The following is a 143,214-nucleotide window of genomic DNA, read 5'->3' on the forward strand; positions in this document are numbered from 1 at the left end:
CTGGGGGTACAGAATGTAAGATTAACCTGAGTAATTTAACGAGACCCTGACTCAAAATAAAAAGTCGAAAGAGAGCCGGAGATATAGCTCAGTGGTGCAGAATTTGATCAGCGTGTGTGAAGCCCTGGGTGTTTGGGGAAGAGCCCAGTCAAGGAAGTGGTTGGGGGAGTATGTTCTGGATTGGTTAGGTTTTGTCCAAGCTGTTTGCTTTCTTAGAAAATCAGTTGTTCAAGGTGTCAAAGCCACAGAAAAACAAAAATCATGATTAGTGCATCCAGGATGGCTGCTCCTCCTCTTGGAGACAAGTCTGAGCTTGCTCACAGGGTAGTGGTGAAGCTTCCCAACAACAAGAGAGGACAAGCCTCTGGGTACGGACACCGCTGGCTTCTGTTGTGTATTGTTGGCTATTGTCCTGTGGGCAAAGCATGTCATTTGCCTAAGCACACAGTCAGGGCGAGAGGAGACTACACCGTGGGACTGGAGTATAACTAGGAAAGGTCCTTTGCCTGAGACACATCACCACAGAAACCCATCTGCTAGGCCGCTGGAGAGGTGCAGTCCCAGTGCTGCCTGCTACCTGAGGACACCCTCTCCCCACTTAGGGACTTCCACTCTGTGACCCTATACTGTAGAAAAGAACTTCAGGATGGATCAGTATGAAACACAGGTGTGTTTATTCAATAAAGATGAGAGTAAAAGAGCAAGAAAGTTAGACTTAAGTGGAGTCAGAGAGAGGGTGAGTGAATGCAGATAGTACTCAGACATTAGGACACACATCTATGATCCCAGCATTTGTGAAATTGAGGCAGGAAAACTATAAATTCAGGGCCAGCCTAGGTTATATAGCAAGACCCCACCCCTAAATAAGTAAACAAAATTTAAAAAGAAAAGGATGATACTATATACCCAAAGCAAGGTATAGGCTCAGCCTTCTCAAGAGTGAGTCTGAATGGCTAACCAACATCTCTATATATGATTGTATGGATTTTGAAGATAGAATATGTATGGGTTGTGAAGACACAATAGAGGGAAAGATTTTTCAACTGCATTTAAAGGCAAAGAAAAGTTAAAACAAATTAAGTTTGAAAAAATTTTAAAAACTGGGGCTGGAGAGATGGCTCAGAGGTTAAGAGCACTGGCTATTCTTCCAGAGGTCCTGAGTTCAATTCCCAGCAACCACATGGTGGCTCGCAACCATCTGTAATGAGATCTGGTGCCCTCTTCTGGCCTGCAGGCACACAGACAGACACTGCATAAGGAAATCTAAAAAAGAAAAAACACAAGAGGGGCTGGAGATGCAGGTCAGTTAGTAGTTATTTATTGTGCACAAAGCCCAGGGTTCTACCCCCAAACACTGCACAAACCAGGTGTGACAGCACACACCTGTGACCCCGGCCCTCTAAAGCCAGAGGCAGGAGGATTAGAAGTTGGAGATCATTCTTAGACAAGAATGTAGCAACTTTGAGGCCAGCCCGAGGCATGTGAAACTCTGTCTCAAATGTGGATGAATTGCTTCTCTCATCTGTAAACCTTTCCGGTGGTTATGAAGCGCTTAGTTCAGGTCTGAAGGTGGGCAGATTGCTGATAAAGTAAAGTCGGTGCTTGCACACATTCTGGCCTTGAGCAAGTGTGGCTCTTTATAAAATTCTCATTTGACATCTTTCTCAGAGAAAGGCTTTGTCCCTGCAGGCGATCTTCTGTGATTCGTCAGTTGTTTTGATAGGCGTGGCTGTCAGCCAGGAGGAAGTGTAGCGGAGTCTGGGGCAAGGGCTCTTTTCTCCTCCCAAGCCCCCTTCATTTTCTCTGTTTTTCCGCCCTGCCTCCTACCCACAGCTTTCCATCGCAGGCCTGCCCCAAGTGTGAGGTGAAGCTAAGTTTGCCTCCTGCTAAGTTCTCCCGTTGACAGGGTTGCCCCGACCTTGTCCACAGGACAAGGCTTTGGAAACCACATCTGCCTTGGGATGGTCTAAGTGGACACACTGTCCAAACTTCTGCCTCCTCCCATGCCTTTCTCGCTGCTTCTGAACTTGATCGCCTGAATTACAAAGGGGGGCATAGGAGTCCAGTTCTTGAAGCAGCCGGACACTCATTCCAATCACAAATATTCATTTTTGCACCCACTGTGTTCTGAGACCCGTCTGAGATGCTGGGGTTATGGAGGGAAATAAAACAGGCCGAAAAGACAACCTGACTTCTAGGAGCCTGCTTGCTTACGAGAGACCATCAATTCACAAAACATGAATGTGGGGGAGAATGGACAGGGAAGGAGGGGATCAGTGACCGGGTTTAAAGAGCTCTTCAGGGCTGGCAAGATGGTTCAGCAGGCTCACACTGCCGTACGAGCCTGACAACCCAAGTGGAGGGAGAGAGCCGACTGACTGCAGAGTTGTCCTCTGACCGCCACATGCGTGCTGTGTCGTGTGCATACTCACTCAAGCAAGCGATAACATAGGATGGTGATAAGTGAAAATAATTTAAAGAAGAATTATTCAAGAGTTTTTCACCCAAGAGCTGCAGCCTTGGCCAGGTGAAAACTAGAGGTAGTCTGAGGCCATGCATAGACTTAGGCGTGAATCTGGAGACCACGGTACAGGCATTGACCTACTGTGCGCATGTGTCCTGGACCTTAGGATGATGTGCCCAGTGCGTGCTTTTCCTGACAGCTTATGTTCTGATGGGGGAGCGGAGGATGGGCTGGCCAATGGAAAATAATGGGAATGTGGATGTGTGTTTGGGGCTGGAATGGGGTTGGGTTCAGGTCAAACAAGCATGGATCCATCTTGGCCTGGACATAGAAGAGAGGGCTCAGGTTCAAATTCTCAGAACTGAATTCCGGGGCAAGCCTTGCAAGGCCTCTAGGCCTCTGTTTATTATCCAGTGACTGAGATGAACACTAAGACGCCCTGCCATGTTCTGCCAAGGGTGGCAAGGATCACAAACCCTGCCTTCCTGAAGTATGGAGGGGAGGACCTAGGCTGTTCCCATGATCCCCACATCAATCACCAGTGTGCAGAGCCTTTCCAAATATTTTATGTCAGGGTCTAATCCTGTGAGGGGGAGGGAGCCGGGGCTTGACAATCACAGGCCTGTGCAGCAGTCTCTGCTCCCTATGCCTATGGCTTGTTCTCCTCAGAGAAATGCACACATTTTACACACAGAAAGGCTCTGAGGGCAGCTGTCTCCTCAGGAATCCCTGAGTATTTGTGTCTGAATGTGGTATGGTGTGTGCTTCTGTGTGTGTGTGTGTGTGTGTGTGTGTATGTTTGGAGTATGTATGTGTGGGGGTGGTGTGTATGTGTAGTATATATATGTTTGGAGTATGTCTATGTGTGTGTGTCATGGTGTGTGTGTGTGATGTATATCTGAATATATATACATATATGTTTGGCATGTGCATATGTGTCATGGTGTATGTGTGTGTGGTATATGTGTATATATACATTTGGAATATATATGTGTGTGTGTATGTGCGTGTGCTGTGGTGTGTGTGGTATATGTATGTGTGTGTGTGTGTGTGGTATATGTATGTGTGTGTGTGGTATATGTATGTGTGTGTGTGGTATATGTATGTGTGTGTGTGTGTGTGTGTGGTATATGTATGTGTGTGTGTGGTGTATGTGTGTGTGTGTGGTATATGTATGTGTGTGTGTGTGATATATGTATGTGTGTGTGTGTGTGGTATATGTATGTGTGTGTGGTATATGTATGTGTGTGTGTGTGTGTGTGTGTGTGTGTGGTGAGGTGCTGAGGAGAGGCAGGTTTTCTGATCTGCAATATTTCCTGGAGTTGTGTAACTGATGAGGTACCCTGGCCTTTGCAAGGGAGGTTCTATCTGTGGTTTAGCAGCTGTCAGTACCAAGGGGAAACCCAAACCTCACGCACCTTCTCATCAGGCCTTCGGCCTGCTCTGTCCCACAGTCTGCACGACTCCCGAGTTCCGGAGAATTCCCTCTAGGGTGGTGAGCAGTGGCCTGCTCTGGCCCTGGGAAAGGCTGAAGCACACGAGAGGGCGGTGGGGAGGGGCTTGTCCCAGGGTTCAGCCACGTCACTGTGGGTTAGGATTGAAAAGACAGCAAAATGTCTTGTTCCATAGAGGGTCTAAGCGGGACAGGAGACAGGACTTCCTGCCCCCTGAAATGATCTGAGGTCTTCTCCTGTATATGACGAGGTGACTGCCAAGTGGTCATCATGACTCCCCTTGGGCAGGGGAGCTGCTGTCCCTTGGCACCCAGGGCAGGGTGGGCTCGAGGCCCCGTGGGCTGCTCCTTGGACTCTTCCTCGAGTTTCAGGCCTCCCTTCTGCAGAATCTCACAGCTGGCTCTTACCGCACTCTCCGTGTTTGGTTTGCTAAATCTCTGTTTTGGTTCACTGTTTCACACCCACTCTTGACAGCCTGCTGTCCCCCCTCAAGGCCCTGGGACATCTGCCAGGCAGTGAAATCTAATGTGAAGTTAAATACAACTCAGATCCTCATCATATCCCCATTGTCTCTGCCCTCCCCCGTCTGCTCCATCCTTCTCAGAAACACGGGATGCTCGGGCAGCCAGGAGCCTCTCTAGAAAATGTTTATCTGGGAATTCTACCCCAAAGTACAGTCTTGTGTCTGTAACTGAGTTTTAACAGTGGCCAGTATTGTGCTGATCATGTGTATCCACGCCTGAGTGTGTGTTTTTCTCAAGTAGGTTTCAAAGGTAAGCTCCTGTTGCCGTGGCAAAGCACAATGACCAATTCAACTTATGAAATAAGGCATTTAATTGTGGGGCTGGCTTACGGTTTCACAAGTTGAGTTCATGGCCGTCATGGTGGGGAGCGTGGCGGCAGCAGGCAGACATGGAGCTGGAGACGGAGCTGAGAGCTTACGTCTGACCCACGAGGTAGAGGTGGGGCTGGGGGGGGAACGGGACGACTGACCCTCGAGTGGGGTTTTGAAACTCCAAAGCCCACCCCCAGTGACACACCTCCAACAAGGCCACACCCCCTAACTCTTCCTAAACAATCCGCCATCTGGGAACCAAATGTTAAAATATATTAACCTGTGGGGGCTGTTCTCATTCAGACCACTACAGCCCTAGACTTCATGCCAGCTCAACCTAAACTACTTGGGTTTGGATCACTAAGGCACAAGGCAGCACTTGAAGATCACTGGCCACCGTGCTACCGTCACACCCAATTGCCATCTAAAATGGAGTCCATATTCAAACTTTCCTCCTCTCAAGACTGCCCCCTGCAGCTGGCTTGCACTAATGTCTGGGAACTCAGAGGTTGCTAAGAAGAGAAGTGAGTCGAGTTTGAATATGAGCCGAACCTTTGGGCTTCCCGTGGGACGTGCTCTTAGGCTTCTTGGTAAGTCTCAATTCTTCAGGCCACCGTGTGAGGATAGAGGGCTTGGGCTGTGATGGACTTGGTGCCCAATCAGTTGTCAAGACTCTCTACCGGTGTCCCTACCCTTTTTCTTCTTCCTCTTCCCTTATAAACGTTATTCTCAGCCCTACCCCGCCCTTCCCCGCAGCTGCTCTGTCTTCTCTTTGAGCTTCGCTGTGTTGTGGGCGCTTTATGCCATGGTGGACTCTCTCCTTCCCCAGGGCCCTCCTTCGGGAGGTGAAGGCCTTTCCCTTAGCGCTGTGGTGTGGTTCTTGTGCCACGCTGGACACTACTTCCCGGTCTGTCTAGACCCGCTTTCCTTGAGGTTCTCTGACTTTGGGTTACTCCGGTAACAGAGCTGGAGGTAGTGTGTGAGGTGTGTGTGAGGTGTGTGTGTGTGTGTGTGTGTGTGTGAGAGAGAGAGAGAGAGAGAGAGAGAGAGAGAGAGAGAGAGAGAGAGAGAGAGAGAGAGAGAGAGAGAGAGTCTGGTACAGGAAGTGGATTAGGCAAATGTCCCTAGGAGGCGGAGCGAGAATCAGGGAGAGGGGAGAGTGAGGCCAGGAAGAAAGTACTTTACTAATCTGGTTACTGCTGTGGGTAGCTCAGTTCTATACAGACAGTACCCCATGATTGTTCCAGGGAGAGAAGAGAGCTGAGTGTCCACAGACCCCCATTTCCCACTCACGGAGACACACTCTGGATTTCAGACTGTGTGTGGGCTGAGAGGACTCCTCAGGGCAGAGCAGAGTTGCTGTGCTGTGGAGAGCAGTGCACAGAGGAGCTGCGGGGCCCCAGATGCAGAAACATGGGTGCAGCAGGGCTCTGAGAGCATCTACGGCAGGAATTTCACTGTGTGCATGCGTGTGTGTGTGTGTGTGTGTGTGTGTTTTGTTTTGGGGTTGTTTTTGTTTGTTTGTTTGTTTGAGACAGGTTTCTCCGTGTAGCCCTAGCTGCCCTGGAACTAGCTCTGTAGACCAGGCTGGCCTTGAACTAAGAGATCCGCCTGCCTCTGCCTCTTGAGTGCTGAGATTAAAGGCGTGCACTACTACCACCTGGCAGCAATTTCACTGTTTTTGCAGCTCTGACTTGTTAACAACAATGACAACATAATATGTTGGCTGCTTCCTGTACTTAGCCACTGACCTCGTGGCTCCCCGGGTGTCTCATCACCTTTTCTTGCTGGACATGGCAAGGACAAAGACCTATCCTTTGTGGGGAATGTTGTTTGTAGTCTCGGCCACATGTTTGGCAGATGTGAGCTATTGTCTTGGGGGAAATACACAGAGACATAAGCAATAGATGCCTGTATTACTTTTCTGTTGCTATGACAAAAACACCACAACCAAAGGCAATTGAAGGAAGAGAGTTTATTTTGGCTTTACAATTCCAGAGGGATAAGACTCCAGGATGGAGGTGTGGAAGGGTGGTAGCAGGGTCATAGCAACGGGAGCAGAGGTGGAGGGCTTACATCTGGAGCTGGCCCGGCTGGAAGTGGTAAGGCTTTCCGCTTTTAACTCCTACCTCCATTGACATATCTTCTCCAACAAGGCTGCAGCCCGGGAATCTGCCCAGAGAGTACCATCAGCTGGGATGAAATGTCTGAATGCCCAAGATTGTGTGGGGCACTTCGTATTCAGACCACAAGGCCCAAGGGTGGGGAGGGATCAGAAAGGAGAATTCAAAGGGTAATCCCTTCTCCCGGGGACTGGGTAGTCCCATCACACAGGATGGAACAATACCTCCAGGCCTTAGCTCTGGGGACCCTTTTAGTGTAGACAGCTTTCCCAAACCCACTCTGTTGGGCCTTTTAGGCTCATGGCCGCTCAGAAACAAGATGGCCTTAACCTGTCCCAGCCACCAAGGACCTGATGCATCATCTCCAGGTCCCTGTACCTATCCCAGACTGGCAGGGAAGGCCTGAACCTTTCTAGGCCTCTGGAGACAAAAACAGGAAGTACCACCTAAACATTGTCAGTCTGCTGTGCAGACTCCTTTCCCTCCTGAGACGCCACCTCAAGGGATCTACAGGATGGAGAACTAGACTCTCCAATGACCTTTTCTTCTAAGAGAGCTTGTGTGGGGTGGTGGCGGGGCAGTGGCTATAGGCCTGGTTGCTGAATCCAGTCTTCCAGGCGTGGCTCCCGGGGTAGAAAATGACAGGTGGCTGTAGCAGGGACTCCCAGGAGTGAGAGGCTCAGATTCAGGACTTCCCTTGTCAAGTCTTACACATAGCAGAACTCAAGAGAGTTTGGAAAGCTATGGCAGGTATGTTTTATGTTTTGTCTTTTTTTTTTCCTTAAACCAAGTTGTTTCACCTATCCACTCTTCTGTTTTTCTGTGAATTACGTAGTGGGACCTGGGCTTGCTCATTCTCAGACAATGCTGTTCACATGGAACTTCCCTGTCCTTAGTAACAAGGTGATCGATCGTGTGACTCAGGCCTGGCTAAAGAGACCCCCTTGCAGTGTTCACTGGCACCTTTCAATGAGAAGGATGTCCATCTCCGGCCACGATGGGCACCAAGGACTCCATGAGCCCGGAGATGTTGAAGGCCATCTTCGCCACTCCCTGGGGGAGAGTGAGGCTGCTGAGGAAGACAGATGTGTAGGGAAAAGTGTTGGAGACAGACATGGGCCTGAATTTCTTATCTTTGTGACCTGATGGGGGATGTCCTTCTATATGCTGTGAACATATGTTTCTTATTTGTTGATGAATAAATGCTGATTGGCTAGTAGCTAGGCAGGAAGTATAGGAGGGGCTAACAGACGAGGAGAATTCTGGGAAGAGGAACACAGAGAAAGAGAGTTGCCAGAGCAAGACACCATGTAGCCGCTGAATGAGTAACATGCCATAGCATTACAGGTAAACTACAGCCTCATGGCAATACGTAGACGTAGGTTAATAATTAAGAGAGAGCTGGCCAATAAGAAGCCTGAGCCATTGGCCAAACAGTTTATAATTAAATATAAGCCTCTGTGTGTTTATTTGGGGCTAAACAGCTGGGGGACCAGGCGGGACAGAAATTCTGTCTTTGGTGCGGTGTCTCTTTTCTTAAGGTGGTTTGCCTTGGGTTTTAGACATAGTAGTAGATAAAAGATTCCCAATTAGCAGCCACATCCCTGAACTCTCATACAACCCAAGGAGGCTGAAGCCACATCTGTGACATCCTCTGTGGTCTATCTTCAGGAGTCTGGGATCCCATCACCTCCCTTAGGTTGTATACAAGCACATGAACTGGATGGTGTGTCTCCCCAAATTCATATATTGAAATCCCAATCCTCAAACTGATTCTGTTAGAAGGTGAGGTCTGACAGAGTGATTAGTCCATGAGAGGTCTGAGTGGGACCAGTACTGTTATAAAATGGAGTTCCTTAGCAGCCCCTTCCTCTGTTTCTGCTGTGTGAGGGTTTCACATTAAGATGGCAGCTACAGCCAGGCAGTGGTGGCACACACCTTTAATCCCAGCTCACAAGAGTTCAAGGAAGGCCAGAGTTACTCATAGAGAAACCCTTTCTCAATAAAACAACAAAACAACAAAGATGAGTCTCTGTCAGAGGCCTCCAGCCATTAGCCAGCTTCGGCTGCATCACATACCCATAGAGAAGACATGACTCCATCCTCATGGGGAGTACGTGACTGTGGACCACCCTGCTACCTCTGCTAAATTCCAGAAACAGGTCTGCAGCTTAATTGTCAGTTAAAGATTAGCTCAACAGAAAGCCCCCACATCCACCAGGAGATAGGCTTGGACAATAGGGAAAGATTGAGATAGATAAAGTAAGGATCTACGGTCAGGTTACCAAGCAACACAGGAGGTTCTACCCCTGACCTTTTGCCCTGCAGATTAGGTTTCCAGGCAGCACAGAGGGCTACCTCTCCCACTGACCTTTCGCCCTGACAGCTTCCTTGAAGCTCCCCTTCTTGCTTCATCCTCCAAGCCCCTAAAATATACCTTGGAAAGAATAAAGGTTGTCGACTTGATCAGAATCCTGTCTTGTCATCCTTCTTCGTATCTCCTGTCCCCCATCTTTCTCCTAGGTGTTCTGCAGACCCACGTTGAATGTCCCACGGGACGGGGCAAGTCCCAGTTTGTACGATGGCCCTCACTCGACTTGACTATGTTGGATCTTGTCTTTGACATTCAGTCCCCAGAATTATGGAAAGAAAAATGTCTGTTCACACCTCCCAGCCCATGGTCCTCTGTTGTAGCAGCTGGTAGGTAAGCTGACTCTCCTGTGCTCCCCAGAAGACACCTGTCAACCTAGCCTGTTGCTAATTGTGATAGCAAGGGAGGAAAGTTTGCTGAACTTGGGGCTTTATGGGGTCCTTCTTAGCATTTCACCCCCAGAGACGCCAGTGACCTTTTAGGTAGGGAAATGGTCTTTTGAGTTGTCATGGAAGTGATAGTCATTAATAACCAGCCCCACAGTCTCTCTGGATAGGAGCTGAGCAGGTCAGGTCCTAAGTGGGCTAACGGGACCACTCTTCCATGGCTACCAAGAGCTAGGTTCATCTTTTCTGCTGCACGTGCTTGGCTGATCTGTCGTTTGTTCGGGTGGTTTTCATTTGATCGTTTGCGTAGACTTTTGTTGGTGATATTTCTGACTCTGACTTTTAAAAATAACCTGGTGCTTCTCAAGGCTGGTTTGCAAGAGTGCACAGCCTCTGGTGTAGAATGTGATCCTTGACCAGCCCTGGGCTTTAGGGTAATCCTTTCGCCTGAATAACTGGTGGCTGGCTGTGGCCAAGGCCGGGTGGAGCTGACCCGGGTGATGGCTGGACGCCAGCCAGGCCTTGCCCTGTCACACACAAACAGCTCCCTTGAAGCCCCTCACCACAGGAGACAGAAAACAAAGCAGGGAGGCATCGTTAATTTATTTAGGTTTACACAAAGTAAAACAAAAGTTTGTTGTTATCATATGAAAAACAAAAAACAATAAAAAAACCAAGCATTTTTGCATATGGGAAGTTTTGTAATCAGGGAATAAGCCACAGTGTCAGATTTTCTGAGCCAAAGGCTCAGGACATTTCAGCTTGATGAGTTGACCAAGGTGACATATTGTGGACCCCAGGACAGTCTGACACCAGCCACCACAAGCCTCTGCCCTGGACTGTGGCACTTGGGACTCTTTCAATATCCACTTCTGTGGCCACGAAGTCCTTCTAGAATTTTCCTTTCCATTCCATTCTTCCTTGTCCGTCTTCCCCTTCACTTCGTATTCACACTTCTACCTCTCCACATCCTACTTCCAAAATCAGCATCCGTCTAGTAGGCAATTCACATGCCTCACCTCCTCCAAAATCCACTCCAAGCTCCCCTCTTCTACCCGGCACCCCAAACCTGATCCAGTTCACCTCCTTGTGCGCGTCACCTGGCTGGAGGAATACCCTTTGGGGCTGAGGAACCAGTCCCTAGCCTGGTCCCACCACCTGTTTGCCATTATAGTTTTAAGTATAGTCTAAATAACTCTTAACAAAAAAACCCAAGATCCAAAAATGCTTCAAAACCCGGTGTTTTTTGAGTGATGACATGACGCCACGAGCAGAAAACTCCACACTGTGAAATCTTGTTTCGTGCACACAACATCACTTAACAACACTGTATAAAATTACCTTCAAGCTGTGTGTTACGGTATTATGACATAGAAATGAATTTCATGTCTATCCTTGGGCCCCACCTCCAAGATATCTCATTATATCTACTCCACGATACCTAGGCCTGAAAAGACTCAAAAAATCCATAACTTGACTAGTCCCAGGCATTTTGGATAAGGGATCCTCAGCCTGAATTTTCTTATTTTAGCGAGCCCCGCTGCCCTGTGTCAACAGGATGTGCTGCAATAGCAATGGATGCTAATGTGTCCTGAAAAGTATGCAAATGCTACAGAGTGCAAGTAGGATTTCCCTGGGCACTGTTACACTCAGCTCAGGCTGCTTCCCACCGGTTCAAGACAGCACTGTGCTCTCGGCTGTGCGGCGCTGCCGGGGTGAAGCGTCCACCTTGGCACACCCGTGAGTAGGGTCTTAGTGCAGGGACCCGAGCCCCTGCGTTTTGAGTTTATTTGGTGAGCTTCTGCAGCCCACAGCACCAGTCAGGGCTGAGCACGCTCAGGGCGCTCAGTCTTAAAGTGTATTGCTTTCGATCAAGTTTTCTTGCTATGATCTGCCACCCACAGTGCGATGGTGACATTAGGGTATAGGGTAGTGGAAAAACCCAAGCCCCTTCGTTCATCCTCATGGCCTCCAGCCCGATGGGCAATTCTGGCAGCCTGGCCCGGGGCCCTGGCACTTCCTCAGCAGTGCTGGCCCAGGGCACAGGACCATCAGTCGAACGATCTCATTCCCACTGGAACAAAGCTCCCCACAGAGTGGGTGGTCAACATGGCTTTACTTTGGATGAACCAATCAGATGAGAACCACATACTGACATGCAAACACCTACCAGGGTTACTGCCAGGTTAAGAAACCCATTGTGGGATCAACGTGGACAACTTGGAGGGCCATACCAGGCACCCTATTCTTGGGGATCACTGTCTCAACTGTGGGACCCTCACTCCTGAGCTCAGCAATGCACCAATAAGATAGTCTGTGGCTTTAACCCCCTCCAAGGGGACCAAATGGTTCTTTTCATAAAAGCCACACTAGGTGGTGGCAGAAGGTGAGGAGACCATCTCACCCTTTTAGAAAAGCCTCCCACATATATGTTATTTACACATTCTGAGTTCTTCTCCCTCCCTTGAACACATCCCCTACCCCCAGGTGCACACAGATATATATTACACTTGACAAAATTCATCTTCTTTCAATAATAACCTAGCCTATGCTCCAGGCAGTGCCACTGCAAACGTGTTTGCATGAAACCAGTCACCAGAGGACAGACTCGAGAGCCACCTTGGCTGGCTCTTGCTCAGATGAGCCCAACCCCAGTCACTCAAAATAGGTTTACCTCAGGCAGACCCATCAACTGGGGTTGAAAACAGCACCCCCGGAACCTCCCTAGCCCTGACTGACCTCAAAGCCTGACAAAGCCAATGCTTTGCTTCAGATCCATCCAAAGTAAAATGCAGAATAAATAAATAAGCGCTTCCAACATGCGCTGCTTGGGAGTTTCCAGCTGTGTGTGGATGCAGCCTTCATGGTGCTCCCCAGGAGACACTAAGACAATCCAAAGGCTCTACCCACCCCTTCCCCATATCCCCTGGAACAGGGAGGGGGCAGGATACTTCTTATCTCTACTTGCTGAAGAACTGGGTGAGAATCACCTCCGCAGACTGGCCCTCCTAGTGCTCATGGAATGGCGTGTCTATCCTTAGTCAAGCGTTGTGGAGTCATGCCTTTGGAAGGGTGACCTAGAGGAGTGAGAGACGTGGACAGAGTCCTGGATGAAAGATGTGCACTCATGGCTCTCCTCTCCCGGAGACACCTGGAAGCTAAGGCTTCTTCCCTCAACATGATTCTTGGGAGGCTGGTGGTCCTGAAACCTCAGCATTCAGGGCTAAGGTCCAGCTGTCGGAGAATGTCCTGCAGAGAGCCCTGCAGCCTGCTGAGAGCCACCACCTCTGTGGAGTAGAGTGAAGCTTCCAGGACACCATCCAGGCTCTCTCGCGTCTGCAACTCACTGGTCTGAGGCAGAGAGCAGCTCTTGGAGGAGGCCAGCAGATGGAGAAGGTCTCGGAGGTTCTCCAGGTCGTTAGATATTTGCACCACGTTTCGGGAAGGCAGGCTGGTGAGGATCTGTTGGTAGACTGCCAGAGTCTGGTCCATCTTGGACAAAGTCAGGATGGGGTGGAGCCCAGGAATGAAGTCCAAACCAGTGACCCTCTGCTTGGCAGATACCGACTGCTGTGCAGGAGAAAGGGGAACAGCAGATACTCAGTAGATGGCAGGGGAATTGGTTGGCTTAGAACTCCGTCACGTCTGTGAGCCTAGGCTGCCTCCTTCCTTCCTATCCTTACTGGTCCAGGCCCTTGTCTCCCGTGCTCAGCTGAGTGATGAGCCACTGAGCTAGTCTCCCAGATTTCTGCTTATTCTGAGCCTCCTCTCCCTTCACTTCTGACTAATCTTATTGGGTAATTCCTTTCTCCAAATGACATCCACGAGGGACTAGCAGGGTTCCCTATTCCTTATGTTCACTCTAGACTCACCCTTATCGGATCTCTCCCTCCCAGTCATGTTCTTATGTAGCTCTCCCTCCTCTCCCGACTCTAGTGAGGCTGTTTCCCAGGAAGGGCTCCGCCCACCTCAGTGACAGTCTCCCATTGCTACCCACATTTGGATAGTGAGGTCTCCCATGGATGGCCCTGATGACTACTTCTGAAAGGTGATGAAGATTGCTCTTCTGTGTGACTTTGAAATGAGGGTGTGCAAAAGCAGGGAAAGTTGTAGCTAAAACTGTTAGAACCTGACAACCCTCCTGTGTAGACACTACCCAGTAGAGATACTGCTGGGAGTCTGGTCACTGGTCAATGGGACACCATGACCTTCAGGGTTTCCTGTGGTCCTGGATACTAGGATTCAAGGAAGTAGTTTTGAGAAGGAAGGAGAATAAGAGACAGAAACAAAGGGCTGAGTGAGGAGAAGGGGAGATAGTGGTCTGTAGAGCAGGGATATGGACCACGGTTCTCCTTGATGTATGCCTTACATGCTCTGCTAACCCCTGAGGGCAGGGTTTCCTGTGGCAGAGAGAAAATGAACATAGGTGGCCTTATAATGTCATAGAATCTATGGCTTCTTAAAGGGAGTGTATGATGAAGTCAGATCCCTTAAAGTGGCTTAGAATTAGAACCATAGTTGAAGCAGTCTGGGTGCTGGATTTGAAATTGGAACCACTCAGCTCTGGATTCCAGGAGGCAGAGGGTCAAGAGCCATGACCAGAAAGAATGGACACCCTAGGTTTGTAAATTGTCAACTTCTCGGATGTGGCTGGCATTCAGAAAGTGCTCAACATGTTTCTCTCTCCTTTGTCCCACAGAGTCTCCCTACCGTGTGTGAAATGTCATTGATCCTGGTGACAATGGTCTTGATGAGGGTTTTGGTGTCATCCTGGACTTTCTGGATTGGCACAGCTTGAACATAGGACAGATAGGACCAAAGCCACAGGAACCAGCACAGGGGTCTCCAGCACATTTTCCTTCCTGGGATCTTCTTGGGCCTGTAAACAGAAGGAATGACACATTTCAAGAGCCCAGTATAAATCCACCCATCGGCCCTGCTGCCAACCTGCTGTCGGATGGGGATGGATAAGATTTGCTTTCTTCCCTAGCTAGCTACCATCTTCTCAAAGTCAGTTCATTATGGAACCTGGATTAATGAAATGCATCCCCCTGGGAGCATTATTGACAGGTCAATACCGCCACCGTGATGCGTCCTGGAGATTACAGGGCAGCACTTGTCACATGGATGATGACAATGGAGGCTTTATTGTATACTTCAAGGGGAAGAGACCAACTCTTAAGGTCTGGATTGGATGCAGTTGTTTAGTCACTGCCTAGCTTTAGGTGTATCACATAACCACTCAAAACCCCTCATTTTCCCCTGTAATCTACCTATCTCATGAGGATCAGAGTAGCTAACACATATGAAAGAGCCAGAGGAGCTGGGAAGTGTCCCTCTCACTGCTCCATTATTAGGGACCCAGTGCTGCCTGGCCCTTCCTGCTGCCCTCACGGCAGCAGCCTGCTGCTGTCTGTTATGACCATCTTTACTGATTTATAAGCCCCTTCCTCTCCCAGTGGGGACCTCAATCCAAGCAGCATTTCTCCACCAGACACAGTGCACCAAGGACGGAAGATACTTCCCACTCTCTAGTGTCACCGTGTAACAGGAGGGACAGACAAGCAAAATAGGCTGTTTCAATGCAGGAAGACGGAGCTTCACAAGGAGACAAGTGTGAGACGTCGCAGGAGCCCAGAGGAGGTTGCCTTGGAAGTGTTGCAGACTGAGAAGGGGCTGAGAGAGTGGAGCACAGTTGCCCTTCACGGCCAAGAGACCAGAATTGCAGAGGCATGGAGGCAGGAGAGAGCACAGCGCGTTTACTTAGAATGCTGGAAATTTCAGTCATGGAGCCATGAGTTTTTAAATTAACACCCTGCAGACCCTTGATTATGAAACACAGGTTTGATGAGATGCATAAGGAAAAAGCAATAGACTGAAATGTGTGCAAGTCTGTAGCCAGTGATCCATGCTAAGGGTGTGTGTGTGAGCTTCAAGAATAGAGATATTCATAAGTATTAGGATGATGAGTGTGGAGACGGTGGAAAAACTGACTTTTCCTTTCTTGTGTTCTTCCTCATCTGGGTCTTGGTGGGAACGGGTAATGCGTGGCCATCCATTGGCGGTGATATTAGTATAACTCACCTTCTGGCAGTACAGCAAAAATGAGCATACTGCTTATATATTATTTATAGTGCTTGCTTAAAGGTACGCTCTTTTTAATCTGGGTTTTACAGAAGAGAAAACAAATGAAGCTCAGAAAGATGAGTCGACTTTTCCAAAGTCAAAAAGATGAATGGCGGGCTGGGATGTGTGAAGGGCAGATTGAAACATAGCAATTCCCCGCCCCCATCCATAACTTCACTTTCTGAGGTTTTAGTTATCCTTGGTCATCTGTGATCCTAAAATATTAAATAGAAAATTCCAGAAATGAATAATTCATCAGCTCTCAATTGTGCCGGGCTGAGTAGTATTATGAAGTCTGGTACCGCCTCATCCTGCCCCTCCTAGGACGTGAAACCCCTCCCCCAGGGTGTCCACACTGTATACATTACTTGCCTGGGAGCCACTTAGTAGCTTCTTGGTTATCACATCAACTGTCATGGAATCACAATGTATTCCTGTTAACCTCTATTTAATTTAATAATGGCCCTAAAGCAGGAACGGTGATTCAAGGAGGCATAAACATTCAAGGAGAGAGGGATTTGAGTTCTACGGCTCTGTGCTCCAAGGCATGTGAAGAATAAATGCATATGGGGGCTTAGTCCTCTCACGAGCTTCAGGTGTCCACCGGAAGTCATGGAACATAGTCTCCACAGATCAGCAGGGCTGCTAGCTGATATCCTCCACTTAGTTCCCTGAAACCCCAGTGAAGGAACCAAGTATAATAGTTAGACCCCAGGCTTTAACTGCAGCCTGTTTTGTTGTTGTTGTTTGGTGTTTGGTTCTATGTGCCCCCCCCAAGGATAGTTAGTCCCAAAGTATCTGGTCCTACCAGTAACATGGAGCTAGCACTGGCTCCAAAGAGTAAATGAGATGAATTTTCGATATCCCTGCCTATCTTGGCCTGTCTGGCTCAGGGTTGAGGGAGTAAATGGCAGCTACTTACAAATTATTGTAATTACCGGGCAGAGCTTGCAACGCTCTGGGCACCAGCACCTGCAGCTGACTCTGAGGCACGCACTGGGTCCACTGCCTCCCATGGGCATCCCAGCGGGGAACCTGGTACTTGTGGGTTTTCCCCTGTACCACAAGAGTGTGTGGCATTCATTTCTAAGATTCACGTGTTGACGATGCCCTCCTTCCTTACAGGATTTACTATCAGATTAGCTATGGTCGTACCATAGCTATTTTCACATAATGGCCACCTGAACTATTGAAATGGACAAACAGCTTTACAAGCCCTCTCTCGGCATGGATAATAGGCCCCAGTGGATTCTGGCAATAAACTGCAGTGCTTTGAAAACATGGAACTGAGGTGCCGTTGCTGAGTCTGTAAAGCCTAAGAAGCCAGGCTTCTGGGACACGCATGGGGGCTTGCAGAAAGAAGTGGTTACAGGCCCTTCCGAGGTCTCAGCCAAGGTGAGAACCGACTGCCCCAACAGCACATAACATGCTTATGCAAAGCACACACATACAGAAACACACCAACATACACAGCCATGTTGTGGAGACTGTTAGTTGCTCCCAGCGTCTTATTTTTCTGTCTTTCCCAGTTGAAGACACTCCCGGGTCCTAAGGGATATGTGCAGCCATGATAAACAACTGCTACATTTTTCAGCTTCTACCATTAGGTACAGTTACACACCCAAATGTGGCCAACCAATAGAAGCAGAAGTGCCATGCAGCAGCTTTCGGCATTGTTTACGGTGGCCCACGCTGACCTGTGAGTTTAGCGTTTGTAAGGCCGAGGCAGGAGACTTTCCTGTAAATCCCAGGCCAGCCTGGGCTACAGAGCAAGACCTCGTCTCAGAAAAACAAAAGCCCAAAATAAATAAATAGTGTTAATAAAATTGAGCCGGGCGTTGGTGGCGCACGCCTTTAATCCCAGCACTCAGGAGGCAGAGGCAGGAGGATCTCTGTGAGTTCGAGACCAGCCTGGTCTACAAGAGCTAGTTCCAGGACAGCCTCCAAAGCCACAGAGAAACCCTGTCTCGAAAAAAACCAAAAAAAAAATAATTAAAAGAGCAAAGCAGTGTCCTATTGTAAGAATGTAGGTCATTAAAATCGCAACGGAAGGGGGGGAACATTTAAGTAGATGAAATGCCTTGGTTAACCCTAAGGACTACCAGGGCATGCTATCTGGTGACCAGTTAGAATTGGGGGTAGGTTGGAACTCAGGGGAAAGAAGAACTCATAGATGTAGTTTCAGGGAGCTGAGGCCACAAAGCCTTTTCTTTCCAGAAGTTTCTGAAGTGGGTTTAAATACTTAAGAGTGTTCTAGTCTAAGATCTGGCTGAGGAATTGCTGAAATGCTGATGTAGTACATTGTGTCCCTCCCTTCTGGGGATGGTTGCAGCGGAGCCTGGGAAGAAGAGGAACTTCACAGGACAGGGTGGGCACTGCTAGGCTGCCTCCTACTCTCTACTCCTGTTTTGCACTCAGGACATCTCTCTTTATAGCTCTTCTGCAGGCTGCATGCCCCTATCACCCAGGCCATGCCACACCTCATCTCCATTGTGACTCCCTGGTGGGGCACACAGAGAACAGAGGGGAGGCCCGGAGACAGCTCCAGGCAGTGACATAGGTCTCCAGAAAACAGGCTCTCGACTGCTCTAAGAGGCTTGTGGACTGCACCATTGGCCCACCTGTTTCCCCTTCTGATCTCACCTGGGTCCGGGACAGGGCCCCAGTTAGGTGATCCTTCAATAACCTCCTTGTGCTGCTCCCAGCTTCTACCATGCCCTTCCCTGCAGACAAGAGCACCCTCGTCCCCCAAGACACTGGTGGCCTCAGATGTGAACACCCTCTCCTTCCTTCCATCCAGCAGCCAGGGCAGACCCTTCAGGACAAGATGGGTAGGGATGGACACAACCACTGGCTACTTCTTCAGATCCAGACTGGAAGGTAGCAGAGTCTAGATCAGGCCTGCCTACTACGCAGCAACGCGGCAAATGGCAATTTGGGGGAGCACTGGGTCACAGAGGCATCCATTGGCTAAGCTGCCATCTGTGGGCTCAGCCTCGCTCCCCCATACACACCCAGAACACACTCTCTCCCTTCTTCTCTTTCTGCAGTCGTCAGAGTTTTATAGAATTTTTTTCTGACAATCTTTGGCATGCTACTATGAATTAAATTCAGATAATGTCTGGCTAAGGAGCATAGGAAAATATCTTGGAAATGCAAATCGAAACCACAGTGAGATATCATCTCACCTCAGAGTGGCTTTTGTCAAAAAAGACAAAGGACAGCAGATGCTGGGGGTGGGGGCGGGGAAACAGAGTCTCAGACATTGCTAGCGAAACTGTAAATGAATGCGGCCCCTATGGAAAACAGTGTGGAGATGCCTCTGAAAACTAAAAATAGAACTGCCTTATGACCCAGCCATCTTGTTCCTAGGCATATACCCAGAGAAAAGAAACCAGTACGTCAAAGAGATATTTTGCTTCCATGTTTATAGCCAAGATATGCAATCAATCTAAGTGCCCATTGAGGTATGAATAAATAAATAAAATGGGGTACACATCCACAATGAAATAGCATTTGCCATACAATAAATGAAATGCTGTCATCACGGCAATGTGAACGGAATTGGAGGACGTTATGCTGATCTCAAAGCAGAGAGAAAAGAATAACAATTCTTAGACCCTCAGAGGAGTTTGGGGAGGGAGGGGAGGATGGCTAGCTGAGGACAGGAGATGCTAGCTAGGAAGCATGACTTCTTTAAAAGTGTTTACTGGGGCTGGAGAGACGGCTTGCTACTCCAGAGGACCAGAGTTCAGTTCCCAGCACCCACGTCAGGTTGCTCACAGATCTGGTAATTGTAGATACAGGAAGACCACATGTCTCTAGTCTAAGAGCGCACCTAACTCATTCTCTCTCTCTCTCTCTCTCTCTCTCTCTCTCTCTCTCTCTCTCTCTCTCTCTCTCTCTCTCTCTCTCTCTCTCTCCTCTCCCTCTCTCTCTCCTCTCTCTTTATTTCTTTAAACTAACTCTTTAGCATTTTTACATGTATTTAGTGTGTGTGTGTGTTTACTAGCATATAGTGCACACTTTACCCACTGAGACATCTCTTTGCCTCCTCAGTATTGATTTTATATTAGCTTTTTTGAACTGTCCAGTTAATTACTGTCCATAGCTATCTTACTGAACTACAGAGTACTAGTAAGTTTTTCTCCTGGGCTGGCAAGATGGCTCAGTGGATAAAGGCAGTTATTACCTGAATTCTATCCCTGGGACCTAAATGCTGGATCCACAAGTTGTTGTCTGACCTTCATATTCGCTCTGTGGCCCATGTATGTCCACACATGCACCCTCACACATACACACTAAATAGACAAACAAGAGCTGGTGAGGTGCTCAGTGGGTAAAGCCACTTTCTATCCAAGCCAAATGATCCGAGATCAATTCCCACACAGTAAAAGGAATCAGTTGATCCCTGCAAGTTGTCTTCTGACTTCCACACATGTGCTATGCATGGCACTCTTGTACACACACACACACACACACACACACACACACACACACTTTAAAAAATGTTTTAAAGAGATTTGCCCTTGCTGCAGGTGACACACTCTTGGGGATTTCAGTTCATTCTTCAAATGTTGGCCATAGTGTGCAATTTGAAAATCACTAAGCTAGCAGGAGCAATTTTCTCTTCTCTGCAACCAAAGGCCTTGCTTGAGAAATCGTGCTGACATTCTTAGCTGGTAGGCTCAGTGTGGGTGAGGGGCTTATATGCTGTTCATTCCCATCAGGGAAAGCAAATAGATTTCAACTCCTGTGTCAACTCTGATCAATTTTCAGTGGCTCCCAGGAGCACTGTCGGAAGGGGAACTGGAGCTCCTTCCACGCTGAAAGAGGGTGCCACAATCCATTAGTGACACCTGCACTTGGCTCTGCATCTACCAAGGGCCTGACACAGGGCAGGTGTTTATTCAGTTTTTGTTGAATGAATAAATATTCTCCATCCTTGACTTCTTCTTCTTCTTCTTCTTCTTCTTCTTCTTCTTCTTCTTCTTCTTCTTCTTCTTCTTCTTCTTCTTCTTCTTCCTTCTCCTTCTCCTTCTCCTTCTCCTCCTCCTCCTCCTCCTCCTCCTCCTCCTCCTCCTCCTCCTCCTCCTCCTCCTTCTCCTTCTCCTTCTTCTTTGAGACAGTCTCACAAAGCCCAGACTGGCCTTGAACTCACCATGCTGTCCACACTGGCCATGAACTCTTGGTCCCCCTGTCCCTGCCTTCCTAGTGCAGAGGTAACAGGCTCGTACTGCCGTCTTGGACTTTATTTTGCCCCCACAGCTCCCTGCGAAGCCGTCTTAGGATGCTTCGGTGTCCAGCGTTCTCTTCCTTCCCCGCTTTGAGTTGCCTCTGCATCTCCCCTGTGTCCCAGCCCCCACATAGTTCTCATTCAGCTTCCTGAACTCTGCCGCAATGGGGACGTCCTGTGTGGACTGTCATTCCAAGTGACTTCGACCCGTCCAGGAGCCTGTGGGTCTTTGTCAGGGGACCCATGCTGAGCTCCCCCTGTCAGCTTTGTGTCTCCCCCTCACCCCCCTCCAGCTCTGGTACTCCTGAGTGCAAACACAATGTGCACACACAGATGGGGGGTGAGTCTGTGGTTTAGGTGAAATGTCAGCTCGGACGTTGTTGTAGATTCTGAGAGCTCACAGACAGCAGGGGAGATGGGGGCGTGCAGCCTGCTGGAGAGCAGGGCATGTCTATTGTCACATGGGGACAACTGCAAAGGAGCTTTGTGTATCTGAGCGACAGACATGCTGTCTTTCCACGGAACCCAACCCCTGCGCTTCTGGGAAGCAGCTGTATGGACAGGGAAGAATTTCAAGGCTGTCCATGGGCTCGTTCATACCCCACAAGAATTCCACATCCCTGGAGACCCTGCTCTATCTCCCTGTCTCCAGTGTGCCTCTAGGGGAACAACTGAGGCTTTGAAAGATAGTCTCCTGAGCAGACATTTCTGCATCCCTCCTGGGTCACATGAGAGGCATCTGCCTGGGGCTGATGGACAAGAATTCATTGCAACTTCCCTGGCTCTCTCCTTGGCTTTTTGCGTTTTTTTTTTTTCCTGGAACAGAGCAGGAGGAAAATATTTCCCCAGATACTGTGAAGAGTTTGTTATTTGGGGTATAAGATATACCAAATATGAGAAGGGTGCTCCTTCAGCCAACATGGCCATGTTCCCCTCAGCCCAGCATCCGCAGGTGCTTGAGAAAGGAAAGACCTGGAAAGAATCCGTGTGTGTGTGTGTGTGTGTGTGTGTGTGTGTGTGTGTGTGTGTGTGTGGTTGCTTCTCTTCATGCCTCAATAAGATACATGATCACGGCTTTGAAATGTGGTTCCGCACACCACCCAGATCAGTGAAAGGTTGGAAATGCTCCCCCCGGTCACAGCTGACCACTGCCCAGCAAGAACTCTACACACACACACACACACACACACACACACACACACACACACACACCTTGCATAGGTCACCCAGGGGGGAGAGGCTAATCTTCCCGGACGATGCCACCAAGTCTCTGCCCTCTGTCTACCTCTCCTTAATCCCATACTTCCAACAGACATGACTCAGTTGCTTTGTCCCCTCTCAAGCAGCTGTTCCCACAAAGCAGCATGGCATCTGACCATATTTAAGGCACCACTTCCCCAGGAAGACAGAGGAGTGTTTGGGTGCCACATCCACCATCCAGTCTAAAGGACCCCAGAGGGATATACCCCTGAAGGAGGGGCCTACTGGATCCTCAGGCTGGCAATGTGCGTTCGACCATGTTGGTAGAAAAGCCTAGCAGTAAAACTCATGCTGATCACAGGCCTTTCCCATGGTCTGCTGTTCTGTTCCCGGCAGGGAGTCCCTGAGGAAGATAATTTGCCTGGCTTTGAGGGCAGATGAAGTGAGTTCTGGTGCAACTCTTTTTTTTGCGTGGAGTGGGCTCTTTCTCAGTGTATTTCTGCCCAACTCTGCTCCACAGTAGTTTTAGTACTGGGTAGGCCCCCTTCCCGGTAAAGACCCTCACTGGAAAATAAGTTCTTAAGCAAAGCGAGGCTGTATCTAGCCCCCGGGAACCTGGAAACGCTGCATCCTTGCCTGTCCAGCTCTGTCCATCTGACAGGTGTGAGATCTGATCGTATCGGTTCCCTAACCATCTCAAGTCTGCAGACCAAACACGCTCCTGGAGTCCCTGGCTGGCTCTGCAAGAACGGGTTAGCGCTCAGTGGGCCCAGCCCGGCTCAGCCTGCAATTCAACACTCTTTTGCTCTCAGCCGCCTTCCCTCTGTCTAGAACCTCACTGCAAAGCTACTTAGTTCAGCACCAAGCCATCCACACTACCTCCCTCCTGCCTCAGTTTCTCTAGGTTCCAGAGTTAGGTGGGGTACTATGGTGCGCCAAGGACTTTCGGAGAGGGAGAAAGCATACCCAGGGCCTTACCTTGCAGCTGCTGGCGCGGGGATTCCTCCGGAGCTCCATGCCTGCCTGCCCGCTCTTATAGCTGCCCCAGTGCCACTTGCGCAACTGCCGGACCAGCCCGGGTCCCTGCGAGCGCCAACTCCTGCCCCGCCCCGCGGGGTAGCGACGACGGTGGCGGCGGAGGCCTAGTGCTCCATGCACGAGCCCGGGCTGTGGGCGCCTCGAGGGAGGACTTCAGCCGCGCCCTCGAGTGCAAGTTTGAGGGCGCTTGGTAGGAGCCAGCAATCCTCGAGGTCGCGCCAGCGGCTCCTGCACAGCGGTGGCTTAAGGATCTGTCCCTTGGGATGGTGCTTCCAGAACCGTGAGGAGCAGCCTGGAGGGTGGCTACAGGGGGCCGGCTTGAGGACAGGGCAGTTAGGGAGCAAGGATTTCACCGGCTGCCTCTTCCGACGACTCTACATACTCGACCTGGCTGCTCGGAGGAGGGGACCCTAGGTTCCACACTTGAGACCTAGTTTTGTCTTCCTTTGGCACCCAAAAGACACCTGATCCCTAGATAGGCGCTGTCTGCTTTTCACAACAACACAGAATGCACCTGCTTGGAAGGTTCCAAGCACTTCAGCATTTAGGGATGCTCTAGACCAGTTACTGGGGTCGGGTGACAGGTGCCTGCCCCAGATCAAACAATGTTTTCTTCATTGGGGCAGGAGTACCCTTGGGTTCCCAGAGGGAGGAAACAGGTACGGGGTGTTCAGCCTGTAGTCTTGTAACATCAGGTGATAATAATTGGAGGTGGCCAGGGGCCCAGGTGTGGACAATTGGATCAGGACCATTGAGGTCACCCCTGTTTGAGAACAGCTTTGAAAACAAACCATCACCCTCAGAAATAACCAGACAGTCTTGTTAGGTAGGAGGACACACTACCCTAAATCCTGCCTGCCTTGGTGTGGTATCACCCACGAAATAGGAATTATTTTTGCATAACTAAATGGCCGGGAAACAAACAAAAACAATAGTTCTGTTATGGAGACTGGTAAGAAATTTTACCGTCTACAAATAAAGTTCTGAATTTGGTCAACAAGAAAACTTCTGCCTTGTTTTCTCTTGTGTACAGGGTAGTATTCATTTTCCTCTTGGCCTGCAAAACAGTGATTGTTTATTAATCTGCAAACTACAAAACACACACACACACACACACACACACACTCACGCCTGCACGTACACACCTGTGATGGCTACCCAGTCCTTGGTCCTTCCATTCTCTCTATGAGACTCATCCCTTCTGCCTGTAGAACCTCCCTGATCTGCATAGACCCTGCTCTCTCCTTCATTGGGGAGGCTTCCTTGACTGTGGACAGAGAACAGGAGCCTCTGCCATTTACTCTTGAAGCCCTGGTACCTTCATAATGCCAACAATACATAGGGCTCACGGATGACTTGCGGAAGTGAATCCCAGGTCACCATGGACCACACAGCTGTCAGGTTAGTGCACTTCTCTATGAGCATTCTTCTAGATTTGAGGCACCAGGAGGAGATATATACATAAAGCTGGGGAAAATATTATTTGTGGCAATGATGTAAAATGAACCAGGAAAACCAGATTCAAGATGGGATGGTCCTGGGGGCAACCATCACAGTGCATTTGAGACTTCCTAGTGGAAGCACTCTCTCCAAAGACAACCCATTCTGTAAGGTGATAGGTTACTCTGCTCCTCGTATCAAAGTTAAGAGATCAGTGCCTACCCAGCACAAAGCTAGAATATCTTTTATTTACTCTTTGACAATTCCGTATGTGTAAACAATGTATATTGATCCTGTGTACCCCAGCACCCCTTGTCTCCTAGACACTCCCAATGTATCTTCCCATCTCCTGTCATGCCCAAGGGCTGCATGTTGGAGTGGTGACTGATCTTGTCGGCTTGATCTTGTACATGTTTGTACAGGGAACCAGGGCTGCAGTCAGTTTATGAGTGCAATGGCCACATCACCTCCAGAAAGAAGATGGTATTTTATGCTGCTGTCTCTCATACACCAACCCTTACACTCCTCCTAACCCTCTTCTATACTGTTACTGAGTCTGGGGAAGTCGACATAGCTAGCCCACAGGGGGTCAGCATTCATTCTCAGCACTTTAACAGTTAGGAGTCTCTGAATTAACGGTTGAGCACTTCAGAGAGAGGCTTCCCTGGCTAAGGATATAAACATGAGTATTTAGAAGGCAGTTGACAACATGCCAGTTTAGCAAGACAACAGTAGTAGGTTGCCCCTTGAGGCCTATAACCTCTCTAGCTGAGGGCTTTTGATCAGATTGACAGTTTCAAGCATCAGTTCCGTTCTGTGACGCAGGCCTCAAGTCAACCCAAAAGGGATGGGTTACCCCCATAATCTTTGTGACACTTCTACACCAGCGGTCACATCTTGCCTGGCGAGGTAGTATTGTAGCATGCAGGGCACACCAGAGGGAAATACCGTTGGTGGCTTTTCTCTCCTAGCAACCTGTGTAACATCTCCTAGCACAGCGTTTCCCAACCTGTGGGTTGTGACCCTTTCGGTGGTTGAACGGCACTTTCACAGGGTTTCTCTGTATTGTTTTGGAGGCTGTCCTGGAACTCCCTCTGCAGATCAGGCTGGCCTCGAACTCACAGAGATCTGCCTGCCTCTGCCTCCCGAGTGCTGGGATTAAAGGCGTGTGCCACCAACGCCCGGCTTTAGCAATTCTTTACCATCATGAAAGTATATATCATATGTCCCGGCTGGTCATCAGAGAGGAAAGGCCTCTGTGAGATCCAGCTGTAAGGCATTTTCTCATTTAGTGATCAATGGGAGAAGGCTCAGCCCATGGTGGGTGGTGCCATCAGTGGATCCTGGGTTCTGTAAGGGAGCAGGCTGAGCAAATCATGGAAAGTAAGCAAATAAGCAGCTTTCTTCCATGACATCAGCTCCAGCGGGATTCTGCCCTGTCTGAGTCTTGGTCCTGACTTCCTTTGGTGATGTGGACATGTAAACCAAACCTTTCTTCCCTCACTTTCTTTCTGGTCATGGTGTTTCATTGCAGCAATAGAAACCCTAACGAAGACATTATATTTTCCCCCAAATAGCCTAGAATTGTCTTTTATAATTGCTTTGTATGAACTTGGTTGTTTTATTCCTAATAAGTATTGATTTCTCGGTGCTAAGTACGTGTTCTACCACTGAACCACACTCCCATTCCCTACGGGTATTTATTGAAGGAAATAAAGCAATAAGGGCAGGAAAGAGAAAATTAAGGTGTGCATGCGTGAAAGAGAAAATTAAGGTATGCGTGCGTGCGTGCGAGCGTGTGTGTGTGTGTGTGTGTGTGTGTGTGTGTGTGTGTGTGTGTGAAGTCAGAAAGTGCTGCATTAGCAGTGCTTTAGAAATGCATTGACACCAGAGAGGGGAAAACACGCTGAACGCTCCGTTTAGGGAGTTGGTAAGGTTGTCGACAGGCAGACTAGTGCAATATACAGACGTTTAAAGTTACATTGTATTTTTAAATGACAGTGGATAAGATAACAAAATTGACAAAGCATGGTGCCACAAGCTGTAAGCCCAGCCCTTAGAGGTGGGGAAGTAGAGGCAGGTGTATCTCTGTGTGTTCGAGGCCAGCATGGTCTCTATAGTAAGTTCCAGGTCAGCTGGGCAGCACACTATGATCTTGTCTCAAAAAAAATTTACAAGATGGCATGTGTATCCTGGTCACACACGAGCAGATCCATACATCCACATCAAGATGTAATGTAGTGCTAGGAATGGGGTTAGGAAGGATTTTGACCCATTGCCTCTTTTCCATGCTCTTCTGAATTTATAAAATATCCATGACGACTGAGAGAGAGAGAGGAGAGGACAGTGGGGTGTGTGTGACTATGATCAAAACATATGCATGTATGAACGCGCCACAGGGAACACATCACTCTGTACAATTGCTGTATGCTAAGGGAAAAGAAAATGTCACAGTGGACATCCCATCTCCTTCGGGAGTAAACTAGAGATCCTACCCAGGGCCTTGAGCATGCTAAGTGAGTGCACCACCCCTGGGCCCCAGCTTCAGTGCTGGAGTTACTTTTTAGAGACATCTTTTTATGCTGTGGGGATGAGTTAACTTTATTTGTTGTCTATAGGCTATAGCACTCACATATAATCACGGTTTTCCTTGTCCCCAGCATCTTTGTGACTCTGCTCTAGAAGGCCCAGCTCATTGGTGGGCTCCGCCTCAGGCGGAGCTGTGTCAGCATCATCTTCTTGGGGGGTCACTGGGAGAGCTGCTACCCAGGGATCCTGCCTGAACTCAGCAACACTTGAGACTGCACTGGGAGGGCGTGAACTACCTTTTCAATGACTGTGTTTTTCATTTCGTTGATTTTTAAATATCATTTTATTTCAAAAGTGAGTTAGCTGAGCATGGTGGTACACACGGGCAATCCCAGACTTGAGAGGTGAGAGCAAGGAGACCAGGGGGGTCATCCTCCAGGAGGTCAGCCAGGCTACAGAAGATCCGATCTTCAAAATAAATAAGAGGAAAGAAAGAAAAAAAATGACATCTGAAAATCTAGATGGAAGAGTTAATTTTCTGTTTCCTTCCTTCTTTCTTTCTTTGGCTCTTTTCAGTTAATTTTTTATTTTTATTTATTTATTTATTTTTACGAGACAGGGTTTCTCTGTTTCGGAGGCTATCGGTCCAGCCCGGCCTCGAACTCACAGAGATCCGCCTGCCTCTGCCTTCCGAGTGCTGGGATTAAAGGCGTGCGCCACCACCGCCCAGCTCTTTTCAGTTTATTGCATGAAGGAGTTGCACTAGTCCAAGTTAAGAGGGGACCCCAAATGGTTACATTATACAAGTTGTGAGGTTTTAGAAATTCTATTCATTGCAAGGAAATCCTCACTTAGGCTTCAGAGGGTCACAAGCATGTAAAACCCATGGACCTTCAGCTGGTCGTCCTCAGGCAGTCCAGTCTCTCTCAGGAGCTGGCTTGTGTTTTTGTGCTGGTCACCCTGGAGCTGAATCACTTCTCCATATTCTGGATGCTCAGTTACAACACCATTGCAGGCAAATTCCTTCTTAAACGCCTTCACTAGTTTCTTTTTATCATAATCATCAGCGATCCCTTGGACAGTGGTAAGGGTCTTCCTGCCGTTTCTCGGTTGAATTCTTATATGGATGTAATCCTCAGTGCCAGCAGGAAGCAGGTCATCACCCTTACTTGCATCAGCAAAGGGGTCGAAAGAGTGGAGGTTCTGGATAGCGGACATACGATAGGATTCCTTTTCCTCGGTGGAAACGGCCCGCGGAAGGCGGGTCGGGAGAATGTGGGCGGGGGGGGGGGGAACCAAGGAGCGTCGGGAAGCGAGGGGGCTCGAGGGGGGGCAGCTGAGTCCTCAGCGGCAGCTCAGTGACTGGGGCCAAGAGTTAGTTTTTCAATATTCTTTCTTTTTTATGTGATGCTGGGATTTGAACCCAGGGTCTTGTGCATGGTACAAGAACACTATGCCATGGAGCTACATTCTTAGCCTCTTTTGGTTTTTTCAGCCAGAGTCTCACTAAGTTTTCCAGTCTTATCATTAACTCTCAGCCTTCCTGACTCGGCTTCCTGAGTAGTTTGAATTACAATTGCCACTATACCCAGCTTTACATAAAAATTCAAAAGGGACGAAGAGACATGAAGATTTAATTTCCTCTAAGTCCACCCCTCCTTAGTTACTGTAACCTGTTCTGCCTATATATTTTATTTATGAATATATATGTTCCCCACATAATTTATTTTAAAAATACCCATACTAATTCATGCTCTTACTCTTGCCTTTAAATTTTTATATTTTGGAAATTTTAAAACTCCATAATCCAAAAAAAAGGCACCAAAACACCTCCACATCCCAAGCACTCACTTTCTACTGATCTTCCTTCCTTCCTTTAATAAATCTGGAATATAATTTCTCTCTCCTGTACATGGACCTGAGTCTTTCTTTTTAAAGCCAGTGTGCATTCCATTTTACGGATGCACCATAATCTACCTAACCACATTGTTGCATACCTACCATTGTAATTAATATATTTAAATATACGTCTTTGATCCCTGTGTAAGTATATCTGTGGGAGAAATTCCGCTAAGTAGAATTATCAGGCAAAGAGTATGTGCATTCAAAATAGAAATATATTGCCAAGTTACACTCCTCAGAGATTGTACCAATTTGCATATACAATTGACTGCGAGTAACAGCGGTTTGAGCATTAAGGATATTGAGTTATCGCTCCTAACCAGAAGCCCCAAGGAAGGCAGGTGCGGTTTCATGCAGTAGCCTCATTGTGAACCCTCCTTTTGATGTGGCTTCCTTGTGTCCTTGTGCTCACGGCTCCAAAGTTGCAAGAAGAATGATACTCTGCAAGTTTCCAGTCCTCACCCTAGTAGGCGCGGTGGGACTGATGGGAGTCTGTTTTCTCCCCTTGTGATTTTTAAAGTCTGGGCAGGATGTCAGACTGCTAACCTCCTGGGACTATATGCTCAGGTGACCCATCACTCCAGGCCTCGCCTCTTTCTCGGCTTTCTCTAGTTATGTTTGATGCCTTTGTTCATTAACGATGATGAATTAATTGCATTTCTTTAGTTCCCTCCAAGAGCAACTTTCTGCTTTACCACAAACTGGCCCCAAAGCTTGAAGCAACAGCCATGTTTCAGTGAGTCGGTGGTGTGGCCTTATTCCTGTGAGTATCATCAGACTGGCACCTTGAGATCTAGGCTAGCCTGGGTTTATCTCTACAGTGACAGCTGCTGGGTTCCCAAGAACATCAAAAAAGCATGATGCCTCAGGGGCAAGCACTTCCCAGGCCTCACCTAACACCATGGTGGATGTTTCTTACTGAAGACCAGGGTTTCGGGGAGGGCGTCATGAAGAGACTGAGATTCTTACTGTAACCACGCCACCCGCCACCACAGGAAAAAAGGCCCACTGTGCGTAGGAAAATGTGAGTTAAGCGGAAGAACCAGCACTGAGGCCAATCAGAGAGCAAGGTGACAAAGGCCCTGAAAGGCTGGGGGCGGGGCTTGGGGAATGAAAGCAAAGGCTGCTTCCGGGAAGATGCTAGGGCTGAACTTTGAAGGCCCTGGCAGTCAGTGGGAGCATCTGAAAGTCCAACCTTGGTTCCTATGCTCAGGCACCATGCTGGAGGAGTCATCGGGTAGAGAGATGCGGGAAAGACTGGGGAGGATGAGGCCCTAGCATCAAGGTGACAGATTATGAAGAATTATTTGTTCACCCATTTTGTTGTGTGTGTGTTTGTTTTTTCACTCTTGGATCCAGGGACTTTCACTGAGGACATGCTGTGCTTTGGGTTCTAGGTTAGGCCCTGAAGCTTCAAAGGCAATTGAGATACCAGGGTCCATGCCACAGCGGTGCTCAGGGGCGTGAGGAAGATCCAGGAGCCGGAGGAGATCCACTGTGCTTGACTGGCCCCGCCAGAGCTTATGCTAAGACTGACTTGTGAGACACCAAGAGGGATATCAGGCAGGACATGTAAGAGGCGAACTATGAGTCGACTAATGTGTGAATGTGGGGTCCGAAGAACTTCCAGGACAGTGGGCTGATGATCTTTTATTCTTTATAAATTACTCAGATTCTGATATTGAGGTATTAAAAATATATCTGAGAGTGTTACAATGTTACATAAGAAAAGAGTGGAAGCCATTCAGACATAGCCAAAAGACATTATGAAGGTAGGAAGCCCAGGCCTGTTAGCTGGACGACCAACCTAGGAAGAAGTCATGTCACCACGAGCTTTCCCACCCAGATCTCAGCGATGCTGCTGTAAGAGACAGGGAAGGGGGGAGACGAGTGTGAAGGAGAGAGGGAGGGATGGAGCTAAGGTGCTTGGGGGTGGCTGTCAGTGGCTCAGGACATCAGGCTGTAGATGTCAAACCATCAGTGGGTTCCAAGAAGGGAGCTGCAGACACAGGCATCGTTAAGAAGGTGTGGACAATTTCTCCTGAAGCCAGAATTGTGAGGACCAGCAGGATTAATCCCATGGAATGTTCTGGGATCCACGAGGTTTTGCACAAACTAGTCGACAGTGGAGGGAATGGAATAGGGGAATGGGATGGGAATTTGCTGGTGTGAAAATCAGACAGGAGTCTGAGGAAGCCACAGGAGGCTGTCATCCCACACAAGGGCAGAAGAAAAGTGCCCCAGGGGCCAAGGAAGAACAGTTAACCTTTCCTCACTTTATTTAATTTACCCCCCAAAACGCATGTTCATTGCATAAGGTTAGAAAAATCTGGGAAGTCAGCCGCCAGCAAAATCATCCAAAGTCCCACCACGCAGAGACTGTGTGTGTGACGTGTGTGTCTCTTCCAATAAGCCCTGACTTGGAGCAGCAGTGTGTTCTCAGCTTAGTACTCAGACATGAAGCTTCAAGGAAGGAATAAAAACCAAGAAGTGAGCCACAGCAGCCTTCCTGTCTGAGCTCTATGCCATCACCTGGCCAGCCTTGGCTGTTGGAGGGCAGGGATGAGGGCCGTGAACACATGCAGAGCTGGTTCTAAGAACCCAGGGCTGAGCAAGCCTTTGGGAAGATGTTCCAGAGAAGCCCCACGGAACCTTGAGTGCTCCTGGAAGTGAAGACAGCACATCTGGAGCATTCTCAGTCTTAGAGTCCCCCACAGACAAGTTGCCAGAAACTAGAGCTGCCTATTGAAGCAGTAGGGAAGGCAGGCAGGCTACAAGTCCCCAGGGTGCAAGTCCCCAGGGTGCAAGTCCCTGGGAATGTGCAGTGTGCCCAGCACCACATTGGGTCCTATTTGGTCCCATAAACATGAAGGATGTAGTTCATATCCTGAAGGAATTCGGTACTTCTGGGGAGGAGGGGGATCACCATGGAAACAGGACCAGAAAGAGATTTTCAGCCATGATGTTAAGGGCAGACCCTGGAGTCACACTGCCTGGGTTAATTCTTGGCTCCTCCATCAATTGGTGCATGGCTTGGGGTGAGCTGCTTCTCTCTCTGTCTCCTTCCCTGTCTGTAATGGGAGCATTGCCGGAGCACCTCACGGTGCTATGAGGACCATTTGGGTTATTACAAGCAAAGCACTCTACGCGTGTTAATTATTCATCAGAGCAAGAGAGTTGGGAGCAAGGTGTAGCCAGCCAGCTTACACATGTGCTGAGTGACCAACAAGGGATGTGCCGGCTCAGCAGTGGGACGCAGTGGCCAAAAAAAAAAAAAAAAAAAAAAAGTCCATCGTTCCCACTTTTACACAACCATCAGTTCTGGTTTGTCCCATTACGGTCTGTTATAGAGCTGCGGAGTCAGAAGATCTGTCTGCCCAGGGCTGAGGCTGCCAAGTGCATTTCTTCTGCAGCTTGGTTACATAAGCAGTGGGGTTGCTGCATGACCCCTGGGAGGGGGGTATGTCTGAACAGCTGGCCCAGCAGTGAGGAGCTGCTCTCTCATGCAAAAAGCCTGCTCCTGGGCATTGCTTCCCAGCACGTAAGACAGCGCCTTGTGCATAGCATTGTTCTGCGTGTGCCTGGGGGAGATATTGATTTAAAAAGTAAGGTGCCTGCTCTTCTGATATACAAGTAATGAACATCAAGAGAATTCAAAATTCTGATGATTCCACCTACCCTGAAATCACAAATATTTTATATTCCTGATGCGTAACTTCTGTCTCATCTTGTGCGTGTGTCTCTCTCTCCATGTGTATATTTTCCATCAGAGTAGGATTATGTAATATATATTATTTTCAGTTGTCTCACATTTTTTATCATGTCATTAAATGTCTTTCCATGGTGTAATTTATGACACCTGCATTGTGCCAATGTGCTGTAAATTATTTAACCAATCCCTTTGGTTGAAGCTTGAGAACGTTTTCAATGATACTCTTTCTTCTTATAAACAAGGCTCTCATGCATGATCTTGCAGATAAATCTCTACAGGTATTTGTGCTCATTTCTTTAGGATCATTTCTTAAAGCCACCCATCCAACAGTTTGGGGCTCTGTGTGCTTACTGATAGAATTCCCTGGATGAGTAATAGCTTTCCTACCCAAGGACCTGCAGAGGCCCCACTAAGTCACTTGTGGAGATCTGGGAGCTAGACATGTCTCCAAGCATCTTGGAAATCCCTACTTTGCTGTGCTGGCTAATTTTATGTCAGCTTGACACAAGCTACAGTTATCTGAGAGGAGGGAGCCTCAACTGAGAAAATGCCTCCCATGAGACAGAGCTGTGGGCAAGTCTACAGGGCATTGTCTTAACTAGCCACTGATGTGGAAGGGCCCAGTCCACTGTGGGTGGAGCCATCCCTAGGCTGGTGGTCCTGGGTTCTATAAGAACGCAGGCTGGGCCAGCCAGTAAGCAGCGCTTCTCCGTGGCCTCTGCAGCTGCTGCCTCCAGGTTTCTGCCACTGGCTTCCCTCAGTGAACTATGATTCAGGATGTGGAAGCCAAATAAACCCTTTCCTCAAGGTGCTTTTGGTCATGGTGTTTCGTCACAGCAATAGTAACTCTAACAAAGACAGTTGCTAGGATGAGTGGCTGGAACAGGGAAAATGACGGAATGTGCTCGGTCCATGAGTGGCTGGACATTTAGCTGCCCCTTGAAAAAGACAGGGGAGCCCCTGCCACCAAAGAGCAAGTAGAGCTGTGTGAATAATTCCGCAGAGGTGAATGGGTTGCCTCTAAGAGGGGAAGTAGAGAGGTCAGGTTCCTTGCAGCTCAAGCACTTGCTATTTGGGAGCCTTGGGTTGCCCTACACACTAAACTGTGGGTGGCCTCTTCCAGCTGGCTGAACTCCAGAAGGCTGTTTTGTGTGTTCTCATTTCTACTTACCCACCCAGCCTAAGGGGAGAAGTGAGGCAGAGTCAATGTTTGTTGAACTGATAGGACAAATGCCACTCTAATCCCTGCTCCTGTTTTCAGATCAAGACTGCGGCATCGCACTGCTTGGCCGAGTGAACATTGAGCATCGTTTCTGTGAAGAGCAACCTGCCTGTGGTGAGCTTCCTTTCTGTGAACAATGTGTACCAAATGCTTAAAAGATGCACACCTCTTGACTGAAGATGGCACCTCTAGGAATAGCTTGGAAAGTAACCCAAGGTCTCCAGGAACCAACCCCTGCCTGCCTCGAGTCCTGGGGCCGCTTGGCGCTGGAGAATGTTTCCTGTCCCATTACCCACATTCTGATCTTCCCTAGTGCATAGTTATCACACTAACATCTCTATCCAGCCTTGCCGGAGGCCCAGTGGGCTTCTTCTGCAGTGTGTGCTGTAGTCCGTTATACACAGGAGTTATCTGAGCATCTCATGCAGTGCTTCTGAGGGCAGCCAGGCAGGATCTGCATCTGGGTTGCAAGTTACCCTGCTCCACACCTGGCAGATCCAGGGTACCACATCACCAGCAGGTGCAGAAAGAGTGATAGACACTTGGGAAGGGAGGTTCTTTTCATGATTCAGGCACACCCTGCAGCACCGTGAACCCTCATCCCTCTGCTGCTTAGACTGCGGCAGGAGTGAGCTGTGAAATTGCACACTGCTCAGAGAGGCAATGGTAGCATTTCCATCCCCACCTTTCAACATAACAATCTCAAATAAGATTGAGCACGTAGAAGCTGGAAAGGGGAAGGGGCGTGGCTGAAGGTACGTCACCGGCCTAGAATCCATGGTATCTGGTATCAAGTCCTAGGTTTAGTTCTATTTAAGTGGCTTCCTGTTTACATTATAATATAAATGTGATTGTGTGTAACAGAAGAGGCCCGTTTGTTTGTAACAGGCTCTAGCGCCCAGGACTTTTGCTTTGTTTCAGGGTCTCCTGTTGTCAGACTGACCTCAAATCCACGTGGCAGCTGATGATGACCTTGAACTCCTGATCCTCCTGACGCCACCTCCCAAGTGCTGGGATTATAGGTGTGTGCCACCACGCCTGACAGGACTTTGAATATATGCTATGAGTTCCCCTAGTGAGTTTTAGAGAGGATTTAATTAACTCTAATTTGATTCAAAGGAGCTGGCCTCCCGAGACAGGGCTTTATGAGATAAGGAGAGACTCCATTGGAGTGACATCTGTCAAAGAGCCAAGGCAGACAGGCAAGCCTGGCATCTTCTGCCACGGTTGCAGAAGCAGCACTTCTGTATTAATAAGAAATGAATTTTTATTGATAGTAGAGTTAATTACTGATGGTAAATTTGCCCTTTTTGACAAGGAAGAGTGATTAAGATGTCAACCCACGCTGTACTAGGGGAGGAAGCCAACAGTGGGCAACTCTTCAAGGTGGTTCATGCTATCCCCATTTGAAGTGAGAAAGTAGGGCCTCACAGGTGTCAATTAGTTCACCCAAAGTTGTCGGGCAGAGCCCCAGTTTGAGTCCCAGTGTAAGCAGTCAGGGTTTTTCTCCTGTCTGAGTCAGTCTCACCCTGGTGATGCTGTAGAAGTTCCTGGAGCCCAGGTCTCAGCCAACCTCAGAAGATCAGAACGCCTGGGCTTGGTGCTAGGCATCACAGGGTGGTACAGGGGATCGATCTTGACCGCACAGCTTCACCTCAAGGACTCTGAATGCACAGGTGACCTCTGAACCGGAGACAGAGGGGCCTTTTCAGAATTCCCCCAAGATGCCCAGGCACTTTAAGGACAGGCCTGATATGTAGGGTCATCATTTAAGGCAGGAACCCTGGGAGGGGGCTTGTTCGTTAGCCTGTATCCTTTTAAAGTATCCTGGGGGTCCAAATGCAGTGTTGAGAATTAACGTCTAGAGGCTCACACCAAATTGCTAGCCCACCCCAAGTGATCAGGCCAGAGTTCAGGGTGCTGTGGCCCATCCTCTCTGGGATCCCACCCACTGAGTTGCAGGGAGCGAGGATGAAGGAGCAAACCATCAATACTTTGTAGCCCAGTTTGCCCAGATGCCAAATACTCAAAAGAACGCATCCCACTCTTAAGTCAATGTAAAATCGTTGAAACATTTACCTGACATATTCCTTTGTAGGAAAAAAACCAAGTACACTTTAGTCTTTGCCCACAAAAAAATGATTTTTTAAAGAAACTGTCACAAATGGCCCCACATGAATGAATTTTACCCTGGGGACAAAGACAAGTTAGAATACAGAAAACGGAATGTATAAACCTTCGCAGTGGTTGATGACACTCTGGCTCTGTATGCAGAGGGACAAGAAGTACGGAAGGGAATTTTAGCCGGGTCGAGGCATAATAGAGACCTGAGCTGCTGCGAGGAAGGCCCGGGGGCTGGGGCTGGGCCAGGGATGGCTTAAGCCATCAGTTCCTTGTCCCAGCTGACCTTCACCTGGCTTGGGTGTGCCTCCCCTCAGCTCGCTCCATCCTCCCCAGCCTCTCTCTTTCCGAAGGGTCTGGGAGGGCCCTGTCCATCCCTTCAGTAGGGCAGCATGAGATTACTGGGGAACTGGGATTAAAAACAAAATATTTCCAACTCACAAGACCTCCCACATAGGAAGAGGAAAAAGAAAACAGTTTATTATTAACTAAGGAGGATTCAACAGGATGAGGCCAAGTGACGCCAATCCACCAAGACACAGACAGCTGGGATTCCCATCTTCAGCATCACCCAGCAGATCCAACCCACTCTGTGCATGTTCTTAGGACCATCACTAAGGAGTCCTGGGGCAGCACCTGTCACACAGTGTGTCTCGGACCTCTATGGTCATGGGGGAGTGCGTAGCTACCCATGATTCCTAATTGCATTTTTGTCTGCTAAGGGGTTCAAACTCAGACTGTCACATATGATAAAGACCTTCTCCACCACTGATCCACACCTCCAACCCCTGATAATAGGCTACATATCTCTCTTTTCCACAACTGTGTTCCTTTTCTCTAAAACTAGAAACTGGTGTGCCATCTTGTGATTACATTCACAGGGAGTAATCTCCAGGTCTCTGCGGAAAAACATCTCGGTGGAAGCCAGTAAGGGGCTTACGGGGTGTTGTTCTCTCTCTGTCTCTGTCTCTGTCTCTGTCTCTCTCTGTCTCTGTCTCTCTGTCTCTGTCTCTCTCTGTCTCTCTGTCTGTCTCTCTGTCTCTGTCTCTGTTTCTGTCTCTGTCTCTCTGTCTCTCTGTCTCTCTCTGTCTCTGTTTCTGTCTCTGTCTCTCTGTCTCTCTGTCTCTCTCTGTCTCTCTCTGTCTCTCTGTCTGTCTCTCTGTCTCTGTCTCTGTTTCTGTCTCTGTCTCTCTGTCTCTCTCTGTCTCTCTGTCTCTGTCTCCCTGTCTCTCTCTCTCTCTCTCTCTCTCTCTCTCTCTGAGTGTGCGTGTTATGCACTCACGTGTGCATGTGTGTAGAGACAGAGGTTGACTTTGGGTGCCTTCCACTGTCATTCCCCCTTTCTTGTTGGGTTGGATCACTTCCCATTTCCAGCGAGCCTGGCTGACTAGTGAGCCTTGGGGCTCTGCTTATCTCTATTTCCCATCCTGCACTGGGGTGGCAGATGTGCACTGCTAAGCTGGTCTTTCATGTGGGTACTGGGGATCCGAACCCTGGTCCTCACATTTGTGCAGCGAGCGCTTGATCCGCTGAACCGTCTCCCCAGCCCCTTACTGAGCTTTTAAACAAACGTGTACGCGTTTCAAAGAGACGGCAGGAACAAAAGAAAAGTGCTTTTGGTTTGGGTTATTTGTCTCACATTGTAACCCTAGTTAGCTCTCCAGGTCGCCATCCTCCTGCCTCAGCCTCCTACACGCTGGGATTATGCATGCACCACCACATTTGCTTCTTCCATTATTTAAGGCTCTTGTTTTTCATGTGCATTTGTTCTTAGGGAACGAATTCAGCTTTGGCCTTCCTGCGGTTCCTGCCAGGGAAGGATAGGAATGCTTGACCCCAGGGGCAGTAGTTGGCTGGCCCAGCTGTAACATAAAATCCGAGGAGAAGAGTTTAACTGAATCTGATCTAGAGACCTTGGGAGGTGGTGAGGGAGGCTTTGAGGTGCCCTGGGGAGCATGGATAGTTTCGGGGTTTGCCTGGGATGTTAAGATTGACAGAAGGACCACCCAACTACAGACAGTCCCTCAGACCACAGTGCTAAGGTTTCCTGCTCTCTTGCCTCTGCCCTGACTCCCTACCCGTCACGCACACTCCAGGTGTCACCTCTTTGCTCCCTGTCTGACAGAGGATGCTGGCCCAGCTGGTGGCCTTCTGCTGTGGCCTCTTCTTCCTGCCTGCCCCCCCCCCCAGCACGGCTCACTTCTGCTCTACTCCAATTAGACTCTAACCCACAAGAAGCTGCAGCCAATTCTGCGAAAAGTTCAAATCTTTAGGGACTTCAAAGATTAACCTTTGCCGTAAAGTGTTCTCAAAAGAGAAAAGAAAGAAAGAAAGATAGAAAGAAAGAAATTGGAAAGTGGGGGCGGGGCGGGGTATCAGAGTGGGGGCGGGGTATCAAAGCGCAGGTCACTAGTTGTTGATCCTCCCGTGTTTTTTTTTTTTTCTTTTTTCGAGACAGGGTTTCTCTGTATTGTTTTGGAGGCTGTCGGTCCAGCCCAGCCTCGAACTCACAGAGATCCGCCTGCCTCTGCCTCGCGAGTGCTCGGATTAAAGGTGTGCGCCACCACCGCCCGGCTGATCCTCCCGTGTTCTGAGTGTTTACATCTCAAACAATCACAGCAAAGCCAACCAGCAAGAGGCAAAAGGGGGTACTGAGATCTGTGCAGGTGAGCTGACTGGCCTAGGAGACACCGGTGACTCTGGGAGGGCTGGGGCTATGGGTGATGAGAATCTGTACTGAAATGCAGGGCCTACAGCAGTGTCACGTTGTGCTAGCAAATTCCAAGAAGTGCTTTGAACTTCCAGTGCGTTTGTGAGCGTGTGGCATGTGCCTCCGCCCCTTCTTCCTCTCTGCCTCTTGCATGTGGATCGGATGTGAACACTCGGCTGCTACTCCAGCACCATGTCTGCCTGCCTGCCTGCCTGCCGCCATGCTTTCCACCGTGATGGTCATGGAGTCACCCTCTGAAACTGTGAGCAAGCTCCCAACGAAATGCTTTCATTTGTAAATTGCTTTGGTCATGGTCTCTCTTCACAGCACTAGAAAAGTAACCGAGACACTTAGATCTCCAGGAATCGACCTGGGTCTGAGGGTCCCACAAACACACGTTCTCACGTGCTCTACAGAAGGGAGAAAGTTCCGTCAGATTGTGCCTGGGGTGCAGAGGCCAAGGCCAGGTTAGGTAGCGCCGGAAGAAGGGAGGGACACTAAAGCTGGGGTGATGGGTTGACAGGGCGTGCTCCACCCACATCCTTCCCACACTCCGTGGCCTGAGGAATGTGCCCTCGCTGTCACTCAGTGGGAAGTAACTTCCCTTGCTCACTCTTTATTCAGCCTCTTCGCCCGGAAACTCTGCTCTTTCTTACCTAGCTAAGTTGTACATCCTTCAAGGTTCACCTCTTGGGGGAACCCTCTCCATTTCCTTGGAAGGGGTCCCTGTCCCTGTAGGGGCTCCATGTACCTTTGACATACCTCTATTATAGAATTTGCCACATCCTATTCTAATCCCTCCTGTGTCTCACTCCCTAGACCCACAAGTCCCTGGGAACAGACTGCATACTTCCTCCCTAGCTTCCCACCCCCTGGTGCAGCTCTTGGCAGAAAGTGGGGCTTGTAAAATGAGTGGATGTTGGGTAACAGCACCAGACATTTCCACGGCATTTTTCTAGTCACCAAGCACATGTCTGCATTCCTCGTCTTCTTAGCATCTCCGCTCAGCCAGAGAGACAGGTGTTGCTATCTCCATTTCCTCGGTGGACCCTGAGATTGGGCTGGGGGTGATGTTTCCAAGCCCCTAGGTCATCATCTGGCATCTGGATGCATTTCGATGTCCTTGGCTTGGTTCCCCTATCTCCTCTTTATACTTAGATCCAGGGTTCATCTCTACATTTCCACAGTAGTGAGACCCTATCAGAAATCTGCAGAAGTGGATTGAGTGAGAGAGGAGGTAGGTGGAGGGGTTGGGGGAGGGGTGAGGGAGGGGTAACTGGGCTTGGGATGAAATGCATGAGGAAAGAATAAATTTTAAAAAGAAATCAAGGGACTGGAGAGATGGCTCAGCGGTTAAACACACTGACTGCTCTTCCAAGGGTCCTGAGTTCAATTCCCAGCAACCACATGGTGGCTCACAACCATCTACTTTTCAATCTGGAGCCCTCTTCAGGCCTGTAGGCAAAACACTGTAACACTGTATATGTAATAAGTAAATAAATCTTAAAAAATAAATGAATGAATAAATGAAAAGAAATCAAAGTAAAATCATTACCGGAAACTTTCCATTTAGTATTTATTTGAATGAATCTTTTTTTGTGAAAGACAGAACTGGAAAACACCAGATCAGAAAGGACAACTTCTCCAACCCCCTACATTGTCGACTGAAGAAAATGGCCCAGAGAAAGGTGACTTCCTCCAGACCCATCTTGACAGAGGTTCTTTCCCCTCGGCTTTGGTTGTTGCCACCAACGCTGCCGTCAAGGATGTTTAGAACAACTGAGGCACAGGACCATCTGACTGCAAACACAGGCTCTACCCGTCCCTGGCAGCTGTATGTTCCTCAGAGTTCAGAGTGGAGGCTCCTCTAGACCCTGCCCAATATTCGGTATGTGGCTCCTGGTAGTTGCTAGCTCTGAATGTGTTTCATATGAGAAGTAACTGTCATGTTTCCGTCATGTCACATAACTCCCAACTAGTAGGAAGCGGCTGGGAATGAGGGATGAACAGGAATTTCTGATACAGTAATTTGTCATCTTTGCTGGGATTCCAACACTGCTGTGTGTGTGTGTGTGTGTGTTTGTGTGTGTGTGTGTGTGTGTGAACCAAATGAGTTATCTCAGGGTATCTCAGAACACCAAGGGCATCCGTTGGCCTCTTGGAAACTTCAGAGGGTCTGAGCTTACACTGAATGTTTCTGTCACTCACTGTTTCCGAGTGTCAGGAGGACCTGGGGAGGTGTCGCTTTCATTCCTTCCATCTCAGCAACTAGAGGTTAAAGTACCTGTCACCGGCACCACCATTGTTTCTACCTAAAGGTAGCGGTACCTCTGTGGAATGTTGTCCCATCTCCTCTCTCTGTTACTCATTCATCTTCAGGACACTGGCGGTCTGGCCTCTGTCTTTTAAGGCTTTCCTCCACCTAGAATGTGTCTTGTTCGTAAGTACTGACCAGACACTGTGACAGTTGTGAGAACTGTAGATTCCCCTCACCAGAGCCTACAGACTCCGTTTCCTTTGCTGCTCCTTGCCTGGACCTGGGATAGATAGGCACCAAGGAACATACCAGGTTTGAATTGCTTCTCTCCTCAAAGGCAGTAATAACTAAAGCACTGGTGTTAAGTAAATGTAAACAGAGATTTTTATTAAAGCAACTAAGAACAAAGAATCTCAAACTCAATATCAGTTCAGTACAGGGTAGACTGAAGGAGATACAAACATGGGCATATGTGGTATCTTCAACTCCGGTTGCTATGGCGCATTTTCTTTAGCCAGGTAGAGCTCATTGACTCTCAGTCTTTCTGAGGGTGTGTCAAATCTGGTTATATTTTCCAGAAGTCCCTATCTACCGTTTCTCTCCAACCTTGATCTCTGATGTCTAAGGACCCTCTTCCAAAATCTCTGGAGTAGGCTTTGCTTTCTTCTGGGTTCTTGGCCTGACTTTCTTGTAGCCTGTAGAGAGAAACAAAGCAAATTATAGGGAGGTATGAGGTTTCCAGAATGTTTGTAGCTCACTCCTAACTGCTTTTCCTGGGCCAGTGGGAAGATATTCTTTTCTTGAATCCCTTTCTCACTCTCAATCTTTGTGGGTGTGGTGATTTGAATAAGAATGGCCCCCATAGGCTCCTGTATTTAAATGTTTACCTGTCGGGGAGTGGCACTAATGAGGATTAGGAGCTGTGGCCTTGTTGGAGGAAGTATGCCACTGGGGTCGGTTTATGTCTATCTTTCTGTCTTTCTGTCTGTCTCTCTGAGAATGTAGAACCCTCGGCTACTTCTCCAACACAGTGTCTGCCATGATGAAAATGGACTAACCTCTGAAACTGTAGGTGAGCCCCAGTTAAACGCTTTCCTTTATATGAGCTGCCTTGGCCATGGTGCCTCTTCCCAGCAATAGAACAGTGACTGAAACAGTGGGATTTATGATCACTAATCTCTGCAGAAAGGTTCCTTAGCAACCAGGGCCTTGATAAGGTTAAATTGTGACCTGACCCTTTGTGTCATCTGACTTTGAAAAGTCTGCTATATGGTAGGTACAAACCAGGTCATTTGAGAACATGGCTTGCGTAGTACTTTTAAGTGGAAGGTGACAGAGAGACACAGAGTGACTTCTACCTGAGTCTCCTTGTGTGCTTAGCAAGATCTTGAGGTATGTGAAAATAGAGACCCTGAAGCCACTGTCATTAAAGTTTTATTCCCTGGGGAATAAAACAGAGCAAATGTCCCAATTATCACAGAGCTTAGCTGAAGAAGCAAACTCCCGGCATCGTGTGTCCGTCATTCCCGGGCTCAGGACACTGTGAGCAGAGCCCTGTCTACCCCATCAGCAGTCACGCCCAGTGCTGGTTCCCACTCCTTTGCCGCACACCAATGTTCTTGCTCATTGGCAGGAAAAGAGTTGAAAAAAACGGAGTCCCCTACTGGTCCAGAGTCAGGAAGGTCTACTTGCTCGGGTGTGCCAAGTTCTGGTGGAGAGTCATTCTTGGGTGAGGTTTATGTTTATTCCTGGGTATATGGGGAGGGCTCAGAGGAGCCATTGACATGAGTGGAGCTCTTCTGTACCAAATCAAACCAAATTCGTTAATGCTCTTATCAATGTTCTTATCAATGGTGTGCACGTTGTACCCCAGCGCTGGGCCCTCAGCAGCAATGAGGGCCGCATAAAGAATGCTTTACACAGAAAGCTTCTTACCATTTATTGAGGGCTGGCTGCAAGCCCGGCACTCTGGAAAACCTGATTTCGATATGTGATTTATTAAGATGCACAGTTTTCTCTCTGAAAAGCCCTGCCCCTGCCGCCATGTTTAGGAGAGGGGGTGACAGGGATTCAACTAGGGGAAGAACTTGGGACTTTCCCGCTCTACAGTGTGGGCCGCCTAGAAGGGGATGACCCTGTCCTCTCCGGCACCCCACTCCTGTCTCTGCCACCCTTGTGCCAAAGCAAGCAGCCTGTCGCTGAGCTAGGCTGTTCCTAGGCTACCTTGGTCCCAGGTACCGTTCATTTCCTTGCCTGTTGTTATGTCATTCGCCTGTAATTTTGTGAGGAAGGGCAATGTTCTTGCCCCATTTTACGGATGAGGACAGTGAGGCACGGAGGGGATAGAGATTTCCCTGCCCGTTTGCTGGAGACAGGTAGAAGCTGGCAGAGCCCAGTTCCACTCATGTTTGCTATGACCATCACCCCCTAGGGAATGTGCCAAATTGTGACTCATTCTGCCTGGCCCAAATTTCTGGCTTCCTAACAGGATGACTGGGCATGTGGAAAAATCTCAGGCAGGCTTAGGAGGGTCTTCAGAGTTGGGGTAGGTGCCAAATATTTGTGAAACCAACTAATAAGCAGAAAAGAACAGAAAATGGGCAGTCTGGATCGTAGCCTGCACTGTCAGCTTGCTTCCTTAACAGCGCCAGGGGCTGATGGCTCCACAGTGGAAACCTGAGCATTGCTCGCTCACAGGGAGGCTGGAGTCCAGGACGGAGGTGCCCATAGACTGGGAGGCTGGAGTCCAGGATGGAGGTGCCCATAGACTGGGTTTCTGCTGAGGCCTCTCTTCTGGGCCCACAGTACAACCTTCTGCCTGTTTCCTCTGTGTGCAGGCACACCTGTATCTTTATGCCCACGTTGCTTCTTTCTATAAAGGCAATCATGGATCAAGGTCCTCATCCTCGTGGCTTTACATAGCTTTAAGGTGCTAATAAAGACACAGCAGGAATTTGGACATCAACATACACGTTTTGGAGAGACTTAAATCACAGATTCGTTAAACCTTCCCACCTTTGCCTCAATTCCAGCAGCCATCCAGCAATAGGCGTAGTACGGTGTAATCCAGGCATCAGTTCCTCTCTGCAAGGCTTGGGCTATTCGCTCCGTCCCTGGAAGCCACATCAACAGGAGACAGGTCCACTGAGAATTCAACAAAGGCCTTTTCCTGACTAGTGCTACAGACCCCTGCAGCTGCACACAACCCAACATTTACAGGCAATTTTCACTTCAACTATAAAGCTTTTAAATTTAAGAGTCTTAGTGAGTGGCGCCACACTCTCCTGTCCGATCAGAGTTTCTTTCCATGATAAAAGTGATTTTTTTTAAAAAGAGTCCTTGACGGATTGGAGAGATGTCTCAGTCATTAAAGGCTAGACTCAAAACCAAAAAAAAAAAAAAAAAAAGAGTCCTTGAGGGGCACGGTGGCGCACACCTTTGATCCCCGCACTCAGGAGGCAGAGGGAGGTGAATCTCTGAGTTTGAGACCAGGCTGGTTTACAGAGCAGGGCCAGGGTACAATCTTGGATAGGGATCAAAATGAGGTTGACTACACCCACCACATCTCCATTTCTTTGACTCAATTTCACAACTTTATTTGCATTTTCACATATAACCCCTGAGCACTTGCCACAAACCCAGGTACATCTAATGAATACTTTGGTAATATAAACTTAGACCTCCATTTTCTGGAGGTCAGAGTTACTTGATGGCAATGGGAATTCTCTTAGGAACTTAGTCTTTATGACAGAAGTTCATCTATAGCAATTCAGGGTCAGAATGATGACTGATGAAAATGCTGCCCGAGATTGCAGTGCTCTGTGTAGCCTGGTCATGTCGTGTTTCTCTCTAATCTCTCTCTCTCTCTCTCTCTCTCTCTCTCTCTCTCTCTCTCTCTCTCTCTCTCTCTCTCTCTCTCTCTCTCTCTCTCTCTCGTCTATTTTTCTATCTCTATCATCTATATATCTCTATCATCTATCATTCTATCTCTATCTATCTTTATCATCTATAACCTATCTGTCTTCTATCATCTATCTATATCTAATCTATCATCTACCTATCTATCCATCTCTATCTATCTAGATCATCTATCTATCATCTTTCTATCTCTATCATCTATCATTCTATCTCTATCTATCTATCTTTATCATCTATCATCTTTCTATCTCTATCATCTATCTATCCATCTATCTTTTATCATCTATATCTAATCTATCATCTACCTATCTATCCATCTCTTCACCTATCTATCTATCTTTATTCTATAAATGCTATGAAGCCTGTCTGACATGTCTAGGGAGCTTCTCTCCCAGAGACAGAATTAAAGAGTCTAAAGGGGCAGGGCATGGCATGTTTATAATTCCAAGTTCATGGCACTCGATGTGGCATTTAGGAGGAAAATGGTGAGCAGGAAGCAGCTTTATGGAATACTGCATTTCATAGTAACCTTTAAGTCCAAAAGATAAAAAGAACACTGGGCTGGAGACTAACCCAGTTCACTAAGTCAGGCCTAGGAGGGGGCGACGCCCTGGAACTTGATGGTTTTCAGAGAAGCAAGCACAGGGAGGAAAGGACAATACTGAATTGGAATGGTCCCCACCTTCCCTGCTGGCCCCACGGCTTGGTTGGAAGGATGGAAGGACGTGCTGCAGATGGGAGGAAGGAATCTCTTCTGTCTTGTTATCTCTTCCTTTATTCCTGGAGGTAGACCCAACTTTTCCTCTGGTTATAGAAGAGCGAAACTGTAAACCACAACCTCAGAGCCTGTCCTATCTTTTAGAGTTTCTGTGAGCTTGAGGTAGGGGACATAGATGACTTCACATGCTCTCTTACCCCTGGGGTCCCTGGTCAGTGTTCTCCACACTATCTGGTGCCTTTTGAAACACCAATAACGAATTACCCTTTATCACACTCCTAGTCTCTCTCTCCTCTCCTCTCCCCATCTCCCACCCTCTATTCCTAGGGCACACGACTTGAAATCATCAAAATCAGGCATTCATATACCAATCCTGTGTCAGATGTTTCATAAATACTAACATTGTGAGCAAGGAGTCAGAGCTGCCATCTTACGGGCCAAGAAACTGGGTTTGCCTGCATTCTGAGGAGTTAATAAATTTGTTCACAGTCAGCAAGTGTTAAGATTCTACCTCAGTCTTTCTAAATTCGAAACCTCACTATGTTATATAAAACACTGCACTAGTCAGCACAAAATTAGTCTGTGCTGCAGTTACAAGTGACCCCTAAATCTCAATGGCCTATAACCATGAAGTGTGACTTCATATTCCAGGTGCTGTGTGATTGACATGCAGCAAGACCAGGTTTGGGCTCTGCTCCACAGTCCCCCAGAACTCAGGCTTACATGCCAGGCTGCCACCAGTACTGCAGTCCCTGCCCTGGAGGGAGAGGGTGCTCTGAGCAGTCCAAAGTTACCAATGCAAGGCTCTGCATCGGATTGAAATAGATCACATCCATCATAACTCAGTGGCCTGTATATCACAGTGCTCTTCGCCATTGGAGGGAGGAAGCACAGTCTCACAGACTGAGAACCCAAAGTCTCTGGTGAACAGTATTAAACTAGCCACGGCTGACTGGTACGGGGATGGATACTCAATACACACCGTGTCACACCCCATTCCCTTCCTCATTAATGGACAGATAACAGCGGAATCTTTCTTTTTAGACCAAGGAACAGACATAACAAACAGGCCTTCTCTCTGTGTTCTTTTCCAGTTCCCTTGCTAAATCATAGGATGCTGGTAGCCGGCTATGCTGAGAGCAGGTTATTCTGGTGCCTGGGTCTTTGACGGTTTACTGTCTGACCACGTACCAGGGGCTTCTGATAGCCATCCTGTGACTGTTGCAGATGATGGAATGTGTACGGCTTGTGACACCCTTCCCATGGCATCCAGTAGGTCTGGGGCTCCAAGCAGCCCTTGTCTGCCAGTTACAAAATTTCTTCCACACAAAGAGGCATGTCAGAGTGCAAGCAACGGGCCAGGGCATTATTACAGGATTACGTGGAATCTGTTCTAATTGACTAAAACAAGAAAGATCATCAATCATTTGAAAGACTCGGCAGTTATTATTAGGTAGCCGCTTGCCTATGACACACCTCAAAACTGCTCCAGGCATGCAGCATGTCAGGGCACCGCTGTGGGAGAACCGCTGGTCAAGATGATGCCAGAGCTGCCAGTTGTGAAATGAAAGCCAATGCCAATTAACTCATTGTTTCATCTGCCGTGGGCCAGAGAATCGACTGGGGAGAACATTTTGTCCACACTCAGTGAACTGGCTGGTGGTCTTGGCCCTGTAAAGACGCAGCCTGATCATCAGGTCTCAGAAACTGAGGCCAGAAGGGACCTCCAGAGATGTTCGCACACATTCCCTTCGTGTCACCAGCAAGGATCCGAAGGGCCAGCCAGGTTGCAAGATTGGCTAAAGGACTGGCAACACAATTGTGGACTATTGTTTTAGGAAAGAGGTCAACGCGGGCACATCTTCAGCCACAGCATTTTTAACATTTTCGTAGCTATTTCAGAACCAAGATGCCCACTGAATGGCATTGCGCACTTTCTAAAAGTAGACAAGAATTTGAGAAACACCCCGTGGTGCAATTGTTCATTGCTTAAACTTGCTGCTGACTCATTTGCCCTCTGCCACTTTACCAACATCAGTGGTGATATCTGGTATTCACCAGCCACCCCCCCCCTCAAGTTCCATTCTCCCTTGTTGGGCTGGGAATGAGGATATAGTGACCTCACCTCCATGAGGTCTCATTGGCTGGTGGGCGGGACTCTGAGGTGAGGTCCTTGAAGGGGTGCCCTGGGGAACACGGATAGGACTCCTGCCCTCTAGGCTGGAGTAAGTCACCTGTCTGTCACCCAGCCGGTAGACTGTTCAGGAATGAAAGGGGTCTGTGCCACAAAGAAGCCAAGGTTCTCAGATGTCACCTTTTTGATAAAGGCCAAATGACCCTTTCAGAGAAAAGCCTTCCAGTGTTAAGGGGGGGTCCTCATTCTCAGTATTCACAAAACTCATTCATGAGACCCTCCTGGAGGAGTGTGTTCCATGTTAACTGTGAGTTTCACTTTTTCGTTCACTTGAGCTCTATGCCTCTTGAGATGTCTTCCCTCCGAGACAGGCAATTTGGTCGTGGTCTCTTTAACCACACCTCCCTCTTCTCAAGTCATATTAAGAAGTGTATTGGTATCTCATTGTTTCAAGGAGGTGGGGAAAAGGCGTTCCAGAATGGTTCTGTCTGGCCCTGCGGTGGAAGCATGGAGTCAGCAGCCAGTGCCCTTGGGCAGTTGTCCATCCTCACAGGCCCAGGGCAGGAGCAGTCTTTGGCATGGACAGAGGACGCTTGGGCTTAGAGCCAAAAGCCAGCCCTTTACCCTAGATGAGCACATGGAGTGGCCACCCCCAGAGAGTGCACCCCTTTCCTTCTTGTCTGGGTTGATGTAGCTTAGAGGAATACTTGGGGGCATTTGTGGGAATATGGAATTGCAGGGTGACATTGTAGGACCACCTTCCTCTCACTCGCTACAAATAGGAGGGAAGAAAGGACCCACAATGTGAGGGTGGTGCTCTTTCCCAGAGTCTGTGGATTGTTGAAAGATATTGTGGAAGCCTACCCCTTAGTAGGCCTTTTCTCTACTTGTCTTCTCTACAAAGACACACACACACACACACACACACACACACACACACACACACACACACTTGTTCCTTTGAAGCCACTAAGTTCAGGTTCTCGAAAACTCTAGAAAAGGTCAAAGAATTCACAGCTGAAGAACTTAAGACTTTAAGGGAAAGTAGAGTCAAGAGAACATAAGTCAGGAATTACATTATCCTTATAGTTGATTTTGGCTCAGGGAAGAGGACACCAATTAAAGAACGTTTTAGGATGTGTCCAAATTAGTCACTTTCCTTGTGCCATGACCTGGGAAGCAGCAGCTTCAGGTTCAGTCATTCCAGTGCAAAGTGAAAAGCCTGGTTTGAGTTGTATTAATTTCGTTAGCAATTACATGTGCTTCCTCCACACCCTTCTTATCCGTTGGCAAAAGTTTCTGTCCCGTCCAGTCCTGCAGCTCTTTAGTCCCAAATAAACACACAGAGGCTTACATTAATTATAAATTGTTTGGCTTATTGCTCAGGCTTATTACTAACAAGCTCTTACACCTTAATTTAACTCATAAATTTTATCTATGTTTAGCCACGTGGCTTAGTACCTTTTTTCAGTAAGGGATTCTCATCTTCCTTCCGCTGCTCTGGCTGGTAACTGCATCTCTGCCTTTCCTCTTTCCAGAATTCTCCTAGTCTGGTAGCCTCACCTATACTTCCCGCCTGGCTACTGGCCAATCAACATTTTTAATTAAACCAATATGAGATGAGTGACAACTCTTGACAGTGCACAAGAGCATTTTCCCACATCACTTATCTACAACTTTAACGGTCTTTCCTTTCCAAACTTTACATTTTCATATGGCTTTTACCCATTTTTCTGCTCTCTCACTGTAAATCTGTTCAAAAGAAGTGGGCAGTAACCATGCCACATCCTGAATATTATGTTGTCTTGAAATTTCCTCTGCCAAACAAATTAGTTCATTGCCTTTGAGGTCAGCCTTGCTCAAGTTCTCAAGGCAAGAAGAACATAGTCACATTGTTTTGCCAGAATGTAACATTAAATGGCCTCTAGTTACATTCCTAATATTCTTTTTCGCCCTCTGAAAGTCATCAGCCTATGTGTGCTGGTTAGTTTTATGCAAACTTGTCACAAGCTAGAGTTGTCTGAGAGGAGAGAATCGCAATTGAGAAAATGCCTTCATAAGACTGGGCTGTAGGCAAGCCTGTATGGCATTTTCTTAATTAGTGATTGATGGGGGAGGTTCCAGCCCATCGTGGGTGGTACCATCTCTGGACTGGCGGTCCTGGATTCTATAAGAAAGCAGGCTGAGCAAGCCATGGGGAGCAAGCCAGTAAGCAGCATTCCTCCATGGCCTCTGCTTCAGCTCCTGCCTCCAGGTTCCTGCCCCGTTTGAGTTCCTGTCCTGACTTCCTTCAATGATGAACAGTGCTGTGGAAGTGTAAGCTGAACACACCCCCTTCTTCCCCAGCTCGCTTTGGCCATGTTTCATCACAACAGTAGAAACCCTAACTAGGACAACATGTCTGGCCTCCCTCCCTCCCACCAGAACGGCCCTGTAAGCTCTGCTGTAGCATTCTAGGGCTTTCTAAGTTTCTGGGTCCAAACTCTTCCAATTCCTCCTGCAAACCAGTTTCAAAGGCCTAGAAGTCACAGGGTCAGCCAGTCACAGCAGTAGGAAAGCGTGGCAATGGGAATAGATCATATAGTGTCTACAGCCAGCAAACAGAGGGCATTAAAGTCTGGTGCTCATCTGGCCTCCCCATTTCTTCTCTTTTTATTCAGCCTAGAAGCCACATTTAGGACAGTTCTTTCCTCCTCAGGAGAACTTCTCTGGTCAATCAGGGTCTCCTTTCAGGGAACCCAGCTCAGACACACAACGGCTGGTCTCAGCTCAGCAGCGTTCTGGGACCTTGGTTAAAAAGCCTCAGTGACCCTGTGACTCTTGCCGATGCAGCCAAAGTTGTGTCTTCTTGATGATCCTAGATGCCAATCAAGCTGGTAATCACACTTAACCATCACAGTGTCACATTCTGTGAGTGGTTTGCAAAGGCTACTGAACAAATTAACCCACAAGTCTGTGACTGAGACAGCCGTTTCCCTCAATCCAGCATCACCACGGACACGCGGTTGAAGATGTTCACTGAGGAATTATTTGTGATAGTGACAAACCAGAAAAAAAGTTTAGTTCATTTTCTACTACTTTAAAAAAATCTAGGACTGACTAATCTATAAAGAATACAGGTTTATTTAGCTTTCAGTTCTGGAGGCTGGGGTGTACAAAAGTATGTTTCTGACACCTGCTTGTCCCCTGGTAAGGGTCTGAAAATACACATTATATTGGTAAACTGTCACATTCTGTTACGTTTCCTGAAAGTAGACTCTGGAAGCAAAGAGGTTTTGCCTTGTCTCCTTCAAAACTCCTTATCCTGGGTCAGCCTGGCCCCCTGGTTCTGTAACAGAGAGTGAGGGAAACAGTCAGCCAGGCCAAGATTATTAAAAGCATCACGTCCCTGAGGACAGCTGGGAGGTAAAGCCTTTGCAAGTGTCAAGAAACTCATCCATGGAAAGAAAGCTCAGTCAGAAACTACAGCTGGCTGCCTCAACTTCCCCAGTCAATTTTTTGCTGGACGTTGCAAGCCCCAAGCTTACAACCTTTGTTTGCTCATCAACCAGGCTACTCCAGCCGTCTGTGCTGGATGATGAAAAGACTGGCTTGAAGATGTTGAGCTGCTGTTTCTGTTGCTATGGCACTTGCTGACTTTTTCCTTTTAACTCGTGCTTTCTCTAGATTTAAAACATGGTCGTTGCAGATCATTGTCTGGACTGTACAGAACAGGGTCTTCCTGCGGCTCCAAAATAAGGCAGAGCAGACCTCAGGGTGACAAAGGACGAGCTCATCAGAGAGCTTACTGCATTTTTTGTTGTTATTGTGGTTTAGTGTTTGTTTAATGTGTCTGTGTGTGTGCATGTGCAGGGTAGCATGCACACATGTGATGGTCAGAGGACAATTGAGGGAACTGCTTGTCCTCCAGCGTGTAAGTTCCAGGGATCCGGGCATGCTGTCAGGCTTGGCGACAAGCATTTTTACCTGCCCAGGCATCTCACTGCCACCAACCCCTTTTCATACTTACCTAGATATTCATTTTTGTTTCTGGCTTTGGTCTAGTGGTATCAGGGATTAAACCCAGGACCCCTGACCCACATCTTTAGCTATTGCTCTTATTTACTTTGAGGTAGATCATTTTTTTTTTTGGTTTTTTTCGAGACAGGCTTTCTCTGTGGCTTTGGAGGCTGTCCTGGAACTCGCTCTGTAGACCAGGCTGGTCTCGAACTCACAGAGATCCGCCTGCCTCTGCCTCCCGAGTGCTGGGATTAAAGGCGTGCGCCACCAACGCCTGGTGAGGTAGATCATTTTTTTAAGGTTATTTTTTACACTCCAATCCCAGTCCTCCCTCCCTCCTCTCCTCTGGCTCCCCATGCCCACTTCCCCTCCTCCCCTCCTCCCCTCCTCCCCTCCTCCCCTCCTTCCCTCCTCACCTCCCATCCGCTCTTGAGGTAGATCTTGCTAAATGGCTCTGGCGATTTGAATAAGAATGCCCTCCAACAAATTCATATATTTGAATCCTTAGTCACTAGGGAGTGGAACTCTTTGATAGGATTAGAAGGATTAGGAGGTGTGGCCTTGGAGGAAGTGTGTCACTGGCGGGGAGGGGGGGAGCACGAGCTTGGGGTTTCGAAGTCTCTTCCAAGCCCATTCTCTGTTCTTCTGCCTGTGGATCGAGGTGGAGCTCTCAGCTTCTCCAGCCCCAAGCCTTCACGCAAGCTATCAGGCTCCCAGCCATGATGATAATGAACTCAACCTCGGAAACTGTAAGCAAGACCTCCGTTAAATGTTTTCTCTTGTAAGAGTTGCTTTGGCCATGGAGTCATCGCAGCAAGAGAACAGTGACTAAGACAGTTAGTCGCTAACCCTGGCTTCAAACTTAGGGTCCTGAGCTTATAGCATGCATTACTCCTCCAAGTGAGAACTCGCTTTTATAAGGAAGTCATTTTGGGGCTAATCTATCAACCCATGAATGGATTAAGCCATTCATGAGGATGGAGGCCCCCGCCAAACACTGACACAAGGGCAATAGATTTCAACATGAGTTTCAGAAGGAACAAGCTGTATCCGGACGGTGGCAAGCCGACTGTCCACTGGGAGGCGAGGGCGTGAACCGTGGTTCTCTTGTGATGTCCAGTTATTCAGACGTTAAAAGGAGTGTGCCTGGAAACGCAATGCTGGGTTTAAAATAAACAGCAAGTTCTCAAAAGATAGGGTCACTGTGACATCACTTGTGGAAAGTAAAAAGCACTCCAAGTATTGCTAGGTGTAATTTATGAGTAATATGAGGGAGAGCACATGTGTGGGAAAAATATCCGCTGATTGCAAGAAAGTGGCTGTGTATCTGGAGAGAGGAGGGGGCACAAAGGGGGGCTTCAGTACTGTTTTATCTTTTTCAGAATCAGATTTAAGTGTAGCACAATGTTAGCCCCTTCCTGGGGTGGGCGTGAGGCTGTTGCTATTTCTCTTTGTATTTTGCTGTAAGGTTGAAATACTTCAACAAGGGAGAAACTTCTTCGGGCTTCCCTGTGTCTCCAGTGAGTGTTCACAATGTGTCTTTCTCTGATGCGGAAATGGACACCCAAGGGGCTTCCACCCACCCCAGCCAATTGTCCTGTATCCTTTTGATCTCATGGTCATGGAAACTGAGCCCTTTTCCTTCATCCAGATGTGGGGTAAAAATGAGACTACAGGAAGCTGGCTGCCCCAGCCACCTCAACAGCCCTGGAGGTCCCAATGCCCGAGCTCCAGGTACCCCAGCTGCTTCTCTACCCAGAAGGAAGTCCTACCTAGTTCTCTCTTTACCTTTCTTCTTTCTCTGTAGAATCGCATCCTTAGGCATCCAGCAACTCCCATTTCCAAGTGTCAGCATCTGGGCTCCTTTCTCATGATTCCACCAAAGCTGAAGAGGGAACCGTGTGAGCAGAGGCTTCTTATGATGTTTCTGGATTCCACCTGCAGCTCTGGATGAAAGCATCAGGTTCTAAAAACTGTTGAACAGGCTCTCTGAAGACATTACAAACTAAGCAAGCAAACAACAACAACAAAACAAACAAACAAACAAAAAACAGGCACCAGCCGGGCAGTGGTGGCGCACGCCTTTAATCCCAGCCCCTCTGCCCCTAAACACTGAGCCCTGGATTGTTTCAATGACCCTGCAGCCTGGCATAAAGGATCTTAAAGAGGGACTTCTTGATCTCTCAGCAAAGGAGTCATGTCCTAGACCACAAGTCTATGAGTTCTGTTCCCGTCCTGAATGCCCTGCCCACACCTTCAAGATGGTGATACACTGACCCCAGGAACTCTTGAAGCGCAGAATCAGATCTGAGATGATTCCTGGCTGGACAGGGTGCAGACTCTGGAAAAGAAAGGGGAAGAAAAGAAGAGGAGGGGAGGAAAGGACAGGGAGGGAGGCAGGATTCCAGAGCAGAGATGCTGTCTGACTGGGGTCAGCAGCTGCCCCAGGACTCAGGGCACAGATGCAAAAGCGAAAGCTCCGATGACGCCTGTCCCCTCCATGCCAGCTTCATCCGGGGAGTCCTGAGTCCTTTGAAGTTCCCACTGTCACTCCCCCAGATCCTGCTGGACCAGGCCACCTTTGGGAGCAACAGAGAGGCTTTGCGGCTGGAGGAGGGGAGGGCAGGCTCACAGGTGGGGCAGATGAACGGAGCTGCTGATGTCATGTTGGCATGCGGGGTCACGTGTTGCTAAGCTAAGGGGCAGAGATAGCTCCAGCCACCTTTGATGTGTTCCAGCTGAACTTCAGGGAAGTCCTTAGGTTTCTTCACTACTGCTAATTTCTCCAGCCTCTTCCTCCCAGATCTCAGGCGCCCTCCTTCATACCCACAAACCCATCCCATGCTGGAACAGCTCCCATTCTTGTGTTAGCATGGGGCCCTAGATCTGCTTGCCTGTTAGGAGGGGTGAGTCTGGGAGGGAGCCGGTGGAATCTGAGATGCTCTACACACTCAGATTATACCGATGGGGATGTCTAGAGGAGGAAGGTGATTGACCCAAGGCCTCTTTATCAGCATATGCCCACACGGAACAGACCCCAGCCTTCAGCTTCCTGGGAGAGGGCGCACCCTACCCAGGTGCCCCAGTAGCACCCTGAACCTCTTGAGAGGGGATATTAGCCATCAGAGAGATCTCTCATGTCGCCTCTCCATTTTCCCTTTCCGTCCTGATTTCTCTTGGCCCCTCCTGAGCTTCTCTGCTCGTTTTCTTTCCCTCCCCAGGCTTGATGACAACCCCCCCCCACACTTCTCCAGCTAGACAGCGATCCCTCCCAGTCCCTGTTCCGGAACTTTCGGGAGCTGCAGCAGAACACCGCCCTCTGCCTTCTTCAGGTCTCATCACCCGCCTCCCGTCCCGTACCCCACGCCCCAGGCTCCCCGCAGAGGTGGCCACCTTCCCCCACTGTGTCCCGAGCAGCAAGCCTCCAGACACAGGTGGTCAAGCAGACACCCCTCGGAGCTGACATGCTTTAGGCCCAGCCTCGGGACCCACGGTCCTGTAAGGCGAGCGTTCTCACCCTGTTTTGGGGAGGAGGAAGCGGAAGCGCTGGAAGGGTTAGGGGCTTTCTCAGGAGCACACAGCTAGTCCTGGAAGGCTGGGCTCTGACGCCAGATCTCAGAGTCTCAGAAGGCCATGCATTGGAGCTGAAATCTTTTCTGAAAGATGCCTTCTGATGAGAACAGCTCCCTGAAGGAGCATAACTGTGACTTGAGATGAGACGATTGAAGAGCGCGCGGGGGGGGGGGGATTGGGGGCAGTCAAATGCCCAGGCTGTAGACCCAGAAACCCGTTTTGAGAGGTGATTTATCCTAGGTGATGAGCAAGCTGTAAACAACCTCACTGGACGTCGCCTCACATTAGCAGACTTTCCGGCTTACCCCCACCCAGTCCCAGACTCTGCACCCCTTGGGATCCCTTGGGATGGAACTGCTTTGCTCTAATCTGGGAAAGACTGCTGTCCTCCAGGGTCACTCATAATGGAGTCTGTAAGGTGAACTACCCCACGATGACCACACGATGCCGCCCTTGAGCCACGAACTCCGTTCCCACCCGCACGCTGGGGCTGGTGGCCCAGCAAACCTACTTTGTTTGGGGTCAGAACTGGGAAGGCAGGCTTCATCAGGACCCGTGGTCCCAGGATGAGTCAGCCCTGTAAGACGGCCTGTCAGAGTTCTTTCTCTCTTCGCTGACGTCTGCCTGTCGGAGTTCTTTCTTTCTCTCTTCGCTGACATCTGCTTGTCTCCAAGGCGGGCATTTGTTCCACACACCTACAGTCCCCGCTTCTGACCTGTGAACTCGGCTCTCCTTCCTAAACAGCCACAACGCACCCACACACACTCCCAGATCCACTCAGGATCCCTTGGCACCTTTGAAATCAGAGAGGTTCACACGCCCGGCCACAGCTCACATGTCTCCCTAGATTTGCCTCCAGTGGCTTCTGCACAGGGATGGGATCTTCTAGGGGGTTTGTTTCCCAAGATTGGTGGCTTTGTTGACAATGAGATTGACATCGTACTCCTCACCTTGGGCTGCCCCCAACCCCTGGGATGGGGGAGGAGGGGAATGAGATGGGTACCCATGTGGCCATCCCTGACCTGCTGTGACCTCACCACAGCTGCAGAGGCATCCCCAACTCTGTCAAACTAGCAGAAGCCACCTGCAGTCCAGTTCCATCCCAAGGGGTGCAGAGTCTGGGGCTGGGTGGGAGTAATCCTTATTACCTTTGGCGATTTTAAATTTACGTTATGTGGGTCCTCTGCTCTTTATCCCAACAGGGCATCACCTTTAGAAAGATCCCCTGGATTTTAATTCACCCCTTGCCTGTGAACCCTCCTCAGTGCACCCAAGTGGCCCCCTCTAAGGACAATGACTTAGATTTCCCCCAGTCGGCCCCTTTTCTCCAGTGTGCGCAATCCCCCCTCCTCCCTCTAGAGGGCTCTGAACCAGCAGTAAGCAATGGTATCCACTCTGTCTACCTGAGCAGTCAAGGATTTCATTTGAAGGATGGAGGGTAGACGGCAGACACCTCATCCTGGCAAGAAGCTCACCATCTTCACGGCACACAGCTGCTGGGATCCACCGGATCAACTGTGGTGTTCCCAGTCACAGGTCTCTCTGCGCAGGAGTCATCAGCCAGGCCCTGTCTACTCCACACACACACACAGGGAGGGCTGAGCATACCGAGTGACGGTTCTACCAGGAGTGCCCATAGTGGCCAACAGCTTCCACTGGAGCAGCATTGTCTGGCCTAGGCTGGAGTCACTCCCACTAAACATGCCTACCAGGCAAGGAGTGACTATGGCACAGAAAGCATTAGGGCAGCGTTTCTCAATCTTTGGGGTCACATGTCAGATATCATGCATATCAGTTATATGCATTACAATTCGTAGCAGTAGCAAAATTACAGTCATAAAGTAGCAACGAAAACAATTCTACAGTTGGGGTCACCACACCATGAGGAACTGCACCAAAGAGTCACAGCATTAGGAAGGCTGAGAACCTCTGTGACCTGTGGTCACCCAGGGGTCACCTGGTCTTCTTGAGTATGATATGACTCACCTGGAGCCCTTGGGGGCCCCCTGTCGACCGAGCCTCCCGTAGATACTTTTTGGGGTAAGGGCTTCCTGACTACTGTCGAGAGAACAGCAAGCCCAGACCGCAAAAAGATCCAAAGGAGACAGCTGTGGAAAGGTTCATGAAGGTGCAGCCTCTCCCTGGGGGCTGGGCTGGGGCTTGCATCTGCAGATGGGTTCAAGGAAGCAGAGCCAGGACCTGGAGAGAAAGAGGGTGGAGGAGGGAAGGGGAAAGAGGCAGAGCCCAGGGATGCAGGCAGGCAGGTGACAGGAATCCCAGGGGCACCCATTCTTACGCGGAGGCTGGCAGAGAGCCGAGCGGTTGCGTGCTCTGCCTGGTGTGTGGGGCAGCTGGAATCCGGCTCCTCTTGTACTCTGTGAGGATTTCACGGTCCCCTGCTATGACTGGGATTCAGTCATCCCAGGGATCTCCTAGGTCCTGGATTCCCCGGCACCCGCACACCCAAACCCCCATCAACTCACCAGGAGCCCTCTGGAAGATGCTGTTAGTGGGCACCTCTGATAAGGCTTAAGGCCTGGAATCTGGTCAGCTTCAACAGACAACCATGGTACGATGAAGAAAGGTAGAGGGGTCCAGACCAAGCCCCCTGCAGCCTCCGTGGTCTTAAACAGCTACAGTGACCCTTCCTAAGTTCCCCAGAATGAAGGTAGAAAACCTTCCTAGGAGCCCACTCTCCAACAGCCTGGTCTTTCCCACCCTACCTGGAAGTCCCCGAGGCTCCAGCCACAGGGAGCAGAGAGGTCCCAGCTGGGAGAACACTGAGGGGTTGCTGATTGGATGTCTGCTTCTCAGCCTGCCCCAGCACAGGTTGGCCCAAGTCTTCCTGAAGGGGGTCAAGCAAGAGCTGTCTACCTGCCAAAGCAACACCGCTCATTAGCAGAGGCCGCCTGAAGATAACCGCTGGGCCAGCTCAGCACCTGCCCCGGGTAGAGAACAGAATGTCGGATGAGACAGCCTGGCTCCGGGCAAACTGCAGAGAAGGCCCTGGGGACACATATGCCTGTGAGGCTCTCAGGGCACCTTTGGAAGAGAGATAGATGTCTGTGCTGCTTCCTGTTGGGGTAGGGGGCTGTGCTCACTCTCTGGAGGAAGAGGACAGGAGTCCTCTCCTACCCCCGCTCGCTCAGCAGGTGCGCCTCCTGGGAAGATAGCCCCAAAGCTGGAGGGGGCTCCAGGACCGCTGTGGGCTCGCTGTCTTGTTTAGGCTGGAGAACGGCTGGGAAAGACCCCGGGCTCCAGCGGCTCCCAACTTTGCCCGGTCCACCCCAACCCCATTCCCCCATCCCACTCCACCGCACCCCCGAAGCACGGTCCCTGGGAAATCCCCGGATCCTGCTCCCTGGGTCTCCCCTGTAGTCCTGCTGGCTGCAGCTTGTGCCAGAACAAGCAGGAGGGCGGAGACAAGGATGGAGAAGGGAGGCTCATGTTTCTGATGGGTTTGCTCTGAGTCACACAGGCTTGGGATTCCGGCCATCAGGCAAGCTGGGAGGGGCTCTCACATGGACGGACCTTGTTCCTGGGGACACTCTCCCTTTGGCATTGACTGTGTCTTCCCCAACCCTCTCAAGGCTTCTCTAGATTCTCTATTGCATACGGTCATTCACCCGGTGCTTGCTCAAGCCTGCGCAGTGCTGCAGGCTTCCCCGTGGGCTCGCCCTTGTTCCTACATGAGGAAATGAAAATCCCACTCAAGGGAAAAATCCCTCTGGCTCCTCCCTGATCTCCTATCTCATGCATCAGCGCATTGTTGGATTTTCAGAAGATTCTAACTCAGGGGTTCTCAAAGTACAGGTCTTGAACCCTTTGTGGGGGTCGCATATCAGATACCCTGCATTTCAGACATTTACATTATGATTCATAATGGTAGCAAGATCACAGTTATGAAATAGCAACCAGACAATTGTATGGTTGGGGGCCACCACAACCTGAGGAACTGTATTAAGGGGTCACAGCACCAGGAAAGTTGAGAACCACTTCTCACCACCTCTTCAAGACAAGACCTATAACCTCCTCACAAGATTCCTGTTTCCACACTTGCTGTCCACAGTCCCATCTCCACAAAGCGACCAGAGCGACCGTTTAAAGACATCACTTTAAAGGGACAGCTCAGTTGGTAGGGTGCTTGCTTAGCATGCCATGAGACCCTGGGGTTTGGTCCTCTGCGCCACTGAAATGGGGTGTGATGGCGTACATCTATAACCCTAGTATGGGGGGGGCAGGAGGCTCAAAACTTCCAGGGGACCTTCAGCTACATAGAGAGTTCAAGGTTGGTTTGGGATATGTAAGACCCTTCCCCAAGAACTGAACAAAACAAGGGAAAACCCAACCAACCAAATACCCATGGTATCTCTCTGTAGATTCTTTCTCAGTGTCTTCCCATCTGGTCCATTCTTTTCCGGACACGCTGGCTTCCTTGCTCTCTGTGACAGTGACAACTGTGTCCCCCCCCACCCCCACCCCCGTCCTTGAATATGCCGTCTATTTACCTGGATTATCTAGCTTATCCTGCATAGGCCAGGTCTAGGCCCACTCCTCCCTAGGTGTCTCCTCAAATTGAGACTTTCTTGAAGTAGCTATGATGACTGAGTTTATGTGTTAACTTGATTGAAACGAGGAGCGTCCAACTATTTGGTCTCTGTATTGAATGTGTCTCCAAGGACATTTTAAAAGAGGAGATTAACATTTGTATTAATAGAGGCCAAGTAAAGCAGTTGCCTAATGTGAGTGGGGCCTCATTCAACCCTCAAAAGTCTGTAGTGTGGTTTGAGTATAAAATGTCCTTCATGGAGAAAGAGAGAGACAGACATACAGACAGACAGAGAGACAGAGACAGAGACAGAGACAGAGAGAGAGAGAGAGAGAGAGAGAGAGAGAGAGAGAGAGAGAGAGAAAGAGAGAGAGAGAGGAGTAAAGTGGTCTTGAATGAAGGGCCTATGGAGAGGGTGGGCTGATGTAAATTGCTCCACATATTAAACCTCAGAGTGCCACACCCTGTGCCGAATCAGTGGATGGAGAAACAAGCCCCTCTGAGACCTTGCATGCCAGGGGCTTCTGGCCAGTGTGGACATTTCTCCCAGGGTTCTGGGATCACCTCCCAGGAAACATGCTTCAGGCTTCTGAGCAACCTCTCCAGGACCTGGGCCACCCTCCCATGCTGCTCTCTACTCCTGCATAAGTAATGATGGGATAAGACGGGTGTCCGTAGCTAAATGGTGAAGGACAGGCCCAGTGCTGGAGGAGCCCCGGAAGCCGAGACGATCTAAGATGGATGGGATGAAGGAGGGGGCCCGGGAAGTCTTCTCTAAGGATGTCATGTTTGCACAGTGAGAGATGGTTGGAGACAGGGATGTGGAGAGAGACTGGGAGACACAAAGCCTCCAGGCACCGATGGAGAGACGGGGAGAAAGATTTCCACCAAAGCTTGGTGTTCCGGTCAGTGAATGGGTTCGCAGCTCTTCCGGTGGGCCACGGGCCATCTCTGAAGGGTCTAGAGCAGAAAAGTAAAGACGGACAGGCTGAGGGTGGGAAATAGCTTTATAGGGATCTGATGAGTGGCAATGGGTACAGACTGACCTAGGTGGGTGGGGGAAGGAGACTGGGTTGCAGCAAGCTTAAGACATAATAAACAACCGGGCGTTGGTGGCGCACACCTTTAATCCCAGCACTCCGGAGGCAGAGGCGGGCAGATCTCTGTGAGTTCGAGGCCAGCCTGCTCTACAGAGCGAATTCCATGACAATCTCCAAAGCTACAGAGAGGAACCCTGTCTCAGAAAAAAAGGAAAAAAAGGATATAATAAACAAGAAAGGGCAGGGTATAGATTGTCTACCATGTGGAGAGAGGGGTCCCAGGGACGAGGACGGGGGGGGGGGGGGGCTGCCCCAAGAGGAGAATAAGGTGGCTAGATCATATGGCGTCCAACTTAATAAGGACCTATGATGTGCAGGGATAAGCAGTGTCACTGTCAGTTTCCAAGGTGCAGGATTTGATAATGAGGATGGTACATGAAGGGCAGTGACAGGCGGAGGCAGAAATAGAAGCTGGAGTCGGGAGGGCGGGCGCTGTTTGAGGGGCACCGGTCACTCACTGTGCCACGGACACCTCCAGTACTCCAGGGTGACTTTTCCAGCACTGTTCCGCCACCACCTAAGATGCAAAGTGGAACAGGACGGCCATGAAGGCTGCAGCCCCACCCTGAGGAAGGTCCTCAGAGTCATGCGTTAGCCCACACACGGGAAAGGACGGACACCCAGCAGAGGCTAAGCCCAAGGGTTTCACTCTTGGCTATAAGACACTGTGTGGGTGACCTTGGGTGACTCCGTGCTCTTCTAGCAAAGCACTGACCACACTTAATTACAAATCAGAAAGGCTTCTGCCTTCCAAAGGGGAAGTATGTCCATCCCCCAACTGCGTACCGCCGCCGCTCCCTATTTCCTCATTCCTTCATTTCTGAAGTTCCAAGGTCAAACTTCTAAATGCCTTTTGAAGCTACCCATTTGTCTCTGGCCACCCCCTGCCCTGCCCTGAGGAAGACCTGGTGCTCTTGTGATCTCCAGGACTAGTGGCCTCCTACTGGGCCACGCCGCAGGAGTCCTCGCTCCTCCAATCCCCCCAAATTTAAATGCAAACCTGCTTTTCTTCCTCCACCACCTAAGAAATCCTTAAGTGGTTTCTTGCCACTCTTAAAGTAAATCACGTCCGATCACCTGCCTTCTCCCCACGCTTCTCCCGTGTCAATCTTCTCTCTCTCTCTCTCTCCCTGGATGCTCCAGCCTTATTGGCATGCCTCCAGCTCCGGGAACACTCCATGCTCCGGGTCTTTGCCCTTGCTGTCCCCTCTGCCGGGGACAGTGTCCCTCCCACTTTCCTGGCTGACTCCAGCACAGCCTGCAGCAGGGAGCTTAATTATCACACCCGCGAAGAGACCTTCCCAGAGCACCCAAATTAAACTGACCCTGTTAGCCCATCACAGAGGGCCCTGGGCTGCTTCCCCGTGCTGACATCTCCTTTTGCAAATACGCATGCATGGCTGTGATTCCTTTGCGGGTGGACTTAATGTCTGTCTGTCCCACTGGACCCCATCCCCGAGGATAGAAGTCTTGTCTGTCTTGTTAGCCGTTATACACCCAGCACTCATAATTAGTGCTGATGGAATGAAAGGAGAGGTGGGCTGAACATGGAGGAATGACATGAAGACAGGAAGCAAAGGAGGAGGACACAGGAGGGACAGTCGGCGTCTTTGACCTCCAAAGCAGACCCTCAGAATGGCAGTGCTGGTGACAATGTCCTAAACAGAAGGGCTCTGGCTGGGACAAGTCCAAAGGTTGGTTTCTGTTTGCCAGAAAGGCAGAGCTGTAAGGCGGTTTCTGTTTGCCTCCTTAATCCCATCCCCGAAAGGTCAACTGCTTTGGACAGCCTGTATGGGGTCGAGGACCATCCCCCTCGGACTGTCATAAAACCTGCTTGTTTTTCTGCCGTTTTTGCTTCTCTCTGCCCCTCATCCTGAGAAACAGCCTTGGCAGTATGATTCCCAATAAACCTTTCTTTCCACCCATGGAGAAGTTCAGTTCAGGGTTTTCAATGAGCCTCCCTTTCAGTCCGATGGCAGGATCTCTGGATTGGGGTTCTGTGACTATTCTAAGATTGGGGGGAGCAGAAAGGGTGGTTGACCAGAGTCTGCAGGGGAGTTTGTCATGAACTGCCCACCCCTCATCACCTGCTGACAAGGACATAGCAAGGGCATAGGCTCCATCCTAAGAGTGGGAGCTTCTGTCCACTCCTGGTCACGCTAAGAGGCAGAAGAGACGGGATCAGGTAGAGGGGTACCTAGGAGTAGCCAGAAATGTGAGCAAGAGAGATCAGCCAGAGAAAGTTCTTGTCAACACAGACAAGCCGCTAGACTGCAGGCAGGACCAAGAGCAAACACAGTGGATGATGCTTTGTGACCCAAATGAGCAAGGCTGGCCAGAGGGGCAGGGGAGAACCTTGTCTCAGCTGCTGGCTTGGACCTGTGTCATGTTTACAAGCCACGCTGCTGACAATGGAGAGAGATTGACATTGTTCGTGGCCCCTGCAAGCAGGTCCTTGCTACAGGGAGCAAACAGCCCCAAAGCCCGCACTTTAAGGCCACACCTTCCTGTTGCAATTATGACTAACTGCAAATGACCCTCCCCTCCCCGAGAGCTCTGGAAGAGGATTCTTCCAATGGGCATTTAATGTTCGTTTGTGGGATGAATGGGATGTGATTCATTCCCACTAAAAGTCCCGTTCAAGTCTGGTAGCTTTGTTGGGAGGGGGGATCTTTAGCAGGAGTCTATGCCTTTCTCTGGAGACTGGGTGAGGACTCCTGGGAGTCCGGTCACAGGTTATAAAGCTGGCCTGCCTCTGTGTCCCCTCCCTGCCTTCCGGCAGCTTGTGCTTTCTATCCTACCTTGGGAAACGTAGCTCTCACCAGGAACTGAAAAGATGGCGGCATCTTGACTTGGCCTTGTGGAGCTATGAGCCAGGGTAGATGGATCTTCTTTACAAATGGTCTGCTTTCAGACATTCTGTTACAGCAAGGGAAATCAGACAAGACACTGTGTAATTTCATTCCGTGATTTCGTCACCTGGAGAGTGACTCATCTTTCTTCAGCTGAACTTCATTTTTCTTGATTTGTCACCTGCCTGGCAACAAGTTGTTCCTTGCAATTTTCTCTGTTGAGTATTTATTTTCCTTAGTTCATGTTAAAATAGAAATATTTCTTATTTGAGTGTTCCGTACTAATTTATAGGCCAGTATTTATACTCAGCTCAGTAATAATATTTTCCAGACCTATTACAAGTTCTCATTGTCTTCTTGGTTTCATTAGCCATAAAATGAAACTAAATAGAGTAACAGTTGTTTAATTTAACATATGAATCTTATTCTTGTTCTGAAAATAATTTAGATAAAAATAACAACTGTGTACACTGAATGGTGATGAATGGAGACAGCACCATTTATAGAATTCCATTCTATTGATATCTTTAGAGTTCCTTTCTTTCTGATGATAATGAAAATGCAACCCCCCTTCCCGTTCCACCCACTTAAACTCACATTAGAGAATTGAACTTGGAGGGAAGGGAGGGGCCTCAAATCTTGAAGGCTGTCAGTTCTCACTGGAGCTCTCCACATCAAAAGGGAGGTAGGGACATTTTCTCCTGGATGTCCTGAGCCCATGGACAGATGTGTTAGAGGATTTGACTTCAAGAAAAAGACCTTTCTAGAAGGTCAGTCGCTCCCTCATTTCAAGTACAGATGAGGCTTGCTGGCAGTATCCTCTGAACTTGGAGGTGAGAAGAAGCCCAAACTGCACAGCTGGTGGCCATATTGCACCAGGTATTGGTACTGGGGATTGGGCTACCAGACAGGTCTGGGGGGGTCCTCAGAGATGGTCTCCGGCATTGCACACAAGTAGTCCAAAGAGGGTTCTAACAAATGTAAACTGAGCTTCAGGAGCTGGAGACCTTGAAGTGGTATCCCAGGCTTGAGCAGGTTTTACAGCTCTGAACTACTTTTCTTATTGTTGTGACAAAACACACAACAAAAACAACCTTAGGGCCAGCAACATAACTTATTGGATAAGGGCACTTGCCTGGCAACCCTAGTTCAATCCTAAAATCTGTGTGGTGGAAGAAGAGAACTGACTCCTGGAAGTTCTCCTCTGACCTTTACACACATACCATGCACAAGTGTGCAAACTCACACATGCTATGTACAAATGTAAAAAAATAATTGTAATGCATCCTAGGAATAGAAGGGTTCATTTTGGCTCACAGCTTGAGGGTGTAGTCCGTCATGGTGGAGAAAGAACCACAGCAGGAGCATGAGGTGTCTGCACACATTGAGGCTGTAGCCATGAAGCAGATTGACAAGAGAGCTAGTGGTGAGTTCACTTTATCCTCTCTGTCCAGGCCAGCACCCTGGCCCATGGAGTAACGCCACCCATAAGTAGGTTGATCTACTGACATCAGTTAACTCAACTATCCCCAGATGTTTTTCTCTTAAGTGATTCTAGATCCTAACAAGATGTGTTAACCGCCATGCCCTCCACACAGTGACCTCATCCCAGGCTGGTGAAAAGTCCTCTGGTGACCACCACTGCTTCCTGGCCTGTGATTCCCAACATGGTAGCAGGCAGGTGCTGGACAAGAGTGTCAGGACCCAGAAAGGCTGTCTTGAGACCCTTCTCCTCCTGGCCTAGGAGCACCTGCTTCACCAGGACCTAGACCAGCACATCCTGGGTGCCCAGAGGGGAAGCCATGATCCTGACTCTGCAAAGGTTTCACTTAGACTTGAGAACCAACGCACGGGTTCATACAGAGCCCCAAAGACAATCCCTCTGTGACCGCTCTCTGCCCCACCCCTTGCCCTGATCGCCGTCTCTTCCCTCCATCTTTTCTCTTCTGCCTCCACCTATGTCTCTATTTTTACTTCCCTCAAGCAAACTTTGGGGGGGGGCAATAAGTAAAGCCAAGGTTGGGGGAGGCATCAAGAAAAGTGAAGGGAGACGTATTATACACCCAATTCCCATCCGAGGAGTGTAGAATGGAGAGGTGGGGCTGCTCCTGGAGGGAGACCAGGGCAAGCAAAGCCAGCCAGCATGTACCAGCCATTTGCCGAATGCCGCATCAAGACCATGGCACCAGGGAAAGAAACCTGAACTCACAGATGTGGTGAAAAGACTCTGTTTGACATCGGAAATAATCCTGGCGGCTGAGTCAGAGCAGAGCTGGCAAAAGCTGGAGTCAGAGCCTCATGCCCTTAATCCCAGCACTAGGGAGGCAGAGGCAGGCGGATCTCTGTGAGTTCAGCCTGGTCTACAGAGCAAGTTCCAGGACTGTCAGAGCTGTTACAAAGAGAAACCCTGTTTCAAAAAACAAAACAAAAACAAACAACAACAAAAAAGCTGGAGTCAGGTTAGTCACTAGTCACTAGTACTGGACTTGCTTTCCTGACTTGAGCAACAAAATACAGGGAACACCAATCCCCTGTTGTAGGGCTGGCAACGCAGGACTGCGGGTGTTGAGAGTAGGGAACCACACAAGGCGAGGTGACAGTTTTGCCTTAGACTTCTCCCAGGGTGCTTTTCAGGCGACAGAGATCAGAACGCATGGGTACTGGCATGGTGAGACCCGGAGAGTCAAGACAGCTTGTAGGGATGAATGCTTCCCCTCCCCCATCCTCACACAGCAGTCCCAACTCCCAATGCCTCCGTATGTGACTGTCTTTAGAGGTAAGGCCTTTAAGGTAAATGACCAGATTAAAACAAGGTTCTTGGCGGCGGCACTACTCCAGTGTGTTCTTAAAAAAAAATCATCGTATGTATTCACTGCACATGGTACTGTGTTGCATAAGGATTCTTCTGCACAACTATGCATATATGTTGAGTACAAGCCCTCACGCCTCTTTGCTCATGCAGTCTGTGTTCTCTGTGTGTGCATGCACACATGCGCCCAGACCGGAGGCTGATGTTGTTTCTTCCTCTCTCGAGGCAGAGTCTCTCATTGCACTTTCCAGTGCAGTAAGTCTGGCCAGTCAGCAAGCCCTGCGGAATCCTCCTGCCTCTGCCTTCCAAGGCTACAATTGCAGGCGTGCATTGCCTCACCCAGCTGTTTTAATGTGGGGTCTGGGGATTGAACTTTGGCCCTCACGCTTACGAAGCAAGCACTTTACCAAAGGAGCCCCTGCCCCGGCCCACAGTCTGAGGGGTTCTGTTGTTGTTTTAAGTGATAACTGATAACGTGGTCTGACTGCGTAGCTCTTGCTGGGCTTGAACTCACAGAGATCCACCTGCCTCTGCCACGCGGGTGCTTGCATTAAATAAATGTGTCACCACACTCAGTGACAACCTGTGTTCTAAGAGAATATTCTATTTGAGAGCCACAGAGAAGCACCTGGCTTCCTATCTGTAGCCTCCAGAGCTGTGAGAGAGACTGAGGAGGGATCTACAGGAGCCTTGCTGGGTGAGTGGCTGAGGGCTGGGTAGCTATGCATAAGGTAAGACTTCCTAAAGCCCTGCTGCTGAGATAGGAGAATAGAACAGGGTTCACAGTTCCTGCAGGGGCTGAGGTAAGGTCCCAGCCCAGGGGGGGGGGTTGTTAGTAAGACCTCTGGAAGCACTTAGAGCAAGCATTCAGGAGTGATCCTAGAAAGACTCCACTTCAGATTAACAACTATACTCTAGGGTCATAGCAAAGAGACATTGTCAGCATGCCAGGATCAGTGTCTATCAGAGCAAAATTCAATAGATTGCACAGGAAGAAAGTATAAACTATATTCTCTATTGTACATCATTCGCAGTGTTCAGAAGATGGTGACAATATTGTAGACATAAGAAATGGGAAAATATGACCTATGGTTAAGAATAATCAACTCACAACTGTAAAACAATAGAAACGAGTCCTCGAGTAAAGGAGATGTTAGAATTAGTCAATACAGGCCCTTAAACAGCTCTTACAAAGCTTTGGGATTTACAAGAAGAGGACACATACATGAGTGCATACAGAAACTTCCCCAGAAAAATGGAAACCATCCAGAACGGTGACTCAGTGGACTAAGTTCCACCAAGCCTGGAGACCTGAGTTCAATCCCCTGGACCCACATGGTGGACAGAACACTGCACTTTCTGGGAAGCAGTGGCGTGGTGAGTGACTGACTTCACTGCTAAGGAAGTGAATTCTAGTTGCTTCCCTGCGCCGCCGGCTTTGTCAGCATGAGAAATCTTGAGAACATTACGTTAAGTGGAAAAAGCCAGGCATGAAACACTGTGTACTGCGCGATTCAAATTATTTCACAGCTGAAACTACAGTGACAGAGATAGGTGGTGGCCTCAGGCCAGGGGTCAGGAGAAGGCCTACTTTATTTTTAAGATACTAAGAAACGCTTTTTAGGGAGATGTTTGGTGAACATGATGCAAGCTAGAGCCATGGGAGGGGGGGGAGGAGGAGGAGGAGGAGGGAGGGAGGAGGAGGAGGAGGAAGAGGGGAAGGAGGGGAGGGGGAGGAGGGGGAGGAGGGAGAGGAGGGGAGGGGGAGGAGGGGAGGGGGAGGAGGGGGAAGAGGGAGAGGAGGGGAGGGGGAGGAGGAGGGAGGAGGAGAGGGAGGAGGAGGGAGGAGGAGGGGGGAGGAGGAGGAGGGGGAGGAGGAAGAGGGAAACTCAGCTGAGGAGATGCTTGCCCCAGATCGGCCTGTGGGCATGTCTGTGGGCGCATTTGCCTGATCGCTGACTGATGGGAGAGGTTCAAGCCCTGTGAGAGACGCCCTGGGGAACTGGTCCTGGGAGATGTAAGAAAGGTAGCTGACAGAGCCTGGCAGCCACCCAGTGAGCAGCCTTCCTCCACAGCCACTGCCAGGTTCCTGCCTTGAGCTCCGGTCCTGGCTTCCTCTGATGAAGGCTTGCAACCCCTGTAAGGCAAATAAACGGTTTCCTCCCATTCGGCTCTGGTCTGTGTTTTATCACAGCAACAGAGAAGAAAACTAGGACAAGATGGAATAAAACTGTATCACCCACCGGTGAGATGGGGTTTATGGGAGTACACACGGTTATTAAAACAGCAAACTGAACAATTTTATTATGTATAAAGCATACCTCAGTAAAGCAAAGCCAGAAAATCTGGCTACAACTATGAAGGACATAGAACGTACAAACAATGCTGATAAAGGGAAATAAAGTTGGATTGGGGGACTGTGTGATCGGAGCACTCCAGGACTTACAGCCCCTAGTGGGATCCCCGTGGTGGCCACACACGGGGAGGGGAGCTATGCCCAGGTGAGGAGGAGGAAGGAGCCCTTCCTCTCAGCCCCGCCCCGTGGTGTGCCCTGGCTAGTTGGGCTACTCTAGTCCTTCTAATAGCCCCAAAGCCCTCTGCTCCCGGAAGCTCCTGGTAGCCACTGCGCTCTGCCCACAATGGCCTTTTTATTTTTCATCAGGCTCATATGACATACGGGGCCCTCTACTGCTGTTCTGTCTACCCAGAATGCTCCTCTCTCAGCCCAGGTTACTACCTTACTTCATTCCAGGGTTTTGCTTGGTTCTTAATCTCTCAACGAGGGTTGCACAGGTACCCTAGTATCTACCATGCAAGCTGCTCCCACTCAGGGGCTCTAGGACCCTTACTTGGCCTTATGTCTCTACTTTTCATTTTGGTTTTGCTGGGTTTTTACTCCCCTCGCCCTAATGAGATAGGACCCTCCTCTGTAGGCTGATCGGGTCTAAAACTTGGTAACCCTGCCCCCACTTCCCAAGTGCCAGAATTACAGGCATGTGTCAGTACGATAGCCTATGACTTGCTTACTTCTGAGGTACAGTATTGTCTGTGTCTGTTGTTGACTGTAAGCTTATGAGAACAGAGATGAGCAGAATGTCTTTTGCCCAGTGTTCTTTTTAAAATTTTATTTGTAGAAGGCTTTTAGCTATGAACTGCACGTGGCCTTTAACTAACAACTGCACTTGGCCTTTGTGGTATAATGGGTTGCTGGCATTTTCTCCCAGTTTGTGGCTTTTGATTTTTTGCTTCTTCTTGTGATTCATTTGATGAACGAGGCCTCTTAGCCTTTTTTAAGACAAGGACTCACTATTAGCCCTGTTTATTCCTGGAACTTGCTACATAGGGCACTCTAGCCTTGAACTCACAGAGCTCTGTCTGCCCCTGCCTCTGCCTCCTGAGTACTGGCATTAAAGATGTGTACCAGCACCGTCTGGCGAGGCTTTTACTTGTAACATGGTTGTTCTGCATGTCTGGATTAGAGAATCTCTCCCCGTCCAAGTTCATATAGTCTGTTATCTTCTAAAACTTGTCTTTTAAGTAAAATATCGGCTGCATCTGGAACTGAGTTTTATGTAGGGTGGGAGGAATGACAGAAATGTCATCGTTTCCCACAGCAGATAACCAGTTTCACCCCACTCGTTACACAGTTGCATCTGACTCCACAAACCTGCAGAACCCTCCTTGCCAAGGCTCAAGCCGCCAGGTCCCTTCCTGTCTGTTCTCACTCTGAGCTGTGCTGTCCAAGTCAGGGCAGCAGGAAAATACTTCCTGACTTCTAGTAGACCACTCTTCCAAGTTAATTTTCCATGACTGGTTTAAAAGTTTTTTATCCAATACATAAGTCACTTAATACCTTTAGACTAGAACACATAGGTACATATGACTTTATAAATATGATTTACTATATATGGAACTAGACATGTTGGTTATTAAGTTTACCACCCAGGCTATCAAACAGTTTAAGTAGATGTTTTAAGTTGAATTTACAGATTTGTATGTTTGAAAGTCAACGCGGATATGTCCCTGCTAACAGTAATTGTCCCCAGTTGATGGAACTGTGGAAGCTTCCTATTGTCTTCTTTCTCTTTATCTCTCTTTCACAAATTTTCTACCATGAGCATAGATTATATGTCATGAGGGGAAAACTAGCTTTGTAATTATTTTTAGGTAATGATGTGTGATGATTAAACGGGAACAGGAAAGCACTGTGAATACTCCAAACCCTCTGTCCCGGCTCCTCTGAAGAAACATAACAACAAATGTTGAACGTTGAGAGTGATGGATATGCTGACTGCCCTGATCTGATCATTACACGATGTTTACATACATCAGAAAGTCATCCTGCATGCACAGACATGTTCAATCGTGTGTCAATCAAAAATCAGGTGAAACTGGGCCAGAGAGATGGCTCACTGGATAAAAGAGGGTGCTGTATATAAACATGATGACTTGAGTTTGAATCTCCAGGACACATGCAAAATGCAGATAATGGTGGGGTTGTCTGTAACCTCAGAGTTGCAGGGGCAGAGGCAGGAGGATCACTGGCACTTGCTGTCCCTCCCCCAAGGAAAAGTCACGAAAGAAAAGAGTGAGACAGTCAGGTAGCCGTGGTGGGGAATAGTACATAATCGGAGTATAGTATAAGACCACAAGCTTTCATGTAGTTCCTGGGAGAACAGAACTCTGGCTCCAGGAAGCGCCAGGAGGAGCTGGCTTGGGCGACAGTGGATATGGTAAGCTGGCGTTTGGAGGAGATGACTGGAGGGCAGGAGGAGGGTCTGGCTCAGAGGCTGAGGTTGGAGGTCTGAGGAGTTGGAACTCGAGTGGGCGGGGCCAGAGAAGAGCGCTGTCCGGTAACCAACCGGGCTGAGTTAGAGGAAACTGGGGGGGTGAGCTGGGTAGAACAGAAGGAGGAGGAAGAGGATAGGAGTATGGAGGGAAAGGGGGAGGGGGCGTAGTAGGAAGAGTGGGGGAAGTAGGAAGGAAGGGAAGGGGGCGGGAGAAGGAAACGGAGGCACAGAAGGAAGCGGAGGATGGGAAACTGGGGTCTTGGGTGGGGCAAGAACGAGGATGGGTGCTATGGGGTTCTAGGAAATGGCCCTGCTCTGTCTGGACCCGGTGAGAGCAATCCAGGGAGGTCAGGCCGAAGCAGAGCGTGAGGAAGCCCACAGAGAAGACAGCGATGAAACCAGAGGAGAAGGTTTTATCTAGAAGCTTCTAATCGAGGGAACGGAGGCAGAGAGGGAGGCAGAGAGATGGTCTGCAGGGGCAGAGGGAAGCGAGGCGTCTTCGCAGCCTTGCGCACAGGCCGTGGAGAGGGAAGGGTAACAGACCTAACGTTCGGAGGAAGTCATTAAAGCAAAGGCACTGAACTGCTCTCTGGTGTGTCCCCTGAGTGCCCCCAAGCTTCCCAAGGGCAAGCAGGTGCTCGTGCATGCAGCAGCAGCTGCATTCTTCCTGACTCAGAGCAGCGCACACTGCCTGGTGTTCCCGTGGAACCTCCCAACGCTATCGACTTGCTGTTGCTGTCAGGAAGTGTCAGAGCGTGAAACCCGTTACATAAGTGATCTAAGCTGAAGCCAGGGTGCACTCTATTTGTTTTGTGACAGGGAAAAAATGGAAACTTTTGCCTCAAGGCAGAACTATAAAACAAAGGCAGACTGTGATAGCCTCTTCGGGAGAGGCCTGCATGTCATGCGTATCTCTGCTGCTCCTTGCCAGTTTGTGGGACTGGTGTATCTCCCTGGCCTCAGCGTCTGTCTTCCAAGCTCACCCAGCAAAACCCTCACTTCAGCTCAGTCCATCAGCCCTTTCTTGACCCTCAGGGCTCAACCATAAAATAAAATAAATAACACACGTTTGCAAAATGATGCAAACAAAAATCATGGACTTGTGTCTGAGCTCAAAACGACAAGTGCCTGAAATCCCAGCACACTTGAGGCAGAAGCAGGAGGATCGCCACAAGTTCTAGGCCAACCTTGTTTACATAGTGAGTTCCAGGGCTGCACAATGAGACCCTGTTCAAAAAACAAACAAAAAACAAAATACAACGGATAACTAATCAGGGGCTGAAGATGTGGTTTAGTGGTAGAGTGTGTGTCACTATGCCAAGCGACCCCCAACAAATCAAACCACCAGTCAATCAAATGAACAGAACAAGAGCCTGGTATTTGACTGCAGATGTAGCTCAGTTGGTAGAGTGCTTATCTAGCATGAAGAAACCCCCAGCATCGCATAAACAATTGTGTTAGCACATGCCTGTAATCCCAGTACTCAAGAAATGGAGGCAGGAAGATCAGAAGTTCAAGGTCATCCTCAGCTGTACCACGGGTTCAAGGCCAGCCTGAGCTACAAAAAACAAAACAAAACAAAAACTTGATATCTCAAAAAAAGTAATAATAAAATTAAAATTGTGGCCTCTATAGTAGGGTCTCATTACTCTACAATAAGCCTGAGCAGCCCCTCTCCTCCCAACCACTGTCAACTGTGACTGCCTATAATTCCCCCCCAGACAACTTCGACCCTGGTGACCACTGAAGCCTCCCACTGTAACGTACCCCAGCATCCTCTGTCCCCAGCACCATGGGGTTGTCCCTCTTTCTTTCTTTTTTTTTTTTTTTTTTTTTTTTTGGTTTTTCGAGACAGGGTTTCACTGTGGCTTTGGACGCTGTCCTGGAACTAGCTGGTCTCGAACTCACAAAGATCCGCCTGCCTCTGCCTCCCAAGTGCTGGGATTAAAGGTGTGCGCCACCAGCGGGGTTGTCCCTTTTCCTGCTCAAAGCCACCCTGCTGTCATAGCCGGCTCCCTTGACACTCTTATGTCCCTTTCTTTCACTCCTTGCTCTCTCCTTGTCCCTCCCGAGAGTCCTTCCTCCTCTGCTCCCTTTTCTCCCCTTCTCAGTTAAGCTTTGACAACAGTGGTCTGTTGTTTCCTATGAAAACATCAGTGGGAACAAACAGAGGGCAGCAGAATAGTACTAAAATAATAACATATATGACCACAAAAAGCTTATTCTGGGATGCGGAGTCCATGCGTGTCCTGGCACACGCTAATACAGTCCATCTCTAGAACAGATTAAAATGGAATGATCCTTTGACAGACGCCCAGACACTTGATAATACCCATCTCTAGAAACCAAAGCATAGTTAAAACCAGATAAAGACTTAATCAAATCAGGAGCCAAACATATTTATTATTAAATATATTTTTATCTATCCTGCGATGCACGGTACACTCATAAAAATATTTTTAAAACATTGAGCTAAAAGCATAAGCATATTTTAAAGATGCCTGGTGTACATGGAAAAAGTGTCCCTAGAATAGTTGAAACTGTTTAAAAGTCAAAAGGATGAGAAATACTGGTCTGTAACGCAGAATGTCCTTGATTGGAGCAATCAGAGAACAAGAACACTGCTTTATTTGGAGGTTCTAGTCAATGTGACTAGCAGAGAGAAAGAAAAAGCAATATCCTTATTCAACAGGGAGAGGTAAAAGTCTGATTGTCTTTATTGAAAACTTGAGGATCCAGTGAAAACTATGCCAATTGAAGGGTTGGAAAAAGTAGATCGTTTCAAAGGAAATATTGAAAAATTTTATTAGCTACAATCAGCTAGACATCATAGTGGGAAAACACAAGGTTTCACTCTCGGTAGCAAGTAAAATATAAAATGTCAGGAGGGGACAGGCTGGGGACACAGCTCACGCACTGGACACTGAGTGCTAGGACCCCACCACGGTGGATAAAGACGCAGACAATCACACAGTCAGGGAAGAGTGCCACTCAGTGGGCCACACAGTCAGGGAAGAGTGCCACTCAGTGGGCCACTTCTCAGGAGGAAATGCCCGCACTTCTTGTAATCATTTGTGTCAATCTGGAGGCATCCATGTTGTAAAAATGTTTGTCTTCCTGACTCACCTACACACTCGATCCAGGCAATCAACGTCTCAGCTGAGTTTTGAGTGGTGCCTGATTTAAGGGATCTGTCATTATCTGGACAAGGATCAGCGAGGGAATTCATAAAACTCAGGGGAAAAAAAGCTGAATGGGAGCCTGGCGTGCTTGTCACATCAGATATGAAAGCATATATATCTTAAGCCCATAGTAATTGCCGCGTAAGGTCTCGGTGTCAAAGAAAACGGATCAAAGGAGCGGGACAGAAAATCCAATTGGCCTTTCGGGTTCGTGGGGGGGGGAGGGAGCACGATGGGGGGAGGGGCAGACAGAATGCACTGTGGAGAAAGTGCTGCCAGGGTAACAGAAAGACCGCCCGCTTCAGATGAGATTTACCCAAGTACAAATTCCTTCCCTGTGTCAAAGACACCACATAACACAAATGCTTAAAAAATGATATTTGCAGGAAAAGACTATATGATGTCTGGGATTTGCTTCAAAATAATAGAAGGAGGCTGAGGGGAACAGAGAATAAACAAAATTGGCTGCTAATAATGGTTGCCACTGGGCAGTGGGGACTTCATTATACTATTCTGCCTTCACTATAGGTACTTGGAGCCTAAATATCATGCATGCTACAAATCCCAGCTAGGGAAATGTTTCCAACATGACACACTACTAAGACAAGTATCCTTAAGGTGTGTGTGTGTGTGTGTGTGTGTGTGTGTGTGTGTGTGTGTGTGTGTGTGTCCAGGCCTTGCACAGTGTCTTAGTTAGGGTTTCTATTGCTGTGAAGAGACACCACGACCACAACAACTCTTTTCTTTGTTTGTTTGTTTTGGTTTTGATTTTTCGAGACAGGGTTTCTCTGTATTGTTTTGGAGCCTGTCTTGGAACTTGCTCTGTAGACCAGGCTGGTCTCGAACTCAGTGATCCACCTGCCTCTGCTTCCTGAGTGCTGGGATCAAAGGCGTGGGCCACCAACGCCCGGCCCACAACAACTCTTGTAAAGGAAAACATTTAACTGGGTGGTGTCTTACAGTTCAGAGGTTCAGTCCATTATCATCGTGGTAGGACACGGTAGCGTGCAGGCAGACATGGTGCTGGAGAAGGAGCTGAGAGTTTCACATCGTACACAGGCAAAAGGAAGTGAACTGAAATACTGGGTGTAGCTTGAGCATATATGAGACCTCAAAGCCTGCCTCCACAGTGACACTTCCTCCAACAAGACCACACCTACTCTAACAAAGTCATACCTCCACTGGTGCCATTTCCTGAGCTTATGGGGGACAATTACATTCAAACTGACATATTTCACTCCCTGGCCCCCATAAGTTTGTAACAATATCATAATGCAAAATGTATTTAGTCCAACTTCAAAAGTCCCCATAGTCTATCACAATCTCAACAATGTTTAAAAGTCCAAAGTTCAAAATCTCTCCAGAGATTCATGTAGTCTCTTAACTATAATCTCCTATAAAATCAAGGTCAAAAAGAAGATCACAAACTTCCAACATACAAGGCACAGGATATACATTGTATTCCAAAACATAGGAAAGGGAGCATAGTGAGGAAATATTGAACCAAAGAAAGACTGAAAACCAGCTGGGTATATCCCAAACTCTGTGTCTTCATGTCTGAGTCAAAGCACTCTTGAGATCTCCAACTCCTTTCAGCCTTGTTGGCTGTAACACAGTTCTTCTTCTGTTAGCAGCTTTCCTAAGCAGGTATCCCACAGCTCTGAAATCTCTAACATCTTGGGATCTCCAAGGCAATCCAAGCTTCTCCTTCACAGCTTCACACAATGGCCTCTCGTGACCTCCATTCAGGGACAATCCCAGATACATGTTTGGCCTCAGCAGCTGTCCTTAGTTATAGAGGAGTATTCCATAACCCCTTTCTTCTGTCCTTGATTCTAAGGCCAGAATCATGTGGCTGAACCAGCCAAGTTCTACTGCTTACTGGGGCTGGAACATGGCCCCTTGTTCAATTACATCTTCAACAGCTTTCTGGTTTCCATCACTGCATAAACTTGACTTTCCTGGAACTTGCTCTGTAGACCAGGCTGGCCTCAAACTCAAGAAATCTGCCAACCTCTGCCTTCCCAATCCTGGGAATAAAAGTGTGCCCCACTACACCCTGCTCTAAGCTTTTCTCTAATTCATTTCCACGAGTTGGAAATTTAGCTGGGTGGGATCTTGCCCTGAGGTCACCACTCCCTTTATTCCATCTCTTTAACTGTTTACCTTGAACACAGAATTTAGCTCCATTCTACTTCCTGGTGCTCCTTTTCTCCTCAAATTGTACATTTAGTATTTTTCCTTTCTCAGCTTGCTCCTTTTCAGCATAAATTGTTAAAAGCAAGAACACTAGTAACCACGTAGCAGTCTGTACTAGGCTGCTTTGAGATTTCCTCTGCCAACAGAATTAATCCAGATCTCTTCACTTTAGTCTTAATCAGACTTTTTGGACAAGGACAACAAGCAGTCACTTTCTTCACTAAAGCATACTGAAATTCTTCTCCTCTGAAACCACTTGAGCCATCCCTCCACAATTCAAATCATTCTCTGCACCATCGTCTTCCATGCTCCTACTAGTGTGACCATGCTTACAGCATCCCACTGCTTTCCTGAGCCAAAGCATCAAAGTCCAAATTACTCTAAAGAAACACAAGAGCCAGCCTATCATAGCATGCCCCAGCTCCTGGCACCAACCCTGTCTTAGTTAAGGTTTTTATTGCTGTGGAGACACTACGACCACACCAACTCTTATAAAGGAAAACATTTAATTGGATGGCTTACAGTTCAGAGGTTCAGTCCATTATCATCGTGGTGGCTACCAGGCAGACATGATGCTGGGGAGAGGCAGCTGAGAGTTCCTCGTCTTGCACAGGCAACAGGAAGTTAACTGAAACACTGGGTGTGGCTTGAACATATATGAGACCCCAAAGCCTGACCCCACAGTGGCACACTTCCTCCAACAAGTCCATACTTATTCCAACAAAGCCACACCTCCTAATAGTGCCACTCCCTAGGAGCTTATGGGGGCCAATTACAGACCAACTACCACACACATGATAGGCAAGTGCTCTACACTGAGCTTCATCCATAGCCCAATAATTTCCTACAAATCTTCAGCCCTAATAATAATAAAGGGAATGATATTTTAAAATGAGAATTAATTTTCAGTCTGTGAGGATAGCAAATATTGGAATGAGCCAGATTCAGACAGATGAATATTGCCTATTTTCTCTCATATGGAATAAACACACACACACACACATACACACACACACACACACACACACACACTGTGAAAACAGAAAGAGAACTAAAGAAAACAGAAGAGGATGACGTCTACCAGGAAGAGGGAGAGGGAGCAATGGAGGATAATTAAATATTTGTGGCATGAAAGTAGAAAAGGTGATGACCAAGGGAGAAAGATGAGGGAGACCAATGCAGGGTTGGGGTAACTAAGAAGAAAGCATAATGATATGCATGCATGAAGTTGTCACAATGAAACGTACTACTTCATATTCTGACTGACATGTTAATTAAGGGCCGGTGAGATGGCTCAGCAACCTGAGTTCCAGGACCCACATGGTGGACGTTGTCTTCTGACTTCTGCATGCACCCTCAGGCACACACAAGCACATACACGAAAAGACGTAACAGTGACAAGGAATGGTGAAGACGAGAAGAACAGCAGTGCTCAGGGCAGGTAAAGATGGGGCCAGAAGAAAACGGCTCCAAACAATTTAGCCAAATTATTCATATACCTCAGAGTCCTTTGAAATCTGCTTGCACTTCGACTCAATTCATTTTTGATTAATTTTTTCACAGATATAGATAAACTAGTTCCCTTAGACGTCTACCCGTGTGTGTTATATTACTTATAACATTGAAACACTGAGAAAATCCCCCCAATGAGTTCATTGATGGCTTAGAAGAATGTGTTGCATCCACATGTTAGGAAGGATAATGGAGGTCTTATTTCTCCAATGGCTGCAGTTCTGGCTGAGGGTGCCTGTACCTTGAAGCATTTTCTTTGATTTTTTTTCCCTCTAGGAGTTTCGGGCCTTTTAGAAAGAGACTTATTTATTTTTTATTTTATGTGGATGCCTGTGTGCACGCCTATGTGCCGTGTGTATGCAGTCAGTGCAGGAAGAGGGCATTAGATTCTCTGAAACTGGAGTTGGAGTTGCAGATGACTGTGAGCTGCCCTGTGGGTGGACCTTCTAAGACAGCAACAATGCTCTTAGTCACTGAACCATCTCTCCAGATCCAGGTTTTCAGGTCTAAGACAGCAACAATGCTCTTAGTCACTGAACCGTCTCTCCAGACCCAGGGTTTCAGGTCTAAGACAGCAACAATGCTCTTAGTCACTGAACCGTCTCTCCAGACCCAGGGTTTCAGGTCTAAGACAGCAACAATGCTCTTAGTCACTGAACCATCTCTCCAGACCCAGGGTTTCAGGTCTAAGACAGCAACAATGCTCTTAGTCACTGAACCGTCTCTCCAGACCCAGGTTTTCAGGCCTTCTATTAAAGTTGTCACCCATTTGGGAGAAGTTTTGCACAGGATGAGAGATGTGGACCTAGCGTCATCCTTCGACATGTGGGGATCCATTTATCCCAGCATCACTTGTCAAAGAGGCTGTCTTTGAAAACAAACAAGCAAACAAAGCCCTCCATGTGTATTTCTGTCATTGCAGCCAAAAACAGGGTGGTTATATCTGTCTAGGTCTGTATTTAGGCTTTCTATTCTGTTCACTAGCTAGACTATATTAAGAAGCAAAAAAAAAAAAAAAGGCTGTGTGTGTGCGCGCGCGCGCACGTGCACACGTGCACGAGAGAGAGAGACAGACAGAGAGAGAGAGAGAGAGAGAGAGAGAGAGAGAGAGAGAGAGAGAGAGAGAGAGAGAGAGAGAACATATGCTGGGTGTCACGGCACATGCAGTGCCAGCACTTGAGATGCTAAGGCAGGAGGATTACCACTAGTTCAGACAGAGCCAGCCCTGGCTAGAGAGTAAGACCCTGCTTCAAAATGCCATCAATAGCCGGGCGTTGGTGGCCCATGTCTTTAATCCCAGCACTTGGGAGGCAGGCAGAAGCCGTTGGAGCTCTGTGAGTTCGAGACTAAGTTTTCTTCTAGCACTTTTGTGACTTTGCTTTTAACTTTCAAATATTTCCTCGATTTTGATGTAAAGATTGAAGTAAGAGTCACTTTTTCTCCAAAGTATGTCCCCAGCTGCTACAGCCTTAAATACTGAACAGCCTGTCTTAATCTCTCGGTGTGAGATGCTGTTTCAGGAATCTCGAAATTCCTCCATTAATCTTTTCTCCCTGAGAACTTCACTCTGCTCTGCCCGAATGCTTTCCACTACTTCTTCATTTTAATTATGTTTTCACAAACAGCTGAGCTGATCTCTTCTGAGGCGACTGAAGAGAATTTCCTAGATGTCTGTGAGTGGTTTTTTTTCTGCAAACACTTAAGAACAACCCTGTCTGATTCTAAGAATAAAAGATACCCAGGTAATTAAGTATCAGGCATAAATAATTTAAGAAGAATGAACGTCACTGTAATACTTGGATAAGCAATGTCCAAGTAAAGAATGAGACTTTTCATTTCTATTTTGTGGCTCCTTTATTGTGGTCCTCAGCAATGCTGTAAATTCTTCATGTGATCCTTGTGTCTTTATTGCTATTGCAATCAGCTGTTCTCCTCCATTACACTTTTAAACTTCTTGTTGTTTGAGGGACGATATTAATGTTCTGCATTAATTTTGCATCACCTCTCTCATAGAATTCTTACTAGCTGCAATTTTTTCCTGTCATTTTGTTGGATTTTCAACTTATGCAACCAGGCCGTGTTACACTGAAGATACAATTTTGCTTCCTGTTCTGTAATTTGGCGCTTCATTTCTTCTTCTTATTTAACTGCTTTAATTACTACTTCATCTAACTGCTCCTTGCTCTAGTGGGAATCCTTCCACAGTTTTATCGTGAAGCTAGCTGATGAGTTTGGCTTGAAATAAATAATAGAAATGGAAAAATAATCAAAACACAAACTAGGTATTTCACAGTGGAGGGAATAAAAGTGAATGATGAGCCCCGAAAAGATGCTCGATTGTACTCGCGGAAGTCCCAGACTGCCCTATTTTATCGCTTCATTTCATTTTGAGGCAAGGCCACTCAGTGCAACTCAGGCTGGTCTCAAATCAGTCTCTTCCTACCTCCGCCTCGTGGGGTTTAGATGTGCACCACTATTCCTAGCTAAAATCCAGATTTACCTTTTGGCGCTGGTCCAGATTCTCTGCCTACGGGAGGCTCTTTGGACCCTGGCCTCAGCTGGCCCCCACAGGCGGATGGCCCTCCAGTCCATAGCTTCAGCACTGCCTTTTCCCCAGAGCATGCAGTACGTCCATCCCAAGGCTCTCACCCGGCCCTGCCGTTTCTTGCAAGCCACTTGTCTCAGCCACTAACCTCCGCGATGGGCTTCGCACCTTCTCCAGACTTCAGAAGAGCCCCGTCCCTCCTCCTCATCCACCCCAACGACTCAAGCCTTGTCGCACATTCACGTCAAGGATTTGCTTTCATGCTTCTTCCTACCTCTCACTGTGGCCATGATCCCTGCCTGACTGGTGCAGGGCTTTCCTTCTGCATTTCTACCTCCCACCGTGGCCATGATCCCTGCCTGACTGGTGCAGGATTTTCCTTCTGCATTTCAGAGCCTTTTGGAAACAGCTTCCAGATTTATTGTGGCCAAGGTATTTTTCCAAAAATAGAAATTCAATTTCTTCTTAAAACTCACTGGTGAGCTGGGCACAGTGGCGCACGCCTTTAATCCCAGCACTTAGGAGGCAAAGCAGGTGGATCTCTGGGAGTCTGATGCCAGCCTGGTCTACAGAGTGAGTTCCAGGACAACCAAGACTAACAACAACTACACCTCATTGGTGGCTCCCCATTGATACAGTGGAGAAGTTCTAAGTCTAGATTCTTGACAGGGTCCTTCTACCCAGTCACAATTTTCTTGGAGCACACACACACACACACACACACACACACACACACACACACACACTTATAAATACACACGTGCACACATATGTACACACTCACACGCATATGCATACATATGCACATGCACTTATACATGCACGCACATGTGTGCACACACATACATATGCATGCATTCACACACATAGATACAGATGCACACATACACACATTCATGAAATTAAAACATCTTCTGTTTTGAAGTTTAGAAACAAAGTCGTTTAGAGAAGCTGGCCCCGCCTCCCCGCTGTAACCACACTGCTTAGACCTATAGCATCTTGCATGAGCAATCACGCAGCCCGTCGGCTAGAGCTTTTGGTGAAACATGTGTTTATCTAATTTAGACTTTCTAAGAATTTAAGATTACTTTTATTTTGCCCAGAGAAGCCAGAAGAAGAGTATTGGATCCTCTAGGACTGGTTTCAGGCAGCTATGAGCTGCCATGTTGGTGCTGGGAATTGAACCCTGGTCTTCTGGAAAGGCAGTCAGTGCTCTTAACCCCTGCGCCATCTCTCCAGCCCCTGACTAATTTACATATAAATCTACAAGAGCATCAGCGGTAGCTTTAACACTGCTGTGTTGGCTAACTAGACAGATCCAGGCATCATTAAGACTTAGAATAAAAGATCTCCACTCACAACAAGAGTCGTTACTGATCTAAAGCTTACCTCAGTCAGGACCAGAAAGGACTCTCTCATGGTGGTATTTTTGCCAAGAACTAATGTTTGTATTTGCAGAAGTTTGGAATTTCTCATTGATTTTTCTGATACTTTTGCTATGATCTCCTTTAAGTGGCTGCTCTGACCCCTCCTGTACTTGGTAGAGTATCCCTTTCATTCAGAATAGCCCCTGTTATGACTCCTCTGTCTTTTTGTTTTGATTTGTTTGTTTGTTTGTTTGTTTTTTTTGGTTTTACGAGACACGGTTTCTCTGTTTTGGAGGCTGTCGGTCCAGCCTGGCCTCAAACTCACAGAGATCGCCTGCCTCTGCCTCCTGAGTGCTGGGATTAAAGGTGTGTGCCACCAACGCCCGGCAACTGTCTTAATGCTCCAATTTGGGTGGCAGCTCCCCTACATGAGCATAGCTATTGGCTGGGGGCAACCCTGGACTCCTCCCAGACGCTCTCCAGAGTGAGCCATTAGTCTGGACTTTTGTCTGCCATTCTTGGCTTAGTCCTATCCTCTGCATGCTAGGCAAGTCCTTCAACACTGAACTAAAGCCTTGGCCCTCTTTTTAGTTTTTGTCTCTGAGACAGGCTCTCACTAACTTTCCTGGGCTGACCTTGAACTCCCTCTGTACCCCAGGCAGGTCTTGAACTTGTCCTCCTCCCTCAGCCTCCAGAGTAGCTGGAATTATAGACCCGTGCAGCAGGCCTGCCGTGAAGTATGTTGTTAATAACTTTTTAAAATAGGTCAGTGAGTCCTTAAATCGCTGAAAAATGCCTTTGTTTTACCCGAAGCTTGGTGGTCATTCTTTTGGCTATTGAACATGGATAGCTTCTGCTCCAAACTGTAAAAGCCTGCTCTGTCTGCACTGTGGAGTCAGAAAACTTCCCATGCCACTTTAATGTTTATTGGGACTTTATGTATCTTCTCTGAGCGTCTTTTGCTCATTTTCTTTGTCTCTGGAATTCGAGCTGACACACACCGCTGCAGACGGATGCTCACACTTTGCTGGATTGACTCAGCAGGCTCTTTAAGGACCCGCCAGCTTCAGGGTTGAGAATTTTCCTCTATTATTTATTTGATCATTTCCTCTCAATTTTCCCTGTTGTGTCTTTCTGGGATGCCCATTAGTCCGGTATGAACCTTCCCAATTGATTCTCCCTTCATCCCTGTTATCTTTTCCATATGTCTTGTTAGCCTGCTTTCCGGGAGTTCTCCTTAGCTTCGGCCTGCAATTCTATTGGATTTTTACAATTCTGCTTTCTGGGAGAGTGCCTTCCCTCTCCTTAAATTCTACTGAATATTTTCCTTTGGCAGCCACTTAGAGAATGTTTTCATTTCCAACAGCATTTTCTTCCTTGGAGTTTTCCCTTTCACTGCTCTCCTGGTGGATATGAATGTGAGTTTCTCTTGCTTTGGTTTTCGGTCTGTTCTTCACATTTATTATTTCTATTTCCTCGGGGTCATCTTTTTCTCTTCCCCTCCCTCAGCTTCAGTCTTGTTGAAGACTACCGTTGGGGTTAGGACACACGGGGCAGTGACTTTTTATATACTTAAAAGTAAGACATTGCAGGGGAGAGACGGCTCAGTGGTTAAGAGTACCTAGTGTTCTTGCAGAAGACTCGGGTATGGTTCCCAGCATCCATATGACAGCTCACAGCAGCCTGTAACTCCAGTTCCAATGCCCTCTCCTGATCTCTGAAGGTACCTGCACACGTGTGGTGCACATATGTAAGTTTAGGCATGCACACATGCACTTAAATATTTAAAATCAGACATTGGTTACTTAAGAGCTGTACACATGTTCATGAGGTTTCCTCAGAAGCTAAGTTTGGCTGAAAGTCATTTCCCATATTTAGGGACCCTTAGTTGTCCCAAGAAAAAACTTCTAATCCTCTGACGGAAGGACAGACTCTGAATGAAAACAGTTTGTTTGGTAAGGCTGTGGACTGCAACCCAGTGGACTTTGAAGTGAGCTTCTGCCACCTCAGACCCTTTGCAGTCAACCTCCCATCGGGTTCTCCAAGGAAAAGACACCCCCTCTTCTCTGGGTACTCTAAGTCCCTCAGCCTTGAACATGGCCCCCTTACACTGCCCCCTGCCTTTGGTCCTGTAGAATTCGATGAAAGCTTCCCTCTGGGCATGGCCTTTCTCCATTCTCCCGTGGCAATGACTCTCCCCTTTAAACGGCCCTACTCACTGTAACTCTAGAGTAGCCTGAGCAGGACAAGGAGACAGAGATACGCATTAACCTGTTGTTCTGTGGGATTTCACTCTCGGGTGAGCTCCTGGAGATCAGAGATGTTTCTCCATCGTCTCTGTGCTCGCAGGGCATGGCTCAGCAGATGCTGTAAGTTGGGCAAGAGTCTATAAAATATCCACTGAACTAAAGTACCCAGTTTCTCTGAATCCCTCACTCTTAGTATAGTGTCTAGATTGGCCTGTGTAACAAGGGTTACCCAAATCAGGTCACTTAGAGCAAGATTCTGTCTGGATAGAAATGTTGGGGATAGACAGGAAGTGTGTAGAGCCAGTGGCATCCACGAGTATCAGGAAGCTCTCATGTAGAACTGTCGCTTCCTAGGTAGCCTTGAAGGACACACCCAGGACTGTCAAAGGCAGGCCCTGTTATTCCTGTGCAATCATTTGTAAACACCAGCTCCCCAGTGACAGAGCAGGCTGCTTGGGCAGGTTGGGAGTTCCCATCCTGGAGCAATTCAAGCAAGGAGAATTACTATAGAGGGAACTCAACTCACTGGCTGAAAAATAGCAAACCTTTGATAATAGTTGTTATCCTGAAATAAAATAACAGAAAGACCTATTTTCAAGAAAAAATAATTCGGAAACAAAATCAGTATAGTTCCCTAATTGATACACAAAATTTAAATGACTTAGTTTACAACTCACAGTGACAGAGCATGCATTTCAACCTGTACAAGTATAATCTCTTCTCAACTCACATACAGGAATGCCCTAGAGAGCTCAAGGGTGTTAATGTGTAAACTCCGCTCACAGATTATTGTGAATAGTGTTTCACTGCTTGGGAAAATGTGTGAAAGCTGTGAGAGACAAGAGACCCATCAAGGTGTCTGTGCAAGCCTGTTTTGTGCACTGCACACAGCCAAGCATGGCTGGCCTCCTCCTTCTAAATGCCAATGGCATTAGGATGACCAAAGTCGCCACTGCTTGAGAACCACTGGACTAAGTGACCACTAAGGCTCCCTCCACCCCTGAGATCCCAAGATTTCTCCCAAGGGCTGAAGAGCAAGCCACCAGAGGTAAAAGCAGAGAACTCCTGTCACTAGAGCCAGTCGCAAGTCTGGAACAGAGCAGTGGCTACAGCAATCGGAACCTGAAAGGCTTCCTTTCCTTTCTCCAGACAGCTCCATGCACGCAGCCAAGGAACCAGCAGCCCCAGTATTTTTCACCTTATGAGGGAGGCTTGCCAATAGGCTGTGACTGCCCTTGCGTTTGACCTTTATCGGACACCCATGATGGCATCCGTGCATCAATGCTGTTCCCTGCCCCCAGCTTAATAGCCTCTCTTGCTCTTTTTTTTTTTTTTTTTGGAAATTCCCAAACCTGAAGAAAATGAGTCACCTTCACAGTCCTTACCCCCTGAGCCTCTGTGGCTGGAAACAATGTAACATACTGCAGGCTGTTGGAGCCACAGCAGAAGGGGCTGACCAACTGCCACCTGCATCCTGTTCCCAGGTGGCTTAGCCCACTATTCCCTAGTTGACAGGTGAGTGAGCCTCTCCCCAAGGGATGCAGAGGACAATGATGAGAACCACCTTAACACGCCTCCTCCCCAAGATAAAGTCTCTCTGGTCTCAGAATGACAAGCGGTTCCCTTCTGTCCCTCCTCATCCTTCACCAGTTTTGACTCATCCTCCCTGCTCAGAAACTGTCTCATTTCCTCTAACCCAGACAGGAAACAAAGCCCGGTGCGTCTTGCCTCTCTGTGAAACAACTGTTCCATCGTCCCTGCTTCCCATCCACGATGAAGCGACGCCCACACTTGCATCTTCTTCAGTACCTTCTACCCTTGCGATCTGCCCTCCCCACTATTGCATCCACCCGGGTCACTAATGGTCTGACCCTTAACTCCCGTTTCCAGCCTTCATCTCCGACTTAAATTCTCTGCAGCATCTGATGCTGGGAGTTTTGCTCTCTGTGCCCACCTGGAGTCTCCGGATTTGTTTCCCTTTTCTGATCTACTCTCTAGGGATGTGTTCGCTGGTTCCCTCCCCCTGCTCCAACCTTTCTGTCCCTCTTTCCCTGAACACAGTGCAGTTCGGGGTGCTGTGGATTTCCCTTTCTCCTCCTCTAAGCTCTGGCTTTTCACTCCAATGGTTTCGACAACCCCGAACACTTAGGACTCTCAGATCCACACACTTCAACTCCCTTGGTTATTCCCCCCAAATACGGTGGGCTGCTTAGCACAGCCAGCTTCACATGCCTCTATCTCACTGAGTGATGCTACCTCTGCCTGTGTTGGCACTATACTCCTGTTTCTGTCACCTATACCTGAGAGGCTACCTGCTCCTAAACCCAGGAGTTCCTCCAAGGGAACCTCCTCTCAAGCTTCCATTTCCTCTCTGGGCCTTCATGTACTTTTCTGGAATCCTCCACCCCGGACATCCTGTAGGGAAAAGGGACCAGCCAAAGAAACACACCCTGAGCAGAGTCAAAGAAACACACTTTGGCCCTGCAACCAGAACCAAAGAAATGTACCCTGACCCTGAAACCAGTGCCAAAGGAACACACTTTGTTCCTGGAATCAGAGTCAGTGAAAGAAATGCACCCTGACCCTAAAACTAGAGCCAAAAGGCTAAAAAGGACCAGAGAAAGGAACACACTTTGGCCCTGAAACTAGAGCCAAATCTGACCCTAACCCTGTACAGAAAACAAACCAATCCTTGAGCAGGAGCTCTAGCCAATAGGAGCTCAGCATTAAAATCTGACCAATCCCCACCCTGGAAGCCTCATATAAACCCTGTGTCTGTTCAGTTTGTGGCTTTTCGTGTTACAGAGGGCAGCCACTCTCCTGGATTCTTCCCTCCCAATAAACCCCTTTGATGAGCTTTGGGTGAAGACCTTCTTTTGCACTGGAGCAGAGACGACCGTGGAGAGCGAGCAGTGCTGTAACACTCAGGCCTGGGGAAACCGTCCCCTGGCAGAGCGGAGTTGTTACACTCAGCTCTCCACTCTCCCTGGAGCAGAGCTGAACTGTAGCAACCCTCTCCTGCCAGAGCAAAACTGCTACACTGGGCAAACATCCCCAGCTGGAAGACCCTCTCCTGCTGGAGCAGAGCTGATACACTAGGGAGCCTTTCCCTGAGGCAGGATTGTAAGCTGCTATGCTTACTAAGGCCTATGGTAGTCCTTGGCTCCCGAGCTCCAGGATACCTTTCCATCTGAGCTGTGTAACACTTAGTATTCTGTGACTCCCGAGTGCCAGAATACCTGTCCCACCCGATCCGTCCAAAATGCCTACACATCCCGCATGACATCCTCTTTTGCATACCAGAAACTTCCACTGTGCATAGCTAAAGCCATGATTCCTCTGAGGGGTCTAGCACACCTGTTACCAGTCTGTCCCATCCATCTCAGCTGCAGTCACCCTGAGCCTATGTTACCAGCTGCATCAGACCGCAGGAATCCTTTGCTCTCAGGACAGAGAAGGGCACATTCCTTGTATTCTCATGCAGGATGCTCCTCAAGCTTCTACTGGTGTCACTTTAGTGTTAAAACTGACAGGTATGTGCCCACTTCACCCCTATTCCTCTTTGAATAAGTGGTGCCCAGTGAAATGTTTCCAGACTCCGATAAGCCTCTCTGCCAATGCAGCAATCCAAATCAGACCAAATTGAACCAAACTAGAAAAGTCCATGTTCAATGGATGCAATGCTCCCAGATGGCCTTCCAGCCCCCCAGAGAGGAAGTTTAAATACCCTGTGGGAGTGGTCTTGAGCATCTCTGGGGGCGAGGTCATCACTTGGTGGACTTTCTGAGATGCATCAGAGTTTGGAGGGAGGTGGGGAGGAGGGCTTAGGTGGAAACTCCACCATAACATCCCAGACTCTTTGGTTCTATGGATGTCAGGGGCTGGGGTGAAACTTCCACTATAACACCCAGCATGGTTCCAGCAGGTAGCAAGTTATCAACAGAATGACCAAATTAATGGTCAGTAGAGGGGCTGATTGGTTTTTAGGAAAAAAAAGAAAAAGAAAAGCCCGCATCTGCCCTTTCATTCTCTCATGGGCTTTTTAAAAACTGTTTAATTTATCAATTTCTCTATGTGTTTGTTTGTTTGTTTCTTTGCTTATTTTGAGGCAGAGTCTCACTATGTAGCTCTGGCTGGCCTGAGACTCACTATTGTAGATCAAGCTGACTTCAAACTCACAGAAATCCATTTGCTTTTGCCTATTGAGTGCTGGAATTAAAGGTCTACTTCACACCAAGCAGAGACCTCACTAAGCCAATTTTTAAGATGTATGCAAATTACTTGGAAGTCTTGCTAAAATGTGATGCCAGTTCAGTAGGCCAGGATGAGCCTGAAACTCTCCATTTCCAACAGGCTGCCAGGGCCTCTTAATACTGCTGACTTTTGGGGGGAGGGGCTTGAAGATGGGGGTTTCTTTGTGTAACAACTCTGGCTGCCCTGGAACTTGCTCTGTAGACCAGGCTGGCCTCAACCTCACAAAGATCCACCTGCCTCTGCCTCCCGAGTGCTGGGATCAAAGGCATGCACCACCAACTCCAGCTTGATGCTGCTAGCTTTTTGATCACACTTATACCCAGGTGGGATCCCAGGACAACACTTTCAAACTTTGCCTAATAGGGTCACCGGGAGAGCTTTCTAAATTCCTAATAGTCTTACTGATTATATTGGGGTAGGAAGATAGCTCACTGGATACAGCGTTTGCATAAAGGCCTGGCTTTGATCCCCAGCACTGAATGAAACTGGACATGCTGGTCGTGTGTGAGGCCCAGCCTCATGCTGTACCGACAGGAGGATCTAGTGTTTAGGGTCATTCTTAGCTACATGGCAAACCTGAAGCCAGCCTGAGACACCTGAGAGCCTGTCTCATGAAACAAAAACAAAAAATAATTCATTAATAAGAGCATCTAGAGGAGGAAGTCAAAAGTCAACGTACAGTGTGGTGGAAGACTCTGGCCTGGGCTGTTTCAGTCATGGAGGCTCCTCAGCTCTGGGTGCTCATTAGAATTGCCTGGGGGAGCTTTTTACAATCTGGTGATGCCTGAACCACACCATTATTAATTAAATCAGGATCTCTGGGGTGGACCTGGGCATCCTTTAAGGTCCTTAGGTGAATTTCCCAATATCCCTCCTGGGTAGAAGCCATTGTCTTCAGGCAGTGCTTCTAAGGAATGGCCATCCATATTGGGGGGTCACAAACGCAGAGAAAGCGTGGGTATAAAGTCAGATTTGACTCCCCTCCCATTGTTAAGTGCTGTGTAACAACAGAGGGATTAATTCTGACTCACTTCAATGTGAAAGTCAAGCTACACGTTCCTTCTCACCCTATCTTACTTTGAGCTGATTTCCCCAGAAGTCATCAAGATCCCACTGGAGTGTGCGAGAGTCCACGATGGAACCTGTCTTCACCTCACTGATAAGTTGTGACCTCTTGAGTTCAAGCGGCCAGACTGCCTGTCTGCAGGGAAGGTCTCTCGTTTTTTATAAACTCACAGTGAGAACACCAGCCGGGGAGCAGATGGTTTGTTAACAGCCAGGCCACCAAAGGGGAGTCGCAAGGACACGGATTGCCTCACACTGAGAGGTGGAATCAAACACAAGCCCTTTAAAGCAGGCTGGCCTCAGCCTAGAGGCTACACGGTGGGCTGTTCATCCCTACACAGAGCCAGGGCTCATCCGCTCCCGGTAGCACACGGCGCAGCGAGGCCACCTGACCCAGGTCTCCATCAGTCTCTGTCCCTATGCACTCTCTGGACAGCCACACCGAAGGGAAGGTAGACCATATAAGAAACACAAAGGCCTTGGTTCAAACCTGGCTTACTGATCCTGGATATTGGAGCGTCAATCCCAGCATCCTCCACAGCTGTCTTTGGTATTTTTTGTTTTGTTACCACACTCTTGTCCCAGTATGCAGTGGAAACCCTGACCCTCAAAGTAAAGGTGTTAGGGACAGAGGAGGGACATTTCAGGCTGCACAGGGACTTTTGAGACTTTTTTTTAAAAAAGAGGTGCACTTATCTGAGATTGAAACTTAAGTGGTATTTATGTGTTAAGTCCTGCGGGAGGGAAAGGAAAGAGTTAGAAGGCACAGCTCGTGCTCGGGCTCACAGGGAGGAGCCTGCTGGCCCAGCTAGGTTGGAACGAAGCTAGGGAGGTCTGAAACCAAGGTGAAAAACTAGTTCACACTAACCTTGGCCAGTCCGGTCTCTTCCCTGAGGCAGGCCAGGCTGGGCTGAGGTAAGCCCTGGCTCATACATCCACCATGTCACCATTGACTCACTACAAAGGACTGAGTCAATGTGACTCCTCTAGACCCAACAGGGCCACCCCTGTACTGGGATCCACTTTCTCTATAGGTGGGGCTTTTTATTCCACAGATGAGAGTTATTAAAGATTCACAGCACTGTCAAACTGGAAGAAACTCCACGCTCATCCGTCTTCCTGCGGTTACTGCAGAGAAGTGTGCGCCCAGGGATGAGTAAGCCACACAGCCGGGAGACTGAGGGTGGCTGGGGCCCAGTGCGCCTCACTGAAGTAGTCAGCTCTGTATTATGCTCTTGAACCCACTCTGGCCTTACCAATTGAAATTCTGGTGCCTTGATATGTAAACCCACTCACCAGCTCCACAATCTGGAAGCAGAGGTGTCAAAAGTGCTCTAGATTCTCTAGGGTGGCATTCCAACTATAACCAAAGAAAGGCTGCAGAGCATCTGGGACATCTGGAGGCTATTTCCCATTGGGCCTGCCTTGAGACGTCAATGCGGACATTACAGAGAGAGACCTGGGCCACAGCTCAGTCCTGGTGATCACGTCTTATACTTAGCCTCAAGTTCCTCATAGGGAACGTAGCCCTCTTGCAGGGATTTCATGAGGATGAATGAGACTGAACACACAGCCTGGAGCTGTGTACTTGAAAGCTGAACGTTTCAAGTGCAACCTTGACATCTAAGTCCCAGCGAGTCTAACAACTGTGAGTTTCCCTGCTGTCTCCAGACATGTGCCCACCCTGTGGGAAAAAAAATCCCCATCGGGCCAGTTCCCCTCACAGCCAAATTGATGGTTCACTACCTGGTCCTCATCCCAAAAGTCTTACTTCCCATCAGCCCATGAGGTGACCTCAACAATGCAGTAAATCCTCTTGTAGACACACATCATATTGTCACCATAGAGACCGTTGCAGTTTACACAGCCTGGGCGCACCTCTGAGTGCATCCCTCACATGGTCCTGCATGGCATGTACTGTCTTTCAACCCTAGACTGTGAATTATGACTAACACACTGGTGCCAGGCACATATGATTGTGAGACCAGGCTTCACATGTCTCCATGACATGCTTGTCTTCGCCACGTCTCTCCGTCCGATGGCCCGGTGAAGCTCATTGATAGCTGCTTCACCCATTTCCATGCTGGGAGTGAAATGACGAGCCCAAGGTTACACAGGCAAGAGAGATGAGACAGAGTGAGTCTCGCAACTGCACTCCCAGTGTCCGTGTTGGCCCTTGCAGCCTCTGGGGCAGCGGTTCTCAACCTTCCTGATGCTTCAACCCCCAAACATAAAATTATTCTCGTTGCTACTTTGTAACTGCAATTTTTGCCACTGTTATGATTTGCAATATAAAGCTCTGTGTTTTCTTATGGTCTTAGGCGACCCCTGTGAAAGGGTTGTTCAACCCCCAGAGGGGTGGCAGCCCACAAGTTGAGAACCTCTGCTCTGGGGAAAGCTGAAGCCTGTGTATGAGCATTGTTTCTCTGGGCTGAAATGAAGCTCTCCCAGTCAACTTCACCCTTTGTAGAGTGGTTGAGGGGTGCTGCAGGACTGTAAAGCCCCTAAAAGAGGCAGAATCCAAAGGTGGCCACACAAGAGACTTGGGCTTCATGAGAGGACACAGGGAAGCAGACATGAAGACCTTGTCCCTGGTCACTTGGACCCTGGCTCAGTGCCCCTGGGCTCAGGGCTCTAGCTGGAAGATAGCATGATGATCAGGCTTGTATGCAGTCCTCCAGGTGAGAAAACCCCAAGTTTCTTGGCCCCAAGAACAAACCTTAGGACTACTGCCATTTTTCTGTGGAACCCCTTACTCCACCCATTATTTAGGGAGCTGGGAGAGCCAAGGTTTGGTTGGGTTGGGGTGGTGTTGGTCAACCTGAAGCTATTCCTTATCCGTGCCTCCATGGAAGCCATCTGACACAGGGAGAGGCGAGATGTCTGGCCAATCAGTGGAACCTAAGCTTCTCTTTACAGGCACAGGCTGAGACCCCATGAAAAGAGATCTTTACCAGGCAGCAGAAAAGTTACCACCCGACCTGGATCCACCTTCCTCAAGAGCCAGGTGTTCCAGCAAGCCAGGATCTCGGGCATTTTGTGAATAAAGGAACCAGGTCTCCCAGTCAGCTTTCAGGTGCTAACACAATGTTGGCCAGGCACCCTCAGAACGAGCCAACTCTCAAGCTGTGGGAGTCCTCACCAATGCCCCTCGTGCAGATGGAGAACCCGAGGTTCATCGTGAAGACTGGCTTAAGCATCAGCATGGAGCTGAAGGGAGGAACATCGAGGCCTATGCTGACCCCAGTGTTCTGTCAGTTCAGCTTCCTGTAGAGCGCCTGGCCGTGAGGCCCAGAAGCTGCTCTGACTTGTCATGACTGCAGTCAGACGAGGAGAACCACAGCGTTCTCCCTGACACCCAATAAGTACCATGTGCTTGCTTCCAGCAAGGCCAGTCACGTTCTTGGCTTCTCCTTGAGGTCCCTGCTCTGAATAACTAGAGAAGCCAGGCTTATATCATGGGACACACTTCTTTGTACCTGTTTAAGCACAGCCACTCTGCCCTGAGGTCATAGCCAGATGTTACCCAACTGAACATGGAGGGAAGCCAGGGAGCCGAGGAAACTTGGCACATGACCAGACATGGGGCCAGGTAGACAGAAGTAGCTCAGCACTCCTAGAAAAGTGAGTTTGGGCTGGAAGACTCTGGGGAGTTCATTGACCTTTAGTAGAGAGCACGTCTTACTGTCTGCATGCCCACACTGCCTCCTCTTTGGCCCGGTCACGCATGGCTTTTCTGGTATGAAATGAATTCGGAGAACGACCGTGTACCTCTCGGAACCCGAGGAGACACCGAGAGCTGCAGTGTGAACAGGAAGCGCCCTGGACTAGGTTGACTGTCACCTCTTTCCTCATTCCCAGCCAGGGACTCCTTTCTTTGCCTTGCCCTGGTAGCTCAGCCGCAAACAGAACAATGGCTGTTTCAGAGAAAAGGCCATTTCCTGCTGACAGAGTGTGTGCCCACTCCAGACCCCAGAGCTTCTGCAGAGGGGTGACCACCTCCCCATGGCCAGGCCTCGTCTGGTGCTGCTGACCTTGGCAATACGGTGGCAACACCTGGATCTGCCCTGGGTCAGCTCTGACAAGGCTGGCATAATCCCTGCTTCCCAGAGAGAATATCTAATGATGAGAGCTGTCTGGAGCTCAGGCTTCAGAGTGGAAGGGGCCGTTTGTCTCTGAAACAGGATGGAAAGGGGTAGAAAGAGGTGGCTTCCCTGTTTTCTTCTGCTCATCCCTGGACCAATTGGGATATCCCACAGGCTCTCCCAGCTCTTTCTGAGAGACCTAGGATGACAAGCAGACTCCAGAAAGGGAGGACTGAGGTGTATCTGGGACAATATCCCAGCACCTTACTGGTCGTGACACCCAGAATGGAGTGAGCTATAGGCACAGTTGCTTTATCCTTTATCCTGGACTCCACGTGTGCTGGGGGTGTGTGTGTGTGCTGTCTCCTTGCTGAGTGGTCACAACCTAGCTGGTGAGAATTACATAGAACTCTGTCACACACACAAAACATGTATCCCTGGAGACTTCCTGGGAAGCCCAGGACACACTCTCATAAGAACCTTCTCAAGCATTATTCCATACAGAGCTTCTGAACCATGACACCATCTGAACCCCTGGTGCGGGACGAATTCACCCCAGATCTCAGACCCAAGGAAGCAGTGGGTGTGAGAGTGGAGGGGGTGTGTCCTAAGGGCTTCCCGTTCCCACCCTTCTGCTTTCAGAAGGCTGGCTTGCCTTTTAGGGATTGGAAATCTCTTTAGCCACTTAACTAATTGAATGAAGAAAGGGGATCTCTTGGCAGAGCAGTCTATTTAGAATCACCTATCCCTTAAAGGTAGCCTGTAGTTCCTGGCTACCTGACACAAAAGACTCCTGGGTGGTGTGTATGTTGTGGGGCTGGGAGAAGGATCTAGAATCGAGTTCTGGAGCTCGTTAGAATCTGAGAAGGCCTGGGACAGGAGGGGTAGACTGAGGCTAGGGGTTGCTCACTCCCAGACCTGACTCCCAGGGTTGGCAGAAAAAACGGAAGAGGCTACGCAGGAGCGGGCCTGGAGCTGTCCACGCCTAGGTGCTGAAATCGGAGAGCAGCAGCCTAAAAAGAGGCGCCTCCGCCACAAGTTAGAGGGGGCGGGTAGAAAGGGATTCCCTCTCGATCCCCCTCTCCTACTTATCCTCAGAGGAAGTGCACGATCGAGTTGCTACAAGAAGATAGGTTGGGCTTTGAGAAGTATGTAGCCATCTGAAGCTGTGGTCAGCTTGGGGAAAGCGGGCCAGGATCCTCGGGGAAGGAGGGGGGGGAGCAAGGTGCAATCTGGGCCAAGCGCAGTCGGGGACCAGCAGGGAAAGGACCCTGAACTTCTCTCTGACCTTCTGCACTCAGGAAAATGCTATGAGTACAAAGCAAAGAAGGATACACAAGACGTTTCCATGCACATGAGTGACACAGACACATTTGCACATAGACCCTCGGGAGGGAGGTGCACACACGCTATATGAACACACCAAATACATCCAAGCAGTTCTGCTCACTCTAAACACCAGCACTGGCTCCCACCAGGCCACCAAGGTACCTCTCTAGGATCATCGTGGCCCCTGTGGCCTGGACGGCCCACCCGCTTTGCGTCTGGGCCTCAGATGGTGACCCTAAGAGAGGCACAGCCAGTAAGGAACCCCTAATTCTAGTCTGAGACCAGGGAAGATGCTGAGACAGGGCAGTCGGCTCTTAGGCCCACAAAGAGGGAGTGCGACGGACTGCAAGGGTAGCTTCTATAGTCTTCTTTCCCAAACGCCCATTTATGGTGCCAGGACAGTAGAGGAGAGTGGACGGAAGAGTGTCTCCCTCCCAAACTGAAGACACCCAGAGGACCAGAGCGTACCTGTGCGTGGGAGGCCTCGCGAGGAGCCCCCTTAGCGAGTCCGGACCTGCTGGCTCCTCTGGCTCCCCTTGGATAGATGTGGGGGTTACCCTGCTTGCCCTCCACACCGCCTCCTGGATGTCCGTGGGCAACGGAGAAACTCCGTCCCCGGGAGTGGGAAGTTGCCCGTGTTAGAGCGCTGGGAGGGAGGTGTCCTCCGGTCTCTGGGCTTGGCCAGGGCTGCTGCGCCCCCGCACCTGCCGCCCTCACCACCTTGCCGGCACCCTCCCGCCCGCAGACTGCGCGGAGCCTGAAAGCCGGGAGCCCGCCCGCCCTCCCGGAGAGTCTGCTGCTGACCTGCATTGACGTCATTGCGTCATTAGGTTTCCCCTGGAAACACTGGCTCGCCAGAAATAGTAACACATTAATTCAGGCCGGGGGAGCAGGAGAGACTGTTTGTAACCCTGCAGCTAACTCTGCGCGCGAGCGAGCGCGCAGCAGCCCCCACCCCTCCCGAGAGCAGTGCCGGCAGCGCTCGCGTACTATTTTGAGAACAAAGGAAGGCAAATTATAGAATCCCAGAGAGAGAAAGAGAGAGGGAGAGAGAGTTCGGGGGGACGCCGAGACCTCTCGCCTTGCCCGCGCAGACACCCACGTACGCACACATGTGTGCGCACCACATCTGGGTCTATGTATCCTAGGGTGGGTGGGTCCCGTGTTCAGGCTTTCATGGACCTGCTGTTGTGTGCGCCTGAGTCCGGGTGCCCAGGATAGGTTCGAGTCAGAATATAAACGTCCTACTGGGTTTGAAGGATTAGCTTCCTCCCACAACCCGCGACTCAGCACTGTAGGCTGGTCCGCCCACCTTCCTTCCACCGTAGGGTCCAGTGCAACCCTGGGGCCAGAGTACGCAAGACGCTCCCCCGGGAAGCAGGGACACCCTGCCCTTTCTCCTCCAGCTGTGCTCCGCCCTGAGGATGGAGGAAACCCCAGCAGGGATCCATCCTACCGCCTGAGGTTCGCCCCACCCCTGGGCGGAGGATGGGCTGGACGGCTCTGGCGTGGACTAAGAGGGAGCCTCCTGTAGGAAGGTCGACTGATTTGGGAAAGTCTGAGGACCCGGTTGCCATTGTAAGTTCCAGAATCCTTTGGGCCAAAACAGGGACCGACTTCTCTGAGTGCCACTATCCTCCTGAGACAAGGGAGTCTGGGGATGGCGTAGCAGGCTGTCCAAGGGGAGCCCCTAATCTCAGAGATTCTTAGTGTCTACATTTCCCAGTCTGAGCCCTTGGTTCAATCTCTTTCCACGAGATCAAAATAGCAAGCACCTAACCTAGGGCTGTCGGCCAAGTCGAGGAGGTGGCAGCTGAACCACAGAACTCTGCCCAGGCAAAAGGCCAGCATGCATGTCCGGTAGGGGTTTGCTGCGGGTCCTGCGGGCCAGGTATTGAAATGACCCGTGCCATCCCCTCTCTCAGGAGGCTCCCAGGAGCCTAGTGAAGGGTTCCACTCTAATGTTGCTCACTCTTTCCAGAGAAACGTGTGACTTGTGTCCCAGGATTCCTGTGTCCAGAACCCACCTCTCCCTCTGGTAAAGGAAGGGATGGACTTCCACACATCCTCTGGTAGCTTCGCCTTGACCACACAGGAAGCTCATTAGCCACAGAGACAAACAAACCTACCTGTCTCTATCAGGTAGGAGCCACACTAAGAACACAATTCCAAGTCAGAAGCGTGGTGTGCCCACTGGGAAGCTGTGTGGCCTAACCTCCACAGGTCCCTTTCTCCTCTGGAGCCAGAATGCCCTTGACTAAAATGAGGCAAGAGTCCTCTTATTTTAGTTATTTTTTTTCCTTGCTCTAACAAAAGCAATTTAGGGAAGGGAGGGGCTTGTTTTGGCTCACGGTTTGAAGAAATACAGTCCGTCACAGTAGGGAAGACAGCAATGGGAAGCAGAGAATATTGGATGCTGGGGCTCCCCTGTCTTCTTTCTCTTTCTCTTCTGTCTGGGCCCCAGCTCATGGGACAGTGCCAGGCAGACTCAGGGTGTGTCTTACCTCTTAGTTAAACCTGTCTGAAACACCCTCAAGTCACACCCAGCGGTGCGTTTCCTGGGTGCTTTTAGGTTCAGTCAAGTTGATACTGAAGGTTAACTGTCACACAGGGCTGATTGTGAACACAAGAGACGGTATAAGAATGTGCTGAGGAGATGGTATGGTCTCTTGCGGCTCCCACCCACAAGGGAGTCTCTCAGCTATGAGTGAACCGACCTCCTCCACTGTATACACCCTTCCTGGCAACGTTTAGGGACACTGGTCAAAGGGCACCTGGGGAACAGTGACATTGAGGGTCCTGTCCCCTCCAAAGATGATACTGTAGCCTCTCCTTCCAGACCACCCACCAGCCTCTGTATGCGCGCCCCTCCCCCAGCAAAGCAGCTCTAACACTTTCAGATTCACGTGGTGATCTGGCTCCCCCTCCTCGTGGTTACTTTCCAGCAGGACGTGCACCACGCCTACATGGTCTGGACATCTACCCCCATCCTCCCCCCACCTAGAACTTCTGTCCCGTTAAGCGGTGCCCTTCGCCATCGTCTGGCTCCCCACCTGGATCACTGCAGGGTCTTGTAGTGCTCCCCCTGTTTTTTCTACTCCTTCAACACAGTGCCTGGCACAACAACCAACATGTGTTTGTTGTTTGTGAACAGAGACAGGTAATCCTTCATTTAGACATCTATTTCCACACGCCGCCTCCCCAAAACTCAGACCAAATGTTGACTCCCGGTTGCAGGCCTCTCTTCACCATGGTTGTAGGAGTTTATGTCATTAGCCTCTGACCAGGAAGGGGCTCCCGGTTTAATCATTTGGATTACCATTCTCTGAGTAAGGCATACAGCCTTCTTCTGGAATGAATCTCAATGCTGGAAATGGGTCTTACATGGTTAGGGCTCCAAAGCATCCTCCTGACTCCCCCAAAATGGCAGTGCTGGTGAAAATGTCCTAACAGAATGACTCTTACCAGCTAAACAGGAGGATTGTTATTGGGTAAACAAAAGCCTAATGGTGGGCTTTTGTTTGCCAGGAAAGGTTTCCTTTACCAGGTCACCTACCATGGGCTGGGCATCTAGTTCCCGGCCAACCCAAACAGCCTGTGTGAGCTCAAAGCCCTTACCCTTCTCACTCACTTTTCTGCCGAGTTGCTTCTCTCTGTCCCCCAAGAGATGGCCCTGGCAGTTTGATCCTCAATAAACCTTTCTGTCTGTCCTCAGAGTGGTGCCCTGATTTACATTGCCCACCTCCGGGGCTTCTATGTGGGTAGCTATGCCAGCAGGCTTACAGCAAGTGCTCAGGAAACAGCTTCCACGCTGAGCTTTGCAGGTTACACATCATCTGTACCCGCACACCTCATCGCCCGAGAAAGTCAGTGATGCTGCTGACTGTGGGGCCCAGGGCAACGTGGTACACACCTGCTGCTTGGCCACTCTGCTGCCATGCCAAGGCTCAGTGGAGACCAACCAGAAAGTAGACCTGAAGTTTCAGTTTACCTGGTGAGACTCCAGGAGAGACCACAAGCTGGGACCACCTGGGCACCATCCAAGGGGAAAGTACCTCACGTTCCAAAGGAAATTCCTAACATTTCAACCTTTGTAGGACATAGGCGCATCTGATGTCCCTTAGCCTAAGCACACACCCATCCCCTTTCACCAAGTCACCCCTAGACAAATGCCAGCCAATCAGGGTCTTGAACCATGAAAATTCCCTCATGGCCAACCTCTACTATGACAAAAACCCTGCCCCACCTGGGCTGGTCACTCTCTGCTCTCAACCAATGCATTGGACAGATGCAGAGTCCAAGCTTAAGCTTGAATAAAGGCTCTTTGCTTTTATGTATGGGACTCGGTGTCCTCGTTAGTCTTTGGGGGACTCTGTGATCTGGGCATAACAATGACTGCTGTGGGTTTCCACCAGAGAAGCCCATTCACACACCCGTACAAGCCAATAGAAGGTCGTTGCTAGAAGGCTGGTGACTACAGTGGAATCTCAGTGTAGCTCTGAGCCTTTCTGAAGGTAAACTTTCAAGCACAAACCCCATGTTCTGGGCTGACACACTTCAGTTAACAAGAACAGTTAGCCAGAAGCAGAGCTACAGAAGCCAAAAAGCAAAGTCAGTACATTTAGAGACTCCCAGAACTGTGGACTTGGATGGGTTAAGCCTTTGTTGTAGTTTCGGTAGATGGTGTTGTGTACATGCTGAGTTTTATAACCTGAATGGTACTTCCATCATGGAGTCAGTTGTGCTAAGGTCTGGGCCCTCCTAAAGTCCGGGGTCTTGTTACACTGAGGATAGCTCTACAGGCCTGTGCAGGGAGAGACAGATCTGGAGGGTATGTCTCAGACTACCCAGCCCCTGGAAGAGACATCCCAGGACAGCATCTTCCCCTCTCCTCCTCCGCCCTAAGGGAGACTGCAATGGTGTGTTTGGCAGTATGTAAGGGTGAGGTAAAGAGAGAAGAGGCCCACAGGCTTTCCCAGTGAGCTGCCGTACAGGAAAGCCAGTGTCTACAGTCACAGAACAGACTCCAGTAATGTCTGGGGCAGCTGCCAGCTCTCTCCACATGCAGGCCTGTAAAGAGTTCTCTCTTCTGCCCAGCCTAACTTGGCCACATCGCCTCAAGACTGTCTTCGTTTCAACTGCAAGCCTCTAGGGGCTCTAACTCTTCTGAGCCTCTGAGGTGAGGACAGACCGTTTCTCAGTGTGGGAAGGGGCAGCCACAGCCCACTTTGCTCAGGGTATTCCTAGGGCCCCTCCTGCCATTCTAGAGGCCTCCATCAAAGGACCTCGGTCAGGCCCCAGGAAACTGGGCTAGTTGTGAGGAAGCATGGGACTAAGGAGGTGAAGCTTCCGCGCATGTGTGCACATGGTGGGCATTGAAACACACCAGAGGTGTCTTGAAGGTCGTTTGGATACAGGGACCTCTAGTCACTGGCTGGACTGTGGCTGGGGAAGGTGAAAGATTTCAGGTCAGAGTAGGATATGGCGTGTTTGCTTCCGGCTCACTCTTTCTGTGTCCTCTGCCTTTCCCAATGATCTTCAGTTCAAAATCCTGAGAAAGAAAGAACCAGAATGACTCAGGTAAGAACTTGGATGACACTGGCCTCCTCACAGAAGTCCTGGGGCTTTCTGGGGGGAAGCAGGGAGGCCAGGAAACCATCTCCCGCCTCAGCCTTCCACCCAAGGCCCTGTTCTCAGGGTATATTTGTATTGTTTCTGTTTTTGAGATAAGGTCTCACTGTGTGTTCCTGGATGGCCTGGAACTCAGCGTGTAGACCAAGCTTACCCTCAAATTCACAAAGACTGGTCTTCCCACGGCTTTCTTTTTAGACCTGCCAAGGCAAAGAGAGCAATATGAGCAACAGTCAAGAAGAGATCGCCTCAGATTTGGGATTAGAACTGGCTTCTAATTATAGCATGACCTGAATCAAGACAAGGCGTCACTCCACCCCCAACCCCAGACTCTTAGCCACCTGTTTTATAAAGCAGTGGGTTTCAGCAGAGGTGTGGAGAGCTGCTGACATCTGCAGCTCTGGTGGAGACTGGTTCTGAGCTTCAGGAACAGGTGACAGAGTCATCTACTCTCTTGGGTTTGCAGTAGTTGGCTGGCCCTCTCCTTCCACCCAGCCCTCCGTGTGAAGTGTGGTGATTTAGATGGGAAAGGCCTTCAGAGGCTCATACATTCGAATAGTTGGTCCACAGTTGGTAAATCGGTTCAGGAAGGATTAGGTGGTATGGCCTTGTTGGAGGTGTGTCACTGTGGGGTGGACTCTGAGGTATTTATTTACTTACTTACTTGTAAATGTTGTTGCTGTTTTGAGACAAGGTTTCTCTGTGTAATCCCAGCTGTTCTGGTATGCATTTGATAGAGCAGGCTGGGGTGGCCTCGAACTCAGAGATCTGTGGGCCTCTGCCAGCTGGGATTAAGGCCATGCACCACCACCACCTGGCGTGGCCTTGAGGTTTTCAAAGCTCGCACCGTTGCCAGTTAGCGCTCTGTGTCTCACACTTGGGGCTCAGGATGTGGGTTCTGAGCTTCAGCACCGCGCCTGCACGCCTCCTGTCGCGCTCCTCGCCTTGATGGCCCCGGACTCTAACCCTCTGGAACCACAAGCCCTAACGTAAATGAGTGTTTTTGTAAGTTGCCTTGGTCGTTGGGTTTTGTCACAGCAATAGAAAAGTAACTAAGCAACATTATTTGTAATAGCCAGAACCTGGAAGCAACCTAGATGCCCCTCAACTGAAGAGTGGATGGAGAAAATGTGGTACAGTTATACTATGGAGTACTTACTACTCTGTGGAAAAAAAAAAAACAATGGAATCTTGAAATTCGCAAGCAAATGGATGGTTCTAAAAGAAACCATCCTGAGTGAGGTAACCCAGTCACAAAAAGACAAACATGGTATGTACTCATATATGGATATTAGACATAGAGCAATCCACACCACCAGAGAAGCTAGGAAACAAGGAGGACCCTGAGAGACATACCCCCAGAGAGGGGAAAGGAACAAGATCTCCTGAGCAAATTAGGGGCACGGGGTGGGGGTGGGGTGGGGTTAGGAGAAAGAGAAGGGGAGGAGGACGTGAGGGAGCAGGAAGATGGGGGAGAATAGAGGAGAGCAAGAAAAGAGAGGCCTTATTAGAGGGAGGCATTATAGGTTTAAAGAGAAATCTGGCACTAGGGAAATGTTCAGAGATCTACTAGTATGACACCAACTAGCAATCTAAGCAATAGTGGAGAGACTACCTTATGCCCTTACCCAATAATGAGATTGATGACTACCTTATATGACATCCTAGAGCCTTCATCCAGTAGCTGATGGAAGCAGAGGCAGACACCCACCACCCACAGCTAAACACTGAGCCATACTCCTGGAATCCAGTTGCAGAGAGGGGGAGGAGTGATGAGCAAAGGGGTCAAGACCAGGCTGGAGAAACTCACGGAAACAGCTGACCTGAACAAGGGGGAGCTCATGGACCCCAGACTGATGGCTGGGAAATCAGCATAGGACTGTCCCAGACCTCCAGAACATGGATGTCTGGGCAATCCATGGGGCCTCTAGAAGTAGATCAGTATTTATCCTTGGCGTATGAATGTGGACTTTGGGAGCCCATTCCACATAGAGGGATACTCTCTCAGCCTAGACACATGGGAGAGGGCCTAGGCCCTGCCCCAAATGGTGTGACAGACTTTGAAGATCCCTCACCCTCCCTGGGGAGCAGAAAGGGGGTGGGATAGGGGACCAGTGGGGGGGCAGGGGAGGAGGGGAGGGAGAGGGGACTGAGATTGACATGTGGAACAAGCTTGTTTCTAATTTAAATTTAAAAAAAGAAACATAACCCCATCCTCCATTGTCTTGACAGTCTCTTACAAAGCAGTAGTGGCATGGCTCCTAAGTTCTTCCCGATAGCTGGGCAGTGTCCATGACTTTAATTCTAGCACTTGGGAGGCAGAGGCAGGTGGATCTCTGTGAGTTCGAGACCAGTCTGGTCTACAAGAGCTAGTTCCAGGACAGCCTACAAGGCCACAGAGAAAGCCTGTCTCGAAAAACTAAAATAAATAAATAAATAAAAATAAAAATAAAAAAAAAGTTCTTCCCAATCTTCCAGGAGACTATCCATTCATTCTATCAGTCTTTGACAACCTCAGTCAACCCAATACCACCGCTACTTAAATTATTCCCTTCTCATTTCCTGGCCCTTGACCACCACCAAATTTTATTATCCTGGGCTCTATGGTGATCTACCAAATAAAGCTTGCCTGTAGATCAGACTGCAAAGCCAGCCACACTAGTCAACCATAGAGGTCAGGCAGTGGTGGCACACACCTTTAATCCCAGCAGCCATACTAGTTAGCCATAGAAGCTGGGTGGTGGTGGTGCACGCCTTTAATCCCAGCACTAGAGAGGAATACAAGAGGGCAGGAGACAGGGGACAGTCAGTCTGCAGGCACATTGAGGACAGGATGGCCCCTTTGGTCTGAGCTTTGGTAGAGGTAAGACTGCTCTGGTGACTTGCTCTTTTGCTTTTCTGATCTTCAGCTTGAACCCCAATATCTGTCTCTGGGTCTTTATTATCCATGCTGCAGGACTCTGTTCAGGTCTTGCTCTCAGCATCTATTTGCCCACGGGTCCAGCTAGATCCTTAGAGAGGCCATCGCCTCCGTCATTGTTTTATTGACTTCTGTGTTTGCACCTGGAATCCTGGAAGCCCTGCATGCACTCCCTTCCTTCATTCCTCTAGAAGCGCTGTCCACTAACCATTCTCCTGGCTCTGGGGTTCCTTAGGATGCCCATGGATTCAATAACACCACTGGGCAAGACCCTGAGTTTAAGCCTTGCTTTCTGGTAGAGGAGCAACTATGCTTGTCGCTGTTTGGAGCAGAGGTAGAGGTAGCTGAGCAGCCAGTGATGAAACGTGCAGTCTGCCAAGAGTCCAGAGGCAGAAAGCCAAGAGGAGGTAGGTCCAAACTGAAAAGCGGAGTGTGTGCCAGCTTCGCTGGGATGGACAAGTTGTGCCACCTGCGTTTGGGAAAGGGAAGGCTTATGCAGGTAGAAAAAGTAGGTCAGATCTATAGATGGATGATATGGGCTGAGCCCCAGAGGGAAAGAGGACACGAAGAGGCTAGGGGAATGGGTGAAAGACAGGTCAGTGCACCCCAATAAAGCGGTTCTCAACCTGGCTTCTCATCAGGGTCCCTGAGAGATAATTTGGCTCAACTTAAAGTGAATGAGAATTCACTCAGACCCCGATTCCCAGAAAATTACACATTCATCAGTTTGGGGTGAGGGCCAGGAATTGGTAGTATGTAATATTTCATTTGTACTTCGTGATTTGATGACAGTTTTGTACCATGCTATTGGAAATCGTTTTTAATTTGTAATACAGTTCAAGGAGTCAAGACATTGAATAAAGGGAAGTCCTCACTGTTGGAATCTGGCTCCTCACTCACTGGCCAGGAAAGATGCCCGAACTTCCTGTTTCTACCTCCCTCTGCTGGGGGACAACATTACCAGCATCTGCCAGGGCTGTTTTGTGGGTCCGTGAAACAATGCCTTTGTACTGAGTGCCAATCCACTAGGCATCTGTCCTGTTCAGTGACTTCCCAGATGGTTCTAATGTGTAGCCAGGGCCGAAAGAACTCAGGAAAAATAAAAAGGCAAGGAAGTTCAGGGAAAACGGCCTGTGCTGGAGACATAGTGTTGGGAGTAATTATCAGAGGACAGAGATACTCAAATTCCAGGTGAAGACTAAATTATGATATTGGCCTATTAAGCATAAGTGAAACCCACGTTTGTGGGGGGTGAGGAAAACAGTAAGTTCAAGAGTGCTGGAGAAGTTGCACAAAGGGGAGTATTTGAGAGGAAACATGAAGGAAACTGAACAGGATTGGTAGTTTAGTGGACTCAGATCTTAGGGAGATTGAGGAAAGAGCATGGAGGTTCTCATAGCTAGGAAGACAGAGGGTAGCTCCTGTGTTGGTTGGGATAGATTCAACTGAGTGTCAGTGGCTTAAACACAATCCAAGTTTATTTCTCTACCTGTTAAAAGTCCAGGTGCAAACAGTTTAAAATTGTTACAGTGTTTCTGTTCCACAAAGTCTGTGAAGGTTCAGGCTGCTGACATCTCTATTCTCATGGAACTAGATACTGTTACTTGGAGTCCAGCATCCACATCTGGAGAAAGGAACGAAGAGAAATGGCTGAAGAGTACTGTGGTGGTGTTTCCTTGACAGAGAACGTGTGTAGCATCCGTGAAGCCCTGAGTGTGATCCCCTTCCCTGCTTGAGTGGGATGTGGTACCATATACCTGTGTTCCCAGAATTTGACAGAATCAGGAGGATCAGAAATTCAAGGTCATCTTTGCCTACATTGGTATACATGAGACTCTGAAAAAAGAAAAGGGTAAGAGTCAGGGTTTCTTTTCTTTTTTGGCTTTTTTTACGAGACAGGGTTTCTCTGTATTGTTTTGGAGGCTGTCAGTCCAGCACAGCCTCGAACTCACAGAGATCGGCCTGCCTCTGCCTCCCGAGTGCTGAGATTAAAGGCGTGCGCCACCACTGCCCAGCGAGGAGTCAGGGTTTCTTGAGAAGGCTCCTTATCGTTTACTTACATTCCTTTACTAAAGAAATACTCTCATAGCTACATCTATTTGCAAGAAAAGCCAGAAAATCTGATCTCTTTTTTTTTTTTTTTTGAGCCTGTCCTGGAACTCACTCGGTAGACCAGGCTGGCCTGGAACACACAGAGATCTACCTGCCTCTTGATTTCTATTTTCTAATTAGGTTTGTATCAGCTAGAACTTCCATGGTACCTCTTGTGACAGAAGTAGAACCTAGGGGTCAGATGTCAGGGAAACACTCATAGTCTTTACAATTGCCTCGTTTCATTAAATGGTGAATTTGAATCAGGGGGCCCATTGGGGGAAATCAAGACCCCCTGAATCTGGGTGTCAGTGAAGAGGCCTAGGGAATCTATTGAGCCTTGGGCAGCAGATCAGTACCCATCCCAAGTATACACACGGACTTTCGACTCCAATAGAACAATGTGAGGTGCACTCTCACCCTGAACTCTTGGGGAAGGGTCTAGGCCCTGCCCTATATGAAATGACACACTATGGACACCCCCACGGAGGGCCTCACCCTCCCTGGAGAAATGAGAGGATAACGGGGGGGGGGTAGGGGAGGGCACGGGAGGAAGGGAGGGAATGGGAGAGGGACCTGGAACTGACTTGTGAAGCAACCTTGATTCTTATCTAAATTTAAACTGGAAAATAAAATTTAAAAAAATACATTGAGTTGGAAACCTGAGTGCAGAGTAATGTGTTATAAGACAGACAGAATTCCAAGACAGCCCCTAGGTCTCTAGCTTCTGTTGTGCGCACCTGCCTAATCCCTTACCTGTGGATCGGAGTATGGAACGTGATGGGAGTTTTCAGGGGAACATTTAGAGCAGTGTAGAGGAGATGCAAGGGGTTTATGAGGACCGATATGGTTCATGAGGAGGAGGCAGCTAGCCACATTAAAAAAAAATAAAATCTTAGCACAGTTCTCAAAATCTCCCACGAACTGACTTCTGGTTCCCTCTCTAGACTCTTCTGCTGGTCACATCCCTTAATATCTTGATCCAGATCTACCCAACTGCTCCATACATACCTGATGGTTTCATTTCCACAACGCCTGGCATGTCCTCTGCCTGTTCCCTTTACAGTTTCCCCCTACTCAAGCTTCCAATCTCCAGCCATACATTGCTTTACCACTAACCCCACAAGAGCTGTAGATGTTTCTTTAGTACTTACATGACACCCCAAACCCAAACCCCACCCCATCGTATCTTCAGACTTTTACAGTTGATTATGAGTTTATCTCCCTTGCATGATTCTGGAAGGCAAGTACACAGCAGATTGTTTTTGTAGCCACAAAATGTAGCACAGCGCTTGGTGTACAGTGAACTCTCGAATATGTGGGCAGCAGATTAAAAAAAGATCCCTCAAGAGCTGGTATCAAGAGAACACAGGACAAGGGACATTTATTCTGGGACTGGTAGACAGAATGGGAGGACAAATGTGGAGTGGGAAGCTTTAAGTGGGGACTCATTATAATCAGGCTCCTCTGTCGCCATCCAATAAGGATGACTTTTGGCACTTTTAATAAGCAAGATCTGGCACACCTTGGTTTATACAGCGAGTAATGTGATCTTGATAACTAAGATGGTAGGGTACAGGGGAGTTAAGCGTGTTTATTTCCATTGCAAAAGGACTCTGAACTGATAAGGGGGAAACAAAGGCAATGATAAATTTGGTATTCAATCCATAAATTAATTCCGTCTCAACTGGAATAAGGGACAATCACATTCTAAGTGGGACCTCGGGGTCCTCTTTCCCTAGGCTTGGTCACTAGTCAAGTACTACCATATTCAATTCCATTTCATTCAATAAAAGTTAATTAATGACCTACTATGTGCCAGAGTACTTTTTTTATGCGGTGGCCAGGCATTGAGAATGAACTATGAACAATAAAAACTGTATACTTATGGACAGGAGAAAACTTCAGCGGATTCAACCATTCCAAGTGTGACGGAGGCAGTGGCAGGAGCCACCTTTGGTCAGTTATGTCACCCTTCCTCCATTGCCTCTGATTCCAGCCACCACCGTGGGGGACAAATCCGCATGAACTCAGATCCATGCCTTGTCGGCAGTGTCTCCTTGGAGGCGTACACACTCCAGATCTGTCTTATCATACCTCGTGGCCTGCACAAAAGTCGTCTGTGTCTTTGTGGCCTGCACTGAGGGACCTAACCAGACACAGTGGGGCCTCAAAGTGTTGTGAGAATTCCACCTGGCTCGACTCCCTGAGGATTTCTTAGGAGCTTTTAGCAAATGGTGCCCAAAGTGACTAGCGCCGGAGGGGGACGGCTGGTGTACACAGGACCCAATGTGAGCGAGGGCTCAGAATCCGCACGGACATGTTTCCGAAGGCCACTGGGGCTGATGTGACAGTGAGGTTCCGAGACGTGGAGCTGAGCGGGTGTGTCTCACAGGTTTGCTAAGACGTTGAGTAGCAATGAGTGGCTACTGACGGTTTAAGTCGGGATGAAACACAGCTGAGCGTTTACACTATTAGTTTGATGGCAGCACAAAGGGTGGGAGGGAGCACAGAGACCTGGAGATGGTCCAAGCAGCGGAGAGGCTGCTGAGCACCCAGGGAAGGTAGGTAGACTCAAACAGACAGAACCTGAAACTTGAGTGTCTAGTGAGGTGTGATGGGAAGGGGTGTGGTTCAAGGATGACAGCCTGCTTTCTGATTCAAGGCTGAAGAGATGGGCCGCTGGTTAAGAGCACATACTGAGCCGGGCGGTGGTGACGCATGCCTTTAAACCCAGCACTCGGGAGGCAGAGGCAGGCGGATCTCTGTGAGTTCGAGGCCGGGCTGGACCAACAGCCTCCAAAACAATACAGAGAAACCCTGTCTTGTAAAATCAAAAAAAAAAAAAAAAAAAAGAGCACATACTGTTCTTGCAGAGGACCTTGGTTTGGCAGCCAGTTTCCAGCCACCTGCAACTCCAGCTCCTGGGGATCCGTCGCTTCTGGTCACATGCACATACCCACACGCAGGCACAAATGCATAAATAAAGTAAATGTAAAAGAAACTGCATGGGTGTATGGAAAATACTGACAGAAGTGTGTATTTGAGGAAACAGATGAGGAATTACATTTTTAAGTTTGCTGTGTCCCCAAAAGAGGCAAAATACAAAGATTCTGGAAGAGGCGGGATGCTCAGGGGGATGGGGAGAGACAAATCCCCCCTGTGTCAAAGGGTAAATCCTCTCCTCTCATCATGTAAGTCAACAGTTTGCTGGCTTACAAAGAAACACACTGATTCAGCTTGGTGCTGAGCCCCCACAGCTCCTACCATGGACACTTCCTTGGCCTGGAAACTTCTAGGACTGCAGGTTGCTCAGCTGCATCTGCCCTCCCCACAGCATCTCTATAAATAGGTAAGTTAAGGCAGCACAGTTGCTCCCAACCAAATGGTTCCCATCTCATCTTCAGATGCCTCCATCAATATCTGTGAATCAGAGTCTAAGAAAGTAACTTAAAAAGCCATCTTTATTTAGGATGGAGGAGAGAAGGAGGGAGAACTGTGATGTCGCTAGGAATAAACTGCTTCTCTTTTCCTGCTGAGGAGGCCAGAGGAGGTGGGCTTGGGATTCAGTTACCGAACTGATTTTTCAGGGGAACGGAGGTTCTCCCTCCCTACTCCCACTCCCGGCGTGTTCAGCAATATCTGGGGCATCTGGGGTTATCCTGACGAGAGGTGGGTGGGTGGGATTCGTTTCTGGTCCTAGCGGGTAGATGACAAGGATGCTGGTCCAGGCCCGCGATGTGCAACCCCACATGGAAGACACCTGGCCCTGAAAGTCATGGTGCCAATGGCGAGCAGCCCTGAGCTAGGAGGGTTTTATTTTAGTTTCTTATGCAGGTGTGCATCTGTGTGTGTGCGCACGCATGCGTGTGTTTAACTGTTATTTCTCTCAGGGCCCATCCACTTCTTTGTTTTGTTTTTGTTTGTTTGTGTTTTTTTAGACAGGGTTTCTTACCCAGCCTGAAACCAAGGATGCCTGGCCAGCAAGCCCTAAGAGTCTTCTGTATGTGCCTGCCCAGTGTGGGGATTCAAAGCGTGCGCCAAATTGCCATTTCTGTTCGTTTGTTTTGTTTTGTTTATGCTGACCTGGGGATCAAACTCAGGTCCTCGTGTTCCTAACAAGCACTTTACCGACTTAGCCGTCTCCTCCCTCTTTTAATTTGTGTGTGTGTAGGGCGTGAGGCCTCACGTGTGACAAGAGCTGTACCACCGGGCAGCATCCTTAGCTCTCTTCTGAAACACAGAGCAAAAGGCTCCCAGTCCCCATAAAGGGCAAAGGTCATCTATTGGATTGCTTGTTGAAGGTCTGGATGGTGAGGACGAGTCAGACAGGATGGCCATCTGGAACCCAGCTCTCTCAGTCAAATGTCTTTATATGTTTGCCTCTTCTCAGTGCTGACTGGCTGGGCATGTAGTTCAGTGGTAGAGCACTTCTTAAAGTCGTGGCGACCTGGGTTCCATCCTCCACACCAACAAACAAACAAACAAATGTCTGCAGGAAGCAGCTCATGGGTCCATCATCGCTGCCTTTGGATGGTGCTTTACCTCTTCACCCAACTGGAAGTCAGGGTTAAACAAGGAACCTTGTCAACACTTTCCCTGCCTGGGAAGTTCTGAGTAAGGCAGTGTCGGTGTGAGTTCAAAGGGGGGATTGGGTTCACACACCATAAGCAGCATTTTTTCTTTTACATGGGTAAAGGAAAGATCTTTTTCTGTGACAAAGATGGTTAAATACAAACAAAAGTATGGTTTTCCCTTTTCACACCAAAGCTGCACTTTCCACTGCGATAGTCACGTATTACATGTGACTACTTAAGCTTACATCATTTAAAGTTAAACAAAAGGGTGGAGGACACAATTCAGTGGTAGAGCACTTGCCCAGAATTTATGAGAGCCTGGGTTTGATCCTTACACATACACACACACACACACACACACACACACACACACACACACAGGCACGCACGCTCTCTCTCTCTCTCTCTCTCTCTCTCTCTCTCTCTCTCCCTCTCTCTCTCTGTCTGTCTCTTTCTGCCCTTACAGCATTAGCCACATTTCCAGCCTGGAACTCACATGTGGCCCCTAGTTCCTGTGTTAGATGGTTTATGTACACAGAGACCATTTCTGTCATCACAAATGACAGAAGGAAAATGGGAACGGCCATCAGGAAGTCTGGAAACATCTTAGGACAGGAGGAGAAGAAATCTGAATTCTTTTATTTATTCATAGTCCTTAATGCTTGGAATGCATGGCAATGCCGTGAGGAACTGTGTTTGCTCCCAAGTTCATACCTTGGCTAGACATGTCCCCCAGGGGGGTTTGCCTCTGCTCACTGAGGCAGGAACCTGGAGAATAATTTTACCTGAGGAGGATTGCTGTAACGTACTGTTCACAAGGGTGCTGTTGCAGCTGTTTTAAGGGTAAAGAGTGGCTGAGGAACTATGAATAAAGCTTAGTAATCTTTTCAAAAACCGTGACAATAGGTGGCACTTGGGACTCTGTAGCTCGGGTAAACAAAGCCAGAGCTGTTAGTCTTGCTGGCATGTCTCTACAGGCCTACCAGGGCTTCTCCCCTCAGTGCTCATCTTCCGGTGCTTTCCTTTCCTGTCTAAAGAGAACAGTCTTCCTTCACAGCCCACACATGCGGCTGTCTTTACTCTCTTCCAGTACTCACAACATCTTTTAGGCTCAGGACTGCACCCCCCCCCCCCCGATTCCTTGATGTGGGACTGAACTCATGTGATGAGCCTGGGTGGTAAGCAGAGGCCTTTGCTCTACAGCATCTGATAGCTGATGTGGGACCTCCAGGGAGGGGTCTCTTTCTGGCATGGCCACCAGCAACGTTCAAAATGACCTCTGGCCCGGCGTTGGTGGCACACGCCTTTAATCCCAGCACTCAGGAGGCAGAGACGGGCGGATCTCAGTGAGTTTGAGGCCAGCCAATTCTACAGAGAGAGTTCCAGGACAGGCTCCAAAGCTACACAGAGAAACCCTGTCTCAAACAAACAAACAAACAAAAAGATGACCACTGCTCCACCATCCTGGATCCCTGAGAGGCCACCACGTTGACGACCCCAGCAGGAACAAACCTGTGTTGTTTCAAGCATTGATACTTGGGGACTTTATTTTCCCAGCATCATCTAATCAATCAGCCTAGTCACGTGCCCTTTGCCTGTTTCTCCCTCAGCCAAACTGCTTCCAGTACTGCAACACGCTGTGTTTCTTAGCTGAAGGTGTTTCCTGTTTCTTGGAATGAAAAGCGAGTGGAAAGTTTTTATATTTGTACCAGTCACTAAACTTGGATGCTGACACGGCTAATCTTTTTGATAGATTGGTGTTGTGGATCCTTGAAGAAGGAGCCCCTTCACCTGCCGAGAAAGGGAAGTATGTCTTTCCTAAACTGGTTAAGTGCCAGCTGTCTTCATGGTTCCCTGCAAAACAATCTCAACGCAGACAGCATCTCTGGAAAAAAACTCACGGTGATTAATAGAATTGACGAGTCCAAGTGCAGGATAAAACACTGAGAAAGAAATGACAGGGTGTGCGCTAGTCTAGGAGGCAGAAGTCACCCTACAAGTCAAATGGACATACAGCTCTTGATCCAAAAAAATGACTCATTCATTCACAAGCATTCAGTGAGCATTTAATATATGCTCTGCCCTGATAGGGCTTATCAGAACACATCCTGCAGGGCAGGGAAGCAGGGTAGAGGGGGCAGGCTACCCTGGTGCACGCGCGCGCGCGCGCGCACACACACACACACACACACACACAAACGCACACACCACTCACATTTAGGCTAAGGGTTCCTTCTTCGGTTGATCCTCTCAGGGAACATAGACGCACTTGTAGATGCACCTCAGCAGCCTCTTAGGAGATCCTAAGTTGGGTCAAGTTGACAATGAACATTCACTATTACACCTGGATCAAAGGTGGCCGCTATACAAAGAGCAGAAGCACATTCTGGACAGAAAAACAGCCACACAGGAAAGAAAGAACTTAGCACTCATAAATGGGGTGGGAGGGTAAGGGGACCTAATGCTGGAAAGACAGGAATATGGAAGTGACAAGTGAGAAGGGGTGGTCAGACTCAGCTGGACCTTCGGCTGGGAGGAAGGAAGACTTGGAATCTCTGGGAGGAGAGGAGGAGGCCATTGGGGGAGAATGAGGGGCATGAGTCAGCAAGGCTGCAGAGGCCCAGCAGGAAGTGTTACAGGCTTTGCAAACCTGTGACTACTGCGACCACTCACCTCTGTGGAAGCAGACTCAATCCACACATAAGCGATGCCTGTGGCTGCATCTGATGAAATGCCACTTCTGCACAATCCAAATCCCAATTCCAGAGTATTTTCTGTCACAAAGTATTATTCTTCTGGCTTTCCTCCATCATTTAATAATAGAAAGTTCTCCCCGCCCCCCCCACGTGTGTGGCTGACAAAGCCAGGCAGCAGCCCAGGTTTGGCCCCAGGGCATGCTGGACAGGACCCCATGAGGAGTCCTGATCACAGCCCTCGGGCATTGGGCAAGGGAAGCTGAGAGCTGGCTAGGAGGTTTTTGAGGAAATCTATCCAAAGGTGATGAAGCTCTGTGGGGGACTCAGTGGAAGCCGTGGGGATTCCAGGCAGAGCTGATGCACAGGGCGTGGGCTTGAGACCCAGGGGACGTGGGGGTGACTGCGATGGTGCCATTCTCTGAGAGTGGGTGGCCTGAAAGGAACTGGTCTCCAGTAAGAAATCTGACTGGACACTCCATGTTGGCTTCTATTGGCATCTGGAAAGATTCAGACTTGACCTGAAGTCCAGCTAGTAGGAATCTCCACACCCGGATATTTTTCCTCAAAACCTGTTATTTCCAAGGATTAGGGCTTTAGGCAGATGACCTCTAGCCATTCTTTTTGCTTGTGTCGTGGACAGAATATTTCCTTAGTCAGTAGTGGAGCCAGTGACGTTTCACTAGAGACTGACAAGGAATCCCCTCTAGTTTCTGCACCTCACTCCTCCATGGTAGGCAGAAGTTTCTGTCCCACAAGCTGCTCCCAAGTAACCCCAAGAGGCTTAACATTAATTATAAATACTCAGCCAATAGCTCAGGCTTGTTACTAGCTAACGCTCACACTTAAATTAGCCCATGTTTCCTACCTATGCTTTGCCGCCTGGCTGGGCACCTTTTCTCAGCACTGGATGCCATCTTGCTTCTGTCTGCATCTGCTTGCAACCCCTGACTCTGCCCTTCTCTCTCTCCCAGTGTTCTCAGTCTGGCTCTCCCTCCCAATCTCTTCCCGCCCAGCTACTGGCCAGTCAACTTCTTTATTAAGCAATCACAACTGACATATACTCACGCAGTGTAAAGGAATATTCCACACTCCATCCCCCACCCACTCCAGATTCAGCTCCAAGTGACGCAATGACCAATCTTCAGATTATATGGGGAAATGGTGATATAACTCACTCATTGCACAGCAAAGCTTCCTAAAACCCCCCTTTCTAAAACCCCCACTGTCCTATGGAGTCCTCACTGTAGGCGGCCAACCTTCCCGGGGCGTGCCTCTGTTTCAGTGTTTCTCTTTCTCCTCATCTTCTTTGGTCTCACAAAACCCTGGAGGAGAGGAGAAATCCTTTCGATAGTGTTGTGTGTCCTGATCATAGTGTACTACGAACCCATGTGTACTCGTTACTCTCTGTTGCTGTGATAAAATACCCTGAGAGGCAACTCAAGGGGAAGTGTTTATTTTGGCTTACCATTACTGTGGATCCATCCATCATGACTGGTGCGGCATGGCAGCTGGAGTAGGAGGCTGGATGGCCTCCCTGCATCCACACTCAGCACCATTGCCTGGTTGTTGTATTGTAACTACAGTTTACCATGGGGGACATTACCATGGGCACAGGAATTTTCTATACAACAGTTCTTACAAATGAATGTGAATCCACAATAATCTCAAAAGGTTTGATTTATATACCTTGCAGCCATCGAGGTGGTTTAGCAGGTAAAAGCACTCGTCACCAAACCTGATGATCTGAATTTGATCCCCAAGATCCATATGCTAGCAGGAGAGAACCAACTCCTACAAAATGTCCTCTGACCTCCACATAGGTTGTATGTACACACACACACACACACACACTCACACACACTCTCACACACACACTCACACACACACTCAGACACACACACTCACATACACATACTCTCTCTCTCACACACACACTCACACACACTCTCACACACACACTCAGACACACACTCAGACACACACACACTCACATACACATACACTCTCTCTCACACACACACTCACACACACTCTCACACACACACACTCAGACACACACTCAGACACACATACACTCACATACACATACACTCTCTCTCTCACACACACACTCACACACACTCTCACACACACACTCACACACACACTCACATACACATACACTCACTCTCTCTCTCTCTCACACACACACACACACACACACACACACACACACAGAGGGAGAGAGAGAGAGGATCCAGTTTTATAGCCGTTCCCCAGAAATCCATTACAGCAATGATTCTCCTTAGACTCCCATTCCAGAGATTTGCTGCTGCATTCCTGGAACAAGAGCCCAATGGTCCAGCAAGTTTAGGAATCTGTCTACAGTTCTCATTATTTTTTAAAAATCTCTCTTTGAAGATTTGCACAGTACATAGAATTGGAAGGTTCCGATAATCCCTGCAATAAACATGTTTAACTGTAACTCACCCATTTGCTACAATGCTGCCAGTGCCTCGCGTATCCCGCGCTGGAAGGAAAGCGCCTTTGCTATAAGCAGGCGGAGGCTCCGGCTACACTCGACCCCGCCTTTCTTATCTTTTAGCATCTTCCCTCCGCTCTTCTGGATGGGTCGGAGGCCTCAGCTTCCCCAGAGAGGAACTAGTCTTAGGCTGATTTATGTTCTGGAGTTAATGAGCCATCAAGTGTTATTATGAGATAAATGAGGATGGAGAAAGGGGCTCCTGTGGGGGCAGTTTCCTGAGGAAAGACGCGGCTCTGGAAAGTGCTCGGAGGGAGCCCCGGGAAGGCGGCCATAAGGAGGGTTATCCGAAACCCCAGCACCCAGGGAGTGCTGAGGCGTTTCCGGGGAGGATGGCTGACTTAGTGCCACCACCAGAACCCAGGCATTGGGGCTCCCTTCACCCTCGCGTTCAGCTAGAGCAGTCATTTGAACGATCCAGCTCTCCCCTTTCCACGCAGCCCCTGCTCACCCTCTAGTACTCCTATGCTCCCCACATCCCAGGAACGGGGGTGTAAGCTTGACTTTTAACTGTGGTGATGGAGGAGGAGGCAGGTCCTGGGGGTCCTGCGAGGTGAACATCGTTCCCATCACACAGATGAGAAAGTGGAGGCGTGAGCGCTGTGGGCGATATTTCTGAGACTACGACTCAACAAGGTCCTACTCAGCAGCTTGTCTTCTTGGCAGTGGTCGAACCCCACCTCTACCCTGCTCAGTGACGGGTTCCATTTCCAGCTCACAGCCACCTCCGCAGAACCCCTGCCCAGCACAGCAAGAGACTGGCATCTGCACCACTCCACAGCGAGACTTTCCAAAGCGTTGTCACCAGGTCCCCACCTCGTTTACTTCCCTAAGATCAGTAAATATTTACTGGGCCTCCGTGAGTGCTCAAGTTAGGCGGTGCACGCCTGACTTCATCTTCATAATCTCCCGGAATGGCAAGCTGTAAAGAGGGGGTTTAAATTAAAACCTTACCACAGAAAGCACAGGGATATAAAGGTGACATTATCTATATTTTTATACCCAAGAAATCACTTCCGGATGACATATTGGCATTTTGGGTTTTCTGCTTTGTATTTTATGTTTATACAGGAAAGGCATGTGCAGTAAATAATTCAGTGGCCCTTCCCTCAGTAGTTAGACAAAATGAACAGAGCTGTTAGGTCTCTAACAGAGTCTCAGTTGGAGGCCATCCAGGAAGGGCCTTCCCCTGTGGTCTGCTTTGGGCGGGCCACACCTCTCATTTCACTGATAACTCCAGAAAGGGGAGCATCACAATTGCACCCTTAAAATGTAGTTACTGATGGTGGTGCACACCTTTAATCCCAGCGCTCAGGAGGCAGAGGCAGGTAGATCTCTGAGTTCGAGGCCAGTCTGGTCTACATTATATAGTGAGATCCAGGCTAGCCAGGGGTTAATAGTAAGACTTTGTAAAACAAAAAATAATTAACATATGAAAAGGTGGAACTCTCAGGGTTTTGTTTTGTTTTTTGAGGCTTATTAATAGAAAACTACCTTTTTCTTATCAAAATGGAGCCTGTCTCATGACACTCTGATCTGTCCCAAAGAGAAAAACATCACACACTATTGCCCTCCTTTAAGAGTTAATAAAGAGCCGGAAGTTGGTGGCACACACCTTTAATTTCAGCCCTCAGAAGGTGGATGGATCTCTGGTCTACAGAGTGAGTTTCAGGGCAGCCAGAGCTGTTACACAGAAAAACCCTGCCTCAAAAACAAAAGCCAAAACGACTGTGATGTCATCAGCAGGTAAAGGTGTATGGCACTGCGCTTAATGACTAGAAACCATCCTAGAGCCCGCGTGGTGGAAGGAGACAGCAGACAGGATGCTGCTGCTGCTGCTGACACTCCCGGCCTTCTCACAGTTTCTGCTCCTCCGCATCTGATTTGAAAGGTCTGTCTTTCTTCCCATCCTCCTCCAGCAGCTACTGAAAGTTTCGGTTTGCCTGACCTGTTGTTTTCCCCGTAAATGCTAATGAAATTGTCCTTGAGCTTCATTCTGAGTTTGTAAGTTCTCTTACTAACAAGACTAAGAACCCAAAAGAGAACCCCAAATTACCGGGTAACACCACCTCTGCTCCATCTCGCTGGACCGCCTCCCCCTGCCCAATCTCTTCCCACCACCTGGAGGAACGCCATTATGAATCATATGATCGTTAAAAACGATCGTCTTTCCCCAAGTCCAGGCTGGTTAATAGTGTTGCCTGGATATGGGAGGGGCTCTTGAGGCCCCGCCCTCCTGGAGTTGCCATTGGCAGCTAAGGGACGCTGGGGAGAAGAAATTTTCCTCAGTGGTGCAGTCACAGTCCAGCTGCCCAAGCTCCAGTGAACGACCCCACAACTCGTGCAAACAACCCTAGTTAAACTCATTTAGAGCCTTAAAAAAAGATGGAAGCAGGAAGGGATTTGCTGGGCAGAGGGACTGGTCAGGAAGGACTGGGATATGTCCACAGTACATTAAATATATGCATGAAACTGTCAAAGAATAAATTTGCAAAGTAAAATGTAAGTGATCACTTTCCAACTCATTGAAGATGCTTTAGTTGAATGTAGTACAGTATACCTATGATCCCAGCACTTAGAAGATTGAGGCAGTAGTACTAGGAGTTCAAGCCAGTCTTGGCTGCATGAAACCCTATCTCAAAAAAAAAATGAATTTTATGTGTCCACAGAAAACGCATGACTAATTCATAACTTCCTCTACTAAATCATTGCAATCCAGCACACTTCTATGAGGACCTCGCTTTTTTCTGTATGTGCATGTGTGGTTTTTTTTTTTTGTTTGTTTTGTTTTTTTAGACAAGGTTTCCTCTATGTAACAGTCCTGGAACTCTCAAACTCACTGAGATCCGCCTGCCTCTGCCTCCTGAGTGCCGAGATTAAAGGCGTGTGCCACCGCCACCGCACACAGCTCAGGACCTCGTTGTTTTTGTTTTTTTGGCTTTGTTACCCTTGATTCTTTCTTGAGATACTTGTATCCTAGGATGCTCGTCGATCTGTAGTATTCTCACTCACTCCTCATGACTGCTAAGTGAGGCGAGAGGCCAGGCCGCGGTCTGCCGGGCACAAGGGCTGGGAAGGCAGTGGGGCTGTGGTTGCTCTGGACCTCTAGGAACTGCATTTGCTTTAAGGGTTCTTAACTTTTCACTGCATTTTAAAAGAAGACTCTTGGTTTTGCTCCTGGGTTGTAGGTGCTACTCCTGACTTCCAGGCTACTCTGACGTCCGGGCATCAGTCTCCAGAAGAGCTGAGGGATCATGTGTGCCAGCCCACGATGTACTTACTGTGGTACCCTTGTTCATCCTCCTTGGTGGGACAAGGCTCTCACTGCTGTGCTACCTTTGCACAGGAACAACGTGGGTCTGACCAGCAGTGTAGCTGTCACCAAAGGACCAACAAAGCCACCAAGTTGATTTCCATGTTCTCCCCCATGACAGTACTTGAAATGGTCATATGGTCAGACTTTTCACTTAGCTTCCTCATTTACAGAGTTGCATAAGACAAAACCAGAATGAGGTAACAAGGAACTCGTAGTTACAGGACAAAAATGTTAAGCCGTCCTTTCTCTGCAGCTGTCCCCCATAGTTATATCATATTTAGAAGTTCATCCCCTGTGTGGTTGTACAGAGGTGGGGCACACAGGCATGACTTTAGGGCATGTAAACTGTAGCCCTTGGAAGCCATAAGGATTGTGGAGCCTCCAACTTCCTGCAAGGGCCAACTGTTATAAAAATAAGCGAAGTCAGGGCTGGAGAGATGGCTCAGTGGTTAAGAGCACTGACTGCTCTTCCAGAGGACCTGGTTTCAATTCCCAACAGTCACATGGCAGCTCATGACTGTCTGTCACTCCAGTTCCAGGGGACCCTAAACCCATGACAAACATTAATGCACATAAAATGAAAAAAATAATAAGAACAAGCTAAGTCCCTGAATACTTCTCTGACTTCCCTCTCCCTCAAATCATGCCCCTGCCGTTGCTACACACCACAAGGTGATGCCTCCAAGGGATTTCAGCTCTTTTCAGGGCCTGCATCACACGGTTTAGTCTGAAGTGCCCAAAGCTGTGCTCTAAACGGACCTCTTTTCTTTGCAATGCTACCGTACCTCGGATACTCTATCACAGTAACAAAAAGGGCATTTTCATCCTGTCCCTCTGTCCTCTCCCTCATCACCTCACGTCCACACTCTGCTGCAAGAGCCACCCATAGGTACTGCTTCCCTTTATTCCATTTCCTACACAGCCATAGGGTGATTTCTTTAAATGAAATACTTCAAAGCTTGGGTCGAGTAGGAAGAGTAATATAATAAAACACCCCATGCACCCACTTTATCAACATTATCAATTTTTAACGTTCTGTTGTGTTTACTTCCCATCCATGTTTTATACATATAGTAATCACAGCCATAAACAATATAAAGAGCCATTTGCATGGTTTGAAACTTTTTATAAATGGCACCGCACAGAATACGTTCTTCAGGCACTGTGGAGTTAGACATCTGCATTGATGTATGGGGCCATTGTTCATTTACTCCGAAGGCTTCACTGTATTCTTTCAACGGGCTCTATTGTGATTTATCCATTCTCCTGTGATTCTGACTGTTCATTATTGCCAACGGTGCTGGGGCAATGTTGAGCATTCCCTCACAGAGTCTCTTTATGCATATGACAGCTTCTCCAGGGACTGCGGCAGTAAGAATGGCTGGGTGTCAGGCGCACGGCTCTGCTAGATTTTGTCAAATTGCTCTTTAGAATAGTTACATAAGCTTTTGCTTCTAAAAGTGCAAACATGTATGAATATTAAATGCCTAATATCCAGCAATGGTATTTTGGTGAGTATGTAATGTGTGATTTCTTGATTACTATTGAAGTCGAGCAGTTTTTCAGATGGCTGCTGGCCACTTGGGTTTCCCCTTCTGCCAAAGCCCATTCGCATCATTTTTTTTCTGCCTAACTGTGTCATTTAAATTTTTTGATTGTTAAAACTTTTCAGTATAGTCTAGATGCCAACTCACGCTTATTGGTGTTGCATTTTTTTCCTCTCTAGTCCGTGGCTTGTCTTTGACTGTATTTATAGTGCCTTTAGGGCCAGGGAGACGACTCAGCCAGTGAATCGTGCTTGCGGCCAAGCTTGAAGACCTGAGGTGGAGCCCCAGGACCCACATGGTAAGAGGCGAGAACCAACTCCCACAAACTGTCCCCGACCACCACGCCCATGCTGCAGCAACGATAACTGATAAGTGAATAACTAAGTCAGTGTTTAAAAGTGGATGGTGTCTTTTGTTGCAACCAAGTTCCACTTGTTCTCAGTGACTTGGAATGAACTGGTGGCTTTGCAAATGCTGTACCTTGACCAGTGGGCCCCACCCCAAAGTTCTTGATTTAAAAGAGATCAATTCTGATATTTTTTTAGAACTGGGAAGTCTTGTGTTCAGCTTCAAAACAATTCTTCTCCTTTCAGCTTGAGAGCTCAAAGGTTTTTGAAAATATTTGGCTTTTCATATTTACTCCATGCAGAATTTGACGTGGTGTCTATGGAGATTTATTGCCCCATAGAAGCAACAGTTTGCCTCAGCATTGTTTATTAAACAGCCTCCCTTTCCCCCATGAATGTAATTCGGCCTCTCTCATACATCAAGTTTCCAAGTTGAGTGGGTTTATTTTCCGGGCAGAAGGCTATTTTAATCCACGGGCTACTTTGCTGTCTCGGAGCAGGTTTCCAATACATCTTCGCCCCTGGCAGGGAGAGCTGCCTCCGGCCTCCACAGCTTCGCCTCCAGCCTCCACAGCTCCGCCTTTCTTCCAGTGCCTCCTTGCTCTCCCAGCATCAGTACTGGGCTAAGCCGGTCAGACTCTGCCTTTACAGCACTTGCAGCATTTTTACTTGTATTGCTTTACGTTTATACATTAAATTGAGATGAGCTGATACTGTTACTGCAGTATCTTCCAACCCTGGAATATGACCCTCAAACACCCCACTTATCCAGACTTCTGTCTTCTCCAGTGTCTTCTGATTTTGCTCCGTAAAAGGTATTTTGTTAGATTTAGTCCTACGTACCTCAGCATTCATTACCATGGTGAATATTTTCTGTTGTTTGTTTGTTCCTTCCTTCCTTCCTTCCTTCCTTCCTTCCTTCCTTCCTTCCTTCCTTCCTTCCTTCCTTTTGAGACAGGGTTTCTCTGTGTAGCCCTGACTATCCTGGAACTTGCTTTGTAGACCAGGCTGACAGTGAACTCACAGAGATCCGCCTGCTTCTGCTTCCTGAGTTCTGAGATTAAAGGCACGCGCCACCACTGCCCGGCTCTGCTGTGTCTTCTAATTGGTAATCACCAGCTGTGTACATTGTTTTTCTTTGCTAATGCCTCTCAGAAATTTTGCTAAATTTTCTTACAAGGGACTATTTCCTCAGCCAAGAATTCTTGGTCCTTCCATTTTGGCAAGTAACGGCCAAGCTACACTGACAAGTCTTGTCATGTTCTTGTCTAACCTGCGGGAAACACGGTTCTTCTTGCACAGCTGTGATTACAGCAAGTAAATGAAATCTCTAAGGGACCAAGTGTGCTGACACCATGGAAGGCATAACCACGCTATTGGGATGTAAGTGCCCTGGGTATAAATGTTCTCACACACAAATGCAGCAAGATGAACTTTGCAGGTCTGGAGAGATAGGGCGGTGGTTAAGAAATCTATTGTTCTTGCAGAGGACCTGAATTTAGTTCCTAGCATCCATGTTACATGGGCACAAAGGGTTGTAAGTCTGGCTCCAAGAGGATTCAACACCTGTGGCCTCTGAGGACACCTGCACTCAAATACACATACCCACACACATATACACAGACAACACACATGCACGCACACCTAGTTAAAAATAAAAGTAAGCCGGGCGTTGGTGACACACACCTTTAATTCCAGCACTTGGGAGGCAGAGACAGGCGGATCTCTGTGAGCTCGGCCAGCCTGGTCTACAGAGTGAGTTCCAGGACAGCCTCCCAAACAATACAGAGAAACCCTGTCTCAAAAAACCAAAGTAAATAAATAAAGATAAATCTTTTCTTGAAAAAAGACTAAACTTTGAGCTAGCATCCAGGAGACCCCTACTAGTGATCAGACATTCAGGTTAGCACAAAGTTTGGCACCCTGAAAAAATTGGGGGGATCTTTTCCAAACAAAGTCTTCCTTATTACAGCCATACACTCCCATAGAGGAGCATCTATCAGTGTGAACTTACAATCATCAGTCACCAAAACACAAGGAAAGAACTCATTGAGGGAGAGAGAGCCAGGAGAAATAATCGCCAACAGAGCTCATTGAGGGAGAGAGAGCCAGGAGAAATAATCGCCAACAGAGCTCATTGAGGGAGAGAGAGCCAGGAGAAATAATCGCCAACAGAGCTCATTGAGGGAGAGAGAGCCAGGAGAAATAATCGCCAACAGAGCTCATTGAGGGAGAGAGAGCCAGGAGAAATAATCACCAACAGAGATAGCGCCTCAGGGACATCAGATAGTGGAATCAATCCTCATGTAGAGAACATTGAAAGAAAGAAGGAATTGAGTCACAGAACTGAGGCAGCGATGAAAGACTTGCAGAGGTGGCCGGGAAGACAAACACTGAGCAGCATGTAGAACTTCGGGCAGCTGAAGAGATGACTTTCTGGTTAAAAGCACTGGCTGCTCTTCCAGAGGTCCTGAGTTCAGGACCCACATTAGGTGACTCACGAGTACCTGTAATTCCAAGGGATCTGACAGCCTCTTCTGGTCTCTGTGGGCGCTTATGTGTCACAGACATGTCCACACACAGATACACAAATAAAAAAAAATTAAACTTACATACATTCCATAACTGTAATAATGGAATGTTAAAATGTAAGTACCAGGTAAGCCCCAATTAAAGAGTTCGTTTTCCAGGTATGGTAATGCATGCTTGCAATTCTAGCCCTTGGGAGTCAGAGGCGGGAAGGTCACAGTTCAAGGCCAGACTGGGCTAATGCAAGGCCCTGTTTAGAGAGAATTAATGGACTGGAGGACAGCGATATTTCAGCCCAAATCAGGACATAGAAACTAGGTATGAGATACTTTGCTTTATGTTTAATAATGGTTTCCGTAGACAACAATTAAGAATTTTCTAAAATCAAGGCTGGATATTAGTCTTCATTTATTCCAGGCATGATTCATTAAGAAAATTCTAGAGGGGGGCATGGGTGGTGCACACCATAATCCCAGCACTGGTCTGCAAAGTGAGCGTCAGGACAGCCAGGGCTACGTAGATACCCTGTCTCAAAAAAGACAGGAAAATCCTGTCAGTGGAGAAGATGGACCACCCACAAGTTCTTCCACTCCTCTCAGGGGGTGGATCCCAATCCCCTTCTCCCTGAGGGTCGACTAGGTCTCATGTCTCCTGTCTCTCGTAGGGGTCTCCCATTCTTTGTCTTTTCCTTTCTTTTTAAGAATTCCTTATTCTGGGGATGAAGAGGTGGCTCAGTGGTTAAGAGCACTGGCTGCTCTTCCAGAGGACCCTGGTTCAAATCCCAGTACCCACATGGCAGCTCACACCCGTCTGTTGACTCCAGTTCCAGAGGATGTGACACCTTCATAACAATGCACTTAAAGTTAAATAAAAAAAGAATTTCCTCTTCTGCCCCTCCAGTTCGCTCCTTAGCTCGTAATTATCCTACTGCTTCATTTTTTTGTGGTGCTGGGGTTCCAAATCAACACCTGGTGCGTGCTAGGCCACTGGTCTACAACTGACCCACACCCCAGGGCTGTTCCGTTCCTTTTAATGACCTCATTTTCCACATCTAATGTTTCATTTCCAATCAAGATATTTTCACACCCAGCGCCGCACCGCTTTGTGGGTCTTTTTGTTTTCGTGTTTTCGCTTTTATTACTAATATCTTTTTTATTGGTCTGTGTTTATGAGGCTAATTAGAAAAATGTTGCTCCGTCTGTTCTGATGTTTATGCTTCTGATAGGATCCTCAACCCAGCATGTTATTTTTCTTTTGGAATGTCTGTGGGGATTCTGTGTTCTGGCCGCTCTGTAGCAGTGCAGAAGGCCAGCTCTCTGTAATCGCTGATCTCTGTTAGCTCTGGGCTGTAGGGATGGGGTAGATGAGATTCATGGTGGAGAGTCCTGATACCCCCCAAAAAACAAAACAAAACAAAACAAAAGCCTCAGCCCTGTCCACAAAACGGACTTCCTCACAAAACAAGCTTCCTTCAAGTTAAAACGTATGGGCTGGTGGGAAGGCTCATAGGGTAGAGGTTCCTACTGTCAAGACTGGAGACAAGGGATGGATCCCGGGGACCCACGTAGTAGAGGGAGAGACTGGCTCCTAAAAATTGTCTCTTGACTTCCACACACACTCTGTGACATGTATACACCCACACATGTTTGCATACATACACAAATAAGTAAAATGTAATGGTTTTTTGTTTGTTTTGTTTTTGTTTTACGAGACAGGGTTTCTCTGTATTGTTTTGGAGACTATCGGTCCAGCCCGGCCTCGAACTCACAGAGATCCGTCTGCCTTTGCCTCCCGAGTGCTGGGATTAAAGGCGTTCGCCGCCACCACCACCCAGCGTAATGTATTTTTTAAAGATTGAAATTTATGGGCCCTGGGAATTTGTAGACCGAGGGATAGGGCCGAGACAGCTGGAGGATGAAGGCCTCTGTCATTTTCCTCAGCTTCTCCCAAGTATTCTAATGGACTCCCAGGAGCCCTGAATCAGAGGATTGAGTCTCAGCAGCCGTGCAGAGTCAGTGTCTCTCAAAGTGGAGCTGAGAGAACTCTCAGCCTATGGGGTTCCTCGCTGCTTTCCCGGTGTTTTCCCCTGTAGTTTCCATGGCACCAAACTCCGGAGGGTGCACAGCACTGGACCTACTCTATATGTTGATAAGAGACAAGTGCACCCTGCTCTCGGCTCATGGATGCTCAGCTGTGCTGTAGCCCAGTGGTACAGCACTCATCTAGGGTGGGCCAGCCCCTCCCCCAAAGCGGCTGTGACTCAATTCACGGTGTATGACTTCTCTTTTGCCTTTGGGGGCATATATAGCAGCTCAATTTTATTTATTGTTTTATTATTTGTGTGTGTGTGTGTGTGTGTGTATGTCCACATTCATTTTACACATTGTTTTGTCCTGTCTTTTTTGGGGGGGTTAGAAGCTTTCTTCAGATGTTCATAATCTTTGGTTGTCTGTTTATGGCTCAGATCGGAAGCTGGAAAGGAGTTCGGTAGCTGCGATGTGTAAGGGAAGTGGAGAGGGGTGTGGGGTGGGTGGATATGGGGTGGGGTGGGTGGGTGTGGGTGCGAATGGGCTGTTGGGTATACCCCAATGTAAATAGCTGATTCTTCTGTCCTTTTCCTTGTTTTTGTGTTTGAGACAGAGTTCCATTGTAGCCCAGGCTAGCCTCAAGCTCGCTGTACATCCAGGGGTGACTTTGAACTGCCTCCACCTCCCCAGTGCTGGGAGTGCAGGCATGCGCCAGCACACTCATGTTAGCAGCCGCTCCTTCTTCTTGGGAACTTAGAGCAGATGAAGGCTGAGCAGTTTTAGCATCTGTGATGGACACATTAGCTTAAGTCCCTCGCTCCGGGGCTACAGTCCTCACACCCTCACGCCGATTCTCTCAGTCCACACTCCTGCCAGGGTTGGAGGGGCTGAAGCTCAATGGCGGACTGTCTCAGAGAGACGCAACCGCTTCCTAACCAGCTCTCAACCTACTGGTCCAGTTGATCCCACCACAGAAGCAGCTAGCCCTGCCCGTTCATTGACCCTTTGAGGATGCCGTGGGCAGACGGAGGGCATCCGACTGTCAGTTTGGATATGGAGTTCTTGGATCTGCCAAGCTGGCAGCTTGCAGTCCGTTTGACCCCCAGCTTCTAAAATCTCCTCACCGCTAGCCTCTTTGGTGTTCCTCTTCCTTCTAGAATATGTCTGTCTAGTCTCACCTCAGAGACCCTTTCTCCCACCCCAGCTTCAAAGGAGAGGACAAGCTAGGGTTTTTGTTTTGTTTTATTTACCTTTTTTTTTTTTTAAGCAACTGACTGTAGAACCAGGGTCCTCACAATGTCTGCCTTGAGTTACACTAATTTGCAAGAGACTCAGAAAAGATCAGCTTACCAAAACAGACTTTATAAAGAATACGGGTGGAGACTTGCACAGGATGTGGTATCAGGGGAGGACTCGGGGCTTCCACATGCAGGTGCTCCCTCTGGGTGCACTCCCTGCAGGTGCTCCCTCTGGGTGCACTCCCTGCAGGTGCTCCCTCTGGGTACACTCCCTGCAGGTGCTCCCTCTGGGTACACACCCTCCAGGTGCTCCCTCTGGGTACACTCCCTGCAGGTGCTCCCTCTGGGTACACACCCTCCAGGTGCTCCCTCTAGGTGCACCCCCCCAAAGCGCACCCCCCCAGGTACACTCCCTTCAGGTGCCCCCCCTGCATTCACTCTGGGTACACCCCCTACAAAGGTCCCCCCTCCAAGTACACTCCCTCTGGGTACATCCCCCCAGGGGAACCCTCCCCAGGTACACCCCTCCGGGCATCTCTGCATAGGCGGTCATTCAGAGGCTCCTGATCTCAGCCCTGCAGTGTTTTCCCAGGGAGCCTACTCACAGATATGGCTGCTGTTAACCGGTAAGGGGGCAGCAGCACCTGCCTGAGGGTTCAGAGGCTGCTCTGCCTCTGTCCTGCTTTCTTCTCTCTGAGGTCAGACCCCTCTGATAAGAGGATTATTTTACCTTCAGAGTTTTAGTGATCTGCATTGGGGAAGGACTTATGACGTAAGAATTGACAAAAACAAAATTATCTATTTCATGTTACAATCGTTTCAACAGAGCTGCATTAAAATCTCTCCATATGACCCTCGATTACGTCAATTCTTTCTTGTGATTCCAGTTTTGTTTTATACACACTGAGGCTGTATTGTAAGACCTGAAATCTAAATCTTTGGGCATTGTTCCTTTCAATATTATGCCTCCTTTATACCTGCTATAGGGACTCACTGAAATTGACTCATTAATTTTGCTTTATCAACTTCATTTGGCTAGTTATTTTATGATATATCTCTCCCTGTCTTTGATTTCCATCTTTATGGTTTCCTTTTAGTGTACTTAGAAATACTATCGTTCTGGGCTGAAAATGTAATGAAATCAATCTGATCAGTTAGCATTGATGGCCAATGCATTTCTGTCATTTCCTCCTTACGTGGTTAACTTGTATTCCTGGACCTTTCTTTGCTTTATTTTTCTCTCCTTCCTTGCTTTCTGTTGGATTGATCAAAGAGTTTCCCACATTTCTTCCACTGACTTCGGGTGTAAAAATCCAAAGCTTCCTCTTTTAACGGTGGTCCTTACATTTTTGTTCCTTTGTGGGTGTTGTATGCAATTGTCCTTGCTTGCCCTGCTGGATCAGGTTTGTGTGTCCTGGGGAAATCTACCCTGCCACACACTTGGCTCTACCCAATAAGCCACCTCTCCAGCTCCAACCCTTACATTTTAATATACATGGCTAACTACAAACTGTCTTGGCATCACCAAAACGTTAATATTTCCATTGCCTTGTGAATATTAGTTTATCGTAATCACAAAACAAACACCACCTATGTTTTTACTGTCCTGCTTGAGCTTTCATTTGACTTTTCTCCAGTGACGAAACCTTTGCGAAGCTGGAAGTTAATAAATCCCCTAAGCTTTGTCTGTGTCTGCGCTCGCTACTTTGTTGCATTCCTCATCATCCTCCCGGCCCGGCCCGTTTCTCTTCTCTGTGAATTACCTTCTCTTGTAATGACATCCGTGGGAGGCGAATTCTCTAAGTCTCTGTGTCCTAAAATAGCTTTATTTTGTCCTTGTTCCTGAATGGTAATTTAGCAGCATGTAAATGCAGGCGTTTCAAAGCTACTCTTCCATTGTCCTCTGGCAGGTGTGGTGGCTTCAGGATGTAGGGCTGACAGTATAATGTGTGAGCCTCTAAGTGTTGTTTATCTTTTCTCTGGATGTTTTCCCCAGATGTCTAGGTATCTTATATGTTCTGTGACTTTAGCAGGAGTCGACTTACTTTTATTTACTTTGCATGTTACCTACAATACACACATCATAAAGAATTCTTCAATCTGGGGAATTCTCAGCTTCGTCTTTTTTTTTTTTTTTTTTTTTTTTTTGAGACGGGCTTCTCTGTATTGTTTTGGAGGCTGTCCTGGAACTAGTTCTTGTAGACCAGGCTGGCCTCGAACTCACAGAGATCCACCTGCCTCTGCCTCCCGAGTGCTGGGATTAAAGGCGTGCGCCACCACCGCCTGGCTTCAGCTTTGTCTTCTAAATATTATTTTTCTGTTCTGTTTTAACACTGTTTTTATATGTTGAAATAACTTTTAATCATTCATTTGTCTTAGTCCTTTTTAAATTGATTTTATGTGATACAGTCTAGCCTAATTTTTCTACTATCTTTAAATCCCATAATAACTTTTTGATTAACTTTTAGATCAATTTTTCAAATGCTTTTTGCATTGCTAAGGTATCTGTTAGCTACTATTTCTGAACTTTACAGAAGTTATTCCTTCAGTTATCAATTTGAACACCGTAAACATACTTGCTTTAAACTATTTGTCTGATTAATAAAAATTTTAAATCATGCGTATGTAAGTGCACCATGTCCATGTGTGCACCTGGTGCCAGCAGAGGTCAGGAGATGGTACCAGATGCCCGAGACTGGAGTCACAGATGGTTATGAGCTGCCATGTGGGTGCTGGAAACTGATCCCCGAGTCCTCTAAAAGAGCAGCCAGTGCCCTTGAGTGCTGAGCCATCTCTCCAGCCCTCCTGCTTCATATTTGATTTGAATGTCTCTAAGGACTTGTTCTCTTTCTTAGCATGAGAAACCTCTCTTCTATCTGGAATTTTCAGTGGGAAGTTTAAATGGTTTGTCCGGTGAATATGTTCGTCTTTGTTTTTGCTACTTTTTGCTTTTATCACCTTTGTTGACGCCCTGGGGCCACCAGTGCAGAGTAGATCTTTTTACTAAGTCACCTCCCCTCCCTTTGTGATAACATGTCTTTCTGGGGAAGCGTGTTCAATAAACACATCCATATGGCAGGCAACAATAACGATGCGAGTTAAGGGGACAAGGATTGCAGGGGAGGGCGGGGAGTCATTTGAGCAGAACAGGGAAGTGACAGAGCCATACAAGACGTACAGGGCAAAGAGAAAGGCAGCAAGCCAGGAATTTTCTCAGCCATGGTGTTTAGCGTGTACCAGGAACATACTAGCTGAGTGATAAATATTTGCTAAACAGTCGAAAGTGTGCAGAGGGGCCCATGCAAGAGCAGAGCTCGGCATGCATGATATTCATTGATGGCTCAAGCTTTGGGCCTAAATCACGTACAGTTCTCCAAGAGGCAGTGCAGACCCAACGCTGTGCTATGCCCACCTCCTTGTCCAAACAGGACCTGCCAGCAGCTCTCTTCACCGTGTGAGAAGTCATATAATAGTCATCTGGAAGCTAGTGGGATGGCTCAGTGACCAAGTGCTCTTACTGCTCCCTTGGAGAGGGTCAGCAGTTGGGTCAGCAGCCGTCCTGGAGTCAACAGTGCAGCCTTTCTGGGTGTGGGTCACCTGCTGGCACCATCTGGAAGCAGGGATGGGGAAGAAGTGGGACTTACATTGACGGAAGGGCTGCTAGGTCGCAGGTCACGTGGCTGGGTGGGGCGTACAAAGAGGTCACTCCAAGGACCTCGCCAGAACAGAGCCTGTCTGAGACGAGTGGGGCAGAAGCTGGGAAGGCTCTGTCACAAGGCATGCTGTCAGTCTGACTACAGCTGCCGCTATTAGCACGTGTGGAGCCTAGGCACTGGGCGCTGGGATTGACTCTTGATGGGTAAAACGGCCATGCTCCTTGAAGACTCAGGCTCTGGTGACAAAGCAGGGTCCTGCTCGTTGTCAGGAGCTGCCTCCACAGAGGGGCTCGTTTAATGCTCCTCTGGGGCGGGTGTTTTACCTCCTTTTTCAGGGTAACAGGAAAGAAGAGATTTGAAGGGTTATGCAATTTAGCCCAAATCACCCTGTCGGCTAACAGGGATTTGAACGTGAGTCTGGAGAACCACCACCGGCTTTATGCTGCCATTACTAGCAAGAGCGACACCAGCCCAGCTCTGTACGGGAAGGAGAGGATTGAGGACCCCTCCCGGAGAAGAGACCTTATGATCATAACTCCTAGGGTTATCCGTGTGTTCCAGAACACAAAAAAACCCGTACAAGGCAGAAAATTCCTGGCCTGTTCCATCCCAAGCTGTTATCCAGGGCCAGTGGGCCAGCTGGTCCATGTCCTTGCCACTACCGAGACCCCTCAGTTCCTTCTTCCTCGTTGGACAGTCAAAAGCCTTCTCGTGTGCATTGGACTGTCCTACAGGATTCCTTTAATACATGTGATTGTTGGAGAAGATTTGCAGTGGGCTGTGACAAGTACATCTCCATTTTCTCTACACTAGTGAGAACATGCCAAGTTAACTGCTATGCTTCAGAGGTTTATAAAAAAAAAAAAGTCCACCCCTTCAAAGGCTGTTGTTTGCTGGGAACCACTTGGGATGGGAGCCCAGCATCTCTGGTCCTCCCATGCCCAGAGCGCCGCAGACACTGAGCTCGCTCGCCCCCTCGTGGTTACCACGAACGCTGCGGGTGTCGCATCAACCTCGGGGACCTTGAGGCCCCCCCAGAGCCTCCCAAATCTTTGGGGCGCCTGCTATGCCTTAACCAGCGCCCTTTCCGTTAAAAGCCTCACCCCGCATCTTTCTCCATGTCTAAGCCCCCAGTCTCCTCTCACGCTTCTTCCTCTTTTCCCGGGTTCATCTGGAAGTTGGGTTCCAGTGCAAAAATGAGAATGGGTCCTCTTAGCTGTCCCTAGTATCTATTTGCATTCACGATTTGTTCTTGTGCTTATCCATGCTGGCGTGGGGCGGAGTGTGCTCTCCCTCAGCTGTCTGTAGCTTGGCAGAAGCGCTGCTGGCCACACTATGGGTGCCTCTTGGGAGAGATGACCCTACGGTGATAACTCCTAGGGCTCTGAAAATGTGCCATTCTAACGGAGTGAGAGCCAACAGTAGCTTTGAGCACCAGGAGACCCCGTGCTGCAGAACATACCTTGATGCAGCCTCGGGAGCGACTATAAGAAAACCTTACAGAGGTGGTTTGCGGTGACTTGCCTAGAGGCCCGGAAATTCCCCCACAAACTCAAGCCTCCTTACCCTGCAAACCAGCAGCCTCTATGGGTTTATGCTCAGGGTTCCAAGCCTAGGAACTATCCGCACAGCTTCCAGGACAGCCGGGTTAGGGAATAAGAGCAGTTGCCTCGCTGACAGAGAAACGGAAGTGACAAGCGTTCAGAAGGGAAGGACTCCACAGGAAGGAACAGTTAAAATGGATTGAACCCAGGAGAGAGTCATAGGTGCTACAGGACACCCATCAGTGCACCGAAACGTGCACAAGGGACCTTCGCCAATAATAAAATTCCCTCCATAGCAGGTGGAAATCCTCCGGTTTTCCACTCACGGGATTCGTGAATCAGTGACTGTGTGAACATAATCTTGGTGAACACTCGTGATGCTTGATTCTTAGCAAAGCCTCCTCCTTTTTTGTTTGTTTGTTTGTTTGTTTGTTGTCATTGTTGTTTGAGACAATGTCTTTCTATATAGCCCTGGCTATCCTAGACCAGGCTGGCCTCGAACTTACAGCGATCCGCCTGCCTCTGCCTCCTGAGTGCAGGGATTAAAGGCGTGCGCCACCACCCTGCTTCAAAGCCTTCTGAAAAGTACCCAGGAGGGGCTGTTGTGAAGATCCCTTCACTTCTGAAGTTTGGTTCAGCACTTAGCATGAGGATGCTGGAATTCCAGACATCTTCAAAAGGAAATTGAAAGAATCCAATAAATAGCACTCCACTCTCTGCCTGGGCTCCGAGCAAATTGAAAATTCAGCCGGGAGTGAGAGGTGGCGGAGAAATCAAACATTACCTTTCCTTCTGGCCAAGCCTGAACTCAAGGACACAGAACAGAGAGATCTGTCAATCCAACCTCAGTGGAAGCAGACACTCAGAAGGGAGAGTGAAGGGAGGGCCGGGGAAGCCCCGAGTTAAACCCGGGCAATCTCATATGGAAGAGCACTTCCCCTGATATGGGGACAGACTTCCGCTATCCTTCTCTTGCTGGTTGGCCTGACTCAGGAAGTCAGGCGTAGTCAGGTATGGTGGTGCATGCCTGTAATCCCAGCATCAGGAGACTGAAGGACAAGGAACCTGAGTTTGGTGCCAGCCTGTGCTACCTACAAAATCTATCTCAAAAACCAACAAGCAAACAACAAAATACCACTATAACAAAAACCAAACCAAAACAACAGCAACATGAAATAAACAAAAACCAACACACTTTTGCCTACAGCTCTTGAAAGTCAAGTAAGGCCAGGCGTGGTGGCGCAGGCCTTTAATCCCAGCACTCGGGAGGCAGAGGCAGGCGGATCTCTGTGAGTTTGAGACCAGCCTGGTCTACAGAGTGAGTTCCAGGACAGCCTCCAAAGCAATACAGAGAAACCCTGTACCAGCTGAGCTCTGGGCCGGAAGTGAGAGCGTGTGGCAGCGAAACAGAAGCCGGTGTTGGAGCTGTCCCTGTGCTCTTATTCTATCCTACAAGCCCTGCTCTGACAGTTCACTCCAGTGAGTCCCCCTCCCCCCAGTCCAGCTCCCGCTCTGCAGGGTGGGAAAGTCTCACTTAAATACTCTCACGTTAAAGCCTGATGGCTGACAAGCCTTTTCTCATTCATAATTTAAAAGCAATTGCTAAGGGCAGCCCAATCCTTGCTCACACCAATGAATATCTAATACAAATAGCAGGATTTCAGAAAGAGCAAAGCAGCAAAGTGAAAAGTCCCGAGCAGTAGAGAGCGAGGTCTTTGGCAGCAGAAAGGAAAGCAGGCACGGGACAGTGCGAGGCCACCAGGAGGGCTCCGCGCTGCACAGACAGATGAATTCTAAACAAGGCCGCATAGAAAGTGACAGGATCTAGATCTAGAGCAGTGGCCCTCAGCCTTCCTGATGCTGCCACCCTGTAATACAAATCCTGTTGTGGTGACCCTAACCACAGAATTATTTTGTGTTACTTCATAACTGTAAGTTTGCTGCTGTTGTGACTCACAGTAAATATCTGATATGGGATCCCCAACGGAGCTGCAACCCACAGGTTGAGAACTGCTGATCTAGAAGCTGTTCATTCAATGACTAAAGAATCTTTTCTGCAGGGCAGCGGTGGTGCATGCCTTTACTTCCAGCACATGGTAGGGGGGCAGAAGCAGGCAGATCTCTGGGAGTTCAAAGCCAACCTGGTCTACAGAGTAAGTTCCAGGACAGTCAGGGTTACACAGAGAAACCCTATCTTGAAAAACCAAAATAAAACAAGAAAGGAGTGAAAAATGGATCCCTAGAAACAAAATTATGGTCATTGAAATTATAGTCGTTGGATAGATTGAGCCAAAGGTTATGTAACAGTCCACCAGACCTTACCAGGCCCCTAGACCTTAGCAGGACTGACTCATGATGGAGTACCATTCATGTCATAAAACCCACTACATGGCACCACCAACCAAAACAAAAACAAAGACCTAATCCATCAAAGTCCATAGTTCTGGGAAAGTCTCTAAATGGACCAACCTTGCTTTTTGGCTTCTGTAGTCCTGTTTCTGTCTAACTGCTCTTGTTAACTGAAGTGTGTCAACCCACGATGCAGTTTTTGTACTTAAAAGCTCACCCTGAAAGCCGGGCGTTGGTGGTGCATGCCTTTAATCCCAGCACTCGGGAGGCAGAGGCAGGTGAATCTCTGTGAGTTCGAGGCCAGCCTGGTCTACAAAGTGAGTTCCAGGACAGCCTCTAAAGTCACAGAGAAACCCTGTCTCGAAAAACCAAAAAAAAAAAAAAAAAAAAAAAAAGCTCACTCTGAGAAAGGCTCAGAGCTCAGGGATCTCAAACACCCAGTGTAATCATTTGCTGGTTAATAAAGACTTCCTATTGACTTAAACCATGTCCAAGGGATCTTCTCCGGTGGACACCCCAAAGTTCCCAGCATCAGGCCTACCAACCTGAGTTTGAGACCCAAAACCCACGTAGAGGTGAAAAGAGAGGAAGACTATACTCTACAAAGTTATCCTCACCTCCATACGAATGTGGTGGCATGCACCACTCCCCATCACACACAGACACACACACACATACACACTAATAATGGTGATGATGACAGTGATAGTGACAATAATGATAAATACAACTTTAAGAAACGTGTTCCTAAGTCACCAGCGGAGTCTGAATTTCAGTGTTCTCGAAAGGAACAAAACTGACAGGATGAACATATATTAAATGTGTACATATATATCTCAAAAGGGGGCGTTTATTAGTATGGCTAACAAGCTGTGGTTTGAGTAGTCCAACCATGGCCTCCCTGTGGAAAGGCCAAGAGTCCAGGAGTCGTTCAGTCTCCAAATTTGGGTGTCTCAGCTCTCCCAATCTGGTGCTGGAATCCTGGAGGGTTCCTAGAGAGCGGCTGGCCTTCAGTCTACACTGGATTCCTGAAGAAGTGGGTTCAAATACCAGTGAAGGAACGCTTCAGCAACAGGGTAGATGGACTTGCGGGGGAGATCAAGGGCAGGCAGGCAAGCAAAAGCTTCCTTTTCCACGTCTTTCTGTGGGGGCTGCCACCAGAAAGGGTGGCCCAGATGTAGGGTGAGGCTTCCCACCTCAAATGAGCCAATCAAGAAAATCAAGAACTTCTGGTTTTAGTTGATCCCAGAACCAGTCAGTTGACATCTAGTTTTGTCTTCTCCCCCTCATTTGATGGGGCTATAAAAAGACTTTGAACAACAGACTTGGGTGATTCAGATTCCCTGATGCCGGCCCGACTCTCTCTCGTTTATGCCTGTTTCTCTCCTCAGTTTGTACACCCTTCCCAGGTACGAAATCAGCTTAGCTGGCAGGACCAGCCCCGCACGCGCACACGGTGGCTCACGACCTCCTGTAACTGTAGTTTCAGGGGAATCCAACACCCTCTTCTGGCTCCCATGGGTTCCTGCACACATGTTGTTCATGTACATACACTCAGGAATACACACACACACACACACACACACACACACACACCAAAATAGTGGATGAATTTTTAAAAGTCTAGAGCAAAAATAAGCAAAACAGAAGACAGAAAAACAGTAAAGGGAAGCAATGAAACCAGAGGTTGTTTGAAAATATTAACAAACTTTGACAAACTTCTAGCTAAACTGGGGGGGGGGAAACAAACTGAAGAAGAAGAAAAGAAAAATCCAAACCACTGAGATCAGTGTGGAAATAGGAACATTACTACCAGTGGGCAATACTTGAATAATTTTATGGGAACAAATTAGATAACATACTCTAAAGAGACACGTTCCTAGAAACACACACACTATCAACACTGAATTCATAAGAAATAAAAATCTGAACAAACGCACAGCAAGTAAAGAAATTGAACCAGTAATCAAAAATGTTCAGTAACATTCAGGCCAGGAGCAGGTGATTTTACTAGCGAATTCTATCAAACTCGGACAAGAACACTTGCAAACCTACAAAGTGTCACCCTGATACCACGTCAGACTATCACAGTACAGGAAAAGAAAACTGATTCAGGACAGCCCAGAGACCTAGGATAGAGCCAAACTCAACTGGAGGGGAGGAGTCAGTGAAACCATCCCTAACGATATTCTGCTGTACTCATAGATGGTGCCTAGTCCAGTTGCCATCAGAGAGGCTTCATCCAGCAACTGAGGGGAGCAGATGCAGAGACCCACAGCCAAACGTTAGGTGGAGCTCAGCTAATACTGAGGAAGAGGGAGAGTAGGGCTTGTAGGAGCCAGAGGAGTCAAGGGCATCACAAGAACCCGGTCCACAGAATCAGGTGACCAGGGTTTGTTTATAGGGACTAACAGAGACTGGTCTGACCTAAGCCCTCTGCACATATGCAATGATTGTGTAGCTTGGTGTTCCTGTGGGACTCCTAACAGTGGGACAGGGGTGTCTCTGACTCTTTTGCTTGCTTTGGGGACCCTTTTCCTCCTACTGCGTTGCCTCAGTCAGCCTCGGCATGAGGGTAAGTGGCTGGTCTTATTGCATCTTGTTACGCCATGTTTGGTGGTATCCCTGGGAGGCCTGCTCTTTTCTGATGTCTGGGAAAGGGAGGAGGAGTGGATACGGGTGAGGGGAGGTGTCAGGGGAGGGACTGGGAAGAAAGGAGGGAGCCGAAGCTTCAGTTGGGATGTAAAACATGAGAGAAGAATGAATAAATACATTTTTTGAAAAGAAAGAAAACTGCACACCAATATCCCTTGCAATGTAGATATAGAAAATCATCAAGAAAATACTAGGACTAGAAGAGAGCTTCTTTAACACAGGGGAAAAAACACCTACACAACTCTTTGAACATGGAGACGTGGAGCTGGTGCCTACATTTAGCCTTCACCCCTGTGTGCTGGTGTCTTTGGTACAGGAAGGTACTTTCTGCATGCTACCAAAGTAGAAACGTAAACGCCAACCCAGCCACAAACCCTTGATCCACTGTGGTGTCCTGCCTGCAAGATATTCTAGTGCAATAATGGTACAAAACGGAGAGTAAGCAACCAATATCTTGTTTGACTGAAGGCTCACTCCACGAGATGGAACCCCTCTTGTGTAACCAAGATCCTGTAACTGTAGGATACAAAGTCAATATACACAGGTCAGTTGTACCAATTAGAAATAGACGACAGGCCGGGCGTTGGTGGCGCACGCCTTTGATCCCAGCACTTGGTAGGCAGAGGCAGGCGGATCTCTGCGAGTTTGAGGCCAGCATGGTCTACAGAATGAGTTCCAGGACAGGCTCTAAAGCTACAGAGAAACACTGAACCCTGTCTCAAAAAAACCAAAGAGAGAGAGAGAGAGAGGGAGGGAGGGAGGGAGGGAGGGAGAGAGAGAGAAATAGATGACAGAACTGAGTGTTAAGAAAGTAATTCTACTTACAATTGCATCAAAAAGAATATAATTTTAGAATAAGTTTAATCAAGGAAATATGACGTTTTTATCCAAACTATAAAATATTGTTTAAAAAATCAAGAGCCAATAATTGGACATACATCGAATATCTATGAGCCTGATTACAATATTATGAATACGTCCCAAGCAAATCTACAGATTCAATGAAGTCTCTATTAACTCCTCTATCGGGATCTTTTCTACAGAAATGGAAATACTCTTTACAGAACAACAAAGACATTTGGAAAGCCAAGACAATCTTAAGAAGGAGGATACAGATTTCATGACTTCAAAGTGTGTTAAAAGCTACGCTAATAATTATAAGAAGAAGAACTACAATGAGCAAGTACAGACATACAGACCAGCTGCTTAGACCCAAGTCTCCAGAAACATCCTCAGGTCTGTGCAGTCGACTGATGGGTGCTAAGATCACTCAGCGAGGGAAAGGATGAACGGTCTCTTTAACAAAGGGTCCCAAAAGAACTGATTATTCATGTGCAGATGAATAATATTACCCTTACCTCAGAGAGGGCAAAATATAACTCAACACATGTTATTCTGTTGAAATGTATGTTAGTTTTTCAATCTAAAATTTAAAAATTGTAAAATATTTTCATAAATATAATTGCCCAAAATCTAACAATATGGTCCCTACTACCCTGATTGCTTTAAATTGTGTCTTGGAGGGACCCGAATAAAGTGGGGAAAGTGGTTTAAACAGCATTTAAAGACATAATGGAAGTGAAAACTTAGATTCAAAACGATGATTACTTTCTTTGAATCTGTATTGGGATATATAAATATGCTGGTACACATTTGAAAAGAAACCCAAAGATAAGTAAATATGGTAGCTGACCTGAAAGCAATAGAACACAGTGACAACTGAGACAGAGATAAAAAGTTAACATGACTCAAAGACGCAAGCTTAAGATTCAAAATTATACAACCCCAAGAGAAAGCACGAGAGAAAATCTTCACGACCTTGCATTTGGCAAGGGTGTCTTAGACATTATGCCAAGGGGTAAAGTAGAGAAATTGAGCTTCCTCAAAATTAAAAACATTTGTGACTCAAAAGGCAGCATGGGCAGGGGGAGATGTCCCCCACCCCTGCCCCCTCATTCCCCTGCCCCCACCTGTCAACGCCTGAGGTAGGAGGGAGAGCTGGGCCTGAGGTCATAAGATGGGGAGGGCTGTCCCTGCCTCTCATCAGCTGCTGCACTCTGAGAGTGGTCCCTGTACCTTGCCTGGGCAGAGCTGGTCCTGAAGGGGCAGCTGTGGGAGAACCCACCCTGAAAAAGCAGGAGACCTGGCCCTGCCCCTTGCTCAAGACTCAAGGGGTGAACCAGCCAGGGCAATGCAGGAGAGCTCACCCTCCCTGGTGATGAGGACAAGGGAGAGCCAGCCCGGTGATGAGGACAAGGGAGAGCCGGCGGGCTGACCAACCCTGCAACTACCCAGGATGGGAATCAGGCTTATGAGCTGGTCACTCCAACATCCACCCCATCCGTGAGCTGCTGGAGTACATGAAGGGACTGGTCCTGCCGACCCAAAGCTGCAGGATCTCCGTGACACAGGAAAACAGCAGGATATCCAAGAGGAGTTAGCATTGATTGTGTAGCAGAAACCAGAGGCCTGGAACCAGACCAATGGCTGTCTGCAATGAACACTCAGAAGTAAAGATGTATGGATAAAGGGGTTACTTACTGTGTCACACTACAGCCTCCATGACTAGACTGATTTGGGAGCAAACAGTTGCCAGTCAAGTCATATATATGACAAGGATCTAAAATAGACGATATAAATAATTCTCTTTTATTTTAATTTTATTTTATGTGCCAGAGAGTTTCATCCAAACGCATGTCGTGCACCATGTTCGTGCCTGGTGTCTGACACTCAGAACCCTCTGGTGTCATGGGTGGTCGTGAGCCACCGTGGGGGGTGCGTGAACCAAACACAGATCTTCACTCAAAAAAGTGCTCTTAACTGCTGAACCATCTCTCCAGACCCAAGGATATAAGGAATTCTTACAAGAACTCACACAAAAAAGGAAGCAACCCAATTAAAAGCGGGAATAGATCGTCTGGGCATGGCGGGCCTTTAATCCTAGCACTCAGGAGGCAGGGGCAGGCAATCTCTGTGAGTTGGAGGCCAGCCTGGTCCACATAGTGAATTCCAGGCCATCCAGGACTACATAGTGAGACTGTTTAAATTTAAAAAATAAAAAATAGCTCTTCCGGGGGCGGTGCTTAGAGGCGTTCAGAATGGTCCAGCGTCTGACATGCCGACGTAGGCTTTCCTACAATACAGCCTCTAACAAAACTAGGCTGTCTCGAACCCCTGGCAACAGGATCGTTTAACTTTATACCAAGAAGGTTGGGAAAGCACCTAAATCTGCATGCGGTGTGTGCCCAGGCAGACTTCGAGGGGTTCGTGCTGTCAGACCAAGTCCTTATGAGACTGTCTAAGACAAAGAAGCGTGTCAGCAGGGCCTATGGCAGCTCCATGTGTGCCAAGTGTGTCCGCGACAGGATCAAGCGGGCTTTCCTTAGCGAGGAGCAGAAAATTGTTGTGAAAGTGTTGAAGGCACAAGCACAGAGTCAGAAAGCGAAATAAATATGCAGCTTTTTAAATAAAAAATAAAAAATAAAATGAAAAATAAAGAAAAGGGCAAGGGCCGGAAAAGACATCTCTGTTAAGAAGACAAGTGTTCAACAATACATGGGAAATTGTTAAACATCGTTAGGCACTCATGAAATACAAATCAAGACCCAGATGAGATCAGACTTCTGCATCCCCTAGAGTGACTGTAATAACAATTTTTGAAAAGGAAAATGACAAATGTTTGTGAGGACGCAGACAAGAATCCTTATGTATTATTGTAAATGTAAAATGATGGAACTGCTGTGGAGAATAATTTCACAGTTGCTCAAGTTAAACATAAAATTGCATCTAACTTAGCAGTCCAGGTCCTAACTACACACCCAGCAGAAATGAGGATGGAAGTTTACACACACACACACACACACACACACACACACACACACACACATACACACACATACAAAGATAGATGAGTGTTCACAGCAGTGCTATTCAAAATAGCCAATAAATGAAAAGAAATCAAAGGCCCATTGACTGGAAACAAACAATGTACTACTCCCACAGTATCATTTAGCTACTAGAAAGAATGAAATACTGATACGTACTCCATCCTGGATGTACCTTGTTAGTATAGGAAGGACAATACAAAGCGCCACTTATTGTAGGATATTGTAACATGAATAATATAAACCCAGAGACAGATATTGGGGTTCAAGCTGAAGATCAGAGAAGCAAAGCGGTCAGCCACTAGAGAGTTCTCACCTCCACCAATGCTCAGACCGAAGGAGCAATCCACCGAACCTCAGATTGCATCTCCAGGCTGCACTGCTCTCCACCAAGCCTCAGAATCCTAGGTTGCTCTCTGAGACTGCTCTGAGCTACTCATATACTCTCTAGTGCTGGGGTTAAAGGCGTGAGCTCTTTTTCTCTTTTAGACTGATTCACTCTCATGTAGCCCTGGGTGGCCCTAAACTCACAGAGATCCGTCTGCCTCTGTCTCTCGAGTCCTGGAATTAAAGGTGTGTGCCACCATTGCCCTGCTTCTATAGCTAACTGGTGTGGCTGGCTTTGCAGTCTGATCCTTCAGGCAATCTTTACTAAGTCATAAATAATATATCACAGGGTATCATTTATGTGGGATATCCAAAAACAAGGAAAGCACTTATTGTCTGCCAAGAGCTTGGGGAGAGGGGAATGGGTAGTGTGTGACTAATGGGTTTGGGGGTTGCTTTGGGACAAAGAATGTTCTGGAACTAGATAGTAGCATGTTATAGTGGCAGCCCAAACTAAGACAACACATATAACCAGATTCAATTCTTATTAAAGGTTTCTGGACTTGATTTTCTTTCTCCTTCTTTTCTGAAGTAATTGTACAGACCTCATAACATTTCTCTCCTATAGACTTATTGAAATGTGCTTATGCATATGAAAAATGCATTTCTTACATAATTGCCATGGATTTTCACACTAAGACTATTAGCAAGATTACTTGGTAATATCTAATTGAAATTTGTCTCATTGTCTTAAAAATGTCCTCATTAGTCAGCTTTCAGTGATTATAATGAAGCACCCAGGGCAATTAGCTACGAAAATGAAAGTTTTTAGCTGGGTTCTGGCAGACTCAGGATCAGGTGTGTTCATTGCTCTGGGCCACTATGAGGGTGCTAGGTGACTATGGCAGAGAGCTCGACAAGGCCAGACAACAGAGACACACGGGGAGAATGAAGCCTCATAAGGGCCCACAGGCTTTAAAAAAAAAAACAAAACAGGATTTTGCTGTACAGTTCTTGAATTCACTGTGTAATGCAAGTTGGCCTCAAACTGTCTTTCTTGAAGTCACTATGTAGCCTAGGATGGCCTCAGTCTCCTGACTGCTGGAATTTCAGGTGTGATCCACTGTGCCCAGCTTCCCGGATCCCTTTCCAGGACATCCCCAGAGTCCTGAGGGCTTCCAGTAAGCCCCACCACCCAAAGGTTCTGCATCTCCCAATCGCACTTAGCCAGTATAGGGACCTTTGTGGGTCAGTCGACATCAGATGACAGCAATGTGGTTTCAGAGAATGTTGGAATCCAGATCCCTGGTAGTCTCTCCTCACTGGAAAAAAAAGTGAATTAACAGGCTTCCCGTTACCTGGGTAGCGGGGGCTGCACCCGACTTAATCCCAGCACTCAGGAGGCAGAGGCAGGGGGATGTCTGTGAGGTGAGATTCCAGTCGGGGCTGGTTTTCCACAATTGTTCAGTTGTTGGTTTCCTGCATTCAGTTCTGAACTTTTATTTACTGACGTGATGTCTGTGAGTGTGCGTGCGTGAGTGTAGGTGTGTGTTAAAACTTTCTGAGCAGGGGAGATGGCTCAAGGAGCTGAGTGTATCTGGTGATCTGTGTTTGATCTCTGGAACCCAATAAAGACCGGAAGGAGAGAACTGACTCTAAGTTGCCCTCTGACCCCCACATGTACCCCATGGTACCCATGCCCACACCTACGCATTCACTAAAAATAATTAATTAAATTAAATCAAATTTCCCTTCAAGTTTTGGAATGTAAGCTGTTGATATAATGCCTTGCCACTGAAGAACATATTAGTGTGTATTTTCTATATATAAGGCCATTCTCAGCCAGGAGGATTGCCATGAAATTTAAGACCAGTCTCTGGTGAGACCACTGTCTTTAAAGGGGGGAGGGGTGGAGAGATGGCTCAGTGGTTAAGAGCACTGGCTGCTCTTCCAGAGGTCCTGAGTTCAATTCCCAGCAACCACGTGATGGCTCACAACCATCTC

General features: G+C 48.3%; 2 protein-coding genes, 3 long non-coding RNA genes and 1 pseudogene across 6 annotated transcripts; 2 read left to right on the top strand and 4 right to left on the bottom strand.

Annotated features, from left to right (window-relative positions):
• Nucleotides 1-10,217: 10,217 nt before the first annotated feature.
• On the bottom strand, nucleotides 10,218-23,278 carry LOC101837349 (leptin). The gene is made up of 3 exons (XM_005078071.4): nucleotides 23,174-23,278; nucleotides 14,344-14,512; nucleotides 10,218-13,203 (listed from the first exon to the last, which is right to left on the bottom strand). Exons 2-3 carry the CDS (start codon nucleotides 14,485-14,487, stop codon nucleotides 12,844-12,846), a joined length of 504 nt encoding a protein of 167 aa, XP_005078128.1. The 5' UTR covers nucleotides 14,488-14,512; nucleotides 23,174-23,278; the 3' UTR covers nucleotides 10,218-12,843.
• A 4,782-nt stretch (nucleotides 23,279-28,060) lies between these two features.
• LOC101837078 (eukaryotic translation initiation factor 1-like) lies at nucleotides 28,061-28,472 on the bottom strand. The gene has a single exon (XM_040728473.1). The coding sequence runs from the start codon at nucleotides 28,418-28,420 to the stop codon at nucleotides 28,061-28,063; it is 360 nt and encodes a 119-aa protein (XP_040584407.1). The 5' UTR covers nucleotides 28,421-28,472.
• Nucleotides 28,473-39,801: 11,329 nt separating this feature from the next.
• Nucleotides 39,802-47,435, top strand: LOC121133020. The gene is made up of 3 exons (XR_005869751.1): nucleotides 39,802-40,106; nucleotides 40,475-40,757; nucleotides 46,857-47,435. It is a non-coding gene; the product is annotated as an uncharacterized LOC121133020 (long non-coding RNA).
• Nucleotides 41,493-46,863, bottom strand: LOC121133019. Its single transcript, XR_005869750.1, has 3 exons — nucleotides 45,727-46,863; nucleotides 44,142-44,239; nucleotides 41,493-41,821 (listed from the first exon to the last, which is right to left on the bottom strand). It is a non-coding gene; the product is annotated as an uncharacterized LOC121133019 (long non-coding RNA).
• Nucleotides 47,436-51,003: 3,568 nt separating the features above from the next.
• Nucleotides 51,004-96,076, bottom strand: LOC106021774. 2 transcript variants are annotated; one of them, XR_005869723.1, is made up of 6 exons: nucleotides 95,824-96,076; nucleotides 57,765-58,342; nucleotides 54,173-57,667; nucleotides 53,684-53,841; nucleotides 52,312-53,041; nucleotides 51,004-51,224 (listed from the first exon to the last, which is right to left on the bottom strand). It is a non-coding gene; the product is annotated as an uncharacterized LOC106021774 (long non-coding RNA). The 2 variants fall into 2 exon arrangements; XR_001196947.3 differs by having other exon boundaries at nucleotides 54,173-58,342.
• A 43,994-nt stretch (nucleotides 96,077-140,070) lies between these two features.
• On the top strand, nucleotides 140,071-140,473 carry LOC101836825 (annotated as a pseudogene).
• Nucleotides 140,474-143,214: the final 2,741 nt, after the last annotated feature.

This window comes from Mesocricetus auratus, unplaced genomic scaffold (assembly GCF_017639785.1).
Source record: "Mesocricetus auratus isolate SY011 unplaced genomic scaffold, BCM_Maur_2.0 Super-Scaffold_100019, whole genome shotgun sequence".
Lineage (NCBI taxonomy): Eukaryota > Metazoa > Chordata > Mammalia > Rodentia > Cricetidae > Mesocricetus > Mesocricetus auratus.

What these genes read in the sequence shown, in the direction of transcription:
- LOC101837078 (XM_040728473.1), bottom strand. Translation starts at nt 28,420, where the DNA reads ATGTCCGCTATCCAGAACCTCCACTCTTTCGACCCCTTTGCTGATGCA.
- LOC101837349 (XM_005078071.4), bottom strand. Translation starts at nt 14,487, where the DNA reads ATGTGCTGGAGACCCCTGTGCTGGTTCCTGTGGCTTTGGTCCTATCTG. An exon ending in TCAATGACATTTCACACACG is followed by an intron (nt 13,204 to 14,343) that starts GTAGGGAGACTC and finishes TCTCCTGCACAG; the next exon opens with CAGTCGGTATCTGCCAAGCA.